This window comes from Vicia villosa, unplaced genomic scaffold, assembly GCF_029867415.1.
Source record: "Vicia villosa cultivar HV-30 ecotype Madison, WI unplaced genomic scaffold, Vvil1.0 ctg.002741F_1_1, whole genome shotgun sequence".
Lineage (NCBI taxonomy): Eukaryota > Viridiplantae > Streptophyta > Magnoliopsida > Fabales > Fabaceae > Vicia > Vicia villosa.
Window position 1 is genome coordinate 191,387 of NW_026706016.1, and position 131,612 is coordinate 322,998.

Genomic DNA, 131,612 nt, shown 5'->3' on the forward strand with positions numbered 1-131,612 from the left:
ATCTATATTAGAGATTCAATGAATTAAAATTAGAATGTTTTTTTCTTGTTGGACTATATGAAGTTGTATGCAGATATGTTTTAGGTTTTGATTTGATAAGGTTTGAGGCATAACTAACTACATTACTTAGCTTAGAATTCATATATACAAGTGGATGTGGACTTTATACTATTTCATATATATTGCTCTTTCATTTTAATGCTAGCACTGTGCATTTTGAGTCAAACATCTGGTCTAACCTCTGTATGTTTCTCAACTACTTAATGTGAGTAATGTCATGATATTAAGAAAATATAATAAATATATTGCTTTTATATTAATTATTCGTTCTAGATGAATTCTTGTTAAATTCTAATAATCTTATGTTTCTTTTTACTTATCATTTTGTAGACTATAAAGTTGTTCATTTTATTTATTTATTTCTTACAAAGTTTGATACAACATTGATTAATGTTTTGTCTATAATATCTTTAAATATTTATGCAGGTACAAAAATAAATAATGAGATAAAAAATTATTAAAATATATAAAATAATAGAGTTAACAAAAAGTAATATTGTGATTTAATATATAATTAGTTATGCAAATACACTATTTATTAGAATTGGTTTTGCCATCTAAAAAGAAATAGTAATGCAATTTTTGTTATTTTTTTACCTGTTTTATGTATAATTTTGATTATATATTTTATTAATTTTTTATATTTAATCTACGTAATATTTATTTTTTAAATTTTAATCATTGCAAATATTTTTTATTTTAACCTAAACATTTTACATAAATTAATTATACATTTAAATTTACAATTGCAAATTTTTATTTTAAAATACAAAGTTTTAGAAGGGAAAAATCTTTTGCAGTTTTTTAATCATTCTAACATTTGTGTTTGACTCAATCTATTGAGATTAGAAGTGATTTCATAAAAAAACAGGTTAGATATTTAAGTTTTTTAAATTTTATTGAAGATGTTTAGTCTTTTGGTTGTATCACTTTTTTTTCTTTTCAATACATGAGCTTTATTAAAAAAAAAAATATATATTTGTGGTTGTAAAAATATTAATATTTTTTAATCATGTAAACGTGTGATTTGTAATGAGACAAAAAAGTTAGTGAAATAGAGAAGAAATATGAGCTAAAAGTTATGTGAGAGAACGAAGATGCACGAAATAGTTAACGTTTTTAAAATGAAATAAAGAATGAAAGAGACTGATATATTATACTAATACTCTTCAAATTGTAAAGAAGAAAAGTTATATAGTACAAACATGATTATAACACGGGCCTATATATCTTTTGTTGACCATTTATTAAACAGAAAAAGTAAAATTTTATTTGATAAACTATTTTTCAATTTCTATTAGAAAAACAATACAAATTTTATATCGAGATTAAATCCATAAATTGAAAAAATAAATTCCAGAAGGCTCATTTGAAAAAGTGGAATATAGAAGTGTTAAGTTTTCTGGATTTAGAGGCGGAGGAGACGGTAAAGATTCATGAGATGAAGCTAGCTATTGTTGGGCTTGTAGATCAGGGGGAACAAAATTAAACTGGTCCACATATTGTCTTTTTTATGCAAACGGGTCGAATTAGATGTTTGAGTCATTTAGTTGTTTAATTTGAATAGTATAAATTGTTTTGGTTAGACTCAGATGATTTTTTTGGAGCTGTTGGAAATTAAATCCGACCGAATTTAATTAATAATTATTTTATTTATTTTTATAACATATAGTTATTTTGAAGCCGTAGAAAATCGAATCCGACCAAACAAATGAGAATAGAAAAAAACTACATTCTTGAGGCACCTTTTATGTTTAAGGAAATAAAAAAAAAAAAGTCATTTGGCTTGAGAATTGTGATAAAATTCGGGGACCATATGGCTTTAATCTAGGTTTTTTGAAAAAATGTTGGGAATTCCTGAAGGATGACATCATGAGGTTTGTGAACGAATTCGATGATTACGCTATAGTTCCAAAGGCGATACCAGCTTCTTTTTGAGATTTGATCCCCAAACATGATAATCCTCAACATTTGTTTTATCAGTAGTTTATACAAAATTATTGCCAAGCTACTAGATTAAAGAAGGTTATGAATAGTGTAATTTCCAAGTACTAATCTGCTTTCTTAGCTCAAAGACCAATGTTTTACGGGATAGTGCTAGTGAATGATCTAGTGTACTACGCCAAGAGAAATAAGAAGGAATGTATGTTGGTTAAAGTGGACTTTGAAAATGCCTATGCCTATGACAATGTGTCGTGGGATTATCTTTGTTATGTCATGAAGAGGATGGGTTTTGGTAAGTATTGGTTGAAGTGTACGGAAGTGTTGCTATTCTCTAGCATTGCTATTCTCCAACTTTATACATCAAATTCGAGAAAGGTTTACGCCAAGGGGACCCTTTATCCCCATTTATCTTCTTGATGATTGTGGAATGTCTAATCGGGCTAATACACAATGTTGGTTAACAAGGAGACTTCAAGGGACTTAAGATCAATAAATACGTGCATTTTGAATTAATGCAATTTGCAGATGACATGTTTATTATTTATGATGGTTCGAATGAAAAGCTTTGGAGCATAAAAATCGTGTTGAGAGGTTTTGAGTTGGCGTAAGGTTTAAGTGTTAATCTCAATAAAAGTTACATTTATGGTATCAGTATGAATTAAGATATAATGGTTGTTGTATCTACTTTATTAACTTGTAACATAGGAATCATTCCTTTTATGTTCCTCGGAATACCGGTGGGACCTAGCCCAAGAAGAAGATCAACTTGGAATCCAATTGTCGATAAGATGCATTGGAGGTTTTCTACTTAGCGAGGACGATAATTATATATAGGGGAGGGTGACTTTGACAAATGTAGTGATTAACAATATTCCCATATTCTACCTGTCATTTTTCAAAGATCCGAAAGGGATAGTGAAATAAATCTTGAGAATTCAAAGAGCATTTCTGTGGGGATGTAGAGAATTAAGGGGGGAGGTTAATTGGATAAGCTAGGACGCAATTTGAAAATCCAAGGGTGAGAGAGGCTTAGGGGTGAAACACCTTGAACGATTAAATACAACCTTGTTGAGTAAATGGATGTGGAGAGTTCTGTCTGAACAAGATTCTAGTTGGTCTATTGTTTTAAATTCCAGGTACGAAAACATCTAAGACAAAGTTTTGGACGATGCAGGCCTTATCAAAGACAACAAGGAATCATTATGGTAAATGGATATAAATAAAGAAGGGATGAGAGTTTTGGAGGACATAAATTGATTCAATAGATCCATCTCTTGCGAGCTAGGTGACGGGAATCAAATTGGGTTCTAGAAACACTGTTGGGCGGGACAAGAACCATTTAAAGTTTTCTTTCTAAATTTGTATGCAATAGTGAATGATACTAATAGTCAAATCGCATAAATGGTAATTTTGAAAAGATATGTTTGGTCTTGGGAAATTGGGGTGCTGTAGAAAAAATGAGGAACCAATTAGGCAATGGTCTGATCTCAATCACATTCTGTATCTATTTCAGCCTAGATTGGGGGAGAAGGATCAATTTGTTTGGTGGAAGGATAAGCAAGTTTTTTCAATCAAAAGTTGTTACTCTAGGTTGATAGAATTTGAAATCTCAGCTAGTCCAGTGGATGTAGAAACATTGAATGGCCTGAATTAGATTTGGAAATCCAATGTTTCCAACAAGATACAAATCTTTGGTTGGTGTCAGTTACTGGAAAAAACTTCCTACGCACATAAAGCTGCTGACGCGAGGAATAATTCAAGGATCTCATAACATAGTGTGCTCGCATTGCTTCGAAGAGGAAGATGAAGTTGAACACTTGTTTGTTAACTGTCTAACAAGCAAGTAAGTCTGGAATCAAATTTTTGCTTGGATCAGATTAGTCTCAAAGGAAGATTAAGAAGCTATTTTATCTTATTTGGAGCAATTCAGAAAGAAAGGATAAGAGAAAAATTAACAATTCGTGTATCATTTGGCTTGCAGTTTACTAGGATTCGTGGTTGAGCATAAATAAGATTATGTTTAAAGATGGATTTATAATTGTCTAGGAAATTGAGTTCTTTTATATAATATTTGTCTTGGGAATGGTGTGTAGCAAAGGAAAAGAGGGAGGATTGACTATTATTGGAAAGAGTGAAAATTCAATTTGAGTAATTGTTTTTCAAATTCGTAACCTTGTTTATCTCGTTTTGTTGTAAGTTTTGATTACCTCTTGTACTCCAGATCAATACACATTTTTCTCTAATAAAAAAAAACACAAATTTATCTATCTTCAATATCTTTATGATCATCTAGCTGTAACTGTGTAGGGGAATAATATATTTCACGCATTCCATAATCACTTATTCTCTTATTAAATGGAAACTAATTTCTATATGTTTGTCTCGCACATGTAAAATTGGATTCTTGGTCAAATTTATTATTGACTTGTGGTCAATCATAAGTTTCAATGACTTATGCACTTCACATTGCAACTCTTTTAGTAATGTATCTAGTCAAATTTCTTGACATGAAGCAAATGAGCTAGCTATGTGCTTGGCCTCACATTATGAATGAGCTATAACATATTCATTTTGTGGCATCCTTGTTGTATATGAAAACATAGTCTGAGGTGCTTTTTATATTAGTTTTGTGACCACATCAATTTGAATTTAAACAAACAATTAATCTTGTCTTTTCCTCCTTCAAAATAGCTGGAAATATAAAATTAAGCCTCATAGTTACCTTTAGAAACTTGAGTATTCTCCTTTCATCCACTAGATATGATTTCTTTGGTTCACTCATGAACATGTTGATCATAATTACTACATAGCACATATCACGTCTTATATTACATAAGCACTTCAATAATCCCAAAATTTGCTTGTACAAATATTCTTCTACCTTCTCTTTATCATAACATTCATCAAGTTTTTCATTTGTTTTAGATGGGTTTGTGAGTGTGTTGAGATCAGTCATTTCAAAACTATGTAGCAACTTATTCATATACTTTTATTAATGCATAGCTGCGACTTCCTTATCTTTTAAAAATTTCATGCCAAGAAAGTATGAGAGCTTACCTAAGCCAGTCATCTCAAAATCAGCCATCATTTTATTCAGTAAATTCTTAATCTCATATGAATGACTTTCAATGATAAGCGAATCATCCACATATATGTAGATCATATGATTATTGAGTTTTGTAACTTTACGCATAAACAACATAGTTAACAGTGTACTTTTTGGATCCTAGTTGAATTAAAAATTGGCCAATTATCTATTTCTAGACTCTAGGGACTTTTTTTAATTAATACAAGGCTTTGTGTATCTTGTATACCATATGCTCTTTGAATTTTATTTTAAAACCTAGTGTTTAGTGACAAAGATTTTTTTTCTAATGGACCATCTAGAAATGCAGACTTTACATCTAAATATTAGAGGGGCCAATTCATGCTACCAGTTATTTCCAGAACTAGTCTCTCTTTCTCAAGTATTGTCACGGGAGAAAACCTCATTATACTCAATATCATACTTCTACAAGAAATATCTAACTACTAACCTTGCTTATATCTTGAAACTATGCAATATGGATTCATCTTCACATTTAAGATCCACTTCACATCAATAGTTTTTTCTCTTAGGGTCTGTTTGGTTCAAATGAGGGGGAGGGGAGGGGAGGGGAGGGATTTTAAAAGAGGGAAGGGGAGGGGAGGGTGAGCAATTTTTTTAATCAGATAAGTGTTTGGTTCAAAATAAGAGAGGGGAGGGGAAGGGAGGGGTTTTAATTAAAAATATGTTTGGTTCAGGAGGGGAGGGGAGGGGTTTTATTCATAAATTACATTTTTACCTTTACGATCTTATATAAGTGATATAATATTCAAATATGAAAAAATTCATAAATATTTTTTTGGTAATAAATTTATTAATATTGAGGGACTAAAACGTTATAATTTATCATAACGTTAATAAACTGAGTACACTTGATTCAGTTTATAACTCTCCGACACAAATGAAACTATATACTAATAACAATTTTTAAATAGTGATGAATCATCTAACAAAACAAATACATAAAATAAGTTGTTGTTAAAACTAATAATTTAAATTTTTAATAAAATAAATAAACAAAAAATAAAATAAAGTGAATGATTTAAAATTTGATATAAAAGAAAATATAATAGGATAAATAACAAAACTAGAAGAAAAAATGAACATAAATAAACATTAAAATAATTATAAAAATAATGCCATGATTATGATTTGTATTAAGTAAAAAAAAAATTGAAGGTGGATAATAGTTATAATAAGTTGATGGAAATAATCGAGAAAAATCACATAGAAGAGAAGCATTAACACAAAAGAAAATAAATAATTTTGAAATATTAAAATTAAACTGAGGATATTTTAGTAAATATAATAATTTTTTACGTATTAAAATTCAGATTCCCTCCCCTCCCCTCCAAATCCCCCCAATTCGGAGGAACGCAAAAAGTGAGGTTTGGAGGGATTTTGCTCCCCTCCCCTCCCCTCCCTTCCCCTCCTTAAATTTGAACCAAACATAATTAATTAGAAATTTCCCCTCCCTTCCCCTCCCCTCCCCTCCATTTACCTCGAACCAAACACACCCTTAGGTAAAACAACAAGCTCTCAGATGTGATTCTTCTCAATCAACTTGAGCTCCTTCATCATGGCATTCCTCAGACCTTACTCTTCTACAAGGATTTGTGTATCTTGTATACCATATGCTCTTTGAATTTTATTTGAAAACCTAGTGTTTAGTGACAAAGATTTTTTTTCTAATGGACCATCTAGAAATGCAAACTTTACATCTAAATATTAGAGGGTCCAATTCATGCTACCAGTTATTGCCAAAACTAGTCTCGTTTTCTCAAGTATTATCGCATGAGAAAACCTCATTATACTCAATATCATACTTCTACAAGAAACATCTAACTACTAACCTTGCTTATATCTTGAAACTGTGCAATATGGATTCATCTTCACATTTAAGATCCACTTCACATCAATAGTTTTTTCTCTCAGGTAAAACAACAAGCTCTCAGATGCGATTCTTCTCAATCATCTTGAGCTCCTTCATCATGGCATTCCTCCAGACCTTACTCTTCATTTCTTCATCATGGTTGATTGACTCAACATCAGCTAACACATCAAAGTGAATGAGTTCACCTTTATTGTAGATATTATTATTAGGAAGCAACTCATGATCTACAAGTCTACTAGGAACTTGTTGTGTTCTCTATGGTATCACATGTATTAGAGTCTTTATCAGCCCATTATTTTTAACTTCAATGCCTTCAACATCATTCTCTTTTTATGAGTCTTCACTTTGAATAGGTTCTGCAAAAACATGAATGGTCACTTTGCTTCTCTAGTATGTACTACCACGTACATGCCTTTGATTCATTGAAAATCGCATCTTAGTTGATGTGAACCCTTTTATCCATAAGATTGTTCAGCTTATACGCACATGTGAAATAACACTCTATGAATAAATTTCTTTCACGTTGCTTATCATGCTTAATTCTTCTTTGATCAGGTATGTGTTTGAAACATAATGATCTGAACACTTTAAGATGCATCACATTTGGCTTTCTTCCAGTCCATACTTCTTCAAGAACTTCCAACTTCATCTTCTTGGTGCATTTTCTTAGTATATAAGTGCTTGTATTGACTTTTTCTCCCCATAACATATGAGGCATGTTCTTATGCTCTAACATACTTCTAGCCATGTCAAGTAGGTTCATCTACATTTGTTTTGCTAGACCATTTCGTTTCCTATGCCTTCATTGATGAAAATGACTCAAATTTCTTTAGGATGTACTCTCCAGCACTATAACTCTCCCAAAACCTTTATTTCTTTCACACTCTCCTTCTTAATCAAGTATTTTAACTTGTTGAACATTTCAAGATCTTCACTTATGAATTTAATGGTATACATCCACGAAATTCATATATGTCCTTCATTATATTCAATATTATAATAAATTTAGATAGGTAGTCACCTATGTTATGGTCCTCTTCCATCTACATCAGTTTATATTTCCTCCTTAAAGATTGAAGCTTCACATCATCAGAAAAAATCTAAAATTTTAACAATTATAGTTTTGCACATTTCTTTTATCAAATTATTTCTTCTTTGATTAGTTATTGCTAAAGCCTCCTCAACTCTTGGAGGATTCATCTTTGTCGTGAACATTTGACTTGCCATTGTTGGACATGTTTGCATTCTTGAAGCTTCCTTTTCCTTTCTTCTTGAACTTCCTTCCATGGCCATATTTATTAATCACATTTGTTTGCAAGTCTCGTTAAATTGATCTATCAGTTACCAAGAATTCATGAGCCTCCAAAGAAATATAAAATTCCTCGATTTTCATTGTCTTCAAATATTTGGATTTTTGAAATGTCACCACTCTAAAATTAGATCTTAATGTTAGTGATTTCATCAGTTTCACTTTTGATCATTAATCTCCTCACCACATGTCTTCATTTGATTCGCTTCTATAATCAACTTAGATAAGTAGTCACGCATCTTTTGATCGTCTTCTATCTACATTAGTTCATACTTCCTCCTAATAGATTGAAGCTTCACATCATCAGAAAAAGATCCAAACTTTTAATAATTGAAGTTTTGCACCTCCCTTTAATGAAATTATTTCGTCTTTGATTAGATGTTGCTTGAGCCTCCTCATCTCTTGGAGGATTCATCTTTTTCGTTAACCTTTGACTTGCCATTGTTGGACTTATTTGTGTTCTTGAAGCTTTCTTTGCCTTTGTTCATGAACTTCCTTCCATGGTCATATTTATTCATCACATGTATTTGCAAGTCTTGTTGAATTAATCTATTTTCCACTCTATTAGTCACCGCGAGTTCATGAGCCTCCATAGAACTATGAAATTTCTTGATTTTTCATTGTCTTCAAATATTTAGATCCTTGAATTGTCACCACTATAAAATTAGATCTTAAAGTTGGGGATCTCATCACTTTCTTAACCACTTATTGATATGTTAGTTCCTCACCACATGTCTTCAATTGATTCACTATTATCATAAATTTACATAAGTAAACACATATCTTTATCATTTTCCATTTACATCAGTTCATACTTCTTCCTTAAATATTAAAACTTCACATCTTTTCCACTGTCATGATATTTCTCTAAAATATCACATGAATCCTTTGATCTTGTCACAGTGAAAATTTTTCCAAAATGACAAGCATCCAAATTTTGTTGAATGTAGAACAAAATTTTACATTCATTCTTATTTGACTCCTTGAATGTGGCTCTTTGCGCATTTGTGGATTATGCTCTCATTTCTTCGTAGCCATTATTAACCACTTGAAGAACTTCTTGATCTCCAAACAGCGATTTCATTAAAGCAATTCAACTTTTCCAGTTACTTCCATCAAGAACCAAGATGTTCGATTAAAACACTATATTTGTGTTCATTTTTCCTGATAAAAAACATTGAAAAATCACTCCTTGCTTAATATTTTTCAATTATACTAGTTAGAGACACATGCTATCGCCCGGGTGCATTATTTGTGGTGTAGTATTTTATGAACGATATAAACAATGTGAAGTAAAAAAGTTTGACCAAATTACATTTATAAAATGGAAACTAACCATTTAAAATTTTTTTTTACCAATAAGATATTAGTAGTATGAAAATTAGGTTCTAACTTAAAATAATGATCCACAAAAAAAATTAGGTTCTAAGTTAAAATAATGATTCACAAATTTTTTTTACTAATAAGATATTAGTAGTATGAAAATTAGGTTCTAAGTTAAAATAATTTCACAGGTGAACATTTCAGAAAGACATGAAAATTTACTTTGTTCATTCAGAAAAGAAATCATCTACCAGTGATGAAAAGATTTTATTCAATTGTGCATTCCTTTCTCAGACTGTTTTCAACAGAGAAGATACTCGTGCGTCCGCACGGGTGAATTTATTTTAATTTTGACGTAATAATTATTTTAGATATACATATGAAAAACTTATTTTTATTGCGAAAGTACAATGAAAAATTATGAAATCAAAATATTATAACAAATAATATGATTATACAAAATATAATAATAAACTTGACAAATGAAGTATTTAGATACACATGTTAACTTAAATAGAATTACATAATTGTAAAATAAACAATTACTATATAAATTCAAGGATCACTGCGGGTATGGGGGCGGAGAGAAATGTTATGGAGGGGATTGTTCGGATGAGGGGTGAGTTGGCCGATTTCGGTGGTGTGGGGGAGGGGAGAGATGAGGTTTTTTGGGTTCTATCCGATGATGGTCTTTTCTCGGTATCTTCTTGTTACTCTTTTTTGGGGAGAAGTTTCATTCCGGAGGGGCCGCCGAATAAACATGATGGGGCGTTTGGGCTAGTTTGGAAGGCGGAAGTACCTTTCAAAATTAAGGCGTTTGGTTGGAGATTTCTTCTTGATAGAATACCGACAAAGGATTGCTTGGTGTATAGAGGAATTAATATACCGGTAGATACTTTAAAGTGCTGTTTTTGTGGATATGAATTAGAAAGTAGAAACCATTCTTTTTTTGGTTGTTGGGTGGTTAAAGCTATTTGGAATGAGATAGCTCTTTGGGTGGGAAAGGAGGGGGATGTGGAGGATGGGTGCTTGCCGAATTTTATGGAATGGCATTGTTTCTTCTAGGGGTGGCAAAACGGGTCGGGGTCCGCCTAGCCGCCCGCGCACCCGCCAAAAATGGCGGGTTGGGTTGGGATTTTAGGCTCGCCGCTCGCCAAAACCCGCCGCCCGCCATACCCGCCCCGCCAAAGCCCGCCGCTCGCCAAAGCCCGCTCCTCCTCCAAAACTCACTCTTTTTTTAGTTAATTCTAGTAATTGCAATTATTGATGGCTTATTTTATACATTTATTTATAATTATATGTAATATTTTTTTGAGTAAATTTGTTAAAAAATTACTTTTATAAAAAATTGTTTTAAAAAATAAGTGAAAAGTTTAATTAAAACGTAAAAAAAGCCAATTAATCTATTAAAAAAATATAAATAAAAATAGGCGGGTAAGCCCGCCGCCCGCCAACCCGCCATCTTGGCGGGGCGGGCATGACTTTTATGCCCATTTTACTTGGCAGGCATGTCCGCCCCGCTCGTTTTTTGGCGGGCATAAGGCGGGGCGGGCGGCCCGTTTTGCCACCCCTAGTTTCTTCCGGGAAAAAAAAGTTAGGAATAGTAAGGCGGATGTCGTTTGGTTGGCTACTATATGGACGGTATGGTTGGTCCGTAATGGTGTGTGCTTCCGTGACGAACCTTGGAATTTTAACGATATGGTGTGGAATATAAAGTATATGGTTTGGAAATGGTCCTTTTGTGGGAAAATTACTTACTCCAATTATACGTTTTATGAGTTTCTAAAAGATCCGCTTCTTTTTCTCTCATAAGTTTATTTGGTTGTAATTTTCCTTTTTTGTTCGGGTTTTTTCCCGCTTATTGTGTAATCGGGTTGGAGAACCCTTAGTTCTCCCTTATTAATATATCTTGCTTACACAAAAAAAAAATTGTATTAAATAATTAAAAAAAATTGTGACATTGAGAAAGAAAAAAATTGACATTTGAAAATTAGAATTTTATTTTCAAAAAAAAATAATAATTTAATAATGATCCGTAAGATAAAAAGTTAGTTGTTTAAATGATTATGTAATATTATTCAATTTGATAAATACAATTTTTAATGATAATAATAGATAACCCCTCACAGTTCTCTTAAGTTTTCCTAGTATCTAATCCAACTTATATATTGAAACAAACTTTTATTGTATCAAAACAGATTCACTCGGATATCAAAAACCAAATCACACATGGATATTGAAACAAATCTTTTCTAGTATCAAACAATCCTTTGATATGGAAACAATTTTCCCTTTTATAAACACTCTGGAGAAGATGAAATGGATTAATGGAATTGAATTGAAAATGTAAGTGTATTCATATTCAATCTAAAAACAATTTGGAATTTTTTTTTTTCTAGTTTCTACATCGACATGGTCTAAGAAAAGTTAAAGATGAAGTGGTTTTTTTATTTTTGTTATGGTTTAATTCTTCTTTTATTTATCTAAAGTAAATAGTTTGTCTTTAACTTTAGTCTCAACCCAAATTTTCTTATTTCAATAAGAAGATTGTACATCAAATAGTTTTAGTTTCTAAAACCATGTTTGTGATCAAATAAGAGAATGTAAAAATTAATTTTTGGAGGTAGATGAGATAGTTCAAGTGATATTTGTTAGTTGGGATAGATCAGTGTTAACTGTTGATCATTCAATTTATGTCAGCAACATTTCTTTGAATTTTTTTTATCAACAGTACTTTTTTAAAAAAATTCTTAATATTTATATAATAATATAAACAAATTATTAATATATATAAATCAATAATTATGAAAAAAAATGGAAAACGGCTGATATATTGAGCAAATGTAAGGAATTATTTCATTAACAATGCTTGTAAAAATAGCCCAAGGGAAAAGTATAAACAACATTATTATACCTCCATTTTCTATGTGAAATATAATTAATTTCAAGACTTATCACCCCTTTTATTTACTATAAAGTAATTCATGAAGTTGACTCCTATCGCTTTATATATTAAGCTAGCTAGGCCCCTAATAATATTAATGAAATGACGTACGTGTAATACAAAGAAAATATCATGATTAATTAGTTAATTACTACTAATTAGCATGTTGTTGGAGGTAGTTGATGAAACATTCAAGCATATTAGTGAGCTCAACTATAACAGAAAACGACTGGTGAATAATTCCAAAGGTTAAAATATGGAACTAATAGTTTAGGGAAATAATTTTTGTGATGGACTGATAATTTGGGATGGTGCATTTATAAAAATAATGAAAACATATTTTTTATATTTTTATTATTTTTAAAAAACACATATAATTTGTTTATGAAAAAATTTAGATACAATTCTTTAAGGGTGTGTTTGATTCGAGGTAGATGGAGAAGAGGGGAGGGGAAATCTTTAATTAAATATGTTTGGTTCAAATTTAAGGAGGGGGAGGAAGGGGAGCAAAATCCCTTCAAACCTCACTTTTTGCGTCCCTCCGAATTTGGGGGATTTGGAGGGGAGGGGGAATATGAATTTTAATACGTAAAAAATTATTATATTTACTAAAATATCCTCAGTTTAATTTTAATATTTCAAAATTATTTATTTTCTTTCCTGTTAATGTTTCTCTTCTATGTGATTTTTCTCGATTATTTTCATCAACTTATTATAACTATTATCCATCTTCAAATTATTTTCAATTTTTTTTACTTAATACAAATCATAACCATTGCATTATTTTTATAATTTTTTTAATGTTTATTTTTATAACTATTATCCACCTTCAAATTATGTTCATTTTTTCTTCTAATTTTGTTATTTATTCTATTATATTTTCTTTTATATCAAATTTTAAATCATTCATTTTATTTTATTTTTTGTTTATTCATTTTATTAAAAAATTAAATTATTAGTTTTAATAATAACTTATTTTATGTACTTGTTTTGTTTGATGATTCATCACTATTTAAAATTTGTTATTAGCATATAGTTTCATTTGTGTCGGAGAGTTATAATCTGAATCAAGTATACTCAGTTCATTAACGTTATGGTAAATTATAACGTTTTAGTCCCTCAATATTAAAAAATTTATTACCAAAAAAATATTTATGAATTTTTCATATTTGAATATTATATCACTTATATAAGATCATAAGGGTAAAAATGTAATTTATTAATAAAACTACTTCCCTCCCCTCCTGAACCAAACACATTTTTAATTAAAATAAAAAGAATTAAATATAAATTTTTAAAATTTTAAAATATAATGATAAAAGTAATGAAAATTTCGAATTAAAAATTAAATTTTGAGTTTTTTTTTCAATCAATTTTTTATAACATTCTAAATATATCTGCAAAATAATTGTTCAAAAATACACATTGGTTTAACTGCAAGGATTCTAACTACGTGCATAATACTTTTGTAGGGAGTAAAACATGTAATTTTTTTATAAGGACCAAAAGTAAAATTTAATAATTTTATAGGGACCAAAATTATTCTTAACCCTGAATTTTATTTAAGAAGTAAAAATAAGAGAAAATTGCATAGATGTGAAAAAAAATTTACATTTATCATATTTTTATTAGAAAATAGTATAAATCATATCTAAAGAATTGTACGTGAATTTTCTTCTTTATTTTTTAATATATCACTTTATAAATTAAAATAAATACATATTTCAAGAAATGATGGTAAAAAGTAATTTTACAAATTAACATATCCTTGTTCGTTTATATCACTTTCTTATTTCTATTATGATTTTTTTTTTCAAATTGACTTATTTTTAATATTTCATTTATCTCACTTTTTTATCATTTCATGGCAATCTTTTTCTTTGAACATCTATATGTTTGTATTATAAAGCAAAAATACATGTCATTACAAAAAGCTATGTTTTTACCCTAAATAATTTTAAATTCGACTCTATTTAAAATCACTTGCACAAAAAATTTATTAAATGATTGTGACTGAATTTGTTTTTTAAAGCAAAGGTGAGCAACAGCAACACCAATATATTGAAAGAAAAAAGGAACCAATAGAAGGGGCCAAACCAAACCTGAAGTATTCTCTAATTTGTTTAACCCTTAACGGTGTATCATGATTGTGTATAGGATTCTTAAGATTTTGTTTGGGGTTTAGAAGGGGATGGGAAGAAAGAAAAAGGTTGGAAAAATAATTTCTTTAAAAATATTTAGAAAATAATAATAATATTTAAAATAAATAAAAAAAGAGTTTGTACAGAATATAAAAAATAATTTATTATTAACATATTTTTAATTTTGGAATACTATAATAACATAAATAATATTTAAATAATTTGTCTAAATTCTTCAAACTTTTTTTAATATAAAAAATAATTAAAAGAATTTTGATTTTTGAATAAAAATAAATCTCTCAAAGTTCTCTTCACCTAAATCTTTTTACTCTTTTGACTTAGTCCTTCCTTTTTTTTCAGAGTTCTTTCTTCCCTTTTTCTTCAAAATCTAAAACAAAATTTAAATGATTAGGTTGAAATAAAAGTAAGGATTGTATATATTTATTTATTTTTGGAAATTTTGGTATCCGGTCTTGCGACCGACTAATTCAAGAGGAACCAATTCCACCGTCCACTAGCGGGAGGCTCGTTTAAAGTCAAAATAGTTATGTATGGACTGACCCAACACAAGGATTGATAGCACCTAACAGGTTTCGAACTCAAAACCTTGAGAGGAGCACACTCTTAAGACTTAAGTCTCCACTGTTAGGCCAACCCTTGAAGGTTAAGGATTGTATATAGGGTTAATACCTATTTTTCCCCTGCCATATAGGGGTCATTTGAAAAACCCCCAGCAAAAAAAAAAGTTGCAAGAATTTCCCTAATATTTCAGGATTTTCTCATTTTTTACAAGCTGACGTGGCATGTATTTTTTTTATTTTTTCAGGTGGCTTTTTATTTTAATTTATTATTATTTATAATGCCACGTATGCTTGGTTGATATGTCAATAACCAAAATTTGTTGTAAGTGGGAATTGAACCCACTCCCTTCCATTTGAAAGCCAAGGGCCTAACCACTAAGCCAAGTGGTTTGTATTGTTCAATAATTACTTTGAATGGTATTAATAGTATGCTGCATTTGAATGGTATTAACTAATACTGCATTTGCTTTGTTCAATATTTATATTTTATAATTAATACTATTTTAGTTTATATTTTACTATTAACATTATTAATTAATATTTGTTTATATTAATAAAAATTTAAGTTTACATTTTCTAATTAATATTAGTTTAATTAAATTTAATGTTTATATGTAATTTAATTTAATTAATGTTATTTTACTTTTAACGTTATATTTAACTTAATAAATTTAATTTAAAGATTTTATATAAATGTTTATATCTAATTTAATTTAATTTATTTTACTGTTAACGTTATTAATTAATATTTGTTTATATTAATTTAATTTAGTTTATATTTTCTAATTTAATTTAATTTAGTTTTATTTTATAGGGCATATCACATAATTTATTTTATACATTTTTTGAACGAATGAAATGCTAATACATTTCATTCGTTCAAAAAATGTATAAAATAGCATTTCATTCGTTCAAAAAATGTATAAAATAAATAATTGTTTGCATCATATTTTACCGCACACATGGCTAGCTATGTTAGCAAAAACATTAATTAATTATGTTATATTTAATTTAATGAGATTAAAACCATTGTTGGCCTAACTTTTCTTGCCCTAAGTTCACACATTTATTGCTTGTTGAAAAAGCAAGCGAAATCTTTCAACCACCATCTATCTATCTCAATATTGGTAACTGTCATTGCTAACTCTGCCGTTTTCTTCAACCGTCAACAAAATCTCCCACCATCCCTCGTTCAAAACCGCACAAGAAAATATAAATGTGTTCTTTGTTTTAGTACTACACGCTCTTACATTAAAAGAATTAAATATCATAAACCTATTAATGAGATGTAACAGTAGCAATACTACTATAATAACTGTATTATAGTTGATGCAATTATAATATTATTATTATTATATTGGAGGGTAAGATGTAGGATTATATGAAAGTTACAACATGTTAATTTGAAAGTCTCAACTTTCATGTAAAGAGTGCATCATTGAATGTTCACCTATTTTACCTACTTTACTTGTGAATGATACTACCTATTAGAAATAGTTTTGGTAATACCAGAACTTCAATTCTATTTGTACTTGCATGTTTAAGAAATATGTTACATTATTCTCTCCTAACAAAGAAGATAAGTACTCATCAACAAACATAACTACCAAATTGATAGCAAACATCTTTTCTTTCATTCTAACCAATTAACAAACTCTAGTTTCTGGTGGTCAATGTAATGCTTATGTTATATACGATAAAGCTAATTCTCCTTAAATATCCATGATGGTTAATCAGATGAACATTAACACGACCTTACAAGTAGATAAAAATACCAACTTCCTTAATTCCACCCTATAAGTTTTAATAAAATAATTTAAACATTGGAGAATTTATATATATATATATATATATATATATATATATATATATATATATATATATATATATATATATATATATATATATATATATATATATAACAACTTATGACATTGTTTGTAGAGTCTTATTTTTATATTTTAATTCAAATTATAAATATATTATAATAATAATAATAATAATAATAATAATAATAATAATAATTTATTTAAATAGAACGATGTAATAGAGTTAAAAGGTTTTTTAATAGCATATGACCTAATTTTTTTAACTAAATAAATTTATAAAAAAGTCTAGAATTTTTTTATTTAAAATAAATTGGTCTGATCTGAGTCGTTGGTCCGACACATGTGAGTGTTTAACACCTATTGACACATATGATAATGTTAAATTACTCAACTTCTTGAAATTTTCCTTGCTTGGTTTAGATGTTTGGATTTGATGCAGTCACCTATATTTGAAAAAAGAAGTTTCTGTTTTAAGAGGTTATAACTACCTGTCAACTATACAAAACATCTAAAATTTGAACAACACATTTTTTTAATGATAATGAAAACTAGCTTTTCTAATGCTCCAAGGAATTACTTTATGATAAATACCTCCAAACAAGAATGGTGTACCTACCTATCTTATATCTTATATAACTAAATTTCCTACATTGCTAATTCCATCCAACAACGTCGACATTGCAATCTCTTTCAATTACTATATTGATGCATTTGAAATTTAATTACTAGTAAAGTTATTTGAGACTAGTTTGGGAGTATAATCAAGATTGAATGCACTACTTTGAGTGCAACTCACTTTATAAGCTTATTGGACATTAGGTATGGGACAGAGATATATAAATGTCCTTGTTGAGTTTGACATTAATGTAACATCTTTTAAATTCAAATTAGGAACTACATGATTCAATTTTAGGATCAAAGTTATGTGCATGGATTTAATTATTTTTTCAAAAAAAAAAAAAAAGACAGGTGAATACATCAGAAACATAAACAAAACAAAACAAAGTTTAATTTTATTATTGTAACTGTGTCGTCTAAATCAATTGTCAAGATAGTTTAACATTAATTTTTGAAGGAGAAATTTAAGTCGTATGATCATATATAAATAAATTCATAAATAAATGTGTAAAGAAGATGGATTCAATCTAAATTTGTTTAAATAATTCAAGTCTAAATCTATTATATTATTTATCAAATAATTTATTTTTAGTCTTTTAAAATTATGATTTAGTCTATTAATTGGTTTAAAAGTCTATCGGGTTAAAATAAAACTTTAAAAAATATTCGATTTACTTTTTAAAAAAGCTTTACAGAAAAATCAATATAAAAAAATTTACAGAAAAATCAATGTAAAAAAATTTTGTGTTACGACTTTATTTTATTATTTATGCAAAAAAAATCTTTATTATTATGTCACTGTATATACAATCCAACTTAATAGATTTATTAGACGCTTTGAAGAGTTTGAGTCTGATATTTTTATGGGTTAAATATTTATAAAATTCTTGTAAAGTTAGGTATTTTTATTTTTCGTCTTTTTAAAAAAATTTGTTAAAAAATTATCTTTTTAAAGTTAAAAATTTTAACTTTTGATCCCTCTTGCAGTTTAACAACGGTATTTACAATTTAACAACGTTTTTTAACCATAATTTACTATTTAGCGATTGAATTACCGGCAATTTTAGGAAGAGACACCAAAAATTAAAATTCTTAACTTTAAATTAACTATTCTTTAACAAAAAAAAATTAGAAGGATGAAATATAAAATTGTCTAATTTTATAAAGAATATAAACATATTTAACCCTATTTTTATTAACCCAAACAAATAGAATCGAGATTTAAATGATTAGACTAATGATCCGATCTACACCGTTTCTAATATCAAAAATAAATAATCGTGACTTATTATTCTATGAACCACAAGATAATATTATTGCAAAGAATTTAGGTACGCATAATTGAGATTATAATTGAGATTGTATCAGCTATACTTGATTGTATTTTTATACAATATCAAAAATTGACATCGTTTGTAAGATAATCATTTTTGTATTGAAAGTCTATGCCTATTTTGTATTTTAATAGAAAAATAAAATTTGGGCAACATTAAAATTATAATCAAGTGATGAAATGCAATCACCAGCAAGTAGTGAAACTTATGAATAACATCTAGAAAATGAAGTCCACCAATACCTTATCTTACGGCTTAAGTGTTTCAGTGATGCAGAGATCTCTTGAGTGTAGGTTTGGGATGACTACAACATTTTATCATATACCAATAAATTAGACTATAGTATGTTGTAAAACATGTTTAATTCTTGTTCTTTTGTTTTATTCTCTCCAAAAAGGATATATAAAAAGACTTTCACAATCAATTTTGTTATGGTATCAAATATTTTGGGTTGAGAAGATAACATACTTTAAGTTTTCATATGTGTGCTTTTTAAAATAGATAAAGGCGATTATATTTATAAATATGCTATGTTATCATATGAAAACTTAAAGTATGTTATCATATGAGAACTTAAAGTTTTCAATTTTGTTACCAAAGGGAACGTGGCGACAACGGGGATAAACAATCAACCTTCCTCATGATAATTTTTTTCTTAAATTTAAGAGGAGGAGGAAGTCGGGCCAAGAGGAAGAGAGTTGGCTATCACATCCAAAGAGGAGAAGTAGATATTTGCTTTATTCAAGAAACAAAGTTGAGTGGCATGGATCTTAATGTGGTGAAAGAAATGTGGGGAGATAATTAAGTAGAGTGGTCGCACTTGGATGCCAACGGGGCGTCGGGAGGCATTCTCACGATGTGGAAGAAGGATTTCTATAACCTTAATTTCAGCTTTAGAGGAGAGGGTTTCTTAGGCCTTTGTGTGGAGAAGGAAGGGAAAACAATTTATTTTGTGAATGTGTATGCTTCTTGTGACACTCTCACGAGGAAGAGGTCATGGGATAGGTTATGTGAGTTCAAAAATAATAACATACAAGGATCTTGGTGCATAGGAGGAGATTTTAATGTCGTCACCTCTATAGAAGAAAGAATAGGGACGTCAAGTCGTAGCTATAGGAGGGAGATAATGTTTTTCAAAGAGTTCATAGAAGAAATGGAGTTGGTGGATCTTCCTACTATAGGAGGCAAGTTTACTTGGATTAAAAATAATGGCAAATCCATGAGTAGGATCGATAGGTTCCTATTATCGGATTGTTTTGTTGAAGATTGGAAGGTGGAGGGACAATATATAGGCGAGAGGGAGGTGTCCGATCACGCGCCTATTTGGTTGAAAGACAACAGAAATGATTGGGGTCCTAAACCTTTCAAGTTCAATAATTTGTGGTTCAAACATGAGGACTTTGATACTTTTGTGGAGGAGGAATGGAAGAAGATAGTGGTAAAAGGAAGAGGTGATTATTGCTTGGTCGAAAAGTTGAAAACTCTCAAAAACCGGTTAGCTTGGTGGAACAAGAGTGTCTACGGGTGGATTGATCTCAAAATCAACAAAGATGGGAAAGAGTTTTCTCAAATGGAAGTGGAGAATTTTAAAGGAGGATACGGCAATTTGGAGTCGTTTTCTTCTCTTGCGATACCACAACCCGAAAATAAAAGTGTTAGCTTCTAGCAAGGATCTTTTAAATCAGGATGACTCTAGATGGTGGAGGGACATGTTCTCAACAATCTCAAAGAGGACGAAATGGGTGAAGGTTTCAACGATTGGGTCAAATGTGTGTTCAAAAATGGTAATAATATTCTTTTTTGGCATAGTTGTTGGATGGATGATCAACCGCTTAGAGTTACCTACCCGCACTTGTTCGATTGTATAACAAACAACCTTTGTGTGGTGAGAGATCTCCTCACTTTTAATCAAGGTGGAATTACGTGGAATTTGGAAAGCATACTTGGAGCGGATGTCATTAACACTTCGGTTTCGACCGCTCATTCCGCAATGGGCATGGTCATCGGAGACGAGTTTAGGGACTTGAATTTGAACCTTCAAGGGGTAGTGTCGGACATATTGGCAACGGACGAATTCCATTGGAAGCTAAATACAAACGGAGATTTCTCGGTGTCTAGTGTTTCGCACTTGGTGTCTAATGCAAAGGACATAGCTTGGCCCACATCCACTATCAAGTTGTTGGAAGTTATTTGGAAGACAACCATTCCGGCAAAGACCAAGATTTTCGCGTGGAGATTCCTCACCAATAGACTCCCGGTTAAAGTGCAACTTGGCAATAGAGGTGTGTCCTATCTTACTTCCTTTGATTGCCCTTTTTGCAATTGTCACCCGGAATCCTTGGACCATATTTTCTACCATTGCAATGTTACAAAAGCGGTATGGAATAGAATTTATTTGTGGTTGAGTAATGATGTTAAGCTTTCTTATGAGGAGTTTAAGAGCTTTGGGTGCATTCAAGAAAAGGAGAAGAACACCAACTCTAAAGCTAAACTTAACATAATATGGATAGCTTTAATTTGGTGTATTTGGAATATGAGGAATACAATGGTTTTTGACAATGGGAATTTTAGCTTCGACGAGGTCATAGCAAATATCTTGTATTTTTCATGGAGATGGGTTAGCTTTAAGGATTTTCCGGGTAGGATGTCTTAACCCGTAAATCCAACAAAATCACAAAACAAATAAGCAGCCCTAGAAAGAACGAATGCAATGAAAATAATATACATTAAATCAAAACTAAAATGAAAATCAATGTATCATACTAACAAGTAATGTGAGAATGTGAAGATATTAAAGTCGTTGAATATTCATCAAATGTTGCAACATAATGCGAAGAATGTCCAGAATTAATTAGCAAAGTTAGTTTGAATGAATAAGAGTGAGAATTGAAAAAATTTGGATAAAAGATAATAGTGCTCACGAAAAATTGAGAGTTACGATATTTGCTCTTATTTTTCAAACTTTCTGAATGGGGAGGGAAAAGTGTATGTGTTGTATTAAGTGTGTATTCGGAGATTACTGTCTGGATGATGTGTCTGAAAGTTAATATTCAGACTTGCTCCTTTGGACATTTGTTGTGTATTTGTATTGAACAACATTTCCCATGGTGCACTCTAAAATTAACTTCCAAAAAAAAATATTTTCAAACCTTCATAAAGTTCGAGAGAAATAGATATACTGAACAACCCCTTAAATTTTGGGAATTGCTAATCCCACCCTATGTAGTGGAAAAGCATCCTATGAAAATTCGAAAATTCCCCTCTGGTTCTAGAGAAGGATCTCTGGACGCACCGTATGTCTCACTCAAACACAATCAAACTGAGCTTCACCCCAATTATGCAAAAAGTTATTGGAGAGATACATCTCTAGAACCACTCCATGTACACCTCAGTAGAACGCCTTTTTTTGACATAAATATTTCCGAAGATGCATCTTTGTATGCATTCCATAAATAACCCAAAGATTCATCTCCAAAATTACGTCAAATAGTAATTTTTTTCTTTGATTTAGAGATGCTCTGATGAATTTGACCATATATTATAGTTAAAATATCATTTTTCGATTTTGTATAAAGTAAACCACATACTCAAGTCAAAACGACGTGTATATATATATATATATATATATATATATATATATATATATATATATATATATATATATATATATATATATATATATATATATATATATATATATATATATATATATATATATTACACAATGGAGTCAAAATAAAATAGAACCAATAATGGTGCTCTTAATACAAATATTATATATTCATGCGTATGACGAACTAGGGCCCCATGTTCCTACGTTGCCTCGTATACTGCAGTGCCTCCCGTGCCTCCCCCATCATGGCATCTAGAATGTCCCACACCTCAAAACCATCCAAAAAGATCCATTTATATATACATGTTTGCCCAATCTCCATAATACAACGACATCTAGAAAACAACATGATCAGCCCTAGCTTGCTCATCCTCGAGTATCTTCTGATGAGTTAGCCTAGGTGGATCTCCTAGAGCATCAGGTGTCATATACGAATGTGATATCTTGAAATACCATCAGATGTAGTCGTGTACAACACTTCAATCACTAGGAGCTATGGTACTATGTGCCTCATACGATACCATATGATAAAGATAATCATCAAACATGGTATCCATATCTCTACATGTCTTAGCGAGAGGACAAGACACTGAAGGGTCTCTGGGAATAATTGCATGTAGTTGAATTTCCATATAACGCGCTCATGCAGATGGGGATACGTCAAACGTGAACCGCAAGCCAACCGTCCAGAGTAGAAGGCAATGTCATACAAGGGACGCGTCTGACGGTGATCGACGTACGCGTTGAAGTGTATATCCTTTGCTACCATGCGGTCAAGATACACTATATATGGAGCGTCGCCTGGTTCTTTCTGAGCAAAATGAATGCAGAAGCACATGGTATATCCTCGACCAGCTCTGCATTATGCAGCTGTTGTGTATACAACCTCTCAAGGAATCGAAACCTATCATGTGCCCCTCGAGTGGCTTCTAACTCCCTCACAACTTCCTCTAGGTCAGCTCTTAGATAGGCTACCAACATCACCAGGGCCTCATCTCTGTTAATCCTACCATGGTCAAAAAGACTCCCCCTGATCAGAAGATGAGGCACGAGTCATTGTCCTTTATGATAGACATCTCACATGTTGAAAATGAAATGATGACATCTCTGAGTGTCATCTCTCTACAAACTCGGACATATTACCATGGTTAACCGTAACATAATTGACTGTGCACATGTCTCTCAACCCAGATAGTTGCATCACATCCTGAAACCATAACTCATTAGGTTTAGACTTGTAACCTTTTGGCTATAGTTGATGAATTTTAAAACATCACGGCACTATAGAAAAGTAAATCATCATTATACATGTTTTTCAAAGTAAGATGAAAAAATAAATATTTCTCATTTTATTTGTATGGTTTACCTCTCTATCCCAAACATGTTTGGGAGTATGGTTCGGGTATAGAGGAAAAAGCGATAAGTCAGACGGGCCTCCTCCTAACCATTGCGGAGCCTCAGGTGCCTGGTGCAGAGAGTTGGGTGCCTGTTGTGTCTCAGTAGGTGACACATGTCTTCTACGAGAAGACGAAGTCGGATATGCACGAGCCCCGAAAATGACGTCACTACAACAAGTTGCCTAGAAATAATATGTGCCTGCGAGGCTTGAGATTTTTCTCTCCAAACTGATGCATGTTGCATGAGCTTTGATCGATTTGATGTTGATGGAAGAAGATTTGTAGTGAGTTGAATGATTTTGAGAGAATGTGAGTCGAGAGATTATGAGAGTTGAGAGGTTGAGAGGTTGAGAGTTTCAGATAGAGTTTTAAAAAGTGTGGAAGGATAAAGGGTACAGCGTCCTTTTTTTATTAAACAGTGTTTGGAGATTCATCTCTGAAGATAGACAAAAATTCATCTTCGTAATATTTTTTGCCTAGATTTAAGACCTGATTCAAGAACTAATATATTTGTGGTGTATCCGAAGATACGTATCTAAAACCATGGAGTATTTTTAGTTTTTCACGAAGACGTCGTAGCAGTCCACATAGCACTTTACGCAATTCCCTAAATTAAAAATAATAATAATAATCTCAAGCCCAATCTCCTTGCTTTTAAAGTGGACCATCATTCACCAAAACCAAAAATAAGAATAAATATTTTGAATAAAAAAAGTTTTACATTTTTAAAATTAAAAAAAAAAAAAAAACTAAATCAGCGTTTATTCACGAAAGAAAACCCTAAATCAACCAATTTGGAATCCTGCTGAACTTGTCGGAAAACGCAACCGGAGTTGATCGTCACCTCTCTCAACAACATTGAGAAACTCCATTCAGGTTTTCTTTTCTTTCTTTTTTTGTAACTAAGATTGAATTTTCGTTCCTCTTTCCTGTAACGCGCGAGGATACAATTCCACCGCGACTTGCGTCCCTGCAAAAAGAAACGCAGTATAGAATCCCAGCGTTACCGATAATATTGGTTCAAATGTTGATCCAATGCCTTCACGGAATCATAACCGGGTTTAATTTTTATAACATTTGGTAGAAAATGAAACTCTGCATTTTAGAACTTTTGATTGTCTTATCATTATCACAACCATGACATGGACACACAAGTAGTAATTTGAGATATTGGATTTTATTGAATACTGGTGTTCGTGGTTTAAAATTGCGGTTGTGGTCACCGATGCGGTTGCAGTTGCGAGGTCTTGCGATGGTGGCCATTGTTGTGGCTGTTATCCGCATTGCGGCTGTGGGGTGTTGCGATTGTGGTTATTATGTTTTCTGCGATGCGCATTGTGGTTGTTGTTTTGATTGAGAAGAGCTTGATTAAAAATGTTAAAGATGTTTCTAAAGTAAAATGAATTTTGAGTTCTAAATTTTAAGTTTTGATGAAAATATTTGAAGAAACCTGAGCGAAGTTGTCTGATACGGTTACTAATGTGGAATGACGCGTGATTTCAAATCACACTACAATTATGGTCTGATGCAGGAGACTATCGCATTAACAATATTGTGGCCACAATTGCAGATGGGGATTGCAATTTAAAACTATGCTAGTGTTAATGGTTTACGCCTTATACACATTCAATTTGGAGTATTATATAGGATTTCGAGTTCTAATTTTGCATCTTTTGCAGGTCTGGCTTATATCTTAGATGATTTAAGCTACCAAGTCTTTCCGTGGCTTAAAACAAGAGAAACCTGTTTTTATTTGGCAAAAATGACAGAAATCTTAAGCTACACTGCTTGCAGACAATTGTCTCAAATGTTCATTGCAGTTATCTTCTTTCACGTTTCAGAATATTTTCTAGCCGCCTTCATTCATGGAAAATCAAGTGTAACTCTGAAGTCCCTTTTGATTAGCAAACACTATCTTTTAGCAATGGTATTATCATTGCTAGAATATTTAATTGAGGTTACTTTCTTTCCTGAGTTAAAGGAATATTGGGTTATCAGTGATATAGGATTGGTACTGGTTGTGATAGGTGAAATTATAAGGAAAGGGGCAATAATAACAGCAGGGCAATCGTTTACTCATATGATAAGGATTCGTCCTGACGAACGTCACCATTTGGTTACACATGGTATTTATAAATTTATTCGCCATCCAGGGTACTGTGGTTTCTTCATTTGGTCTGTTAGCACTCAAATAATGCTCTGTAATCCTTTATCAACTATTGGATTTGCGGTTGTTGTTTGGAAGTTTTTCAATAGTAGGATACCATATGAGGAATACTTTTTGAGACAGTTTTTTGGAATGCAGTATGTTGAGTATGCCCAACAAGTTGTGTCTGGGGTGCCATTTATAAATTGAAGACGTGTCATATATGTCCCGTAACATTCACTGCAAAGTAATCGATGAAGTTTTATGTTTGGACTCATTTTTCCTCTAACAGCTTTGACTGGTGTTTCGTCGTGCTAGAGATATGAAGTGTTTCTTTCGTTACATGCAGCACTGCTGGATTCGGCATCTGGACAACAAAACCATTGTTGGATGGATGGTGTTTAAGATTAAATTTCGGGTCTTGATCAGATTGTTACAGATTATTGATAGCAAGCCTGTTGATTTTACTTCTGCCAACCTGTTTTGGGCTGCTTCTGCTCTGTCATATCTTAACCAACTAAATTTAGCTTTGTTACTATCCTACTAGTGGTCAGTTTGTGTGTTTTGAGTACATAAGTATGTGCTTTTTTTTTATGTAATCTTGGGACTCCTGTAAACTATCATAGATTAATCTAGAAGAAAATTTTTGCCATGGTATGAATGAGTAATAGAAAGTCACAATAATATGCAGAATCATTACATTAACTAAACACCAATATTGTAATATATTCAAGTAGATTATAAGAATTTTCCATAAAAATGGAAGAATTAAGTGTTAACAAAATTGATTTTAAATAGGGACCAAAATCAAATATATTTGCTTTAATGTTACGTTATGTAGGTAAGAGAAATTTTTCATGGACTGGATAACTTCTTTGAATGTGTTGCTATACACACTGAAGTGTGAAATGCTTTTGATAATTATGTTGCTATCAAAAACATATTTTTGGTTAGGATTTATGAGGTTAATTCTTTTGCCGTCAATTATGTTAATCTTGGCTGTGTTCTTTTTGTTTATGAAGAAATTGAAGATGTAGAATATGTCCTTAAATTTAATAGATAATTAATGAGAATTTGAGATTTATTGTTAAAGAGTTGACGCAAAATGAATCATCTAAAACTCAACTGCATATGACAATGAAGATTGCTCTTCACATAACAAGTGGTTTAGAATATCTGCACAAGCACTTTTATTACCATCTAGTGATCCAAAAGCTTTCTGGTTATGGTCTTGCAATGACTGATGAGCCTCAACAATAATAGTATCAAGCTTTGGAAAATAGACTCCCTGCTGCTGTAACTCTTTCACGCAATCATGCAGTCACGATGGTTGTGATCATCCGATTTTGATCCGGTTAAATCAAAAACCAAATCTAATGGCGGTTATGAAAATTGATGAATTTGACAAGTTAGCATCTTTGATACTAGTATTTGACATCTCTTACTAAATCAGGAAAGGCTTCGTTGATAATTCAATAATAATTGTAGTATTGCACTATTCAAAAATACAGTTTTTCTGATATTATTTTACATGAATAACCTTGTAAATATCATCTAAATTAAAAATAGACTACCTCCTCAACTAGACTAGGAACATTCTTCCTATACCAACAATTATCACAGCTTGAAAAAGTCATTAAGTTGCATAAAAACAAGATAGCTGTGACTTCAACCCTCCCAAAAAGCAGCAATACCAGATCCCCACTCCATTCATTCCATCGGTTTTATATATGATAAATAAAATAACAGTGAAGCAGGCACATTCGACATGCTGATAATTAGTGGATGAGAACCAAAAAGAACCATATTCAGTTCACAAGGATGACAATTCAACTTCCTGAGAGCAAGGACGGTACACTACAAATGTGCTATCCATCGAGAAGGATCCAGTATTAAAACAAGTGGTTCCTGTGTATTTAAAAGCCTTCTGTGGACTTCTCTCTCCCAAGACAATCTGCAATCACAACAGCAGAATCAGCATCAGAACATTATTTCCAAGGTATGAGTAGAGAGGTAAAACAAGATCATATTACTGTCATCACATCATGAATGGTTAGACCAAATTATTTCAAGATATTGAGATGTCAAATACCAAGTAGAACAGAAAGTGAAGATAAAAGACACTGTTAGATTATACAAAAAGGAAAGAAAAAAAATTCAGTATAAACAGTACCGTGTGCGGAGTTGGATATAAATCAAGGCCATGGTCATAATTCCATATGATGGGCTGTTTAGTTAGAGGTAGTGGACAGAGATGACTCTGGTGGGTTATGGTGGCAACAAACTGCAATTTAAACACAGCCAATGAATTTTTGCTTTTCTAAAATCCAAAAGGTAATAATTAATTAAGCAGAAAACACAGATAAGAGACAAATTACATGCTGAAAAGGATCAGTAGTTTCTGTCACAGAAGGTGGCACTAGAGAAGAACGACTCATGCGATACAGCTGATCCTGCCGGAAAAACACAATTTCTTGTGTATAGAATTTTACCCTGTAGCCAAATAGGTATGAGTTTGTACGAACAATCAGTTTCCATAGCAACTAGAAAACACAAAAGTATAGATGATGAAGATGTCCCGTGCAATCCTATTTAAATATAATGTTAACCTGCATGGATTGCTTGAAAATATGGCATCGGGAATATACTTTTGGAGCTCCTCAGTTAAACATTTAGGTAATCTACACCTAGGAAGGACTGTTGAAGGACCTGAAAATACACTGAAAATGATATATCATGCTAGTGGATGAAAGTGAGAAGCATAAGAAATCATCAATTTAATATAATACCTATATCACCAGGACCTGGAATGAAAAGAAATCGGCTGTTCTCCTTTAACCTTGGACGGGCTGCAATAATTTTCCCTAGCCTGCCAAACTGCAACCTGCATATCAAAGTCCCTAATATCTTCACATAACAATAAACTATTCTGCTTAAGCAATAGAAAATGAAATGTTTGAACTAATTATAATTATTGACACGTAACGTCGTAACCTAATGTGATTCAGTGTTTCAAGTTTCATAGTTATAAATTATCAGTATAACAGTGCAGGTGGAACTCACCTTAGGATTGAGAAAGGGCCTGATGCTTGGCTATATGGCACAGAACAGAAGTCTCCCATGAAAACAAATAAGGAAGGAACGACTTCCTCACTCTCAAAACCATCAAGAACAATCTCCAGCTTTCCCATAGACTTCTCTACGGCGAAACAACATCAATACATCAAGCTACACTTTTATAAAAGTGAGAAAGTGAAAAGAAAAAAAGAAAAAGAAATTTACATTTCAAATTACCTCTTCTTTGTCTACAAAAATATCAGATAGTATGACAAACATGTCATTGACTGCTCTTTTCTCCATCTCTTCCTGTCTGATCTATGGTATAGGTAAAGGACAATTAATTTTCATGGAGTACAGACCAATAAATATACATGTGACTATTAAATAGTAAATTTGAGGAGGGGAGTAATAAGGATACCGTTTCTTCTTTTGTAAAAGTACCACCACCGAAAAAGTCATGGCCTGCAAGCACTTGAAGTGATTTATCTCTATCCTCTGGTGGGGGAAATCCACATGAATAAATCTGCAGGAAAAAAATGCACCAATTATTCAGATATGGAAGAGAAGATGGAAAAAGGCTAGTAAAATGAGCCACATGCAAAAAAAAAAAAATACATATTAAATAGCAAAACTTTGAACTTATAAGTACAAAACCTATAATTTTCAGGTTTGAGGCTTCCGAGACATATCACATATATATGTGAAATTCGAATACATTATTAAATTTTAAACTCATAATCATAAATTTGATAAACCATTGCTTTCTTGTCTCAAACATATTAATCTTTGACTTTAACTCTCCCTCTAAAAGATTAATAAAGAACTATAAGCCTGACTTCTTGGAAGACCATATACATTATACACAATGATTTTCATACAATGTGCCCAACTACTGCACACAAGTACAACCAAAGACTAGCACAAGTAGTTGGCGCATAGGGGGTGTCAGTACTGTAAACTTCGGGGTACCAAGTTAGATTCCTAAAGCATAAAAAGAACTAATGCACACAAGTGATTTCGTTCCTTCTGAACCCAAGCAAGACTACAAATCCACTTAGATTCATGCACTACCTTTTTCTCTTATACAAGTACCCTTATTCCACAACTATCGGTAACTCACAAATAAAGTTAAATAACATGTTAGTTAGTTGGTTGGTTAGTTGAGCTTGTTATATGTCTATTTGTAGAAATAGGAGAATACAATGTAGAGTTGATGATCATTGAATATTGTTTAATCATTTGTGAATAGAGTAGCAACTCTATTGTGAAGGGGAAACCCTTGAGGAGAGCTTGCTCTCATGTTATTTTCTATTTTCTTAGTAAAGAGTGATCATTCTTAGAAATCCAATTCTTGGGTTCCTAACAATTGGTCCAACCTACCGGATCTTCGAGAAGTGTCAGTGTTCTTGGAGATGGAGGCATCTCAAAGGGTGAATTTGCCAAGTTTTAAAGGGATAGACCCCCATTGGGTGGCTTACAAGGGCGGAAAAGATTTTTGAGGAGCAAGCAATTGACGAGTTCGATCAATTACAATGGGCTTTCAAGAGCATGTATGGAGAAGCCATGTGTTGAGTCAGTTCTTGGTGTCGAGAGGACCCGAATTCAAACAGGGTGACGTTCTCTTCAAATCTAATCCTGAGATTCAGAACAGGCTATGGCAACTTGTGTTGTTGAAGAATTTTTAACCTTGAAGCAAGAAGTGCAAAAGGAGAGAGAAAACCTCATAGATAAAGTGAAGCAATTGGTGAAGATACTAGAGAAGAAGAAACAAGAAAGGGGAGTATATTCATTGTGATATGATGAAGAGGGACAAAAAAGATCTAAAATAATGGGTCATTTTCAGTCGTAAATGGCAGAATCGTAATTCCTCCTTGGAACCCTGAGCATTCTAATTCCATTGCCGCTGTTAAATCGATTCCATTGCCGCTGTTAAATCCAATTCCATTGACGCAATCAAATCCAATTCCATTGCTACTGTCAAATCAGGTTTCATCGTTGCCGTCGAGTCCTTCAAAGATCCAGGTTCTAAGCGGGTCAATTCCCTTAGAAATGTCCGACATCGGGAGACATCAATGGACACATAAATAACCCATTTTTCGTTATAAAAATGTCAAGATCAGAATTTAGAGATGGTGGAGAGCGTTGGGTTTAAATTACTGCCTGAGCCTACACCACAAGACTTAAATCTAAAGGCAACAGCCACCTGGTTGACGCTGACAAAATCACCTTGTACATCTGTATTCCAAGAGACTGCCCTTAGAAAGGAGAAAGATAGAAGACTGTAAAAGATTCTTTGTAATCAGACCAAATTAGGAACTACACGATTTTCTCATCCAAAGCATTTTGCTAAAAAGTCGGCTAAGGATGCTTTTGATTGGATGGAGCAGCCTATGCATGTTACACAGTATTACACCTACAAGAAGATATAGTTTGATGTGTCAACCTTGAGGATAAGGTTGTTTTGAGTAAGGGTCAATTGATAGGATGTAGAATAGTGGTTATTAGAGTAGTTAAAGTAGTTAAGAGTTGTTATAGACGTTAGTTGGTTGGTTGGTTGGTTGGTTGAGGTTGTTATATGGCTATTTTGTATAAATAGGAGAATACAATATATAGTTGATGATTGTTGAATATTGTTAATTATTTGTGATTAGAGTAGCAACTCTATTGTGAAGGGGAAACCCTTGAGGAGAGCTTGCTCTCATGTTATTTCCTATTTTCTTAATAAAGAGTGTTCATTCTTAGGAATCCAATTTCTTTGAAATTCAGTTCTTGGGTTCCTGATAGTCACTATAGGATTATCAAGAGATGTTGTCAGGCAAAACTAAACATAAAAGTTGTGACTAAATCATTAGTAATCTTATTATAATAAAGTGGCCTTTAAAGTAAGGCAAAATAGAAGTCATAATTCTGTTACTGTAGTGAAATTCATCCACGATAAACCAGGTTTACTGTAGTGAAATATTTGGACATACGTGTTTTACAAAATTAAGAGAACATGGAGCAGATATCACGAATGAAGTGTTTACAAGAACCTGAAAAATACCCTCTGCAGATATCATCTCGCCTTCAGCCACAACTATGGTGTTCTCTAAGAAGAATCCCGTAGTAATCTTGTATGGCTAGTTAAAGAAACTAATGATCATGTATTTAGCTTAACTCGAACAGCTATACAAGTTATAACACGTTGATCAAAATTATGAAAAGACAACTATGCACAAGTGAGCTATTAAAGTTGTCAAATGTATTCTAAACACTATGTACCAAATCCTTCAATCAATTAGGTTATCATGCTAACATAACGTGGCGGGAACTAATAAGATGCAAGCAACGTTACCCATCCCTGACATGGGACATTTCCAGCAAAAAAACAAAAAGGAACTCTAAAAAAGAAGTATTTACAGGTTATAATGACACTTAAAAGAGTGCATTTCATTAGCTGAAGCAAGCATTATTTTAACACTCATATATTAGTGCTTTATTCCCAACAAAATTATGTAATAAAACATTCAACAATATTATGGAGTTCTTGCGGCAACATAAAAGTAACATTTGTCAAAGCACAAAAGGATATAGCATCAGATAAACTGATTTTAACAGAAGCGGTAAGGTCTTCCAAATAAAAATGCCCATCCTCCAGCTGAGATATTACTCCCATTACCCATCGTCTACCTTTTTGCCCAACTAGAGATTGGATAGGAGATATCTGACAAAAACAGCATAGCGTTACATTACATATATATTAATCCTCCTAAAAACACTAAACACGGAACTGCTAAACATTTGGCAACATCATTCAATGTTCATAGTCAGTAAGAGCATTCAGCAGTACCTCACGACTCCTGAATTGGGAAAGTTCAGACTCAAAAGCAGGTTTTGAAAAATCTTGATGACGAGAAAGCCTCTGGGACAACAACAGAAATCTATCCCTGTACAAAGCAGATTTGGCTGCTGCATCTCCGTGAAGAGATAAGCTTCCTGGGTACCTATAAAATAACCACAAAATATAAACATGGTCCAATGTTGATGATATATGATAAACAAAACCAAGTATGAATAGCCAACACAAATTTTCGACAAATAGCTTAACTATTAACATGTTTCTTACACAATGTAAAACAATATTAACTTATCCTACTTTAGTAGTTAAACTTTTAGCTGATCCATAAGCAAAGTAGAGCGTAATACATAACACAAATTCCTTTGGGGTTATGTTTCAATGCTCATTGAGCTTCTTCTTATTTTGCATAAAATCAAAGTTACAATAAAAACCTACATCCATCAAATGTAGTGGTGTTATCATGGACACTTTCAGCGCTCCCCACACTCCCAACAAAAATTATATGAACAATGAAGAACAGAAGATTACTATTTTTAATGGTAAATATTTTATCGCGACTTCCTGAGCTTCTTCCGTGGGTAATTTGCCCTAAATAAAATTCAATTACCAGATAACTCGTGTAACATTTTTTCTTCTAATTACACTTGCCCTAATTTACTAAATCAAGTAGGATTCACAGATCAATTGCAGGAATGTTCATTAACAAAAACAAAAAACCAAGAAAGAAAAAAGACTCAAGAAACCAAAAACCTACTGGTAGAAATTCCTTCTGATCGCGTCATATTTATATCTAGGAACATCGAACACATCAATGATGACAATAGCCGAAGAAGAAGATGAAGCGAATGTTTCAAAGGTTTCACCCGCCTCGTCGGCTTCCAGTAGCAAGTTCACCACTCGTTGAACTGGCTCCACGTCGATTACTGTAGATTTGACTGCGATTGCACACAAAAATGTTACATCAATTATAAATTGAAACGAGAATTGAAGAAAAAGATATATGAAGAGAGAGAGAGAGAGAGAGAGAGAGAGAGAGAGAGAGAGAGAGAGAGAGAGAGAGAGAGAGAGAGAGAGAGAGAGAGAGAGAGAGAGAGAGAGAGAGAGAGAGATTACTGGATTCGTGTTCAAGCTGATCGAGGACGAGATCGGTGGCTTCGTCTTGTTCGGTGAGTTCGAATCGAGTGACGAAGGAGAGGATCTCGTCGAGGGCTTCGAGTTTGATATTGTACCCTCTAATTTTGCACTTCTTTTCAATCTTTTTCTTCGTCGGAGCATTCATCTTTCTCTTTTTCTCACTCTGCGTTTGAGTCTCGGTGGTGAACTGAAATGAAGTAAACGGCGGGAAAATGAAGGTGAAAATATCTTTTTGGACGAAACAGCGGGAAAAATTGAAGAAACGGTGCTATTCTATTCGGCCCATTTTATGTATAACTCACCGGGAAATGCTAAATTCATATTTTACCCAATATTTTTTTATCCATTACGCGAAATTTTAAAAATATTTTTCAAAATCGGAAAAGTATTTTTGATTTACACCATAATAGACATTAACGTTAGAACTAACGGGAAATATAACTATGGTAAAGAATTGCAAGTATATTTCTGGTTTGTAGAGCACCTAAAAGCGCGTTGTCTCTTCCTCTCTCATTACAGTTTCAAAAACAACCAACACACAGTCCCTATCTCAAAACTCTCTCAATTTTAAGGCATCAAGCGCCAGTGTATCAAGCATCCAACAACAATCAAACAACAAAAAACAACGACAATCAATCAAGTAAGTTGATTTTGAAATTTTAAGTGTTTATGTAAAATCCACTCGAATATGTGTTATATGTTAGGAATTAGGGTTTGTGGCTTGTTTTCAACATTATAAATCATTACTAAGGTGTTAGACATGTCTTTAAAATGATCAATGACTATTTTATTGAGTTCTTTTGTGGGGTGGGTGTCATTAATGGACCTTTGAAATCGCAGCAGAAACCGAAAATATAACTACGTTTTTCATCAAGAACAAAACCGAAAGTACATTTTCGATTTATTCCTATATGTGTTTTCAAGTTTGTTTTCAACATTGGTCATTGAGTTAACATTTTTTGTGCTTCTACAAGAGCAATGACAGATAGAGCATCTCGATTGAGACACAACACGCTTTTGTGAAGAGAGAAAAGAGTCAGGCAACACAGCCTCCTCATGCATCTGGACATGTCGTACCGGATGCACCAGCTACAACTTCATCTTCTGGTGTTCCTCCTGCTACTCCCACTACTTCGGCCTCCCACAACAGACTGGATTCCCTAGTCCATCCTTCTCCACCCCCATCCTCTCGCAGACGTACCTCTCTACCTACATCATTTGAGGCAGGAGACACTAGAGGCCCGGTCTCAGCCTCAGCCAAAACCTCCATCCCAGCCTCTATCACAGACGATAGCCTGCATCTGCGAGCACCTGATTTTTGGAGGAGGACTGTCTGACTTATCCCTTTTTCCTCTTTACCCTGACCATGTTGCTAGACTTATCTGGAAGACATGTATGAACTTTGATTATTACATTTTAAATTATGATTTTATTTATTAATTTTGAATTTTGGTTTGATTATTATATTTGTCTACATATTTATGCAGGACCGTGATACACTCAAGGTCATTAGCCAGGGGCAGAAAATCAGTAAACTGGTACCACCAATTGAGCCATGGTTTGATGAGCTTTTATTGCTTTCAAGGTTGAAAGATTTGGCAAAGTGTGGATACACCATTGTCAACTGGGGTATGTATGATAAACGCTTCAGTCGAGAGGTGGCACCATGAGACATTGTCGTTTCACATACCACATGGTGAGATGACGATCACACTTGACGACATCGTGTGTATGTTGCATCTTCTGATCAATGGGAGATTCTTGGATCATGAGAGGATCATGAAGGATGAGGCTTTGGATATGTTGGTTGAGATGTTGGGAGTTATCCCTGAGAATGCCATGGGAGAGATTGACAAAGTCCGAGGTGGTCACACCAGGTACAATTATGTGGCTCCGGTGTTTGAGGGTGAGGTACGACATGACAAGAGGCTGATGGTTATGTCGAGCAGGTTACCATGCACATGAGGTATGCTATGAGAGTGCACCTTTTGTATATTGTTGGCACACAGATTTTTGTGGACACCATTGCCACTTACATTGATATCATGTACCTCCAATTTTTTTGCTGATCTTAAGACGGTCTACCAATGGAATTGAGGGGCTGCTTGCATGGTATACATGTATACGAAGTTGGATGAAGGGATTAAGTGGAATACGAAACGGATAACCGGCAGCATGTCACTCATGACGGTATAACTTCTTTTTCTTTAGGGCCTTTGTTAATTATTTTAATTCGGAAAACTAACTATTTAATTTTCTTATTTCAGGGATTGATCATACAACACTTCCCCCGCGTCTCGGGTTGGTCACTTGCAGAGGGCTACACTGAAGCTAAGTCGCGTGCCTGTGCGTGCGACCCCATCTAAGGGAATCAAGTGGTAGAGTCGTTCCGGTTGTACATTGATCGGCTGGCACATGAGGATGTAGACTTCTCTTCATACGACGAACACCGTGAGACGATACCATTTAAAGAGGTGTCGTTGTTTATGGGTTAGTTGGATTGAGGGATTCGCAAGACGGCTGCCTATATACCTGAGTGGGTGATGCGTCAGTAAAGGTTCACCCAGACTATTCTTCGGGATCCTACTGTAGTTGCTCCTCCGACGGTGAGACTAAGGGATATGAATGGCTTTTTTGATGATTTTGAGAATCATTTTGTTCCAGAGGAGGCAAGAAGTACTGCAGCTACATCCGACTGGAGCTATGAGCAAAGTTACATGTTATGGTTCTTCCAGGTGTCCCATCCATACATGATATATGATGTTCCAGGGAACCCACCGAGGCCAGTTCATCATGAGATCCTAGAGGAGAAGCAGGTTAGGACCGATCATGCGACTAACATGTTGCCAACGTGTCGTCGTATCATGGAGCTTGCGTGGGATGGTATTGATACAGGTTTGTTTCCTGATGGATCTAATGTTATATGTGTTTTGGATGTCATCATGGCGGAGGCCCAGGATGCTATGTTTTACAGGAGGCAGCGGAGGAACGCCTTGAGGGTGACAGGTCGACTCATCATCCGCCGTACCCAGTAGTTTTTGTTGATTTTTTTGTTATTTGGTTATACATTTTTGTTATTAAGTTTGGATTACATTTTTTATCTCCTACTACTATAGCTTTTTGTTATTCAGTAATTTATGTTTTTTTCTTCCAATTGTACATGTAATTGTATTTTTATTATGTGTCAATCAACTCTAAAAAGACATATATCGGCTAAAATGGCTCTGATATTAGTAACAACAGAAACCGGAAATATATTATCGATTTTAAACCGCAAATATACTTTCGGTTTTCAATCAATTTTAACAATAAATGGTTCGCACCGAAAATATACTTTCAGTTTTGGAGGAATATCTTAGAAATTGCAAAAAAATATTTCTTTAGACCATGAAGTGAAATAAAAATTTCCCATAACTAATTCCACCAAAATTTTACAATTCTAATTCGAGTTAATTCTAAGAGGGCATTTGTGTCATTGTCTTACAAATATGTTTAGAAATATAATTACAATTCTAATACGAGTTAATTCTAAGGTGGCATTTGTGTCATTGTGTTACAAATATTTTTTAGAAATATAAAGATTACTAATATAGATTCATAAATTCATTTTAAAGTTAAAATATTAATTTAATAGTGGTAATATTCTTTAAAAGAAAATATTTTTTCTTATAATTTTATTTTCAAGTGATAGATGGATAAAAATAATTCTCATAAAATTGAGAATAAATATTAAATAACTATTCATATATTATTTTACTTTAAAAAATTAAGAACTTTGCTAAGTATTTATCAATATGTCATTAGGAAAGTATATGAGATTATGATTTCACTTCTAATTTTTCGAAAAATTATTCTTCAAAATGAATTTGTATTAATGAAACAAACATCTCTCAAAGGTGAATCTAATATTAGAAATAAGTTGATTTTTTTTAAAATAAGAAAAAGTCGATTTGTTTCCGAAAAAGTCAATTATGATTTTTGTCGAAAATAAAAAAAAAACCAAAATTTCCAAAATAAAATAAAAATCATTTTTTTTTTCAAAATAAAAAATATCAATTTTGCGAAAAATTAAGAAAATGATTTTTTTTTGAAAAATAAAAAATTGATTTTTTTTCTTCAGAAAACATATTTTATAAAAAATATTTTTTGAGAAGTCTAAATAAAAAACTATGCAGAAATGAGGGGGGACTCAGGGGCGGAGCTATAGCCCAGCGAGCCCGGGCACGCGCTCGGGCTCAACCCCTCCTTTCGTTGTATTCTCCCCACTTAATAGTTAGTTTTTTAAACAACACCTGAGATAAAATTAATAATTTTTAGACAAAATTAAGGGTAAAATTAGTAAAAAATAGGGCATAAAATTTTTGGACAAAATAACGGGCAAAATATTTAGACAAAATTAAGGGTAAAATTAGTAGAAACAGAGTGTAAAATTAGTAAAATCAAGGTAAAATTTTTTGTCCGGACTCCCTAGAATTTCTGGCTCCGCCACTGGGGACTCAAGGTCCTACTTGAATTTTAGGGGTCTTTAGTTTATGAGACTCATTTATTTTTTAAATGGTCGTTTCATATTTTGAGGGCCTTAAAAGTAGGTTTCGGTCCCTTAGTGGTGCCCTATTTTTTTAATGATGTGGCCACTACCATTGGCTACTTGCCCCTAAAATGAGAGTAGCCGCCACCATCAATATTTTAAAAATCAGACCGATTGGCCGGTCAGACCGGAAATCGAAAGGGTCACCGGTCTGATTTGATTGCTGGATCAGATATGTTATTGAATCGGTGAGAATCGGCCAAAATCGAAAAAAATTAGTGAACCGACGGTTTTAGAAAACCAGTGGTTCAAATGCATGTTTTTTTTTTTAACAAAATGACTTCGTTTCGTAATTTTTTTTATAAAAAATATAATTAGACTTTATTCAAACCTTATTTGGAACAACTTTTTCCCTGTTTGCAATTAGACTTGGTTTAAAAATTATTTAAATTTATATTTTTGTATTATTTTGTTGTGAGTGATGATTATATTTAGAATTTGAATGTAAAAAATAAACACGTGAAATTATGATATTTTAAAATTGTAAAATTTTGTAGGTGTTGTGATATTTTTTTAGAGACTAAGTCATCCGGTTTGACCGATTTAATAAATATATAGTATTGCAATAGAGACCGGTTTATTCAACTGAATTATCCGGTTTAATCTGATTTAGTCATGCGGTTCGACCAGTGACTCAGTGGTTCAACCAATGAACCAGTGACTCAATACCCTCACCGGTTTGATGACCGGTCTAATTTTTAAAACATTGGCCACCATAGTTGGTGACAATGTGTTATTTTTTTGAAAAATTGACCATATGCATAAATAATTTGAAAGTTTGATTATTTGTATAATTTCTTTGAAAAATTTGATTAATTTAAAAAAAATTCATAAGAAAACATCATGGTAATAAAATTACGTAGAATGTTGCTTTTGCTTCTATATTTTTTGTCTTTGTCATAGGAAATCTAAAACCAACAGAAACAAAGAAACTGTTATTTCCCTTTTCATAAAGTTACAACCTACTTATTTTCATAAACGATTAATCTTAGGAAAATAAATTGAAAAACAACTTATGGACATTTCATAAGTTGTTTCTGTAAACTCTTTTAAAAAGTCTCACAATTGCTTATGATATGAGATAAATTTAAATAAGTGAATCCTAAATGGTTCAAATATTATCCTAGCTAGACTTGCTTCACAACATTACATAGAATAGCATAGCACCCTCTTTTATAAGATATCTTCTCCACTTCCTGAGTTCTCTAAATAAATCCTCAAAACAGAAAAAGCACTTGCAAGAACATCAATGATACTCCATATAACATCTACAAAAATACATGAATTCATTCTTGAAAAAACAAGGATTACCAACAGAAACAAAAAACCAAGAAAGAAAAAAGAACTTGCTGGTAGAACGCGTCGAACACCTCAATGACGACAATAGCGGAAGAAGAAGATGAAGCGAAGGTTTCAAAGGTTTCCTCCTCCGCGCCGGCTTCCAATAGCAAGTTCACCACTCGTCGAACTGGCTCCACATTGATTACTGTAGATTTGACTGCGATTACACAAAAATGTTAAATGGAATCAAGACGAGAGGTGTTACTGGATTCCTGCTCAAGCTGATCGAGGACGAGATCGATGGCTTCGTCTTGTTCGGTGAGTTCAAAACGAGTGACGAAGGAGAGGATCTCGTCAGCGGCTTCGAGTTTGATATTATAGCCTCTGATTTTGCACTTCTGTTGGATCTTTTTCTTCGTCGGAGCATTCATCTTTCTCTCTCGGCGTTGAGTCTCGGTGGGGAACTGATTTGAAAAAACGGCGGGAAAAGGAAGGTGAAAGTTTCTTTTCTAGAGGAAACCGAGAAAATTTGAGGAAAGGAAACAGTGCTATTAGGCCCATTTTATATATTACTCGCCAATTATTCTGTTTCGCTAAAAATGCCATAATTAATTCAACCAAAATATTACTACAATTCTAGATCGATTAAATTTTAGAGGGAAGTTTGTTTCTAGAATTGATAGATGATTCTCAATAAATAAATTATAGAATGATTTTTCTTATAATTCATTCTATATCCATCACTCAAAAACTAATTTACACGGTAGATGGTAAATTTGTCGATGCTTTGAAAATTTGTTGATTGAAGCAACACAAATCACCACATTAAAGATTTACACCAACATTTCTAATTTCAGAACAAAACACTTAGGGTCCGTTTGGTGCGCAGGATAACAGATAGGATAAAATATCTGTATCATATCCTGTTGCAATCTAGTGTTTGATGACCAACAGGATATGATAAATTAATCCTGAAATTTATCCTATCCTGCCTCACTAGTTCAAATTGTTATCTTGAATATGAGTTGGGTTAGAACCCGGCAGGATAGGATAAGAAAATAACTTATTAATTTATCTCTATAAAATATAATTTAAAATAAAAAATTAAATATGACAAGATATAAATAAAATATAATTTGATATTAAATTAAAAAATTAATAAATAATTTTAAAAAATATATATGATTGTCGTAAGGGTAATTTTTAACTTTATATATTATAAAAAATTAAAACCTAGTAAATTAAAATATTTAAAACTAATTTTATTTTTTATCGAATTAATTTTTTTTTGCAAGGGTAATTTTGTCATTTATAAATAAAAAACAATTTGATATTAAATTTAAAATATTAATAAATAATTTTTGAAAAATATGTTTGATTGTTTTTAACTTTATATATTATAGAAAATTAAAACCTAATAAATTGAAATATTTAATACTAATTTTATTTTTTATTGAATTAAATATATTTTTTTGAAAGGGTAATTTTGTCATTTGTATATTATATATACACACTTTTAATTTATTTATCTAATATATAATAGAATTCATGATCTTTTTCAAAAAAAACTAAAATTAATGAGTTTTTTTTTACCAATTTATAAAAATATTTTACAAAATAATTTTAAAAATATATAATTATTTTACAAGTGTGTATAAATATATATATATATATATATATATATATATATATATATATATATATATATAATGTTATTATATTTGATATCCTGTGTGAACCAAACACATGATAGGATAAGTCTTATCCTTATCCTGTCTATATCATATCATATCCTTATCCTGATTTATATCCTATCATGTCTCTATCATATCATATTCTCATAAGTGTAAAAATATTTTCTTAGAATATAGAGGTTGCAAGTGTGGATTTATAAATTGATTCTTAAGTTAAAATATTAATTTATCATTATAAAGTATTTTTTGAAGTAAAATAATTTTTTATATATTTTAATCTACCTACTACTTTGTGAATAAAATAATAATAATAATAATAAAAAATACAATTTTTAAATAAAATTTAAATAGTTATTCATATATTCAAATTTTACAAATAATTAAAAAATGTGATAGATATTTATCAAGCACAATTTTTAAAAAGTATATGAGATTAAAATTACAAATTTTATTTTTCAAGAAACTTATTATTAAAAATGAATTTTTAATCTATGAAATAAAAGTCTTTTAAGAATTTAGTCTAAAAATAAAAAGATAGACATTTTATTTGAATTTTTTGAATTTGCGTCTTGTTAATGTTTTGGAGGAGGATAAATAAATGTAAATTTTGTGAGTGATCTAGGTTCTAAGATCTTTATTTTAGATTAAGAGTGTGTTTGGATTGGCGGTGGACAAAATTGATTTTAACAGAATTGAGTTTGGTAGAATTGATTTCATCAGAATTGAGTTTAGTAGAATTGATTTATGTTTGGATACATTTATGTAAAAGTGAGTTGAATAATAAATTTTAGTGTAAAAAACATCCAGAATCAATTCTGGAGGTAGAAGCTAGAAATTCTAGCTTCTAGTATAATCAATTCTGGAGACGGAATCAATTCTACTTTTACCTAAACAAACATCTTAAAATCATTCAAAATCAATTCTACATCTCTAGAAGTTTTTTTGGCCCTTCCAAAAGCCAAACCAAACATGCCCTAAGTTATCATCCTTTCACCTTAGATTTTTCTTTTTAAATAAATTACTTGGATTTGAAGGAAGGAAAAAAGTGCAACTTATATTGTCCTTGAAAATTTGAGGATCACATTCAAATAAATTCAAACATAATTAATTGGTAATTGCACCCATAAAGGTGTTACAATCCAAATACCGCAATTCGGTGATTAGGGACAGACCACGATGGAATTTCCAAATTAATAACAATAGAGGCTAATTTTCCATAATTTATGGTGGATCCAGGACTAGTTTGAAATTTATAGATGTAAACAACCTGAAGTCAGAGTTTCAAACCTCTGCATTGGAGTTTCAATGTGCTTGGAGATATGTGGCTTCCACACAGAGTAATATATCTTGAATTCTAAATTGTCCTGTTTGAATAAACAGCTTCATTAATTATTTATTAAATAAGTGCTTATATATAAATTATTTTTAAAACAAAAGATAGGTCAAGTAAAACCATTTTATATAAGTTACAATCTACTTTCATAATCGATTATGAAAATCTCATGAAACTAAGTTGAAAAACAACTTATGGACATTTCGTAAGTTGTTTCTATAATCTCTCAAATAGTCTCACAATTGTTTATGATATTAGATAAAATCAAATAACTCAATCCTAACCTGTTCAAAGTATAGTGAGTACTATCCAAGCTTGCGCCACAATATTACATATCATAACACCCTCCTTTATATATCTTCTCCCCTTCCCGAGTTCTCTAAGTCTATGTTTGGGAGTTTGGAGGGGAGGGTTTTGGAAAATAGGAAGAACTGAGTGAAAATGATAAAAGGATTTTGAGTTGGAGGGTTTTGGAGGATTTGAGTTTATTCATAACATCAAAAACCCCATAAAATGGGGGAACTCAAAAATTATATTGAAGGAGGATTTTGGAGGGTTTTGAAGGGTTTACATAAATTTTCCAAATATGTTTTAGGTTGTTATATTATTCTGAAAATTAAAAATGTAGTAATGATAATGACTTTTTTATCATTCAAAACAAAATCATTTTTTCAAAAAATGTCAAATATTTTGCTATATTTTTTTAAAATTTCGTTTTTGGAAGCCTTCCCCTCCCCTCCCCTCAAACTCTCAAACATAGCCTAAGACTTTGTTTGCGAGTTTAGAGAAGAGGGAAAATGAAGATTTCCGAAAACAATTTTTTAAAAAAACATAACAAAATATTTGACATTTCAATTTTTTTGTTTTTGTATAAAATGATAAAATAATATTTATCATTACTATATTTTTAATTTTTCGAATACTATAATAACATAAAAGATATTTAGAAAATTTATGTAAGCCCTCCAAAACTCTCAAAAATCCTTCTTCAATATAAATTTCAAATTCCCCCAAATTAAAGGGTTTTTGGTGTTATGAATAAAAGCTAACCCTCCAAAACGTTCCCAATCAAAATCTTTCTATTCTTTTCGCACAATCCTTCCTATTTGTCTAAACTATCCCCTCCTTTCCCTTCCCCTCCATACTCGCAAACAAAACCTAAATAAATCCTCAGACAGAAAAAAACACTTGCATGAGCATCAATGATACTCCATATAACATCTACATATATGCATGAATTCATTCTAGAAAAAACAAGGATTACCGGCAGAAACATGGCTGACCCTTAAAGCCAAATTATTCAGCTGGGAAATTCATGTTTGCTCTTAAATAGGATGAGCAAATTTCAAATGTTTTTATATCATGCAATATATTACATTTCCGAAGGTATATGTTACCTGTAAATCATTGAATTACTGACACATATGTAAATCGTTCGATATATTGGCCAAGGAAAAAGAAATCCCCAGGCTAAACACCAGCTTTCAAGTTACAATTGAGCCTACCATAACAGATAATAACATCTCAATGGTATGGCTTCATAAGGTCTCTAAGACATTGAAAAACATTCAAACAGAATGATCTGATATTTTAAAAAAAAACTCTTGACGTGTGTAAAAAAAAACTCCTGACATGTGTAAGAAACTCCACTCTTCTACGGGATGATCCAATAAAACAAACAAGCTTAAGAACAGAAGGAAACATCAGAAGAAAAGGAGAAATGCAAATAGGGAAATAGAATGTGACTAATGAAGGGAAAAAGTAAACTGTGGTCATCATTGAAGTGATGGTCCATTCATTATAAACTATAATTGTAGTACAGGTAGCTATTTCATAGGGTCAAACCATACTATGACCCCTAAGATGCCAGATAAAATCTCATTAAATTGTAATATCTTTCGGCAGAAGTAACTAACAGATTCTTGACCAGATAACAAATTTTGCCATCATGCACAAGTTCACAACCTCTTCTCCCTCACAAGACAACATAATACATACATGGAGCTTTCGACCGTTAGGTTGCATCAGCTAATCATCATCTCTCAATCAGAATGTCATAACAGCTTCCAAAATTTCTCTTACAGAACTAAACACGAGAATATATAAGATCCGAAGACCCAATTTTTCATGCAAAAGTATTGGCAGTAGAGAGCATGTCCACAGATGCAACTAGCAGTCATCATGATGTAGCCCAACATGCAGGTTAGAGACAAGCTTGAAGGCAGTATCTAAAAAGGTAAATACTAAACCTGCCATGTCACCAGAAAATACTTGTCCAACCCGACAAAACATGAGAAAAACCCTACTAACAGAATCTCCTCCATGTTTTTACAAAAGCTAGCAAAATCTCAACCAAGAAATTTCTCACTACGATTTCCCTCTCAAGCCCATGCTCTTGCGCTTCTGGCTTAGAGCATAACGTCTTGCCATAGGATTATTATAGAATTTCCTCATATGATCTGAGAGCTTATGAATAGCCTGGAGATCACCAATCATTGAAAGTTGCATCAACAAGGAGTCAAACTTTCTATACGGAAGTTTCATTCCCTTGTATATCACTTCTTCCAAAAGAATACAAGCATCTTCAGCTTTATTGAAGTTAAATAAACCCTCAATCGTGACACAGTATGTATCTGTGTCTGGCCTACAACCCCTCTTCTCCATTTCATGCCAAGTCTCAAATGCCCCGTCAGGATCATCCATCCTAAAAAACATCGAAATCAGCATATTGTAAGTTTGGACACTAGGAACACAATTCAGATCAATCATTCTTCCATATAGTTTAAGGGCTTCCTCAGACTTCTTATTGTCGCAGAGAACCTTGAGGAAACAATTATAAGTAACAATATCAGGCCGGTAACCTTTGTTTCCCATCTCTTCCAAGAACTTGTATGCTTCGTCTATTTTACCACACAAACACATACCTTCGATTATATCCTTGTATGTCGTGACATCAGGAAGACAACCACTGCTAATCATATGCCCCATAATTTTAAGACATTCCTCCATTCTATCGTTTTGGACAAGAGCCGCAATTAGAATTGAATAACTCTTGGCAGTAGGAGAAGATATGATTGAACCTTTTGTCCTCATGAACTCAAAAAGCTCTACCGCGTCTGATATCATGCCAGTTTTGCAGTAAGTATCAAGGGCAGTATTGTAGGTGAAATTGTCAGGCTTGTGACCCAATTCAATCATTTCTTCCAACACTTTCATCCCTCTAGTCGGGTTTCTAACCCTGCACCATCCGAAAACCAAAATATTATATGTATCCCCGTTTGGATTGATCATTTTTCTCATTCTCTTATAGAACCCTTCAGCTTCCTCAACCAAGCAACACTTGCACAAAGCATCCAACAGAAAGTTGAACGCATTTATTTCCGGTTGCGTCTTCACTCTTACCCTCTTCTTCTTTGCAAACTTTTGCACATGAGTCAAATACCTCTCAGTATATTTCCTCAAAATATTCATCAGAACTTCCGCCGGAACCGTACTCTTGTTGTTCCTCTTCATATAATCCAACACATCACAAACAATACGAAACTGTTTTACTTTATACTTTGTACTAGACAAAATATCCATCATATCATTATAAGCACAAGGCTCATGTGAATAATTATCTTGATGACCAGCCCATGTGAAAAACCGAAACGCAATCTTTTCATCATATCGAAGCCTATGCAACACACCAGTAACCAATGGTGTGGACAAAGGGATGCCTAATTTTTCAAGAGCTTTCTCCATATTACGAAAACCAAGTAAATTATCCATTACAGTGGTATGCACCTTATCAATAGCACTCTCAAAACCACTACTCTCCACCATACTATTAACATCCACAACATCATCATTCACACCACAATCAGAATCTTGGTTCATGGTAACCGTTTCTGAACAATAACGGCGATTGGATAAATGAAATGCAACAAAGGAGTTCTTTGGCAATGAAGATTGAATCAATTGAACACAATGAGAATCTGATAATGGTAATTGACAATTAGTAGAGTTTTTAAATACATGAAACATTGATGATTGAAGGGTGGTTTCAATTTGTGGCAAAGCTTTGTTTCTGAATAGATAAGAGTGATAGTGATTCTGATGATGGGTGAGTGCTGAAAAGGAAGGGTTTTTGAGAGAGTTTATGTACCTATTAAACATGCCCATGAAGATAATTTTTCGTTTTGGGATCGAAGGCATTGAAATGAACTAGGAAAATTCAGAAACAAATAAGCAAACAGGTGGCGGGTGAAAAAAACGCGATTTTGAAATATGGGTATGAGGGGATTTTCAGGGAACTGATAACGAATGGAGAGAAGGAATAGCTTACTTTGGTGGTGGATGATGCGGCTTTGAAAATCGGTGAAAAGATGCCGAAGGAAAAAATACAGGTGAGGCACTGAGTATATGCTTGGATAGATACGTGTTTGGGCGAACCAAACGTGATTTTTGGGGCTGTGTCGTGATTTTAATGTAAATGCTCCGTTTGGTTTTTTCGAAAGAGGGGGGAAACTAATAAGTGAAATATGAGTGCGGAAGAAATTAGATGGTTTTTATTAGCGGTGTTAGGGATGTTCGTGCTGTTTTGACGTTAAAAATTATTCAAATCGCAAAAGAAAAAATGTGCGGTTTGGCTTGATTTAGTTGACTTTTAAAAATAAAATCGAATCAAAGTAATGTAGTTTGAGTTGATTTGGTTAGTTCGATATTTTACGAAGAAACTTTTTGAGCCATAAATAAAGTAAATATAGTTTTGTGTTTTATCATTCATACATTTTCATAAAAAAAAAGTTTATAATTGTCAAAATAAATTTAAAATTTAATAGATAAAATTGCGTCTTACACATTTATCTTAATTATAGAGAATGATATACATGAAATTGAATTCTTAAATAAATATCAACAAACAATACGATAAAATATATTTTGTCAAAATAAATATCATATAAAGAATATAATAAAATAAATATGTAAATTAAAATAAATATAATAAAGAATATAATAAAATATATTTTTTATTAATATGTAAATTAAAATAAATATCATATAAAGAATATAATAAAATATATATATAGTTTAGTTTGGTTTGGTTTGATTTGATTTGATTTTCAAAATAGAGACCAGTTCCCTTGAATGATAGAGCTAATATTGCACAACTTCAATCACATGATTTCTAAGCTCCTCTTAATGGAATGTTTTGAAACTAGCACATATGCAAAATGACACAACTACCTTTTAAAAAGAAGCTTGTCCACAACGGAACTATGACGAATCCTTTTGTTCTCGGTGTGATCTAATTGAAGAAAATGTTGATCAAGTTTTCTAAGATTCTCGGTGTTCATTTTGAGAATTCTTTGACTTCTTTTATATTATAGCCTTTGGTTTGTTCGTAACAAGGTTTCTTTTGAAATGAAAAAGATAAATCCTTGGAGTATTGTACTTGAATAAATATGTATGCAAAGGAAAGGAAACGTCTTATTTCATTCATTCATATAAATCTATGGTTTAGAGATGCATTGACAATGGTTACATAAACACTTGCATGTTCCAACTCTCTTTTCTTTAACAACCTTATTCCAATAACTTGCAATCTCAGCTTGAGTCGCTGTAACCTCCTCGCTCGCTAGCTAGTCTCACTGGCGATAACCGCGACATGAGCACTTTTCGAGGAGATAGTACTCGAAAGTGTCTCCAACAGAGTCACAACTTTGCAAATATCAGAAACAAATCTCTCAACCAAGATGCGGCTAAAATCCACCCTGATCACCACTCGGAGGACCGCGACGTGTTGCGCGTCCGCAGGCATTGTGTAGGCCGGAACTATCCATCCGTATTTTCTCAAATGGTCTGCTATCTCGAATACTGTGTGTCGGCTACTGTCTTTCAAGGAAAAGGCTACAATTGGCACTCCGATATCCTTGGACACAATTTTAAACTTTCCAGTTTTTTCAATTCCTTCTTTCAGAATTCTTGTGTTCGCCAAGCAATTTTTCATCACATTTTTGTAGCCCTTAGTGCAAGAAACATAACAGATTGTATAAGAAAACATGTATTGCACAAAAATATATTTTACCTATAATATCAAAGCATATACTTAAGATTCGGCACCAAAATGATAATATAATAATTACCTCAAATCCAAGTCGTATGAATTGGTAGTATTGAGCAATGATTTGACTCGATCCTGTTGAAAGAAATATAAAGAAAAATTCAGGAAAAAAAACTACTCATTATCCGCATCCCTGGAGTTAGATGTCTCTGCACAGTTACCAACTGAGTTGACTTAACGAAACTTATCTATGAGTGTATTACCTTTGGAGAAATTCAATGTGAAAGTTGGTTGATCAGATCCAAGATAATTGATATGAAAAACAAGATCATCCGGCAAGTCATCTTGATTCCTCCAGACAACCCAACCAATACCAGGGTAGACAAGACCGTACTTGTGACCGCTAACATTGATACTTTTCACCAACGGCAAGCGAAAATCCCATAGCAGATCAGGGTAGAGAAACGGAGCCACAAAACCACCACTTGCAGCATCAACATGAATCGGTGTATCCCATCCCGTTTCTTTGTTCTTTATAGTAAGAAGTTCGTTAAGAAGCTTCACATCCTCAAACTCTCCGGTCAGCGTTGAACCCAAAATGGCTGCAACGCAGATGGTGTTCTCATCAACCATTTCAACTGCTTTCAATGGATCCATCACATAGTATCCCTCTGTGAGTTTCACTTCCTTTAATTCAACCTCAAAGTACCTAGCAAATTTTTTCCAACAAATCTGTGTAGCATATTTAAACAACATTAAATATGCGCCTATAACATAAACACTTATCATATAAGTTGTCAACATGCACATTAGCGCCGGTAACAATGTTGGGCTTATCGTAAGGTTTGCCTTCTAATTTTCTCTTTGTCTGCCATTTCCTTTTAAAAGCTAAACCAGCTAACATTATTGCCTCTGATCCTACAGTTCTGACACCTACTGCTGTTTCTTCTTTACCAATAGGAGCATGGAAGAGATGTGCTATTATATTCATACACCGGTTCTGCAGAATTCAGCAAATGAATTAAATCACTTTATCAATTTCAAATTTTAATAGAAATTCCTCGTAAAATAAACAAGTGATATTCAAACATCTAAATCAAATATCTCTATAACTATCGGTTGAACTAATTTAATGAAACAAAATAATGTAATTCCAACAGAAATTTTTAATCACAATAATCTATTCCCAATTTTCTTCTCACCAAACACAAGATCAGAGCTCAAAACTAAACACACTTCAAAAAGTGTACTCATTTATCTAGTTTCACCAAACAAATCTTCAAAACTCAAAACTTTATAATCATATAAAGACACCTAATTGATCAAAATCAACATGAAAAAATTAAGTCGCAACGGCAATTTGAGATACACTATTTGTAAGGTGGTCTCTTAAAGTGGATCTTACCATTTATTTAAAAAAAATAGTTTTTTTTTTAAAAAAAATTTGTAGTGTTAATTTAAAAGGAATTTTTCAATTCTAAACAACACAACAAATAAGTTACTAAGCAAAAAGGTTTTAGAAAATACTGAAATAGAGAAGAAGAAAATGTACGACGGCTGTTGTGAAAAAAGAAGAGAAAGTTGACTATAAGTGATAGATATATGCACAAAATTTTATCAGTTTGAGCTACATATTGAGTATACCGTTCTTTTCTCTTAATTAATTTTATTTATTTTTCTGTTAAGTAGTTTTACTTTAGAATTGTTTTATTGTATCTACATTTTGTGGAGGATTTGTTTGGAGTGGGTTTCTCATCTTTATTGTTTATGGTGAAGATTATTATTTCTTAGTATTACTATGAAGACTTCGTATATCCATTATGTATATAGTGAAAGGTTTTACTGGACTAGGTCCCTATGTTTCATATTCTCTTATTTTTAGTGAAGTTTTCCACATGTGTTCTTGCTATTTTATCTTTATTGTTATGAAATTCACCAAATCAATATAGAGATGAATGATACATGAAGGAGAGAAAGAGAAGAGAGAAAGCAATATTGTATTATCTTCTTCCAAAAGTACCATTTACATTGCAATATGATCCATATTTATAGTACATGACCAATGACAACCATTAACTCAAGGAATACACAAAGGTTAGGAACTTAAATTATAGGAGTTAAGGAATATAGAAAGATTGGGGAAAATGAACATCCATATCTATTTACTATTATTCATAACACTCCCCCTTGGATGTTCATTGAGGATATGCCTCGTTAAAACCTTACTAGAGAAAACCCAGTGGGAAAAATTCTAGTGAAGGAAAAAGAGTACAATATCCTTTAAATGTGAATTGCCTCGTTAAAAACCATACCAGGAAAACCCAATGGGACAAAACCATGGTGAAGAAAAAAAGAGTGCAAAACATATGTATTTCTCCCCCTCATGCAGACATTTACATGTGAGACGATATTATTTGTAGTAGTTGCTTAAAATTTCTTCTTGAAAGTGATTTCATGGAGTGCTAATAGTTATGCAGGATTTGATGAAGTTGTTGCCATGAGTTGTTTGATAGATCGCCATGAAATGGTTGTACCATCACATGTAAACAAATAACCTCTTTCAGATCTACCCTTGTGAGAATCTGACAAGTAACCAGCATCTCTATGATAACGAAGTATATGTTTGACTCCGTTCAAATGTCTTCATGTAGGCGAATAATTGTATCTTCGTAATAGATTGACCACAAACGATATATCGAGACGTGTATAATTAGCAAGATACATTAGTGCTCCAATTGCACTAAGATATGGTACTTAAGAACCAAACAATTTTTGTAATCATTTTCTTGAGGCCTGAAAGGATCTTTCTCTACATCTAATGATCTAACAACCATTAGAGTAGACAATAGATGATATTTGTCCATATAGAATCATTTCAACACTTTCCTATATAGCCTTCTTGATGTACAAATATTCTTTTTTCCAAATGCTCAATTTGCAAACCTAGACATATTTTATCTTTTCTAGGTCCTTCATCTCAAACTCTTTATTTAAGAAATTTTTAGCTTTTGGAAGCTCTTCAGGAGTTCCAATAATACTTATGTCATCCATATAGACAACTATTATTGCAAATACTTTTCCACGTCATTTTATGAAAATACAAGGACAAATTGAGTTATTATTATATTCATCATTTAGTAAATATTCATTGAGACGATTATACCACATGCATCCAGATTCTTTCAGCTCATAGAGAGACTTGTTCAATTTGATGTAGTAGTTTTCTCAAGATCCACAATTACGTGCCTCTGGTATATTGAACCCTCAGGGAGTTTCACGTAAATGTCACTATTAAGTGAACCATATAAATAAGATGTCATAACATTCACCATGTTCAAATTAAGCCCTTCATGTGCTACAAGGCTAATTAAATATCCAAAACCGATTGAATCCACTACAGGTGGATATGTTGTATCAAAATCAATCTTAGGTCTTTGTGAAAATCATTGAGCAATAAATCAAACTTTATATCATTCTTATTTTTGTTTTTCACAAAAACTCATTTATATCACATTAGTTTCACACCTTGAGGTGTTCGGACTACAGGTCCAATAGTGAGTTACTTGTAAAGTGAGTTTAATTCTTCTTCAATTGAATATATTTATTTTGGCCAATTCTCACTTTGTCTACAATCTTTAATAGACTTTGACTTATGATTCTCGTTATCATTGATCACTTTTAGCGCTATATTGTATACAAAGACATTGTCAATATTGACTTTATTTGGTTATCTCAATTTCGATTCCATTCCATTTCATCCATGACATAATTTATCGAGATCTCTTTATTTCATATTTCAAGTACTTGATTTGTTCTTCTGGAACTGAAAATTAAATTAGGTCACAGTGCTCTTAGCATTTTCATATCCTCACTTGGGTCATCTTTAGTTTCTTTTCTTAGTAGAGAAATTTTAACATTGGAACCGACTTTCATACCACGCTTCAGGCGCAGCTACAACTCATTTGCAATATTATATTATCCAATAGGAAATCCACTTTGAGTGGAGTATTATCAGCTGATAATTTATTTCATAGACTTTGCAAATGAATAATATTTTGAACTTTTGGTTCATATTAATTTGTACGAGGATCAAGACAACAATTTATTTTAACTTGTTCATTTGAACTTCTTGTTCATGATTTTAGCTGTTCATTTCCCTTCCCCTAATATTGGGAAAATTAATTTATCAAGTGATAATCAGTCTATTGGGCTGCAATCAAGTATTTGATTATTTTCTCAAATTATATCCTCAAAATTGAGAGTCATATTCATTATATTTTTCCAATATTCTTTCATGACTCATCTTAATGTATTATATTGGAGCAATTGGAATATACACAACACATCCAAATGTTCACTAAGATGAGAAATACTAGAATAAATTAGGGAGGACTAATACATAGTATCTTGTTGGCTTAATGCGAATAAATATCTTAATATCATAGTTTGGGTGTTTCAAATATATAATTTAGAATTGATGATCTCATAAGTATCAACCATATAATTAACTTTAGACGTCTAAAGAATGGATCTTCCGGTCCATTTTCTTTTTATGAACATATATTACATGATATTCAATATTAATTTTAATAATATATGTGATACTTATACAAGAATTTTTATAAAATTCAGAAAACAAGAGATCTTAGTCTAATTAGTTGAGAAAATAATTTCACAAACTTCTGGTTGTGAGTAGAGACATAGGCATGATATTTTAGTCGATGCAACAATTAATGTCATAAAAATGCAATTTCTCAAATTTTTATTTTCCTTTAGAAACACACAAATATTGACTGGATTGAATAAACTTCTGGTTCTTCAATACAAATTATTCGCATCATATTATTTCCGAGATGACCCAATCGATTTTATCAACGACACATTTAAGTCTAATTTGTAAACTACTCGTTTACAATGATATGTGCTTCAATTGTACTAATATAAGTGTAGTACAAGCCCGGGGAAAAAAACGGTAGCTTTTCTATTACACATTTTCTGTCCAAATTGTGTTGTGTAATACAAAGATATTTGATACCTCCAATATAAGTCAAAACCAATATAAGAGTATCTCCGTATTAAACACTTTAATCAAACACATTCATATGAACATATTATCATATAATTATCAAACAATTACCCCTTATAAAATTAAACATATTTAATCATACAATATTATATCACTAAAATTATATCATCATATAATTAATTTTATTTACTATCCTTCAGGGATGGATAAGTTCTTCAAGAACTATAAAAATAATTTATTTTTCTATCCTTCAGGGATGCTTGATAAGTTCTTCAGGAACTATATGAAAAATTTGTTATAAACAATAATCTAAAAAATATATAACCATCCTTCTGGGATGGGTTAAAATTATTTGTGTCATTTTTCTGGAATGACAATCTTTTTATGAGCATATTACAAATTATGAATTTTTTGATCGATACAAAAAAAATTATGAGATCCTTCTGGGATTCAATAATATTATAGATGGACCCTTTTAAAGGTGATTGAACGTTGAATTCTTCTGGAATTCATGAATTATTTATAAACACAATAATCGATTAAACTCAATCTTTGAATAATAATTTGGAGATAGTTTAATAATAATAATAATAATAATAATAATAATCTTTAGTTCTACAAATATCACATCATAAACTATTTCCATAAACAACAGTCAAGAAAAATTATTCTTTGTGCAATCCTTCAGGGATGCTTGAATATTAAATTAACACGTGTTAAAATTCAATTCTGGACAAACATATAAAAATGCTTTAATGTTAAATTCTTCCGGAATTTAACAAGAATAATCAAAGAAATATAATATTATTGTACAAGATAAATAAATTTCTCTACAAAATATATAAAAAAAATAAACATATTTATATGAAGAAAAAAAATAGTAACAAAATCATGAGTTATATTATATTGGTTCAAATATATTAAGATTAGGAAAATAACGTAGAACCTGGCTATATCATTACTCGCGTTGTAGAGTATCGTGCTGATAACGTGTTATGAAATTCACCAAATCAATATAGAGATGAATGATACATGAAGGAGAGAAAGAGAAGAGAGAAAGCAATATTGTATTATCTTCTTCCAAAAGTACCATTTACATTGCAATATGATCCATATTTATAGTACATGACCAATGACAACCATTAACTCAAGGAATACACAAAGGTTAGGAACTTAAATTATAGGAGTTAAGGAATATAGAAAGATTGGGGAAAATGAACATCCATATCTATTTACTATTATTCATAACATTTATATTATAATTATTATTATTATTATTATTATTATTATTATTATTATTATTATTATTATGTTGTGGAGTTGATTTTGCTGGTTGTCTTTTAAATTGCACATATTTGAGAAAAGTGTTCCGCGAGAAAAATATTTTGATTATTTTATTATTTCTCAACAAAGTGGTATCGAGAGTTCTGGTTAACTTGTTCTGTGCTTTTAAATGGAGAAAATCAAGAGCCCAATATGATTAAGCTCAACTATACTATTATATTCTCTAGAAGATTATCATGGAATTTATGTTATTCAACAAAGATTTGTATGACCCTATTGAGGGAGAAAAAGGTAAACTAAGTGATAAGTTTGATGCTGAATGGAAGAAGATGAATCGGAAGACAATTGCTATAATCAAACAATGGTTGGATATGAGTGTATACTCACACGTTGAAGTTGAACATGTTGCACATAAAATATAGAATAGTTTAAAAGAGTTACATGAGCACAAGAACGTTCAAAATAAAGCACGTTTGATCTGAAAGCTGGTTAATATGAAATACAAGATGACTCAATGATAAAGCAAGTGAGTGTTTTATAGAATTATTATTGATATTAAGTTGGATGATGAGTTGCAAGCCTTATTATTGCTTAGTTCCTTGTCTGATAATTGAGAAGTTCTTGTTGTGACACTTACTAATTCAGCTCCGAATGGGAAATTGGTAATGTCAACAGTTAAAGATAGCATGCTTAATGAATAAGTTAAAAAGAAAGAAGTATGTTTTGATTGTTACTCCTAATCACTCTGAAGCTCAAGTTACTAAGTCAAGGAGGAGAACAAAACCATAAATTTTCATAAGCGTGGCAAATCTAAGAGTTGCAGCTAGCCAAGAAGCAAGTCAAGACCTAGAAAAGAAGCACTACGCCAGACAGCACACCTTAGACAACGCTTTTATACAAAAGCGCTGCTATAAGTAAAATAAAAAATAAAACACGGAAACTGTATACGAAAATGAAGAAAAGCGCTGCTAAAAGGCCTACCTGAGACAGCGCTTCTGAAAAACGCTGCTAAAAGTGTTGCCTCAGAAAGCACTTTTTAAAAAGCGCTGGTAAAGGACTACATTAGAAAGCGCTTTCTAAAAAGCGCTGCCTTAGGCGGATTAAAATTGAAATTAAAAAATAGATTCTCACAAACTAAAAACCCTATCGTTCTTTCTATTCTCCCAAACAAAAAACCCAATCGTTCTTTTTCTTTTCCCAAACCAAAAATCTACTGAATCCACGAACAAACTCTCTCAATCCACGAACAAACCTTGTGAATTCGAAGAATCCTCATTGAACCCACATTTGCGAATTTCATTTTTCTTCTCTCACGAAAATCCCTTCGGAGAATTCGAAAAACCCTAATTTAAGCCACATTTGCGATTTTCTTCTTCTGTAAAACGAAATTGCTTTCATCTGGGTTTATATCGTTCTTCTTCGGCATTAGAGGTATGAATTTACTCTGGCATTGTTTATAGAATTTCAATACGAAAATCCCTTTAATCGCTTTCTCTGAATTTGTGTTCAAGTGTTAAATGAACCATGTTTTTGATGTTGGTTCTGTACAGGGTTGTATGTTAAAACTCGTTAGGGGTGTTGAATTGTTTCGATTCTATTTCTTTTTCTGTTGTTTGTATGCGACAGCTTCTGAACGGAATTCCTGTAACAGTACGCCGTGTCTCGTATGATGAATGAATGTCATTGTTTTGGATATGGTATGGTTCTACTAAGTCTGCCTTAAGTGTTTAATGTGAATGAGCAAATTTGTCCCAGGTTTGTATCTTGAATTTGGCCCGGTACCTGGCTTAACTGCTAGTGTTTCAAAACTGTTAGTATCTTAGTTAGTTGGAGTTGTTTAAGAGTTAGTTAGGACTAGAAAATTCTGTTTTTGAAATTTGTTAGTAGTTAATCATTGTTAGACATTAAGTTTGAGGTTAAGTTTGAAAACAATTTGGTTACAAAACTGTTAATGAGACTTGGTTTCATGTCAACTTCGCTTTGAATGGCTTTTGAATTGATTTTGAATGAAATATGAATGTATGTATTGTATGGTTTTTATATATGATTTAGGTATTCTATTTGTGTGAGTATGTTTTATAAATGGTTTGATAAGTTCAGTTGTCTCATGAGTGGGGACTATGTACTGATATGTTCATATTCTGGATTGGTCGAAAGCAATTGTAACAAGGGAGCACAGTGCCTTTGTACACCTATCGAACCTCTTGTACAAAATGGGGTCCTCTTTCTATGCCAGTTCTGCTCATTCTGTCCTTCTATATTCTTCTCAGTATTAGGCCATGGGAGACATGAAATCCTTGGCTATACCCTATCTATTGATCTGTGATCCTTGACTATTCATTGATTTCTATTATCCTTATAATGAAATCTAATTGGTATGATCATTTGTACTTTTGTATTGAATGTACTTTTTATGATAAATTTACAGATGGTTCCTTTGTTCAATATATCTTTGAGTGGAATAACATTTAGTTTGCATGGACGAACTGGGTATCAGAATTGCACTGTTAGTTTCTCCTTGGCTGCCAGATCATACGATGATAAGTATGAAGCCTGGGAGCCTCTGGTTGAGCTTGTAGATGGCTTCTTTAGGTAACTGCTATTTGTTAACAAATAATAGAATTTGCCTGTTACATGTTGCCTTTTATAAAATCTTCAAGTGTTTGATTGGGAATTTTTGTTGTTGCAAACAACGGTTTGCTTTGGTTGATGAAATTGGAGTTGAGTTAGAAAAAGGTGTTTGGAGTAGTGAAGTTGGACCTTTAAGTTTGGAAGATTTACACTATTGTGATGATTGAAGCAATAAGATGTGGATTAGAAAAGGGTTTTGGGCCAGTCTCTCCTTTTGTGCCATTAAGATGAAGGAATATTGAAGCTGTAAGAACTGGTAGTTATTTAAAATTGTTGATTGGGGTAGTGAATTTGGACCTAAACAAGTAAGCTAAATTGGTGAACATAAACAAGTAAACATGTACAAGTGGAAATATACAAGTAAACCTATACAATATATACGTTATATACAAAGCTCAAAACCACATAAACTATTGCGATGCAATCAAAATCATCCCTGGCAACGGCGCCATTTTGTTGAATGCAGTATAGGGCAAGCAACAAAAAAGATTTGGAAATATTGATCCAGGAATTATCGTCCACAGAGATGGAGAGATGCCATTCAATAGTTTCTATGGTTTCGAGCTCGGGTTTGAATGAGCAAAAAGTAAACAAAGATATAGACAAGAAAAGAATAAACACATTCTTAGAAGAGAAATAACTTATCAGGAATGTAAATATATTCACTCTTCACAAACATACACTTACCAACCCGTTATACTCAACCTACGATACTCATCTATGTTATCACGTATCTCTCACATAAGCGTCCATCTATGGAGCACAAACGAGATCATCTCACAACTAAGGTTATCTCTAACGCGAAGTCGCGAGAACATCCGTATTCTCGCGTCGGCGATCTCTCGCGCGCCGCTCAAACACGAAAGCATTAAGAACAGATACAATCGGTGAATGCTAGCTCTAAATCTATCTCTAGAGTTCAGAACCAACAGATTATCATCCTAGACAAGGATTCAAGAAGTTTATCTCTAAAGCAACCCAAATCCCCAGCATAGAGCAAAAATCCAGGATAACAATCAACATAGATTTGTAAAGAAAGTTAAATATAACTTTATAATCGGTAAATCGGTAAATATACATAAGATTCAAGTAAATATACAAACAAACCCAACACAAAAGAAATACACAAAGAAGAGAAGAGATAAACCAAACATCTCGCGGGTTGTCATCTCGCGGGATTTTATTACAAAAACGGAATGAATCGAATCAATAAGTGCCACAATTATATACTCAAAATAACAACATTTTGGCACTTATCAAACTCTCCCCAACTTAAAACTTTGTTTGTCCTCAAACAATGTCAAATAAATCAAAGAATCAAAAGTAATAAACCAAAGAATTGTGAATCAACAAGTTTTGAAAAACAAAAAGAAATGTATGGCTCAATACAAAAACGTATAAACAAAGTAAATACTTACCACTATCCTACAACGACAACATGTAAATGAAACTAATCCTAAGTACAAAAAGCATACAAAACATTCTAAAACAATACAAGCTCACATCATGAATCACACCTAGCAAAAATTCATCAATGGATGAAGAACACACAAAGGTGAAGGACTTTTAACACTCATCCAACAATCTTGCAAACAAAAGATTAAATTATGCATTCATCCAAAAATCACATTGAAGATACAAAAGCAAGAATCACAAGGACTTTTCAAGGTTGTAATGTGGCTTGGTTAACAAACAAGGGATATATCCTAAGGCTAATCGAAACAAAAACTTGCCTAAACCTAAGGGAGTGATCAATCCACCAAAGATTCAAACAACAAAATCTCGATCAAACTTCTGCCATAACCACAAGTTTCTCAAACCAATCACAATACTTATTAGCACATTTATTCACTTCTCTTTTCTTTTTTTTTTCAAAACTTTTTCAAACTTTTTTTTTTCTTTTCACTTTTTTTTCTTTTTTTTCTTTTTATTTTAAACCTCATAGCAACAACCAAATAAGTAGCAACCATTTCTCTCCCCAACTTGAATTCAACCACACCATCATATGAATACTCCCTACTTTCTAAGGCAAGGTAAAAATTCATACCAAAAATCATGGTTGAGGGTTCAAGAAAACAAAGAATCAATCATCCATGCAAAAATGAGAACTAAACACTCAAAGATAAGCATTTAGCAAAACCAACATGTACATTGACAAAAAGCTCAAAAGGGTTAACAAATGATCACACACTCACAAGGTGAATTGACTATTTGGTTTTGGTAGTTGTGCTCAAAATGAAACAAAATGCCTTGATCCTTTTCATGCTTTCATAAAATCAACATAAACAAAAGATTAAGCATAATAAAATCCAGTTAAAACAAAGATTGTGGCCTCCAACATATATGAACAATGGAAAGCTTCCTCACATTTATGGTTTGGGAACTAAAGTGATTCAATCAACAAGCAAGTAATGCAAAAAAATGAATTGTATGGTAATTGTACAAATGAAAAGTTTCCTAAACATGCTATGCTATAGAAAGCGATAAATGAGTACCTTGAATGATACAACTTCAAAAACAATATCCTACCATACATCCGCAAGTTGAAACACTCAAGCTTTGGAAAATCACCTCAAAAATCTTCGAATCACCGAACAAAATTTAAGTACAAACAACCAACAAAAGAATTAGCAAAACAAAACTAATATATACTACTAATTAGCCTTGGTGAAAGTGGGAAAAAGGAGTGAACCAAGTGGAATTAGAACCTGCTGGTGCAGAGCAAGAAAACAGAATTTTGCTGTGCTCGCTCAGCGAGCTCTGCTCCGCTCAGCGGATGACAGAAAAACCAGAAAAATCAGAACTGCACCAGCTGTTCTAATCACTCACCACTTCACCTAAATACCTCATAAACATAAATATAAACAATATTTACAACCGTTGGGGTGCCTCCCAACAAGCGCTTGTTTTACGTCGTTAGCTTGACGCCTTTATTGTTTCAGTGTTTGGAAAGTAGCTTCCTCCCGTCATGCCATGGTGACGTCTCACCGCACAAGCCTAAAGAAAGTGTCCTAACCAACCACTCAACAAACGTTACGGGTACAAATATATACAACAACTATTATCATACAAAAAGGGAAAATTGGTGGATATAAACAAGTAAACATATACAAGTGAAACTATAAAAATATATATGTTATATACAAAAGTATAATTATATGTAATTATAAACAAGTAAGCTAAATTGGTGAACATAAACAAGTAAACATGTACAAGTGGAAATATACAAGTAAACCTATACAATATATACGTTATATACAAAGCTCAAAACCACATAAACTATTGCGATGCAATCAAAATCATCCCTGGCAACGGCGCCATTTTGTTGAATGCAGTATAGGGCAAGCAACAAAAAAGATTTGGAAATATTGATCCAGGAATTATCGTCCACAGAGATGGAGAGATGCCATTCAATAGTTTCTATGGTTTCGAGCTCGGGTTTGAATGAGCAAAAAGTAAACAAAGATATAGACAAGAAAAGAATAAACACATTCTTAGAAGAGAAATAACTTATCAGGAATGTAAATATATTCACTCTTCACAAACATACACTTACCAACCCGTTATACTCAACCTACGATACTCATCTATGTTATCACGTATCTCTCACATAAGCGTCCATCTCTGGAGCACAAACGAGATCATCTCACAACTAAGGTTATCTCTAACGCGAAGTCGCGAGAACATCCGTATTCTCGCGTCGGCGATCTCTCGCGCGCCGCTCAAACACGAAAGCATTAAGAACAGATACAATCGGTGAATGCTAGCTCTAAATCTATCTCTAGAGTTCAGAACCAACAGATTATCATCCTAGACAAGGATTCAAGAAGTTTATCTCTAAAGCAACCCAAATCCCCAGCATAGAGCAAAAATCCAGGATAACAATCAACATAGATTTGTAAAGAAAGTTAAATATAACTTTATAATCGGTAAATCGGTAAATATACATAAGATTCAAGTAAATATACAAACAAACCCAACACAAAAGAAATACACAAAGAAGAGAAGAGATAAACCAAACATCTCGCGGGTTGTCAGCTCCGGTTGATGAGAAATCCACCTCCGATCTTCCAAGTGCATGACCCGGTGTTGTTTTCTAAGCTAATCCTACTCTAAGAATGAAAATGATGGAGTTGGAACCAAAAACTTTCCCAAAACCATAACCTAGAAATGTACAAATGAAGAGAATATAAACACAAATCTGCACAGGTCCGCTCAGCGGACCCCCTCCGCTCAGCGGCCTTCACTTATTCCCAAAATATCTACAACAGTATACGTAGCTCCGCTGAGCGGGCTACCTCCGCTGAGCGGACCCAAAAATGCTTCAAATCTCTGCCAAGCTCCGCTTGAACTCCGCTCAGCGGACCTTCTGCTACAAAACTTCCTTATTCAGATCCAAAATTGCGCAATCGAAGCCGTGCCTTCGACACTTTATTCCTCGAGGCTCCGATATGCATGAATACCTATAAAAACAAAGGAAAAACTATTAAACGGTATATAAAACATATGAAAACTAAATAATGTGAATATATACACAAAAGTGGGGATTTTATTACAAAAACGGAATGAATCGAATCAATAAGTGCCACAATTATATACTCAAAATAACAACATTTTGGCACTTATCAATTCACTGGTACTTGATGCTTTTTTTCCTTTCATTTACTCTTTCTCAAGGTCAAATAATGTTGGAGATTACTGTCATTTATGCTTTCATTTACCAATGACCAAAGTTATTTGGAATAGATTATTTCAATATTTTCTAGCCCTGAATTTCTTAAACAATTTGGCTCTGTTTGCACGAATAAGTTTTTAGATATTAGAATGGGTGGGAGGGAGGGAGGGAGGCTATTGATTCGATTATTGTAAATCTGTATTGTGCTACAATTAAATGAAGAGAAGCTTTTATATCTTTCTCTTATATTGCACTAACAATGGATAGTTGTCAGTTACAACGGGCAGCTCTCACTAACTGACTTTCTTCTTTATACCTGTCTATTACAATAGACAACTGTCACTAACTGACTCATCTATACTCATATGGTTTGATACTATCGATATAAAATATTAACCACTCCTTGTGTGTCGTTGCAAGTTATATTGTTTGTTGCATAAGGAAGGACGAAGAGGAATCTCTAGATCTTAAAACCTAGAGCTAATAGTGCCATTTTAAGTAATGGGGAAAATACTTAAATGTTTATTGCTGCAGTCTCATATGGTTTGATACTTTTATTGGACTAAAATAAGTACAAATCAAATGGCTAATTAAAATAAAAACATGGAGAATAATATCAGAATCACATGATTCTCTTACATACATTTTATTGTTTCTGTGCTTATCTCCATATTCGTTTCCCAATCAATGGTTTCCATATGTAAAACTAACTTCAATGTTGGCATGTACTTATATTGCAGGATTATTATACTTTGGAATTAATTGTGACAGATATGAGTGAAGGTACTTCCATGAAATTTGTTGTGAATATAGACTGTTACTAGTAATACTTAAAGTTATTTTTATATAATAGTATAATAGTATGTGGCCCGTTGAACAATTTGCTCTATTTAAACAAATTAGCTATTGTATTATGCCAAACATTATTGAAATAAATTAGAACCTTTTTCTACAAAACTCAATCCAGCTATGTAACATTGAAAGCTTACAAATAAAGTGGAAAAAATTTAATAACATTTAGATTTTAGATGTCTGCCATAAAGTTACTAATTACTCCTGTATGTTTCTTTGGTACACACTTGTGAAGGATCTAAGTGGATATTTGTTCTACCTTCATAAAGATATTTTCAGGTAGTTTTACTTAATTTGGATTCAATCACAATAATATCAGGTCCTATATTGGATGACATATTTGATTTATCTACATAGATTATTTAGTGATATGTAGGTCGTTTGAAATACATTCGTGGCAAATGTAGAATGGTTTTATGGACACTAATGTAGAATGTTTTTCACCTTTATATTATTTTGTTTTTGGTTTTCTTTTATTCTGTTTTGTGATTGTAATGGTTTGATGGAATTGCAGGACATTGAAGGGTAAAAAGGTTACAGTTGCTGGCAAGAAGAAAAAGTAGATATTTAGCATCCTTTTGAGTTGTGTAAAAAATAACAATGTTTTGGATGATGCAATTGTTTTCATTGAATTGGATGTAATTTTGTTGTTTTTTTATTAGTATATATATTCTTAGCATCTTAGCATATAAAAAATACAAAGTTTATTAGTATATATATATTCTTAGCATCTTAGCTCTGAAAAATAGAGTTTTTTGTGGTTGTTTATATGGTGTTGGGTTTGATGTTTATATGTGAAATTTGTAATGGTATATACAGGTGCAAAATATGGTGAAAACCTGGGGCAAGCCTTTTTTAAATAGATACATTTTAAAATTACGTGGACATTAGACAGCGCTTTAAAAGAGAAGCGCTGCCTAAAAGCTCTTTAAAAATTTTGTTCAGAAAAGCGTCGCCTAAAGAGGGTCTTTAACAGCGCTTTTAAGACAAAAGCGCTGGCTAAAGTGGGCCTTTAGCAGCGCTTTTAAGAGGCTTTTTCTTAAACATTGTTTTAGAAAAGCGCTGTCTAAAGGGGGCCGTTAGCAGCGCTTTTAATAGAAAAGCGCTGTCTAAAGGGGGCCTTTAGCAGCGCTTTATAGGTAAAAGTGCTGGCTAAAGGGTGCCTTTAGCAGCGCTTTCAAGGTGAAGAAAGCGTTGTCTTTACCTACGGCAGCGGGGGAATAGACAGCGCTTTAAAGCGCTGCCTAAAGCCAAAAAAAGCGCTGTCTTTTTCGTTGTTTGGCGTAGTGAAGTTATATGCTACAACCATGGTAAGGTGAGACACATCAAAATGAATTGCAAATTTCTCAACAAAGAGTTTTCATGAGAAAGAAATGAAGTTAATGAGAAGAAAAATGATAAAGACACGGAAATAGTTGCACGTGACAATGATGTCTACATTGTTTATGATGATAATTCCACAAATCTTACATGTCAAGATTCAACTTGGATTATTGATTCAGGTGCCTCGTGCCATGTTACTCCTAGGATTGATTTCTTCTCATCTTAAACTATTGAAAATTTTGGAACGGTAAAAATGGGAAATGAGTGAGTTTGTGAAATTGTTGGTATGAGAGATATTTAAGTTGAATCTCGTGCTGGATGCAAGCTTAAATTGAAGAATGTGAGACATGTTCCTAATATTCGTCTAAACTTGATTTCGGTCAAAGTCTTGGATATTGAAGGTTATCACACTTACTTTGGTAGTGGTGACATATGTAAGATCACCAAAGGGTCAGTAGTAGCAAATGAGCAAAGTCCCACAACTGTTTACTAGGTGCTTGTAAAGTTATACAATGATGAAATGAATGCATTTGAAGATGCATCTAGTGATTTATGACATGCACGCCTTGGTCACTAGAGTGAGAAATGACTCACCATTCTCGCAGAGAAAATTGTTCTTCAAATGAAAGGCACGCCTCTAAAAACAAGCACTCATTGTTTTTCTCGTAAGCAGCATATAAATTCCTCTAATAGTAATGATCCTCATAGGAGACCAAATATTTTATATTTAGTTCACACTAATGTTTGCATGATGAATGATAAATCTTTAGGTGGTGCATCTTATTTTGTTACTTTTATTGACGATCACTCTAGAAAAGTGCGGGCTTTTGTTTTGAAATCTAAAGACCATATACTCGGTGTTTTCAAGCACTTTATGTGAAGAAGATGTTCATCATCTATCTTGGTTTAATTTTTATGAAGACAAAAGTTAATCAAAGAAGAAAAATATTGAAGTTTATCTCAATCATATTTCAAGATTACAAATGTCATTGGATGTTGTATTAAAAGAAATTGATCATGAAGCAAAGATATTCAATTACAATACACACACACATTCATGTAACCAATTACACCCTGCAATTTTTTAAAAACTTTGAACCATTGTGTATTCAATCCAATGCTATTCTTCATGAAACTTCTACAAACAATTACATCTATTCTAAGAGGTATTCTAGGATATATTTAAGGCAAAATACATTAGTTTTTCAAATTACCTCTTTCAAATAAATTTTCAAACAATTAAAATTCATCTCAAGTGTTCATTCTCAAATATCATTGAAATTTTTTCTGCATAAATTATCATATTTTTACAAAAAATTCTGAGCAATTAAGATTATTATATCTGAATTGTAAATTGAAAGAGAAGATCAATTTCATATATTGAATTGTACATTTCATAATAAGTTGTTTTTTGTAAAATGTTCTTTGGATTGGTGTAATTCAATGTCCACCATAGTGTTTGATGTTTGTGGAAAAGGTCTTTCGATGCGGGAAGATTCAAAGTCCACCTTAGGCTCAGTGTTTATGTTAGAAGATTGAGAATTCTTGGTGGGAGGTTTGTACAAAAATCTAACATAGTGGAAGATCCTTTAAGGTATAAAGGAATTCCATATACTCTTGGTGGATAAGGGGAACTAGGATAATTTCTTATATTTATTTATTTTTTGCATTTTATATTGCTAAGAACATATCATTTTCATATCTAAAGAAAATTAATGAAGAATTTTGCTATAGATTTCGGGCCCAACCATTAATTTAGAATACCAAAAAAAAAAAGAATAAAAGAAAAAAAAGAATTTTGGGTCAAACCCATTTAACATGTATTAAAAAGAATTTTTTTTAATTTAAAAGCAAAACAATAAATAAGAAACTAAACAATGGTTTCACAAAACATAGAAATCTACAATATAAGAAAGTTTACTGATCTGGAAAATACTATATTGCCCTTCTGTTACTAAACTCTGCCACGTGGATGCCTTAACAATCTTTCTTTTCTTTTGCTTCTACTTTATGTGTCTAGGGTTGCTTCTATTTTGAACGGTTCTCTCTCTTCCTCCACCTCTCTCTTACTCTTCCTCTTTCTTTTGTCTCTCTTTCTCTGATATCGTTCTTCTTTTGATTTCTGTGCAGATGAATATGATGTTGTTGGTGACGATGAACACGTTTGTTGATGATATCGTGATGTTGATTTTGAACCGTTGATGGTTGTTGCTAAGGGTTACGGTCGAGAAATTGATGATGATGTTGGTGACGCTCAAAGTCACAGCAAATCGGTGAGATCTTTCTTTGTTTTTCGTGTTTTGAGTTCTCTAATCTCTCTTCTTCTCTCTGGATTTTCTGAAGGGTTTGTGTAAAAAATGAGGAAGATGATGATAAAGTAGGGTTTCATGAACGTTAGTGTTGTATCCCATTTACTGAATATGAACTGAGTTCTTTTTCTTTCTTCTCATAGTTTTTGGAAAATTTGTATACATGAGGATGATGATGAAATTTTAGGGTTTTGGTTCTGTATTCTGCTGCAGTGAAAAAATGTGAATCAGATTCTCTTTACTGTGAACCAAAGTTTATTTGTGATTTGTAGTAAAGATTAGGCCCATGATTTGAATCATTCCCCTTAAAAATTCTGATTCCTTCACATAAACCCTAATGATGAATTATGAATCTTCTATTGTTGTTGTTTGGAACTTAATTGAATTTCATGTTTGTGTTTTTTTTGCAGAGTGACTGTGGATAATTCTTCAAGTAGAACAACCACTTTGATAAAGCTTTGAAATTTAAACGTTATAAGGTCTTAATCTTTCGTTAATTTCAGAAGAGTCAATTTGGTTTACCGATTAATAAGTTTCACACTGTTCAGTATTTTTTCTATGTAATACTATGGGGTGTTTGTTTTATGAGAATTGAAAACCATTGGAATCTTATAGTTGATAATTTAATTTCACAGGCAGCTATGGTCAAAGAAACACCTCTCTTCCTCCCATACATCCCCCTAACGGCGCTGAGAAATTCACTATCAACGTTTATTCACCTAGGTACTCTCTTTTTCATTCGCTATGTAGTTCCCAATTTCACTAATCTCATTTTTAGGTCTTTCTAGGTTTCGATTTTGATTTCAATTCACTGACAACCTTGTATTTGCAGTAGTTGTTATTCGAAGCTTTCTTATGGTTGCTTTATATTTGCTGCTTAGAAATGGAACACTCACTGGATTCGCCGGATTCAAAAGTGGCCCTTCAAAGTCTTCAAAGCGGTAATATCTCTTTCGTGCCTTTGGAATCGAACATACTATGAGTGATTGATTATTACACTATATTTGCAGCCTGCAAAAGGAATACTCATTAGATTCCACTTTACTCGAAAACGGCCCTTAAAATATAGATAAATATTTTTTTAATTAAATTCTTACTTTGCAGAAGGATGTGAAGCGTGTCGATAGAGCATACGCGCGCTCCACCTTTGTTGCGGCATAGTTTTTGATGGTACTATGAGTTTTGCTTTGGAAGTTGCTGAAGAAGTTAATGTCCCTGTTGTGCTTTTTTGGACAAATAGTGCTTGTGGCTTCATGTGTTACCTTCAATATAATCAGTTAATTGAAAAGGGCTTAACACCACTTAAAGGTACCTAAATATTGATTTCTGCTATTCATTGTTACTTCAGATCAGTTATTTCTTTTAAATAGACAAAAGTGATTTCTGCTATTCATTGTTGCAACAAAAACAGAGTTGATAAAATGGCTAATTGATTTTGATTTTCACACTCAATCTCTGGTGTGGTTCTGCAGGAATTGTTAATTTAAGAATTGTGATATCTGTAGAGTTCTCATTTTGACCAGTGTATGTTCCCACTATTCCCAATCATTTGATACATTTACTAAATCACTTGGTCCTACTGAGTTGATAACATTGGACCTGTGTATGTTCCCACTTCCCACTATTCCCAATCATTTGATACATTTACTAAATCACTTGGTCCCGTCCTTTGTTCTCATTTTGTTGCAGGACAAGCTGGACATTTGCACCCTGCATACTCTAACTTGGAGGGACTAATGAGAATATTTATCTGAATTGCTTTAAAGGAATCCTATTGTATAAGTTGGAATGTCTAATTCATTAATTTAAATGATTGGATCTGATTTCATTCAATTAAATAGTATTGCAAATTGATTTGGATTAACTGATTTGGTTCTTTCTGAGTGTAGAGTGGTGGAAACAAAGCTGGAAAATGTGATGATATGGAATCTCCTGCCGTGGCATCAAGTAATGTTGCAAGTGTTAACAGATTGCGTGTCGGCCAAAACCAAAATTTTCCAGGAACATGAAGTTACTGGAAACTTCATCATCACAGATAATACATACTCGAAAAAATAGGTATAAATAACATTTGGTATTATTAGTGGAAACTTCATCTCTTCAATTTGCATTCATGATGAGTGATATATGAAACACCTAATAATTGGCTCTTGATAGATATTGAAAATGGAGAAAGAGGTACTGAATGTTCTGCAGTTCCAATTATTTGTTCCTACAATCAAAACATTCCTCAGGTACATAATACATATACAAGTTTTGTTCAACCATAGCTTAAATTCAATGGAACTCTAACCATCTTCTTTGAAGCTCAAAACTGAAGTGGACCATGCTTGCATTGGAGGATCTAAGATCTGTTTGGATACTGTATATAAAAAGTTCTGTTGATTTTTTTTTCTGTGATTCTGTGATGATATTTTGATTCCTAATCTGATCTTAAATTTGGTATATACATCATTTTTCTTATGATGCCAATTGAGATTTTAAATAACGGTCACGGCTGTGCTGTGGTTGCGTAAAGACTTTTATAACTTGAGTCGGTGAAAGTGTTGCGTTTCTGAATGCGGTCGTCAAGGTGTGAATTAATCACAACATTTATAATGAATATTTTATGTGATTTGTATCTTCATCTTCTTATTCTGAAAATTTTCGAAATTTCACTTTGATAACGACATTTCGCGGACCTGGCGGTGTTTTTTTTTTGCAATTGTAACGGATTTTTTGTCTGTGATTTTTTTTCTCAAACGGTATCGGTTCATTCCAATACCGTTTTTTCGCGGCGGTTTTTACGGGGAAAGACCGTTGTGTGAAGAATATTATATGGAAATGACAATGTTGATCTATATAAGTATTGTCAAATATCACCCATGGCAGATAGTGGTGGACCGCCACGGTCAATTTGTGTAGGATGGCGGCTGGAAATTTGGACTTTTGGCGTTCCTCCATGGTCCTCCATCTGCAATTGATAAGACTGATATCTATATCATTGATTGTTATCCTGAATCATGATTTGTTGAACCAAATCTTAATTAACATGTTGTAATTTCAGTGTTTGCTTGACTTGATTCATTGCTTTGACAATGCATACACCGTTTATTTTCTTAGTCCGATTCATCAAGGCGGCATCCATATCGCTACCTCCTTCCGATCGAGACGTTTTCGAGAACATGGCACATTTTCTTTCTGAGCTGGGAATGCCGCATTATGCTACCTTGATGTACATTCCCTCAATGATGGCTGCAGCAGCTGTTTATGCAGCAAGGTGCACATTGAACAATAGTTCTGCTTGGGATGAAACACTTAAGGTGCACACTGATTACTCAGACGAAGAATTGATGGGTTGTGCTAGATTGTTGGTGAGTTTTCATACTGGTATTGCGACTGCAAAGCTGAAGGTTTTGTACAAAAACTACTCTGATATTCAGAGAGGTGATGTTGTTGTACTTCCACCGGCCAAGAACCTTATGTCTGCTGCAGTAGGTTCTTCTTAGATTTGTCATTGAAATAAACAAAGGAAGCTGCATGAGTTTTTAGGTTTATGTAGGGCTCTCAGCAATAATATTGTATTTTTTCCTTTCATTGTTCAATTGTTGTGAAATCAAAATTTCATATATAAGCTTCCTCATTTTCTCTTTATCCATTCGTATTTAGTTAGGATTCATTCTCACCTCATAGAATTGTATAACTATATCCAAAAAATTGGTAAAACTATAACAAAAGTTAATAAAAAAAAAGTTCATGCCATTTACAAAATTGTATTTTTCTTGGTTGAAATTGCCAAGGGAGGAGGTACAAGAACTCTTTCACATTTTTATCTCTTCTTTTTTTGGAGTGTAGGGTTTATTTGGTGCTGGTTTAATTTATACAGTTCTACATGTCTACAACGATTAGCTATTTATGATTAGAATCTTGTCCTCAATATAATGTCTACATGAAGATATGACCTAACACTAATTTATAGCTTATATTTTTTATTTTTTATACTGTGAGACATTATATGACAAGATTGTAAGTTCTAATGTGTTATGCATTGGACATCACCCATCTGAAATGGACATCCATAGAGGAAGAGAATCAAATTAACCTAAAAATTTATTTTAAGAAAAAAAATAAAACTCATACCTTTCATTTGTATTTAATTAAGTATTATTATTTTTAAAAAAAATTACTACATTTGGATTTATGGGGTTAGCATTTTACCAAATTAATAATTTTTTATTTAGTTAACTATAAATACTATCTAAATTTAATCATCATATTTTATTGATTATTATTTTTAATTAAATTAAATTTTTCAAAATACGTGTCTAATTTATTTAGTAAGTTAATAAATTAGTTATTATTGTGTCGAATATATATATATATATATATATATATATATATATATATATATATATATATATATATATATATAATATTAAATAATTGAAATATTAAAATTAAAATTTTAACGGGTCAATTTCATCCAAATACAAAATAATATAGTATGGATACACACAGGTATTTATATGGTACGCGTATATGATACTAATATTAACACATTTAATTAAATATTGAATAATAACAAGAATAACTTTATAAAAATATTCATAAAAATATTCATAAATTTTTTGAAATATTACCACAATGGTACTCGTGCAAATGCACGGGTATGCCGTTAATATTCAAAATATTTAATATTATCGAAAACATTATGTTACTGATCCAAATTTTGAATATTACGATGATCACGAAGTTATTGATCAAAATAATAAATATTAACGGGAACACGGAGTTATTGACAAAATATTGAATATTAATGGGAACACGAAGTTACTGATAAAAATTTTCAATATTAACGGGAACAATTTTGGAATATTAACGGGAACACGAAGTTATTGATCAAAATAATGAATATTAACGGGAACACGAAGTTACTGATCAAAATAATGAATATTAACGGGAACATGAAGTTACTAATCAAAATATTGAATATAACATAAACAAATTTGGAATATTAACTGGAATACGAAGTTACTGATCAAAATAATGAATATTAGCAGGAACATGAAGTTACTGATCAAAATATTGATTATTAACGGGAACCATGAAGTTACTGAATAAAATATTCAATATTAACAAGAACATGAACTACTGATCAAAATATTGAATATTAACGGGAACATGAAGTTACTGATCGAAATATTGAATATTAACGGGAAAATGATGTTTTTTAATCAAAATATCTCAAACTTTGGCCTAATCTATCGAAAAGAAATTTCTATAATTTACACATCGGTTTTTAAAACATTTACCTCTGCAATAATATCTATATTGAACAAAATAACACGGCCATAACGGGTACCCGTGCAGACGCACGGGTATCGTCATACTTTTTTTTAACTTCTATTTTCTTATTACATTTTTTTAGCTTATATTATTCACATATTTTATAACAAAATTATATTTTGTATTAAAAAATCTTATTGATTTAAATATTTTTACGAGTACTTGACATTTTTCTATACATTCAATTATTATATTTTTACGGATATCAGACAGTAAACAAAAAAACAGTGAGAGAGAACTAGTGAGAGAACTATGGGAGACTGATTTCTAAGATCTTCGGCTTAAACTCCTAACCTTAGGGTTAGGGGCCTTGGTCTTGGGGATTGGCATTTCTGGTTTTTACTAGCTGTTTTTTTGTTGTTTCCTGCTTTCTTTCAAGATGAGAAACTCTAGAGCTGGACATTGGCACAAGGTTGGGGGAGATAGGAGTAGAGTTTTGAAATGGGATATTGCTAGAGAAAGTAATGGGAAGCTAGAGGGGGAGAAAGTTTTATCCTCTTTCTTTGTAACGGAATTTGGTGATAGATGGAAAGCAAGAGACTTGTTTTTTGAGTTCAAGGAGTTGGGAGAGATAGAGGAAGTGGTCATTCCACCTAGAAGAGATAAGTTCGGCCGACGCTTTGGTTTCGTTCGGTTTCTGAACGTTAAAGATGAGACATTGATGGCTACCAAATTGGACAATATTGTTCTAGAAGGTAGGAAGTTGTTCGCGAACCTACCACGTTTTAGAAGGGAATCTTTTGCTCAGGAAAGGAGTAAAGAGCCTGCAGTGGTGAAGAAGGACTTTGAAATCAAAAATAGGAAGCTTCATGGAGGTAATGGAAAAGGGGCGTTTGTTAATGATAGATCCTATGCGGATGTTATCTATAACAGAACTGGATCATCAAAAGCAGCTGGTGGTGATCAGAACACGAAAACCATGTTTTTTCAACCTAGCCTTGAAGAAAAAAATCATTATTTCAAAGCTTTCACAGGAAGTATCAGAGAACCCGGGAAGATGGTGGATTTTAAAAAGTTGTTCCATGAAGAAGGTATTTTCAACATTAGGGTGACTAGCTTGGGTCCCAATCTCTGTCTATTGGAGGATTTGATAGGAGGTGATGTTGAATGTTTTATTGAGGAGAAGAAATCTTGGTGGGAACAATGGTTTAGCTTTATAAAACCATGGAAACCACAGGATATAGATTCAGAAAGGTACGCTTGGCTTAGGATTATGGGGGTGCCATGCCATGTATGGGGAGAGAGATGTTTCACTCTCTTAGTAAAAGAGAGAGGTTTGATCGTTAAGTGTGATGAGTGTACCTCTTTAAAGCAGAGAATGGATGAAGCAAGGATTTGCATTAAAACTAGGGCAAAAGAATGGATTGATGATTCGATCAGGTTGTCCATAGAAGGTCTGATTTTCAACATAAGGTTGGTGGAGTTTTCTGAAGGGCCTTGTCATATACCAAAAGCAGGTTGTGATAGAGATGATATTGATTCTGGGGATTCATCTTCGCCGGAATTTGGTCTGTATGATGAAGATGGAGGCAAGGAAGGGATGTTCAGGGAGGAGTCTGATCCGGCTCAGAAGAAGGGTGATGGGATGAGAGATAGGTGTGTAGCTGCTAAGGAGGAGGCTATCAAGGAAAAGCAGATTTATTCACAAAAAGGAGAGAATTGTCAGTCTAATGAGGGAAAGGAGATTTTTGACGTTTCCTCTCTTGGGAAGAAGGAGATTTTCGAGCCACAAATGAAGGATGCATTAAATGCACGTGTGGGAAACTGTACCGAGAGTTGTGTGGGGGAAACTAATGCGCTGGAATTTTCGTAAGAGTCAAAAGGTTTTGCTAACTCAGCATCTATTGGTAACAACTTTACTCATATTGGGTCGGTTCACCCTATGGAGTTTAACGGGCCTGGTAAATTGTTGGAGAGCCAAAATGGGCCGTTATCTTTTGATGATGAATGTAGGAGATTGACCCAAGGGGCCCTACCACGTAACAATCTCTTGAATCCTGTCACAAAAAACATTCGAAAACCCAGAAAAACAGCTTCTGTTGCGGAGTTGGGTAGCAAAGTTCCTATAGCAAAATCTTACTACGCTTGTATTGCCCCCAGAACGGTTTCTTGTGGAGACGAACGGAACAGTAGAAACGGTAGCAAGGTTCACGAATCCATGACAGGCGAGTCATCTTTTAAAGCGTCGGTTTCTGATTCGATTTCTTCAGGTGAGTCCTATTCTGCTTCATCCATAGCCGAATCTGATATTGTTAGATGCAATAATCGACTCTGTGAGAAATCAGATGTGGGGAGGAAGGTGTGGAAGTCCATTTCAAAACTGGGGGTGGAGAGTGTGAAGAAGGATGTAGTTATAGAGGGACTTATTACTGCTATGGAGATTAGAGATAAGGAGGGATTGAGAAGTATGAAGGAGTTGAAGAAAGGTGATCGATGAATTTGCTCTCATACAATATTAGAGGGGGAGGGTCTTTTTCTAAAAGGAAAAGAGTAAGTTTTTTAATTAAGTCCCACAACATAGACGTTTGTTTTGTACAGGAGACTAAATTAGCTTTCTTTGACGATGCTTTGGCTGGTTCCTTCTGGGGTGACAAGAATGTAGAGTGGACGGCGAGCCATTCTATAGGGGCATCGGGAGGGATGGTGATCTTATGGAGGAAGGAAAGTATTGTGGTGAATCATAGTTTCTTGGGTACCGGCTTTGTTGGTATCAATGTGACGTGGAAAGGAAACGTTTATAATCTTGTTAACGTTTATGCCTCTTGTAATAGAATAGAGAGGAAGCATCTTTGGGATTCCTTAATTAGATTAAAAAGTAGTAGGTCTAATGAGGAATGGTGTGTGGTGGGTGATTTTAATGAGGTCTTGAGAAAAGAAGAGCGTAGTGGGGAGGGATGCTATCGGAATGGGGGAGGAATGATAGATTTTCGTAGCTTTGTAGAGGAGATGGAATTAATTGATATTAATTGTGTTGGTGGGAAGTTTACTTGGTTCAAAGATAATGGGAAATCTATGAGTAGATTAGATAGATTCTTACTATCAAATAAGTTGATAGAGAAGTGGGAGGTGATTGATCAAAGAATTGAGAAAAGAGACATATCGGACCACGCCCCGATTCGTCTTAATGTGGGGAAGATAGATTGAGGCCCAAAACCTTTTTGCTTTAATAATGCTTGGTTCAAGCATGAAGGATTTAGTGCTTTTGTGGGTGAGGAGTGGAGGAACTTGGATATTAGGGGAAGGGGGGACTTTGTGCTTTATGAGAAACTTAAAAAGCTAAAGGAGCATCTTCGGATATGGAATAGGGAGGTGTTTGGTTGGATCGATTTGAGAGTGGAGGAAGCCTCGGAAAAAATTAATGCTCTTGATAAGGATATTGAGGATAATATGGGGGTTGATGTAGAGGAGGAGGTTGAGGATAGAAGGAAGGCTACTTTAGATTTTTGGTCTCATTTGAATCTTAAAGAAAGTATGCTTAGATTAAAGTCTCGCAATCTTTGGTTGAAGGAAGGTGATAAGAACTCAAAATTTTTTCACAATTCTTTGAAGGAGAGAAATATAAGGAAAGCTATAACTTCTTTGGAAGTTTCTAATGGTTGTGTAGAAGGGGTGGATAATATCAAGGAGGAGGTTAGAAGATACTTTTGTGACTTTTATAAGGAGGAAGATAGTGATAGACCGGTTCCGGAGGGTCTTTTTTTCAACACCCTTAAGGAAACGGAGGCGTCTTGGTTGGAAAGAAGTTTTTCGGAAGATGAAATAAAAGAAGCGGTGTGGTCGTGTGATGGGAACAAAAGCCCCGGTCCGGATGGTTTTACCCTTGAATTCTTCAAAAAGAATTGGGAGTTATTAAAGGTGGACGTTTTCTCTTTTGTGAAGGATTTCCATGAGAAGGCAAAACTAACTAAAGCTTGTACCTCTTCTTTCATAACGCTTGTGCCTAAAGTCAATAATCCTCAAGCTTTGAATGAATATCGCCCAATTTGTTTGGTGGGTAGTTTGTACAAGATTTTGGCAAAGTTATTGGCTAATAGACTTAAGAGGGTTATTGGGAATCTTGTGTCTAATAATCAATCGGCATTTATAGAAGGAAGAAATATAGCGGATGGTATTCTCGTTGTGAATGAGTTGATGGATTTAGCTAAAAGAGAAAAGAGAAGTTGCGTGGTGTTGAAAGTCGGTTTTGAGAAAGCCTATGATAGAGTTAGTTGGGACTTTGTTAGGTATATGTTCAAAAGGATGGGGTTTGGAGACCGGTGGATGAGGTGGATGGAGTGTTGTATTTTTTCTAATTCTTTGTCCGTTCTTGTTAATGGGAGTGCGACCAAAGATTTTAGAGTGGAGAAAGGCCTTAGGCAAGGCGATCCTTTGTCTCCGTTTGTGTTCGTGTTAGTCATGGAGGTTCTTACGGCGTTATTGAAGAGATCTAAGGAGTTAGGGGAATTTCGGGGGTTTAAATACAAAGAGGACAAAGAGGTGGATTTGTTACAATTTGCGGACGATACTATAGTTTTGGCCGAAGGGGACACCGCGAATTTATGGAGTTTGAAAGCAATTCTAAGAGGTTTTGAATTGATGTCGGGTTTGAGGATTAATTTCCACAAGAGTAATATCTATGGCATTAATGTGGGTGATTGGTATTTAGATGCGGCCTCGTCTTTTTTATCTTGTAAAGTCGGATCTCTCCCTTTCAAGTTTCTAGGAGTTAGAGTTGGAGAAAGTCCTCGGAAGCTATCAATGTGGAAGGATCTTTTAGTGTCGCTTAGGAATCGCTTGAATGTGTGGAGAGGTAGATTCCTTAATATGGCGGGGAGGGTGGAGTTGGTCAATTCGGTTCTAAACTCTATCCCTATTTATTCGTTGTCTTTTTACAAAGCTCCTAAGAAGGTGTTGAATGAAATTAGAACTATCCAAAGTAAGTTCATTTGGGGCGGAATTGATAGTAAAAAGACCATCCATTGGATTGGATGGGATACGGTTTGCAAATCAAAAAAGGAAGGTGGATTGGGAGTGAAAAATGTGGAGATAATGAATTTAGCATTATTAAGTAAATGGAAGTGGCGTATCCTAATGGAAAAAGAGGCGGTGTGGCAAGACTTGTTAGAAGCTAGATATGGTAATACGAAGCTTAAAGTGTTGATTGGTGATATATCGGTTTTGAATAAGAAGGACTCTCATTGGTGGAGAGATTTGTTGTTATCAGATAATTATGAGAGACTTCTTTTCAACAATTTCTCGAGTGCTATTAGGTGTAATGTCGGTAACGGAGCTCATACTCCCTTGTGGTACGCGACATGGACGGGGCAAAAATCTTTGATGGAATCTCATTCTGAGCTCTTTTCCTTGTCTGTTAATTTTCTTGATTCCATTAATCATGCAGGGACTTTTGAAGAAGGTGTTTGGAGGTGGAATACTGAGGTTTGGTTTGGAGAGGGGGCTGACTGTTCGGAAACGGTGGCTCTGGTGGATTCCGCCTCCTGGCAGCGTCGAGGCCATGCTGTTGCAGCTGCTGGCAGCGATACTGCTGTGCAGCCTGTGACTGGTTTCGGGCCCAGCTCAGGCTTGTCCTCAGCGCAGAATTTTGCGGTGCTTCTTCGGCCTTTGTTGGAAGCCCTTAATCGTGTTACGGTTAGGGAGCATTGTGAGGATAGTTTCTTGTGGACCATAAATTCTAATGGATGCTTCTCCGTCAAGTCTTGCTACGAGTTTTTTATGGCCTTTCTTTCAGGTACTTCGTTGGACGGTGTTAAGGTCACGGCTTTAAACCATATGTGGAAGTGCAAAGTTCCCTCAAAAATCCTTGTTTTTGGATGGAGATTTATTCACAAGCGCTTGGCCACGAGGGATCAATTAGTAAGAAGGGGAATTTTAGCGGAAGGTACGGATTCTTTATGTTCTTTATGTGGAACGGAGGAGGAAAGTCTCTTTCACCTATTCTCTTCTTGTGTTATTACTACCCGTATATGGAGAAGGGTGTATATGTGGCTAGATATGTCTGACATTCTAACTATCGAGGAGTTTGGTGATTTTGTTTACTATTGTGGGAAAGTATCTTGTCTTAATAAGAGAATGTTAGTGGGGAATATTTGGCTTGCAACGGTTTGGACTATATGGTCTAAGCGTAATGCGGTGATTTTCAAGGAGGAGCCGTTTAGTTTCATCGAGTGTATGTCGGAGATAGTCCATAACTCTTGGAGGTGGAATTCTACTTTTCTTAAGCCGGTTAATCTTTGTAATTTTCATTTATGGAATATTCGACCTCTTGATTGCTTTGAGAGGTACGAGCTTTCCTCCTTGTATTGGGGTGGAGCATCCCTTTTGCTCCCTTTAATACCATTTGCTTATTTAAAAAAAAAACGGATATCAGACATTTTTATATACATTCAATTATTATTTTTTCACGAGTACCAGACATTTTTTCTATACATTCAATTATTATTTTTTCACGGATACCATACATTTTCTATATATTCAATTATTATTTTTTCACGGGTACCAGATATTTTTCTATTAAAAAATATTTATCTAAAACAAATGCGCGTTCCGTATTAGAACCCGTGCGAATGCACGGGTTTGTTACTAGTAGAGAAGAAGAAAAGGTACGACAAATGTCATGAGAAAATAAGAGAAAATTGACTTTGACTCTTAGTGATATATAGGTGCAACAAACCTTAATAGTTTGAGCTACAAATCTGTTATGCTGTTCCTATCTCTTAGTTAATTTTATTTATATTTCTGTTGAGTAGTTTTACCTTCTCTTAAAGTTGTTTTAGTATACTTAAATTTGTTTATCGATGAAAATTGTTATTCTCTAGTGTTATTAGAAACAGGGCCGGCCCTGGGCCAGGGCAATCAGACCCACAGTCCAGGGTAACCAGGCCCACAGCCCAGGGCCTAAAAAAAAAATAGGGCCTCAAATTTTAGGTTTTGGGCCTTATAAATAAATCATTAAATTCTATATAAAGAATTTGGGTTAAAATATAAACAACTATATGACTGTAGTATAGCGGAAGCATTTGGATGTAGCGCTGGTGGATGAGTACCACTACAATTAAGTTTTGCTTGTTTATGTCTTTTTGAATGTAGCGCTGGTGGATGAGTACCACTACAAATTTGCAATAATTCTCCATCTTTATTGCCATTAAATATACACTTTTTTTATAACAAATAAATCTTAATATTAATATATAGATAAATATTAACCTAATAAAAATTCACCTTTTTCTCTCTAAGAAAAGAAAAAATAGTGACTTTCTCCTCTCTTCTTCTTTGAAACAAAAGGAAAATATAAAATGCATAAATCAAAATTCAAAGTTAGTTGTTCAATTTTTTTTCTCTTTTTTAATTGGTAATTTTTTCTTCTTATTTATTGTTTATTTTTCAATTGGTAATTCTTCATACAAATTAAATTTCAAATAAATGTTAATTTTATTTACTAATTATTTTTTAATTTTTTACTTATCGGTTCAACTTCAATATTGCAAAATTTATCGGTTCAACGTCAACGTTATGAAATTTATTGGTTCAACTTCAACTCTTCGGGATTGATCAATTTTAATTCCAGGTTCTAAATTTTTTTCATTATTCCTCCATGCATCCTAAATTGTCTCTTAAAATTAGAAAGTTTGATTCTGGATATGAGAAGTGTAAGAAAAAGAAAAAAAAAAACTTTTTTTTTAAGTAGTTAGAATGTATTTTGATAATATTGATTAAAATATGAATTTTTTTTTGGTGGTGCTATTGATATTATTTTTTTTAAAGAAAATTATATTATCTATTAGGGGCCATTTTCATTATTTGCCCAGGGCCTCCAAAAAGTCGGGACCGGCCCTGATTAGAAAGACTAGGTTCCATGGTTTTTCCCCTATTGTTTATCGGGGAAGATTGTTATTCTCTAGTGGTTTCCATCTTTATATAGTGAAAGATTTTACTAGACTAAATTCCGTGATTTTTTTCAGTCACTTTGAGAGAAATTATTCTCATTAAAAATTTGGTGTTTTTGCTATTATTATTATTATTATTATTATTATTATTATTATTATTATTATTATTATTATTATTATTATTATTATTATTATTATTATTATTATTATTACGCTTTGGAGTTGATTTTATTGGTTGTCTTTTAAATTGCAAAAGGTTTTAAAAAAAGTGTTATACAAAAAAAATATTCGGATTATTTAATAATTTTTCAACACTATTATTGTTTAAAACTAAATCTCTACCGTTATATTACGATCTTGTTGTTGTAAAGGACCTTCATCAAAAGAGAGAGATAATTTTTTTTCTCTAAATCTAATGGTCTATACATCTACAACATTATATAGTTGGATAATAGTAACATGTCCTTAAAATATATGTTAAGAATTAAATAAAAAAATTATTTTGAAAATTGTGTATTGAATTTATTAAAATTATATAATTAATTTTTTAAATTTTTTAAAGAATTTTTTTAAGGTACATGTTACCATTACCCTATATAGTTTGTGTTATTTGACCACGATTCTCACATGGCCACAATTCAGAATCTTACTGAAAAACTATAGCGTCATATTAAACAGTCCTGAAGCTCAGTGGTGACAGGATACTCATCCATGCCAACATAGTTCTTGTTAAGTGAATCCATGATAAGCTTATCACACTCAGGTTCCATCCAAGTAGTCACAAACGAAGCCAAGTTCAGCCTTGGTTTCACATCTAACATCAACTCATCATTTATCATATGATATGCTGCATCTTTTGGAATAGAACTCTCTGACAACTTGAACCTGTTATTACTTATGTTGTGAATTCAATGCCAAGAACAGAGTATAAAACAAGGAAGAAGAGGAACACAAGAATTGGTTATAACTGCTATTCTTTTACTTTCTCTTAAAACAAGATTACAAGTTTACAAGAATAACAAATAACCTCTCTCACCCTAAATTAGGATTTGCAGCTTAGCAATGATGAGAGACTAGTATGCTATTTATAATAAAACCTAACATACTAACTAATGGGCTTTTTCAGCAAGGCCCATTACACAAGCCAACTTAACAAACAAGCTAACTTAACAAATTAGGGTTTAAACACTAAAACCTAATTTAACATGCTAACAACCCTAGCATCTTCGACATCTGCATGCTAGACCCATCTTCGACTACAGCATGCACACTTCGACATCAGCATGTAAACAATCCTTCGACTTCATGCTTAACTCTGTCGAACTGTCGAACCAAGAAGCTACCCTTCGACAATACTAGAGTTCGATCCAATATCTCACAACTTATTACCAACAACCAAGGCCGTCTCAATATTTTGGAAGCCCTGTGTAGGTTAGTTATGGTTTAACCATTACAAAATAATTAGAGGCCCTAATTAACCTCATTTTAATAGTGGCAAATATTTATGAGGACCTTTTTAGTTACAGTTTAATCATAAAAAATTTGAGGCCCTGTGCGGTAGCCCGCTTTGCACGCCCTCAAAGACGGCCCTGCCAACAACAAACACAGAAATTTATAAACCTCACTTCAATTTTTACCAACAAAGAACTTATCAAGTTTGTGACTTACTACTTTGGAACTAGTTCACGTACGTATCTAGAAGCAAAAGTACAGTCTATGCTCTCACTTTGTTCGTCTGGATGTTTGACAGTTGATGAGATAACCATTTTTGATGAGTTCTTCTCAGCTAACTGAGGGAGAGAAGAAGAGAAGATAACCATTTTGGATGAGTTCTTCTGAGCTAACTTTGGGAGAGAAGAAGAGAAGTGAACACAAGAACACAAGATGAGATAACCATTTTGTGATTTGTGAACATTATAGGGTGGGCTACCAGAGCGCTTTTAAAAGCACTTTCGTTACCTACGTCAGCGCTGACTTTGGGAACGCTTTAAAGCACTCTTAAAGTCTAAAAAAAGCGCTCTTATAGGACTTCCGTGTTGTAGTGTTAAGAATCAAACTCCTTCAAAACATTGCTATAACATAAAAGAAAAATCGTAGATATTACAAATTTTACAAATTGTATATATTACATTCTTTTCTCCATCACATATTATAAAACATCTTATAAATTTTAGATATTAAAAGAAAAATTGTACAAATAATTATCATTTTTTTGAAAAAAAAAGACGTGTTACTTTTAGAAATAATGATAGGAATTATTTTTAAAGTACTTCTGATGAATTCAAAACAAGTTATATTATTTAAAAAATCATGTATTTAATTGTTTACATATTTAAAAACTGTTATTTCAATACAAATTTTTAATTTATATATATTTTTAACACATAATCTAGGTGCACAAAGATCTACAAAATAAAAGTAATTTTAACATATATATATATATATATATATATATATATATATATATATATATATATATATATATATATATATATATATATATATATATATATATATATATATATATATATATATATATATATATATATATATATATATATATATATTATAAAATAAGAAGAGAGAAGATAGAGATGAGAGCAATTCTGTATTATTTCATCGGTGTATCTTTTACAAAGAAGTTGGTCCTATTTATAGGACAACATACCTACAATGTAATAATTACAAAATAAATAAATAAGGAATAAGATGCTTGAGAGACAACCATCCGATTATTCATAACACTCCCCCTTGGATGTTTGTTTTGGATATGTCTCGTTAAAACCTTACTAGAAAAAAACCATTGAGAAAAAATCTAGTGAAGGAAAAAGAGTGCAATATCCTTTTAGAATAAATTTATTTCTCCCCCTCAATTGAGCGATCATTTCTTCGACGATGAAGACCAATCTTTTGTACTAGTTGATTAAAAGTTCTACTTGGGAGTGATTTTGTGAAAAGGTCGGCAAGATTATCACATGAACGAATTTGTTGGATGTTTATATCACCATTCTTCTCAAGATCATGAGTGAAAAAGAACTAAAGAACTTTGGAGAGATGTGTTTTGTTCGATCTCCTTTAATGTAACCATCTTTCAAATGAGTGATTCATGCAGTATTATCTTCATATATGGTCGTTGTATTTATTTTTTCAGAAGACAAACCACAAGTATTTTGTATATGTTGGATTAATGATCTCAACCAAACGCACTCTCGACTTTCCTCATGTAGTGCTAAAAGTTATGCATGATTAGATGAATTTGCTGATATTGTTTGTTTCACCGATCTCCATGAAATAGTTGTACCACCATATGTAAACAATTACCCTGTTTGTAATATACCATTGTGAGGATACGACAAGTAACCTGCATCGAGTTTTGATAACCTGCATAACTTGTTAATTCGAGTTTTGATACTTTGGTATAAAACAGACCCATGTATATTGTCTAAGATAACGAAGTATATGTTTGATTTCGCTCCAATGTCTTCGTGTGGGTGAAGAACTGCATCTTGCTAATAGATTACCTACAAATGATATATCATGGCGTGTATAATTAGCAAGGTAAATCAGTGCTCCAATCGCACTGAAATATGGTACTTCAGGACCAAGCAATTCCCCGTCCTTTTCTCGAGACCTGAAAGGATCTTTCTTTACATCTAATAATCTAACAACCATTGGAGTAGACAACGGGTGACATTTGTCCATATAGAAGAGTTTTAACACTTTTCTATATATCATTCTTGATGTACAAATATTCCTTTGTCCAAATGCTCAATTTGTAAACCTAGACATAATTTTGTCTTTCCTAGGTCCTTCATCTCAAACTCTTTCTTAAAACAATTCATAGCTTTTGGAAGCTCTTCAGGAGTTCTAATAATATTTTTGTCATCAACATAGACAACTATTAAATTATTTTCCTGATCTTTTTATAAAAATAAAAAAGACAAATGGAGTTATTTGTATATCCCTCTTTAAGTAAGTATTCACTAAGACGGTTATACCACATGCGTCCAGATTGTTTCAACCCATAAAGAGATTTGTTCAATTTTATGGAGTAGCTTTCTCGAGATTCAGAATTATGTGCATTTGGTATATTGAATCCTTCAGGGAGTTTCATGTAAATTTCACTATCAAGTGAACCATACAGATAAGCTGTTACAACATCCATCATGTGCAAATTAAGCCCTTCATGTGCTACAAGGCTTATTAAATATTAAAAAGTTCTTGCATCCATTACAGGTGGGTATGTCTCATCAAAATCAATTTCAGGTCTTTGCGAAAATCCTCGAGCAACAAGTCGAGCTTTATATCTCATAATTTCATTATTTTCATTTCGCTTTTGCACGAAAACCCATTTGTATCCAACTGGCTTCACACCTTGAGGTGTTCGAACTACAGGTCCAAAAACTTGTCTTTTGTAGAGTGGGTTTAATTCTACTTCAATTGCATCTTTTCCATTTTGGCCAATCCTCACTTTGTCTACAATTTTTAATAGACGTTAGTTCATGATCCTCTTTGTCATTTATCACATTTAGCGCTATATTGTACGAAAAAATATCATCAATGTCGATTTCATGTCGATTCCATTGTATTCCATTTTGGACATAATTTATCGAGATCTCTTTATTGTCATAAGTTTCAGGTACCTAATCAATCTCTTCTGGAGATGAACTGTTTATTATGTCTAACGATTCTTTTAGATTTTCTATATCCTCACTTGGGTCATCTTTATTCTTAGCTCCCTTTCTTGTTCGAGGATTTTTATCTTTGGAACCGATTGGTCTACCACGCTTCAGGTGTGGTTGAGACTCATTGGATTGTCCAACAGGGATATCCAATTTTATTGGAGCATTTGCAACCGGTATATATGATTTAGTCACACCTTTTGGATCAGTGAATGCATTTGGTAATTGATTTGCTAAGATTTGCAAGTGAATTATCTTTTGAACTTCTAGTTCACATTGTTTTGTTCGAGGACCACGATGAGATAATGATAATTCATTCCAACTTATCTCTTTTTCCAACTTCTTATTCTCTCCCCTTAATGTTGAAAAATTTGATTCATCAAAATGACAATTAGCAAAATGAGCAGTGAATAAATCTCATGTTATTGGTTAAAGGTACTTTATAATAGACGGAGATTCGTATCCAACATATATTCCCATCCTCCTTTTAGGACCCAACTTAGTCCGTTGTGGTAGAGAGATTGGGACATACATCTCACATCCAAAAATTCTTAGATGAGAAATATTAGGTTCTTTACTAATTCTAAAGGGGAAGACGTGTGGTAACTCGTTAGCCTGATGCGAATCAATGTTGCAGCATGCAAAATTGCATGTCCCCAAGCAGAAACTGGGAGTTTGCATCTCATAATAAGTGGTCTTGCAATTAATTTTATACGTTTAATAAATGATTCTGCAAGTCCATTTTGTGTATGAACATGTGCTACTGGATGTTCAATATCAATTCCAATAGGCATACAATACTCATTAAATGATTGAGATGAAAATTTTGCAGCATTATCAAGACGTATTTTCTTGACAGGATAATCGGGAAAATGAGCTCTTATTCGAATTAGTTGAGCTAGCAATCTCACAAACGCTTGGTTGCGAGTTGACAACAAACAAACATGTGTCCATCAAGTTGATGCATCCACTAAAACCATAAAATATTTAAATGGTCCACATGATGGGTGTATTGGCCCGTAAATATCACCATGCATACGTTCTAAAAAACTGATAGATTTATTTCCAATTTTTTGTTGGTGATGGTCGAATTATTTCCCGACTCATTAATTGATGACTGCATGAATTTTCAATTATTTTTCGCATCATTATATAACCGGGATGGTCCAATCGGTCATGCCAAATTACAAATGTATTATTATTTGCAAACTTCTGGTTTACAACAGCATGTGGTTCAATTGTACTAATATAAGTGTAGTACAAGCCCGAGGAAAACGCTGGTAGCTTTTCCATTACACATTTTCTGTCCAAATTCTGTTGTGTAATACAAAGATATTTAATACTTCCATCATCTTTTGTTTCAATATGGTATCTATTTAGGCGAATATCTTTGAAACTTAATAAATTTATATTAGATTTAGAGGAATATAGTGCATTCTCAATGTGTAATGTTGTTCCTTCACTTCACAATAAACTGGCTCTTCTGGAGCTTTCAATTATTTTTGAGGTGCCAGATATAGTGGTGACATCAGTTTTTTTCTTTACTAAGTAAGAGAAATATTTTTTGTCTTGCAAAATTGAGTGAGTAATTGCACTATCAACGAGACAAATATCTTCGTTAGTGACGCAAGAGCCGACATTCATTCTTAAAAAAATAATAATGAGTTATGAGTGCACTTTAAACATATAAGTTATTTAAATAATAAATTATATAAATGAAAGAAAGAAAACACACTTTATTATTATTATAGGGAATTAAAATTCAAAAACGGGAAGCAAACATTGAATTTAAAATTAAAAAACATCGAGAATTTAAAGCATTCATAATAACTAAAATAAATAGAAAATTTCTAAAATTTCTATTTATTGACAGTTCCATCTCTAATAAGGTGATCAATTTTTTCATATGGATCAGCAAAGAAATCACCAATCTCTAAACGAGTAACATCCATACTACCATAATCAGGATCACCATCTTCATTAGCAAAATGTGTCTCAATCCTTGTATTTGTACTTTTTAGTGATTTTTGATAAAGATCAACAAGGTATTTTGGTGTACGACAAGTGCGACTCCAATAACCTTTTCTCCCCACAACGATAGCAAATATTAAGAAGAGAGGAGATAAAAGAGAAGACAGACATGAGAGAAATTATGTATTATTTCATTGGTGTATCTTTTACAATGAGGTTGGTCCTATTTATAGGACAACATACAGACAATGTAATAATTGCAAAATAAATAAATAAATAAGGAATAAGATGCTTGGGAGACAATCATCCAATTATTCATAACATTATATATATATATATATATATATATATATATATATAGAGAGAGAGAGAGAGAGAGAGAGAGAGAGAGGGCATATCATATGAGAATGCCTTTTTTATATGAGAATGTGAGAATGAATCTGAACCATTGGATTTTAAAATAAATGGTGGAGATTATAGGTGAATCTTTTTTTTCTCTCTCCTACCTCATTTATTTCAAAATGTATGAGAGAGAAAAAAAAGATTCACATATAATCTCCACCATTTATTTTAAAATCCAATGATTCAGATTCATTCTTACATTCTCATATAAAAAAGGCATTCTCATATGATATATATATATATATATATATATATATATATATATATATATATATATATATATATATATATATATATATATATATATATATATATATATGAGAATTTATTGAAAAGTAATCTTGATAATAACAGTTTAGATATTCAATGATAACATTTTGTTAGATTGTAATTCATAATGTGAATAATGTGTGTGTCAAACTAGATTTGATTTAGTTACACACTGATTTGATTTGATTTAGTTCCAAAATATGTATGTTGGGCTTTTGGCATAAAGAGCAAGCTAACCTAAATCTATAAATAGAGGGAGTAACCCCTATTTCAGAAATTGAGTTGTATTCACAAGATTTGCAGTTGTAAGTGAGTAAGAAGTTTTCCACAGTTTGTGGACAGAGAGAAACTCTGTAGAAAATTATTGTCTTTCTTTCTTTCATATTTTTTTCATTACCATTGTGTGGTGGTAACAATCTTGTTCATCCAGATTGACAGAAATTTATCATAGATATTGGTGGATTTCTAACATCTAGTATCAAGAGCTCTAGTTGATCGGTTCAAGGGAAGAAAAAGAAAATTACGATGGCGCTGATTTATGGGAATGAAAATTTTCCAGCAAGTTTACCAATTTGAAAGTACATAACTATGATAATTAGTGCAAACAGATGAAGGTCATATTCAGGTGTCAAGGTCTTTGGGATCTTGTAACAGATGGAGTAGAACCACTTGGAGAAGACGCTTCAGAATAAGAAAAAAATGAACACACATAATCCGAAAAGAAGAGTTATAAAACACTCTTCATAATTCATCAATGTCAGAGTCTAGAAAACTTTGAAAAGGTTAGTGAATCCGAATCTACAAAAGAAGCTTGGGAGATTCTTAAAAAGTCTTTTGGAGGCGCTGAGAAGGTGAAAGAGGTGAGGTTACAAACTCACAAAAGAACGTATGAATTGCTTCAGGTGGAAGATAGCGAAATCATAACTGATTTCTTTACTAGGGTTACGAAACTAGTGACTCAAATCAAGATATATGGAGAATCGTTAACAACAAGAGATGTTGGTTCAAAGATCTTGAGGTCTTTGGCCCCTAAGTTCGACCATGTAGTGGTAGCCATAGAAGAGTCAAAAGATTTGTCAACATTGACAAAAGAAGAGCTTCAAGGGACGCTTGAATCTCATGAACAAAGAATGACTGAAAGAGCTGCAGGCAAGTCGAAGAGCGATGTGGCTCTGCAAGCTCAGTCAGCAAACGAAAGGAAAGGAAAAGGAAGTTGGAATGAAAATAAAGGTAGAGGTGGCTACAACAATTAGACCGGTCGAAGTCACCAAAAAGAAAGCTGGTCGAATCAGAGAAAGCCTTCATACCAAGGAAACCAAAGAGGTGGTGCTACAAGTAGACGAAGAGGTGGTGGTCGAAAGCCTGACAAAAGTCACATACAATATTTCAATTGTTAGAAGTATGGTCACTATATGAGTGATTGCTCAGAGAAGCGTGTGTTGTACCCCAATTTTTGACCCTGATATCCCACCTCATTTTGAGAATAGTGTGATCATCATTATCATTACTCATACACCATTTGCTAACCAAAATATACAAACAGATTTTGCCTGCTTGTTGCTTGTTTCTCAAGGTAGGTGACTCATCAAGAGACCCAGGAAAATTAAGGTTTTGTGAATCAAAAGGTGGCTCAAGCATTCTCATGTGCTCAATTGATTCTCCTCATCAGAATCCAAGCCCAAGTGTGGTTCAATTCAAGGTCAACAACTTTCAACTTCATCTGGTCCATAATTAGGGTTTTTGACCTAATTCATCTGGGCAGTTGACTTTTGGTCAAAGCATGGTTCCATGGCTCAAATCATACTTCAAAGATCTCCAATGCCTAATTATAATCTACTCACATCATTCATTTGGTGGGGAGAGCCCGATTCAATTGATACTTAGAAGAATGCAATTAATTTGGAAAAAGTCAATTGTTCATGATCACCTTTGACTTTTGAGAAATTTGGTCAACCATGGACTTTTGAAGATCAAAATCTTGAATATATGTTTATTTAAGTCATTTGATCAAGAAAAATCAATCAATAATTAAAAAGTCAACAATTAGGGTTTTGACTTTTTCATGAAGAAATGCATGATTTTTACTCAATTTTGAAGGGCCATAACTTTCTCATCCCTTGACCAAAATTTTTGTTCTAAAGCTCATAATGAAGAAAAAGTCAAGATCTACAACTTTGTCAATGTGTACAAATTCTCAAAAGATGAATGACTTTTAAGTTATGGAGCTTGGAAGTTAGCTACTTTTTTCAAAACACTTTGAAAAAAATTTCAAAGTGTTTTTAACCTAGTTTTCTTCCAACTATGTGGGTATTTTACACTAAGATGCAAGATGAATTTGAAGAAACACCAAACATGAAATTTGTAGAGCATGTTTAGGGCTTTCGAAAAAGTACTAGAACACCTCCATAGCATTTATGAGCTAGGCGTTTCGAAGGGTTGAAGTTAGGGATCCATTCTTGAATTTCAAGCCATTTCATGAAGAACCAAACTATGAACTTTGAACCAAATACGCATAATCCTTGTTTGTAGACCCTCTTACTTGAGAATTCATCCATAATCAGAGGATTATCCTTGCTTTTGAGCTATGATCCAAGTGTTTCAAGCATTATCCATTGAAGTTGTTCATTTATGGCATAAAGGCTTGACTTCCATTTTGGAAAAGTAAACTTTAATCACAAAGTCCACTCTCTTTGAGCTCCCAACTTGTTCCTTCTGCATACACTCAACCAAAAGCTCAGACACAACATGTTTAAAGTGATCAACCACTCCAAGCGTGCTTGTACTATGCATTGGAACAATGTTGACCACTTTGCTTGTACTATGCATTAAAACAATATTAAATCAATCTTTGTTGCTTAATTCACTTTTCAAAGAAATCTTACTGTGATTTATGCTGCAAAGATTTGGAAAGAACTCCGATATCAGTTTCAACAAAAAATGGTCCTCGAGTTTTCCAGTTGAAAAAGAATCTTAACTACACACAAGGATCATCCACTATAAGTACGTACTACACATAGTTCAAGTCTCTATGGGAGGAATTGGGAGAATATCGACATGTCCACACACTACAATAAATAACTCTTTTCATGACGAAACTAATGGATCATAACTCATTATTATTTTTTTAAGAATGAATGTCAGCTCATGCGCCACTAATGAAGATATTTGCCTCGTTGATAGTGTAACTACTCACACAATTTTCAAAGACAAAAAATATATCTCTTACTTAGTAAATCTAAAAATGGATGTAGCACTATATCTGGCACCTCAAAAATAATTGAAGGCTCCGGAAGAGCCAGTGTATTGTGAAGTGGAGGAACAACATTACACATTGAGAATGCACTATATTCCTCTAAATCTAATATAAATTTATTAAGTTTCAAAGATATTCGCCTAAATGACTACCATATTGAAACAAAAGATGATGGAGGTATTGAATATCTTTGTATTGCACAACAGAATTTGGACAAAAAATGTGTAATGGAAAAGCTACCGGCATTTAAAGTTTCGTCATGAAAAGCGTTATTTATTGTAGTGTGTGGACATGTCGATATTCTCCCAATTCCTCCCATAGAGACTTGAACTGTGTGTTGTACGTACTTACAGTGGATGATCCTTGTGTGCAGTTAAGATTCTTTTTCAACTGGAAAACTCAAGGACCATTTTTTGTTGAAACTGATATCGGAGTTCTTTCCAAATCTTTGCAGCATAAGTCACAGTAGCAGAGATTTCTTTGAAAAGTGAGTTAAGTAGCAAGAATTGATTTAATATTGTTCCATCGATAAATTCAATTTTGTTCTGGCCATTATGAGTCATTAACATGACACGGCGCCAAGAATTGAAATTATCACCGGTTAATAGTTGTGAAACAAGAACAACCCTAGGATAATCAGATAAGTGAAGATAGTAGGGATCATCATGATTTGCCATAGATGAACGAAGCAAAGTAGAGCACCAGATGAAGAAGAAAGGTATGGAAGTAAGAGAATCAAACAATTTCTTCTGATACCATATTATAGTTTGAGAGATTCACAATGAGAAAAGATCAAAATATCTCATTTATTGATTAAATGAATGTATGAGAATGATACACTTTTTTTTTTTGACACAAATGAGAATGATACACTTACTATATATGGAAAGTGAGCATCTAAAGTAGTTACATTCCAATAACTAACCTTTAGTTAGTTAGTTACAACAACTAATAACTACCAAAATATCAAACTTTCTACATTAATCTCATAATAAATAACACATATACAAAACGACACAACTACCTTTTAAAATGCAAGGTATAAGAAAAGTTTTGATTAAAAATGATAAAAGGACAACCATTTGTCTATGTATCTATGGACTTTTCAAACTATCCCTAAACATGTTCAGCTGACTCAAACAGTCTTAGCAGATAGTTTTCCAACTAAAAAGAAGATTTTCCACCAAGGAACTATGGGGAATCCCTTTGTCCTCACCCATGTGGTCTAATTGAAGAAAATGCTGATCACGTTTTCAAATATTCTCGGCGTTCCTTTTGAGAATTCTTCGACTCCTTTTATGTGATAGCCTTTGGTTTGTTCATGATAAGGCTTGTTTTGATATGAAAAAAATAAAACCGTGGAGTATTGTACTTAGATTACATATGTATGCAAAGGAAACAAGTCTTATTTCATTCATTCATCCATATAAATATATGGTTTAGAGATACATTGACAATGGTTATATCTCTACATAGATAAATAAAGTTAACAATGAAACAATCCTTACACACATTAAAATTAATTGCACTACAAATTCAAAGTAGCTCACAAATCACAACAAACATTTGACAACACTAGCATGTTCCAACTCTCTTTCCTTTAGCAATCTTCTTCCAATAACGTGCAATCTCGGCTTGAGTCTCTGTAATATCTTTCTTAACCTCCTGGCTCGTCTCATTCGCGATAACTGCGACATGAGCATCTTTCGAGGCGATAGTACTTGGAAGTGTCTCCAAGAGAGTCACAACTTTGCAAATATCAGAAACAAGTCTCTCAGCCAAGCTGCGGCTAAAATCCTCCCTGATCACAACACGGAGGACGGCTATGTGTTGCGCGTCCGCAGGCATTGTGTAGGCCGGAACTATCCACCCGTATTTTCTCAAATGGTCTGCTATCTCGAATACCGTGTGTCGGCTACTGTCTTTCAAGGAGAAGGCTACAAGTGGCACGCCGACGTCCTTGGACACAATCTTAAACTTTCCAGTTTTCTCAATTCCTTCTTTCAGAATTCTTGTGTTCGCCAAGCAATTTATCATCACATTTTTGTAGCCCTTAGTGCAAGAAACATAACAGAATGTATAAGAAAACATGTATTGCACAAAATTGAAATATTTTACCTATAGTTATATCAGACATATACTTAGATTCAGCATCAAATGATAATAGTATTACCTCGAATCCAAGTCGTATGAATTGGTAGTATTGAGCAATGATTTGACTCGATCCTGTCGTAAGAAATACAAAGAAAAATTCAGGAAAAAAACTACTCATTATCCGCGTCTCTACAATTACATGTCTTTTCACAGCTACAGCTACCAACTGAGCTGATTTAACGGAACTTATGTATGAGTATATTACCCTTGGAGAAATTCAATGTGAAAGTTGGTTGATCAGATCCAAGATAATTGATATGAAAAACAAGATCAGCCGGCAAGTCATCTTGATTTCTCCAGACAACCCAACCAATACCAGGGTAAACAAGACCATACTTGTGACCACTAACATTGATACTTTTCACCAACGGCAAGCGGAAATCCCATAGCAGATCAGGGTAGAGAAACGGAGCAACAAAACCACCACTTGCAGCATCGACATGAATCGGTGTATCCCATCCCGTCTCTTTGTTCTTTATAGTAAGAAGTTCGTTAAGAAGCTTCACATCCTCAAACTCACCGGTCAGGGTTGAGCCCAAAATGGCTGCAACACAGATAGTGTTCTCATCTACCATCTCAACTGCTTTCAATGGATCCATCACATAGTATCCCTCTGTGAGTTTCACTTCTTTTAGTTCAACCTCAAAGTACCTAGCAAATTTTTCCCAACAAACCTGTGTAACATTAACACTTATCAAATAAGTGCTTATGTATAAATTATTTTTAGAACAAAATAAAACTTAAGTCAAATTGTTTCTGTGCTAGTGCCAGTGCTAGTTATAAGCAGTTTTCATAAGCTATCACTGAAAGTTTATAGACATGTCATTAGTTGTCAACCTGCACATTAGCCCCGGTAACAATGTTGGGCTTGTCATAGGGTTTGCCTTCTGATTTTCTCTTAGTTTGCCATTTCCTTTTAAAAGCTAAACCAGCTAACATTATTGCCTCTGATGATCCTACAGTTCCAACACCTACTGCTGTTTCTTCTGCACCGATAGGAGCATGGAAGAGATGCGCTATTATATTCACACACCGGTTCTGCAGAATTCAACAAATGAATCAAATCACTTTAAAGTTTCAATTTTCAATAGAAATTCACCATAAAATGATCATATACAATACCAAAATATTCAAATTCTTTTTGGTCTACTAGGCTAATGACCCAAATTTCACTCTAAAGGCGAATAAGTGAGATATTGAAGGTTCGAACGCGACCTTATATCAGATGTCCCTGCATAACTACAGACCGACTGAGCTGACTTTAAAAAACAAAATAATGTAATTCAGAGAGAATTTTTTTTTAATCACAATAGTCTTATCCAAATTTTCATCTCACCAAACACAAAAGATCAAAGCTCAAAACTAAACACACTTCTAAAAGTGTACTTGTTTATCTCGTTTCACCAGATAAATCTTCAAAGCTCAACTTTATAATCATATAAAGACACCCAATTACTCAAAATCCAGACTTAAAAAACAAAGTCGCAACCGCAATTTAGGATACACCATTATAGTTTGAAATTGGATCTCTACAGCTGCATTACAGTGTTACAGTTTTAAAGGATCTATGATTCAGAGGCATAAACTTTTTCTCTCTGAATCTAAAGGTCCAGACATCTGCAACACCATTATGCAACTCATAGTTTTAGAATTATTTGGCTACAATTCTCTCCAATATCAAAGATCAGTAGATCACGACGCGATCATGGCGAAAACTCAGAATCTTGCTGAAAAACTATAGCATCATATTAAACAGACCTGAAGCTCAGTGGTGACAGGATACTCATCCATGTCAACATAGTTCTTGTTAAGTGAATCCATGATAAGCTTATCACACTCAGGTTCCATCCAAGTAGTCACAAATGAAGCCAAGTTCAGCCTTGGTTTCCCATCTAACATCAACTCATCATTTATTATCTGATATGCTGCATCTTTTGGTATAGAATTCTCTGACAACTTGAACCTGTTATCACCAACAACAAACACAGAAATTTAAACCTCACTTCAATTACTACCAACAAATAACTTATCTATCAAGTTTGTGACTTACTTTGGAACTGGTTCACGCACGTATCTAGAAGCAAAAGTACAGTCTATGCTCTCACTATGTTCATCTGGATGTTTGACAGTGGTGGAGATAACCATTTTGGATGAGTTCTTCTAAGCTAACTGTGGGAGAGAAGAAGAGAAGTGCATAAGAACAGTGGAAAAAATGATCTTTGTGAATTGTGAAGATAAGAGGGTCCTATTTAAGAATCAAACTTTGCTTTCCAAATATCTATGCTACTTTCTCCATCACTTATTATAAAACATGTTACATTTAAGATATTAAAAGAAAAATTTGTACAAATAATAATTATTTTTTGACTAAATGTAGAAAAAAGTTTATAAAAAAAGATGTGGTCCTTTTACAATTATTGATAGGATTTTTTTAGAAGGAAATTTGTATTGAAAAGAGTAATTTGTAGACTTTTAAATTTTAAACTAGTAATATACCCGTGCGGGGGTAAAAATTATTTAATAGTGTAAAATTATACTGTAAATTTAGAGTTATGTTTATGTATGTTTAGCTGCTTGAATTTAATTAGTTGTGTTCCATGACACTTAATAAAGTATCTCACATTTTCAACATGAAAGATAATTGTAGATAACTCAACACCTACTAAATAACAAATTATCTTGAGAGTAAGAATGACTCGGTTCTTCAATCATATCAAAATGAAAAGATTAGAATACATATTAATATTTAAAATATTTCATCATTAAAAGGGTCACTTTATGTATATTTTTTTATTTAGATCTAACCGATTGTGTCTAGTGTCACTTTATCAAATACAAATTAAAATGTATACAAGTTTTATTGCATAGATCTAACTTGTTGTGTCCCATAACATTAAAGACAAGTGCAGAGTTATAATGAGTAAGTTGTAATATGATTTTGAGATAAATATTGTAAAAATCATAACAAAGCTAAATAATAATCTTATGTAATAATTAATATATATATATATATATATATATATATATATATATAATTGTCATTTATTTGTGTATTTATTTTGGGTAGAATCGTTAATTAAAATAAAATAGGTAACGTGTTGATAGTGTCCCGTAATAAAATTAAAAATTTTGACATTTGAAAATAAGAATTATGTCTCAAATAAAGACAATGGTTAATCAAATTAAAATAGGTATTTTGTTGATAATGTCCCGTGAAAAAAATAAAATTTTGACATTTGAAAATAAGAATTTTGTATCTCAAATAAAGACAATTGTTAATTAAAATAAAAAAGATATTTTGTTAGATAGTGACCCGTCAGTAAATAGACATTTGAAAATATCTTTTTTAATAATTATAAATATATTTTTAATAATCAAACTTGTTTCAAAATAAATATTATTATAATAATTGTTATTTTTTATTTTTTTAGAAATGGATTGTTTTATACCTTGCATTCTTTAAAATGTGTGAAAAATATTAAAAGACATTTATTTTAAAACTGACGGAGTAATACCCATAAGTTCATAAGAGCATCTCCAATGGTAGTACTTTTCATTGAGTTTTTCAACTGTATATAAATATAATAATTAAATATTCAAATAATTGGTCATGTCATAGTACAGTTGCATTGCAATGCAACTAGTAAAAAATTGTGGTACCCAATCAAATTACTTTATGAGGTAAAGTTGTGGGACCCATTATAATTACATCAATAAAATAAAAATTAAATAAAATATTTTGAGATGATATGACTGGTGGGACCCATAAAAAACTCAAGAATGGGTTGTACCATTGGAGATGGTCTAACAAACGGCGTCAACTTTTGAGATGGTAAAAAAAAACGTTTTAAATTTGCTCGCACAATAGAAAGGAAAGGAATGGACAGAAAGGCAACGCGTGAACACATGTCCCTGTCACTTTACTTCATTTCAGCCCTTACTACTGCCACCGTTCCTCATTCAACAGTTAGCCCCCACTCACTTTGTTAGCTCCAACTAAATATATGAACGTACTAGTTTTTTTTGTTGTGATTGATTTTTTAAAATATAATCTAATACATGTAAATAGTAATATATTTAAATAAAATCAAATATTTAACTATTTTTAAATTATATATTTGAATTAATAATTTTAAAATTTTTTAAAAATGAAAAAAGAATTATGTTGAAAAGAAATATATAAATATTTTTAAAAAAATGGAAAGCTTTCTTTAAATTGACATTTTAAGAAATATAGAATAGTAAAATCTGTTTTACATACTCAAAATCAATTTAGTATGATCTAAACATGAAACAAAAGACACAGAAACATTTTCATGTTAAATGGCACGTACTGTACCTCGTATTGCTGGCTGAACACTTCATCGACACGTAGAAAAGTAAGCACTTGGACAGAAAGGCAATGAGTGACTTGTCACTGAAGCGTGTCGCTGTCACTTTAATTCATGTCAGCCCTTGTTACTACCATTCCTCATCCAACCGTTAGCCCAATCACTTTGTTAGCTCCAACCAACAATCTGATTGAAATTCAATTATTGGAAATGGAATTTATAGTTTATTTTCATAAATTAAATATCTAATTTATATTTTTTAATAGACAACAATATTTTTAATAACACAAATAAAAAATAAACTTTAATCCAATATTAATAAAACATTTAAATATATTAGACTGACTAGAGCTAAATAAATAGATTATACAAAATCTTATTTTGACTTTAAATAAGGTACTGCAAATAAACAATAAAATTGATCTTATTCAATTAATTAGTTGTAAATCGAATATTGAACTTTATAACAAAATTATAGTAAAGTTTATGATCTAACCGGATTAGAATGGATCGTCACAGCGGCAGGATCTGACTGGACAAAATGAAGGTAATTGTAAAGTTATCCGATGCCAAAATAAGTAGCAATCAGAGAGAGCGCAAGCAAGAGTTTTAGGAAGTAAATAATGAATATCTGACCCTATAGTGAAAGAGGGTAAAGGTTTCCTAATTGGACCAAATTCAATTGGGGGCCCACGTGTTAGGAAACTGCCACAACACCCTTTGCTAGGGCTGAGTCAGTAGGTGACTCACGTTCTAGGTGAGCGTGACGTAGGATTCGGAGGTGGTTGACCGAATCCTTCGCTGTGGTGTTGTCCAAGTGGTCTTTACGCGTGGCCGATTTGTAACGGTAATTGGAAATTGGGCCAAACAAATTGGGCCTGTTCGACTAGCCAAAAGACTTGGGCCTACTCGATTTAAAGACAAGTGTTGGGTCTGCTCGGTCCAATCCATACCGTTTCTTCTTTTGTTTGTTTATAGGAATGGTAGGTGTAGTAATACTAACATCATTAGTTGGCCATATCAAGAAAAAATAAAATATGTTTCCACAAAAAATGTTCATTAAAAATTATTATCTATAAGCTAGTTGTATTCTAAAAGAAGATATTGTCAATAATCACTTTTGTTAGTGCAGTGTGTACTAGTTTCCAATTAAAGACTAATTTTATTATTTTTATAAAGTACTTTTTGATTAATTCTAATTACAATTGTCACACCAATCATTAGGCAACAAATCCCCTTCGAAGTTTTGAGATGTCGCCATTTGGCTAAAGTCTCAAAATCTCAAAGCTACTAAAATTTGCAATGCCGACATGAATAAGTATTTTAGTAAAACAAAGTCATTATGAACTAAATATAGTAATTTTTACTGTCATTAAAAAAACATTATAACTGAATATATATATATATATATATATATATATATATATATATATATATATATATATATATATATATATATATATATATATATATATATATATATATATATATATATACACACACATATATATTATATATATATATATATATATATATATATATATATATATATATATATATATATATATACACACACACACATATATATATATATATATATATATATATATATATATATATATATATTTAATATAACATTAATTATGGATTTGTTAGAAATATTCTTATTTATTTATTTATTATATAAAATAATTAAAAACATTATATAATAATAATAATAATAATATAATAATAATAATAATAAATTTTATTAATTGTTTTTGTACGTACAGTATAAAATACAAATCATTAAGACAAAAATAAATGGAGTATATGCTAAGATTATTCAATTTAGGGGCCTACATATGGGACCTGGGACTTTTCTTTCAACCATAACATGATAAACATGTTCTTGTTCTTTTCTGAGTTGATATTTTGTGGCACTTTGAGAATTTGAGTAGCTTCAATGTCTGATCTAGTAATTTAATAACTAAAATATTATTTTTTTAAAAGTGAATAAGTGAACTATTGTAAATTTTATCTTCAAATGATATAATATTTTGTAATTGAACTTTTTTTTATCAGAACGAGTGACCTTAAATTATATACTCCATTTATTGTTTATTTTATCTGTTCAGTCTAATATAAACTTCACTCGGTCAATTTCAAATATTTTTTCACTTTCACTCTAGATCAGTTCGCAAGAAAAGAAAGATAAACATGTACAAATATGATTCCATTTCATCATCAAAAGGACAATGTAAAATTGGTGTTCATGTACGAAGGTTCAAGAGTTGATGCCCACAAAGAACTTGTTAACCAACTACAATGATAAATCATAGTGCTCGACATTAGTGACATTGCATAAGTTTTTGTCATTGAAGGTCAAAAACATGGATTACTCAAAGGTACTCTTAGGGTCCGTTTGGTTGGGAGTAGATGGAGGGGAGGGGAGGGGATATTTATAAAAATATGTGTTTGGTTCATTTTTTATAAGGGGAGGGGAGGGGAGGGGAGCAAAATCCCTCATAGACTCATTTTTTGCTCCCCTCCAAATTGGAGGGATTTGGAGGGAAGGGAAGATTCAATAATCAGAATTTTATTATTTTCCCTATTTTAACCTCAATTATTTTTTTAATTCCAAAATCGTCCTTATTGAATTATTAAAGACTAGATTATTTCTATGTATTATTTCACGTTTATTTTTTTTCTATTGTGCGGTTGTTATTTGTGCATTGTTGCTCTCAGGTGAATTTTTTTATTTTTTATTTTGTTGAAGTTCCCTTTTTGATATTAGATTTTTTATTATAATAATAACATACTTATACTTGTATCTGTACTTATTTATAATATATTATAGTAATAACGTTTTTTATTATACTATTAATAATAATAATATACAAAATATGCAAATATAATATATTTATGTTATAAACAAAAATTTTAACTTTAATATTATTTGTTCAATTTTTTAACATTCTTACATTATTTTATTTATTTTTAATTATAAAAATTATTTTATTGGGTTAGATGAATCATATGATCAGATAATGGTTTGATTTGCGTTGAAGATATATAGTTCAACTAATGTGTGTTGTTGTTTACGGTTATATTATAGTTTTTGAATGAACAAGTTTTTATTTGGTGAAATTTACTCAATACTATTGTTATTTTGAATTATATTTACTAAGTAGAAATAATAATATTTATAAGGATAAAAAGGTAAATTGATTTTAAAATCCCTCCCCTCCCCTTGTGAACCAAACATATTTTTGTTAAAAGTCCCTCCCCTCCCTTTCTTTGAACCAAACATATATTTAGTTAAATTTCCTCCCCTCCCTTCCCCTTCATTCCCCTCCCCTCGATTAAATTCTCTCCCCTCCCCTCCGTTGAACCAAACGGACCCTTAGAAAAATAGATTCCTAATATGGTCACGATGCAAGGGAAAAAATAAGACATTGTTAAAGGAGATATTGTAACTATGAGATGCAACCTAATAAAGGGGGTTAAGTAAGACTACCCGATTTTTCTCGTTTTAGCGCAATAATTCTAAGGTTTAATTGCAACTTTAGTCCTCCTATTTTGTCTTTTTTTCGATTTTGATCCCCCATATTTTTAAAACCACAATTTTGGTCCTCCTTTTGAGTTTTCTATTAAAAATAGACAAAAACAGAGACTAATTTTGTAGAAAAAAGCACAATAGAGGGACGAAGATTGCACAAAAAACTTAAAAAATGGAATAAAATAGTGGTTTTTAAAATACAGGGATCAAAATCAAGAAAAAGACAAAATAGAGGGACTAAAGTTGCAATTGAGCCTAATTATTAACTTATTATTTTTTCATAATGCCAAAAATTAAAGTGCTGAAAAATCAACAAAATAAGGCAGTTATACAAGTTACCCTTATAACAAATGTTATATCTAGTCCTTTCTCACCTTAAAGGATTTTTTACTATATTTATATTCTTGTACAAGTCTCGCACCAAGATTTCCTTACAACCTTCTAAAGCATACACAATTGCAAATATTTGTTGGGATAATAGCTATTTCCCCCCTGCCATATTAGCGAGGTTTGAAAAACACCCCTGTAAAAAAAAAATTTAGATTCCCTCCCTAACATATTCAGATTCATGCATATTGGCCCCTCCCCCCATCCAGTCACCAGAATCTGAATTATTTTAATAATTTTTTGAGTTATTTTAATTAGTGACATGTAATAGATGATGAGTTGGCACAGTAATTGAAACTAGCTGCGGTAAAAAAATTTCATTGCTTCACAAACCTTAATCCCAAACCGAAAACCCTAAAACAATATTTGAAGCAAAATCAACCAAAAATTTCCTAGCTTGTTAACGTTAAACCCAGATGTTCATCACCAAAATCAACCACCTGCAAATCAATATTTAAAGCAAGGCAAAAACGCTCTTCCTCGCATTGAGTTTTAAAAGGTATGTCATGTATAAACGTTGTTTTTTTGTGCGTTAAAAGATTGAGTTGTTCTGAACATTTTTTACTTCTCTTGTGGTCCCAATCCAATTTTGTGGTCCCCTAATGCGAGTTGTTTATATTAAATTTCAGAAATGTCCACCATCAGTGTCGTATTTCACCATGGGGGTCAATTTGTGCGTGAAAAAAGGTTCATCTTCTACAAGGGTGGGGACGAAACTACTGTTCACGAACAAGACCTGGATACTTAGAGCTACTTTGAAGCTTTTAGTTTAGTTAAAGATTGGGGTATTGTTGGTTTTAGACTGTGGAGGAAGATCCCCGGTGTTGATGATAGTTACTTCCATGTCACTGATGACAAAGAAGCTATGGAAATTGCCACACATTGTATCAATAATAACGTCGATGGTCATATATGGGTTGAACACAATGTTGTGGATACCGTAAGCAAGGTTTCTGTGCCAACTGTTTGTAACCCTATGCAAGAAAATGATGACAGCAGCAGTGATGACAGTGATATTGAAGGAAAATTGTTTGATGATAGTGAAGAAGAGAGAGCAACAGTAGAAAATGAAGGTTACGAGGAAGAACAAGCAGCCCCTGAAGTTGATGCTGATTATGTTGAAGTGGAATTAGAGAAATCCACAGAGGGTAGAAGGCTTGTGGGGAATGGCAAATCAGTTGCTTACAAGAGATGTGCTAGCAAGAAAAGCAAGATGACTGAACAATCACCCAAAGTCAAGGTATCTGTTCCATCTAAACTGTTTGGTTGTACCTCAAGCAAGATCCCCACTAATATCCCAAGAGATGATGTTGATTATTGTAGTGAGGAATTGGACAGTTCTGATCCCGATGATAGTGGTGATGAAAAGAATCCAAAATATGAAAAGTTTAGAAGTGGGTTGATGAATAAAGACTTCAAATTCAAGTTAGGAATGGAATTTAATTCTTTGGTGGAGTTCAAAGATGCTATTAGGGAATGGTCTGTTCTTAATGGAAGAGAGATAAGGTTTGTAAAAAATGAAAACTATAGGGTTAGGGTGGAGTGTAAGGGCAAATGTGGTTTTTTGGCTTTGTGTAGTAAAGTTGGTGACAGACACACTTACCAACTAAAAACATGGGTGGGGTCACATAGTTGTGCTAGGGTTTTAAATAACAAATCAGCCAACTCAAAGTGGGTATCAAAGCTAGTGGTGGAAAAAAGGAAGTCCATGGGAAAGGTAAAAGTGTCTGAAATAATGTCTGAAATGAGAATGAAATATGCTGTGGGTATCACTAAAGGCAAAGCATGGAGAGCACAATGCTTGGCTGAAGAAATAGTTGAAGGAGATGCAACTAGGCAATACACTATGTTATGGAGGTATGCAGCAGAGCTAAAAAAACAATGTCCTGGGAATACTATCAAGATTGATGTGGAGAGGCCTCTGCCTACTATTCAACCAAGATTTGATAAGTTTTACTTTTGCTTGGATGGATGCAAGAAGGGATTCATTAATGGCTGTAGGCCTTTCATTGGTGTGGATGGATGCCATCTTAAAACAAAGTATGGAGGTCAACTCTTAGTAGCTGTGGCTAGAGATCCAAATGACCAGTATTATCCATTGGCTTTTGGAGTTGTAGAGACTGAATCAAAAGAAAGCTGGAGGTGGTTCCTGTAATTACTTATGGAAGATGTTGGTGTAGAGAGGAAATATGTGTTTATATCAGATCAACAAAAGGTTTGCTCTTTTATACAACTTTATTTTCTTACTTGTTGTATATTGTTCTTTCCTTTTCCTGACTAATCCACTACTTACAGGGACTGGTAGCAGTGTTTCAAGAAATGTTTGAGCAGATTGAGCATAGAATTTGTCTTAGACATCTCTATGCAAATTTTAAGAAAAAGTTTGGTGGTGGTGCAGCAATTAGGGATCTCTTAATGGGAGCTGCTAAAGCAACATATTTTTAAGCTTGGGAGAAAAAGATGAATGAGTTGAAGGCCCTTGACAAGAAGGCATGGGAATGGCTTATGGGTGTTCCAACCAGATTGTGGTGTAAGAATTCTTTCTCTTTTTATCCAAAGTGTGATGTATTGATGAACAATTTAAGTGAGTCATTTAACAGTACAATCTTGCAAGTTAGGGACAAACCTATCCTCACAATGTGTGAGTGGATTAGAAACTACTTGATGAATAGGATTGTTAATAATTTAGAAAAGCTAAGCAAGTGGAATCACAATATTATGCCAATGCCTAGGAAGAGGCTAGACAAGGAAGTCTCAATGAGTGGTCAATGGCTCCCTACTTGGAGTATCGGTGACATCTGGCAGGTGCATCACCCATTCAATGGCCAACAGTTTATAGTTGATCTTGGGAAAAAAACATGTTCATGTTGTTTTTGGGAACTAGTGGGTATACCATGTATGCATGCTGTGTCTGCCATGAGTTATCAAAGTTTGAATCCAGAGTCATATGTAGATGAGTGCTATACTAGAGAGGCATATCAAAAGTGTTATGAACATAATGTGAGCCCCATCAATGGGATGGACATGTGGCCATCAGTAGATGTGGAAGATATGCTGCCACCTATGTTTAAGAAAGGACCTGGTAGGCCAAAGAAGTTAAGGTATAGGGAACAAGATGAGTCTGGTTCAAGAATGAGAAGGCCTGGTATTTCATATAGATGCACCAAGTGTGATCAGTTTGGGCATAACTCAAGGAAATGCAAAAGCAAGGAACAAAACCCTAATGCACTAAAGAGAAAGGTAAACAACTAAATACATTTATTCAATTTATTAGCTTGTTGTTTATAGCTGGTTGCTTATAATAAATTGCATGATTTTCAGAGAAAGGCACCAAGAGCCAAAGCTGCACCTGCTGGAAATAATAGAGATCTCCCTGCTGAAAATGATGAAGCTGCAACTGCACCTATTGGAAATGAGTAAGTTGCACCTACTGAGAATTATGATGATCCTGAAATAGATGTTGTAATTGAAGCTATGCTGCAACAAGAAGAATTATCACAAGTTTGCAATCCCACACCCTCTACAGATGTTCAAGCTGCAACAGTCAATCTTGCTCCTGCATCACATGTTCAAACTGAAACAACAACCATAGCAGCTGATCAACCTAAGTCTACTGCATCTGTTGCAAAAAAAGAAAAGAAAAAAGGACCTGTTGACAAGCCTAAGAGGAAGAGGGTTAGTGAAAGGATTAAGATTTTGAAGAATTCAAGGCAAATTAGTGGGCCTGGCTCAACTTCAGATACACCATTGGTGGTTGATGATGCATCAGAAAAATGGAAGGACATTGCAAGAAGAATGACTCAGTAGTTTATTTGTCTCCTATTTTGTAACTTTAAGGACCTCTAATTCAACTCACTTCTGTCCCAATGATACTTTGTAATGATCATGTTATTAGGGGAATTCATCGTTTTTGGTGACTGTTTGCAATGAATATGTAATAGATGTTGTAAGGTTTCTAAGCCTCTTTTTGTAATGAACATGTGGTTCAATTGTTTCTGATGCTGTAATGAACAAGTGGTTTCTAAGCCTCTTTTTGTAATGAACATGTAATGATCATGTGTTGGTTCTATGCCTCTTTTTGTAATGAACATTTAATGATCATGTTATTGGTCATTGTAATGCAACTGTTATCAGTATTATAGTGGTATGAGCATTTTGTTATGGCAATCTGGGTTATGAGCATTCTGTTATCAATATTCTATTTGTTTTTGTCTGCAATAAGAAATTGTATTATGGCATTTAAAATGAGCATTCTGTTATGGCAATCTGGGTTATGGTATATAAATTGGATATTTGTTATGAGCATTCTCAATGAGCATTTTGATATGGCAGTCTGGTGTTATGAGGATTCTGTTATGGCATTTTCAATGAGCATTTTTATATGGCAGTCTGGTGTTATGGTATCACAATATTGGATATCTGTTATTAAGCATTCTGTTATGGCATATTAAACCTTGGCATGTAAATTTGGCACATAAACCTTGATTCACAACAATCTGAAATAACAATTGAATATGGTCTGTTACATATAATTGAGCAACATTGATTCACATTAGAAATTTGAGTTACACGACATTCATACATCATGTTTCTTACATTCTTCCTAAGCCTATAACATAAATTCTTACATTCTACCTAAGCCTATACCATAAAACACACAGTAACAAGCAACTATTGATATCACAAATTTCACTATTTTTCTAGTGTTGTCAATAGTAATCTTCAAGTCTTCCATCTCCTTCGTGAGCATCTTAATCTGGTGAGCGACAGTCTCGCACGTACAGACCAAACGATCTTCCTTTGAAACGTCCACTCCAAAATACTCATCATCCCATAGAAACAGCTCCCAATCCTCCTCATTCTGCAAACTGATAATACAGTTATGTTCCAAATAGCTGGAAATCAGTATAAGTAGAAGAAATAGAAAATTGGAAAGCTAATGAATCTAACCCCCCAGTGCTTGCACTTCCAGTATTTTCTCCCTGGATTTGCTTTGGATTTGGAAATAAACATTTTCATTGGGAGATCGTGTCCACATTTGGGTCTTGTTCTTCCATTAGAGGGGATGCTTGTGTTTGAGCTTTCTTCCATGAAGACGAAGATGAGAACGCAACGGCGGGAATACGGCAAAGGAAGAACGAGGGTTTTGCTTGTAGAAAGAAGAAGATGATCGAGCTTTCTTATAAGAAGAAGAAGATGACTTTCTCGGGCTGCTGTTGAAGAAAGGAGAAGAAGAAGATAACCTAATTTGTTTTAGGGCTTTCGGTTTGGGATTAAGGGTTGTGAACTCATGAAATTTTTTTACCACAACTAATTTCAATTACTGTGCCAACTCATCATCTATTCCATGTCACTAATTAAAATAACTCAAAAAATTATTAAAATAATTCAGATTCTGGTGACTGGATGGGGGGGAGGGGCCAATTTGCATGAATCTGAATATGTTAGGGAGGGAATCTAATTTTTTTTTTACAGGGGTGTTTTTCAAACCTCGCTAATATGGCAGGGGGAAAATAGCTATTATCCCATATTTGTTCACTCTATATAAATTTTAGTCAAACAATGATCCATACAACACCAATTAAACGAGGACAGTTTTATCTGTTGACTCTATATAAATTTTACATTGGTCAATTTCAAATATCTTTTTAGTTTCACTCTAGATCACTTTGCAAGGAAAGAAAGATAAACATGTACAAATATGATTCCATTTCATCATCGAAAAGGACAATATAAAATTGGTGCTCTTGTACGAAGGTTCAAGAGTTGATACACACAAAGAACTTGTTAACCAACTACACTAATAAATCATAGCGCTCGACATTAATGACATTGCATAGGTTCTTATCATTGAAGACCAAAAACATGGAGTACCCAAAGGTGTAACACCCTTCTAAAACCCCGCGGATTAATCAAATAAAGTTCAGAGTAAAACATAAAAAGAAAGGTATTACAACTCTGAAATATTTAAAACCATAACAATGTCATGCATTAGGGAAACATCAACACATATTATTCAGTAATTATGTTAACAAAACGGAAATTATCTCAAACTGAATAAATGTAAAACATCGGAATTCGCATCCAAATTCACCGATCCAAACCAACCAAAACATTATTCCAACATAAGAAAAATCCATAAATCAAATACTAAAATAAATGTCCCCCCAGTGTTACAAGACCAGAGCATGACACCGACACAACCGAACTAATCGAAGTAACTCTACGAGTTATCCTCACCCAGCACAAGCCGCTAATCCTTAATCTAAAAAATAATCATTAGTAAGGGTGAGTCACATTCGCAATTAAACAATTTTATCAGTTCATAAACGATAAAACATCAACAGTATAATATTCACCCAACATCATCATATATTCAGGCTGTACACACATACACCAAACACACAACATTATAACATTGGAGAATCTTTCATTCATGTTATAATAAATCAAACACCTAATGCAATGCAACTACATGCATGTGGTACCAATCATGGGATTAACCCATCTCACTGATCCACCATCATCAAGAATACGACTACTTCTCTCACTAATTCCACACAATGGGAATTATCTACCACTGGTCCCTCTCCACCTGGATACAGCCAACATATGATTCAAACAAATGCATGCCTCATCTATCACATGCAAATCACCAATTTAATCATATGCACAACATTGTCATGATTCAACTCATCACACAGCATGATGACAATCACACAATCCACAATCGAGTACCAAGTACAACAAACCAACACAACATAAACAAGGAGTTACGTCATCACCATATCACGTAAACACACATCCATCACAATTCACCATCTCAACAAAATATATCGGGTTTTTAAAATAAAATGAGCTACTGATCTTTAAGTTATTTCAATAGATAGACAAATAAATTATCGACCCAACACCGAAAACGGCACCCAAAACGGATTTACGGTTCAAGAGATGATTTTTACAAAACAAGTATTTTTCAAAAACGTACAGTGGTAACCGGTTGCCCAAACACCAGTAACCGGTTACTGAGATTCAAAAACTCAGATTTCTGTTTTTACTATGGGTAATCGGTTACCCCCCTTTCGATAACTGGTTACTTCCTCCCTGACAGCAACAAATACCCCTTTTTAACAGTGGTAACCGATTACCCTCACTTTGGTAACCGATTACTTCGCACCTGCAACCCCAAAAACCAGTTTTCAGCATCTTAAATCCTCTCCAAACATCACCCAATCGAACCAATATGATTGTACACGAAAAACAGAGGGATTTCACATGCAATATGAGTTATATCATCAGTCAAACAACACTTTTAACATCAACAATCATTACCAACATGTAATCACACAAAATTCACAAAAATTGAACCTAATGTATAAAACCCCAAACCTAGAACATATTCTCTATCGAATCAATAGTATACGATCTCAATCCTAACGCCTACGACCCGATTATAGAGGTTAACCGGAAGATTCCCCCCTTACCTTAGAGTTTGTTATCCTTGAAGCTCTCTTCCTCTTCTTCTCCTCTTTCGCACTTTCACGTTCTCTCTACTTTGCTCTTCTTCTCCCTTTTTTCCAAAATTACTTATTTTATGAAATTGCCACATAACTTTAGTAATAAGGCCTTAGCTCTTGCACCCTCCCTCTTACTAACTACAACACTGGCCCATTACTACATATTCTAAATTTTATTATTTTAATCACCACATAATTACACAAATCCAATTAATTAAATTAAAATTCAATTAAATTAATTCAGGAAATTACGGGTGTTACAAAAGGTACTCTTAGAAAAAGAGATTGCTAGTTGAGGAATATAAGCATCATGAACGAATGGTACCTCAGTTTCAATAATTAGCAGGACAATAAAGGATGTCACATCATGAAGGGCGAGAGTAATCATATCCTATGGAAAAAAAACAAAGAAATTAATGCCCACAAACCAATAACCAAGGTGCCAAAAGAAATGTTCCAAGTCGAACTTCATGTCTTCGACAATGAGTTTGATTGTGTTGAATATTTCTTATTTCTTCCAATCTTGGCCTTTAGGTTATCTTCATTTGAGCCTGCTAAGCTAAATAGTAAGACAATGGGGAGAGGGAGGAGGTTATGAAGTCACTCAAAATCCCCTAAATGGAAGACAAATTTAATTGGTAAGGTGTAGTGTTCAGCAAGATAAGAACAAAACCTTAAAAAACTTTACACTGTCCTTGGCAGTCAAGGTGGAAGAATTAGAAATGAAATTGTTTTGGACTAGCTCAATTGTTCCAATTATCTCAATCCCCTCACAGGTATAAAACGACCCAAGAAACATTTGCCCGATCCATAGAGCCAGCATGAGGAAATCTCTCATTCGACCGGGCACGGCTAATCAGTGGGTCTCCCACAGCTAAGGGTTATCCGAGCACACTGGACATTCGTTTCCGCCAATGGCGAGTTCCTTCTGCTCGGGCAGCCAAGATCTTGTCAACGGGTTCCTATATTTTGGACCCTGGAATTACGCCCAGGCCCATAAATATAATGTGACTCAATCTACACCAAAGAAAACACTATAAATAGCCCTCTACCTCTAGAGGGCAAGGTAATCCAAACTTTACCCAAACTTCGTACTTTTTGTTGTACCTTTGTTTTCTCTCTTACTTTGGCATCGGAGTACCTTGCAGGTACAACCCCCTTTTTTTCTCTCATCCATCACAGAAGATCAAGTCGTTCGTTGCTGGCCACTTGTTCTGCACAAACCAAACATAAATGATCTTGAAATTCAATCAGAAGGTTAGAGTGATTAAGTGATTTTTGTTCAAAAGGTACACTAGATGAAATTGTGGACAAAGTCAAGGAAATTGAGTTTATGGAATTATCACCACCATAATATGGTCACGATAATATGATGACATTTGTTAAAGGGGATATTGTAACTATGAGATACAACCTAATAGAGGGGGGGGGGTAAGTAAAACTACCCGATTTTTCTTGTTTTTGCGCAATAATTAAAATGCTGAAAAATTAAGGAAATAAGGCAGTTATACAAGTTACCCTTATAACCAATGGTATATCTAGTCCTTTCACACCTTAAAGGATTTTTCACTATGTTTAGATCCTTGTACAAGGCTCGCACGTAGACTTCCTTACAACCTTCTACACATACATAAAACCTATGGGGAATTTGAATTACCCCAATTTAAAGGACCTTTCTTCCAAAACACCAGACACTATGATGGAGTTTAAATCAATCCAATTCAAAGAACCTTTCTCTAAAAACACCAAACACTATAGTGGAGTTTGAATCTACCTAATTCAAAGGATCTTTTACACAAATAACTTATCACCTCAAATACACTTTTAGTAATTTGAATAAACTTGTTTTGACTTGGATTCAAAGTAAGTGTGTGTTACATCAAGCTAAAGACGATTCTTACGTTCTGCCATGCCACTTTGTTGAGGGGTATTAGGACAAGATCATTGAGACAAGATGCCTTTTGGTTGTAGGTACTCCTGAAACTCATGAGACATGTACTCACCACCAGAGTCAGAGCGGAATTTTTTAACACTTGATTGAAATTGAGTTTCAATATATGCCAAATATTTCTTAAATATAGAAAACACATCAGATTTAGAACGGAGTAAATATATCCAAGTAAAATGACTATAATCATCAATAAATATGACAAAATATTTAAAGTGAGCATGAGAAACTACAGAAGACATTCCTCATACATCACTATGAATCATCTCAAAACTAGTGGAAGCACGGTGAGCACCAGACGGAAAAAAGAAGTGTTTTACTTTTAGCCAATTTGCAAACAGAACGTGAAATACAGGCATTAGAAATAACATTTTTATTTCCCAACAAATCAGTTTTACATAAATGAGACAAAATAACAAAGTTTGGATGACCCAATTTTCTATATCAATTCTCATAAGAATTCAAAATGTTATTAAATGTTAGCAAAGCACCTCTGACAATGTCAAATTATGGACGAAGTTTCATGAGAAATTAATCTCGCCTAATTGTGTTGTAAATCTCTTGAACACCCGCAAGAGAATTCTTGAGAACATTAGCATGTATAATAGCAAAGTGTTCCGTCCAGAGATTCAAAAAAACATAATAGTATTCTTAAATTGACAAATCACCTTGTTTATATGCCTAGCTCCAGATGAAAACATTTTGCCGAGTTGTCCAGGTTGTAAATGCGTTTCAGATATTTCCACATTTCTTGAGCAGTTGAAAAAGAGCATAAATTATTGATCATTTGAGGGTCAATACTGTTTAGAATCCACGTGATGATTTGAGCATCTTTAGTTTCCCACGCATCTAAAGCAATTTTCTCAGTCGATGCCTTAGAAATATCATCTAGGTGACTCCATTATCCATTTCCTTTAACATACACCTTGAACTGAAATTCCCAAGCAAAATAATTTTTGTCGGTAAAACATATACAAAAATTATTTTTCTCATTTCCTGAAATCATCATGATATAATAACCCTTTACTATAAATAATAAGAAATCTCAAATCCCTTGTTGTTGCACGTGCATCAATAATTTCTCTTATTCACTATTTTTTTTAACAATTAAATAAATATTTAAAAACAAGGATAGTAATCAAACCAACGAAATCATGAACCAAAACCACGAATCAGTGAAACCCCAAATAGTGAAACCACTATTGGTCTAACACCGAACAAATTTACCGAGAATGGCGATTACAAAAAAGAATTGCCCGAGAACACTAAAACAGAATTGCAAAGCACAATGTGCAATTGCCAAGAATGTTGAATCGCAAATCACAATGAAATCAGATCACGAAGCAACGACAATGAAGAAATCACGAAACAACAACCGAAAGCTTTCAATTGATGAGAAAAGGATTTTGAGAGAAACACGATTTCGAGACGACCCAATGGCGTGTCGCTGTTCAGTCAAGAACAAGGTTTTATAGGTTTGAACGAACCCTTATGATATCATGTCATTAAGGGTGTGTTTGGTTCAAATGAGGGGGAGGGGAGGGGAGGGATTTTAATGGAGGGGAGAGAAGGGGAGGGGAGGTGAGGGAATTTTTTTAATCAGATGGATGTTTGGTTCAAACGAGGGGAGGGGAGGGGAAGGGAGGGATTTTAATTAAAAGTATGTTTGGTTCAGGAGGGGAGGGGTTTTATTAATAATTTACATTTTTATCCTTATTATCTTATATAAGTGATACAATATGATATTCAAATGTGAAAAATCTATACATATTTTTTTGTTAGTAAAATTTCTAATATTGAGTGACTAAAAAGTTATAATTTACTTCATAACGTTAAAAAATTGAGTTCCCTTAATTCAAATAAAATGTTCAAAAACAAATTAAACTATATGTTGATAACAACTTTGAAATCGTAATGAATTATTTAACACATAAAATACATAAAATAATTTATTATTAAATATAAATGTTTTAAATTTTTTAATAAAATAAATAAATAAATTAAAATGAAAATTTTAAAATTTGATATAAAAGAAAATATAATAGGATACATAACAAAATTAGAAAAAAAATACATAAATAAACATAAAAGAGTTATAAAAAAAAATCAAAAAAAGTGAAATGATTATGATTTATATTAAGGACAAAAATTTCAAAATAATTTGAAGGTGGAGAATAATTATAATAAGTTATTAGAAGCAATCGAGAAAAATCACACAGAAGAGAACAATAATACAAAAGAAAATAAATAATTTTAAAATATTAAAATTAAACTGAGGATATTATAGTAATTATAATAATTTTTAAAATATTAAAGTTGAGATTCCCTCCCCTCCCCTCCAAATCCCTCCGATTTGGAGGAACGCAAAAAGTGTGTTTTGGAAGGATTTTGCTCCCCTCCCCTCCCCTCCCCTCATAAAATTTGAACCAAACACATTTAATTAAAAATATTCCCTCCCCTCCCCTCCTCTCCTTCTACCTCGAGCCGAACACACCCTAAAATTGGCTTCTTGCCTTTCTTTATTGAATTCCATACTATATATAATAGTATTAGTAGTTACATGTAATTACAAATTATAATTACAAATATTTTATTGTTTAATTTATCTAACCTATTACAAAAAAGTAAATAATTTATAATAAAGAATAAGATCAATTCCTAAATAACAAAATCAATACAAACACGATTAAAAATTATGTTCCTTTTATATTAATCAAAATTAAACATGGTTAAGATTTGGTTCAGATGTGAACACCACCACATCAAACACACATGATTAATTAATTTTCATGTATGCTATAGCAAGTACATAATATTGATTCATGTGTAAGTAAAGTGCTTATTAATTAGCAATCAAATACTCAGAATAAAATTTAAAAAAGAAAATCAACGAGACTTTATATTGATTCTACTCTAAGCATGATCAGACGTATGTGTTGCTTGAAATTAAGGACATTAACCAGCAATGCATGATATATTAATAATTAACTTTTCATTAGATAACCTATGCTTAAAACTTATAATTAGAGGAGCTAGTACTAAAATACTCATAGTTACATAATTATTCTAACATGATTTCAAGTTTATAAATAACAACAACGAAAAGAGAGAATCAACTATGAATAGCATGAAATTATCTGGACATTCTGTGGAATTTTTTTGGACCAATTCACTAATCAACTCATTAATCAACATTCAGTATGCAACAGACTTCATCACAAAATCACATAACAGTAGCACTAGTAGTAATCATCATTAACTAAATTAATACAAGAATATATGTTGCTCTTCTAATGCACTATAGAAAACATTACATTATAAATAATAGATTCCTTTTCATAATGGAAACCATATTCCAATCTCAATTCAGTAGCAGGATATCATTAGTTAACAGAGGAGAGTAATTATTAGTTTATTACCATATGTTACAGCATTAGTGAAAATCAGTTTACTACATCAAATCATGATCGGTTAAAATGAGCATCATATTTGTTACTTTCATGGAAGCTAATGCTAAATATGTGATTGTAAAGCACAAACTAATTTTTTTCTCATTCAGAAATTCTCATACCATAAACTGCGGATTAAGTAAAGTGATCACAAGAAGAAATAGAGTCAGATATTTTTCACAGAACTTACTAGGATTTAGAAGCAGCGGGGTAGGTTAGACTCCATTTGGATACTCTGCAACACTCTCTATAACACAAATCAAACAGCTGAGATATATTAGATAAAAATAATAATAAAAAACGTTGCTCCAAAATTATCACGCACACAGAACCTGCAATTTTTCAAGACGAAAACAGTGTAAGATGTGTTAAAGAGAGGGCGAGGGAGTACTCAACCGGTCACAGACCCATTTCTTTCTAGCTTTTGCAACTTCTTCTTTTTAAATCTGTTAACAATGCAACAGTTTAAAGTCTGAAGAGTTCAAAGGTGTGTTTTCTCAAGCTTGTTTGTTGGGCTTACAAACTTTTCAGGTTTGAAGTATGCACTGCATTTATTTTGCAGTTGTAAAACGGATATATGGGTTAACTTTTCAAATTGAAGATACTTTTTTTTGACATGCAGTCCTTTCTTTACTTCACTTTATTGTATTACAAGTCATAACCAAGTGCTAAGTCACCAGGCTTTAAGTAATTGCCCAAGTGAGTTTTGATAGTAAACATTTGGTCATTCTTTCCGAAATCAAACACACGGGTCACTTGAGCATCAGCTAAAACATATTTCGTGCCATCAACAATAACCTCAGATGAAACAGGCTCAATATCCAACACGATATATTCGACTAACTGTCTGCTGGTAAGTAAGGACTTAAAGGATGTCCTCCTATACTGATCAGTATCTAAGAAACCGAATTTCAGGGTATGTTGATCAAGTAAAGCAATGCTGTTAGTAAGTAGTAACCTTGGTGCAAATCACAATAGGACTGATATTTCCCAAGGTTCCGGCAGCTTTAGGAGGTAAACAAATCAAATCCTCACGACAAATGGGACTGATTTCAACAGAGAATGTGTATTTATAATTATAAATACTACTCTTTACATCATGAGAAGCAAGTTGCTTATCGCTAAGACTCTTTATAGGAGACATTTTCCCTATAAATTCAACAAACTTGTTACCATGACTTCGACTATCTGTTTGATTCGGACAGCATGAGCAGCTGCACCATGCTTCAGAATCAACTGCTCCAAATAAAAGAATGTACACCTATGAGAAACATGATGCCTAAGTTCAGAGCCGTCTTAAGTTTTTGGAAGTCCTGTGTAGGTTAGTCATGTTCAACCATAACAAAAGAATTAAAGGCCTTATTTAACTACATTTTAATATTGATAAAATTTATGAGGCCCTATTTAGTTACTGCAAATTTTGAGGTCATGTACGGTAGCACGCCTTTCATGCCCCGCCTAAGTTGCACAACAGCAACCCAGTGATCAGGATTAGTCGCAACCTTCGAACAAGATTCACACATGTGATCCTGTTGATCATACTCGATAAAATAAGACTCTTCCAGCATTTCTCCATGATAAACCTCCTTCTGAATACTAACCTTGACTTTAACCCTCTTGGAATGTGGCTCGGTCCAAATAAACTCAACATTATCCAACTTTGCTTTGTTAATATTCATATTCTTCTACAACCTTTTCAACAGAGAAAAAATTGACTTAGAGTAACCACCTAACTCATGGTAAGTTGTTCTTCACTAACTTTCTACTTTTTCACAAACGGCAAAGAACCAACAATAAATTAGACACAAAACCAAGAAAGGAAACTATCGACATGACCTCAAAAACAAAAAATAAAAAATGTCTATTTTACAAATCATACGCCTCTAAACTATAGGTAAATAATATATTGTAGAAGTTTCTGATATTTTATTAATTGAGATTTCCTACTTATACACAGTAAATATGACGGTTTCAGAGATTTGCTAAAATCTCTCCATAAGGCCACTAACATAACTTACAGGCCACATATTCAGCAGAAAATTAGGAACAGCATTGACTGAATTTATTTGAATAAATAACATTAAATGAAAACGGCTAAATAAGATTAATTTGATTCTCTAACACGGCCCCGCAAGCCGGACGGCCTTCGGGAAAGTCCGAGCTTGTTGATTATGGACTCAAACTGTGGACGGTGAAGAGGCTTCGTCAAAATATCGGCGAGCTGGTCACCTGTGGACACATGGGTTACCCGGAAAACGCCGTGTTGCACATTCTCCCGAACAAAGTGATAGGCGATGGCGATGTGTTTCATTCGGGAATGAAATACAGGATTGGATGAGAGAAAGGTGGCACCCATATTATCACAATATATGGCAGGCTGGTGGATTCGGTGGCGGAGCTCTTTGAGGAGAGATAGGAGCCAGAGAACTTCGGATGCTGTGTCTGCGAGTGCTCGGTATTCAGCTTCCGTGGAGGAACGAGCCACAGCTCTTTGCTTTTTGGAGCCCCAAGAGATAGGGGTGGAACCGAGATAAATGATGAATCCGGTTGTGGAGACGTAATTATCCCTGTCACCAGCCCAGTCAGCATCAGAGAAGGCATGTAATGTTGTGGATGAGCTGGGAGAAACAACGATGCCCCTGTCGATAGTTCCGACAAGGTACCGAAGCAAACGTTTGAGAGCAGCCCAGTGAGAGGAGGTGGGATGTTGCATATATTGGGAAAGTCTATTGACGGCAAATGCAACATCGGGACGGGTCAAGCTTAGGTACTGCAAGCTACCGACGAGACAACGATAATCGGTGGGTGAGGGAAGTGGTTCACCATCTGTTTTGAGCAGAGGAGTTGACGCAGAGAGTGGTGTTGTGACTGGTTTGGCATCTTCCATGCCAGCTTTGATGAGTATGTCACTGATATATTTTCTTTGGGACAAAAAGAGGCTGCCAGAATGATGCGGGATGACTTCAACACCCAGGAAATATGACAGCGTACCTAGATCCTTGAGAGAGAAGCGAGCAGCAAGGCGTTGAACAAGTTGGGTGACGGCTGTGTCGGTGTTCCCAGTGACGATAATATCGTCCACATATACCAGTAAGGCAATAAAAATTGACTTGCTGGAATGGATGAAGAGTGACGCATCTGCAGCAGAGGTGACAAAACCAGTTTGGAGTAGAAAGGAGCGAAGTTCAGTGTACCACGCTCTCGGTGCCTGTCGGAGACCATAAAGGGCCTTGTTGAGCCGACATACATGGTTGGGATGAGATGGATCGACGAAGCCTGGTGGTTGGCATACGTACACCTGCTCAGAAAGTGAACCTTGCAAGAAAGCATTGTTGATGTCGAGTTGACGCAAGCGCCAACCCTTGGAGACCGCCAATGTGAGAATGACTCTGACGGTAACCGGTTTGACCACGGGGCTGAACGTCTCATGAAAATCCCATCCGGGTCGTTGATGGAAGCCCTTTGCTACGAGCCTTGCCTTTAGACGATCAATTGAACCGTTTGGAAGATATTTGGTTCGAAATACCCATTTGCTACCAACCAAGTTTTGTGTGGGGTGGGGTGGAACTAGAGTCCAGGTATTGTTGGTGCAGAGGGCATCATATTCCTTTTGCATTGCTTCCCGCCATGCTCGATCCTTGAGAGCTTGCGTGATAGTTCGCAGTTCAATGGGTGGATGGGGAGTGGCAGAGAGGTTCATCTTGTTGAGGGGTTTAATGATGTTGTTTTTGGATCGAGTGACAATGCCACGATCCGGGATGATTTGAGTTGGTGGCGGTGTGGATTGTGGTTCTGAGAATGATGATTGAGAGGTAGAGGGAGTGGCTTCTAAGGGACTCGAGATAGGGGATGGTGGAGACATGGGTCGATTTGTTTGAGATGGAGATTTATGTGGGCTGTTAGTAGAGCTTAGTGGGCCTGGAGTTGGGGTAGGTGGATAACTAGGACATGATGAGGCCGATTGGGAAGGAGAGGGAGGTGGCATGGGAGTTGTTAGGATGGGTAGTGATATTGTGGTCCAATTTGTACAGTGGGCTGAATTCTGTGGGGTTTTTGGTTGTTGCCGAAACGGGAATTCTGTTTCAACAAATTTGACGTGCCTTGAGGTGTAGATTCGTCGGGTTTTCGGGTCCATGCAGTAGTAGGCATGTTGAGTGGTGGAGTAACCTACAAAAACACAAACAACAGATCTGGATTCCAATTTATGAGCAGTGTATGGTTTTAACCACGAAAAACACAAACAACCAAAACTTTTTAACTTAGCAAAATCTGCATTTTGTTTAAATATAAGAGAAAAAGGTGATCGGTTTTGAAGGGTTGGGGTGGGAAGACGGTTGATGAGATGTACCGCGGTGAGAAGGGCGTGAGGCCAAAACTCAAGCGGCATACCAGAGTGTGTTAGTAGGGCCAGACCAGTTTCGACTATGTGACGGTGTTTACGTTCGGATATACCGTTGTGTTCGGGAGTATGGGGTGGTGAAGTAAAGTGACTTATTCCGTTTTGACTCAGGAAATTTTGGAGAGCAATAAACTCGCCGCCATTATCAGAATAGAAGATTTTGATTTTTGTTTTGAAGTAATTTTCGACAAGTGATCGAAATTTAATAAATGTGTTTTGGACATCGGATTTGCGTTTGAGGGGATAAATCCAAGAATACCGTGTAAAGTGATCAACAAAAACTACATAATATTTGAATCCATCATACGACAATATTGGAGAAGTCCATACATCAGAAAAAATAACTTCTAGAAAATAATTTGAACAAAGATTAGAATTGTAAAATGGGAGCTTATGACTTTTATTTAACTGACAAGAGGTGCAGTCAGATTGCTCAAAAGTGGGAGAGCTGATCCGAAATTGTTGTTGAATTATTTTAAATGTAGCAGTAGATGGATGCCCTAAGACGTGGTGCCATAGTGGGCTGGAGTTGGAGTTGCGGGACGAAGACAGAACTGTAGGAGAGGAGGGCCAGACGTACAAGCCGTCTCTGCAAGGTCCATTAAGAAGAATCCTGCCTGTTTTGAGACACTTAACATGAAAAGAATGGGGTAAGAAAACAATAGCATAGTTCTTTTGATTTGAAAGTTGAGAAACAGAAATAATGTTTTTGGTCATTTGTGGAACACAAAGAGTATCTGGTAAATTAAACAAAGATGCAGAAGTGCTAAGTGAAAGAGTTCCAGAGTTAGTGATTCGCAAACCTTCACCACTGCCCATGAATAGTTCGTCCGGACCGTTGTAGGGATAATGTAGGGAGAGGTGGTCGAGGTCATTGACAACATGGTGCGTTGCTCCACTGTCGACTATGTAGTTTTGAGATGTTGAGGCAGTGTTGGCAGTGTGAGCTTGAGGTGGGGTTTGAGGTGCAGGAGTTCTTGGCATTGTTGGAGGACGAGCATTTGGATGCTGCTGGCGGAAGAGAGGACAGTAGGCAACGACGTGGCCCGTTTCACGGCACCATTGGCATTTGCCGAGAAATGGTCGAGCTTGTGGTGGGGAAACCATGGGAGGAGGGCGGAAATGAGTGGAGGGTGAGCGGTTGAATGGCTGCTGGTGGCGTTGCCGATTGTTGCGTGGACGAGATTGTGCGTTCAGGGCTGTTGCCGGTGCGGCTAAGTTGGTTGCTGCAGAGCGGAGTTCGAGTTCCTTGACGAGGAGCTTTTCGTGAAGGTCGTTAACATTGATGGTGGTATCTCGGGCTTTGATCGCATCAACAATGGACTGATAGTTACCGTCGAGACCTTGGAGGACAAACGAGACAAGGTCGTCATCGTCAACCGGTTTTCCGAGCGAAGCGAGCAGGTCTGCAGTCGAAGTGATCGATTGAATGTATTCAGTGATCGACATAGAGCCTTTTGTGGACGAGCGTAGCTTGGCTTTGAGTTGATTAAGATGGCCCTTTGATGGGTTAGCGTAGGTGCGGGAGAGAATATCCCATGCTTCTTTAGAGGTGGTGGCTCGAGTGACTAACGGAGCGACAGAGGCGTCGAGGGTGCCGACCAGAGCGCCATAAAGGAGTTTATCCTGACGCATCCAGGAAGTAAACGCCGGGTTTGGGGTGGTGATGTTGTTGGCAGTAAGAGTTGTAGGCGGCGCAGGGTGGTCGCCGTTGAGAAACTTGAAAAGGTCATATCCTGTGAGAGTCGCCTGAATTTGCGACTTCCAGGTTATGTAGTTTGAAGTGGTAAGTTTTATGGCGTTGGTGAAGTGCACAATGACGAACGGGCGAGCGCCGTCATTTGGGTTAACGATGGTTGTGGAAAATTCAGCAGCCATGGTATTTGACTTTGGAGAAGAGATAGGTTTCCAAGATCAGCGGCTGATACCATATAGGTAAATAATATATTGTAGAAGTTTCTGATATTTTATTAATTGAGATTTCCTACTTATACACAGTAAATATGACGGTTTCAGAGATTTGCTAAAATCTCTCCATAAGGCCACTAACATAACTTACAGGCCACATATTCAGCAGAAAATTAGGAACAGCATTGACTGAATTTATTTGAATAAATAACATTAAATGAAAACGGCTAAATAAGATTAATTTGATTCTCTAACATAAACACGGACTCTATAAATTTCACAGCATCTCAATACACTGCATATTGAACAGAAGTTCCCGTAGACGGTAAACCGGCACTCCTGCTCGTGGAGCCTGATTGGCCCGAAATCGTAGTTCCGCAACCTAAAGTTCGTCTTCGTCTAATGACGATTGCTGAGGTCGAATTCCCATCATTTATCTATAAGAAAACCCTATTTGAGAGTGTAATTGAGTAGCAGTTTCGGTTTTGAGATGAAAAGATTGAAGTGTGAGAAAGAATTTGGAGTCTAGGGTTATGGGTCGGTAGTCTCTGTTCGGCAAAGAGGAGATAGAGAAAACACTAGAGAATGATTGACTCGCTGAATTTAAAAGCTAAATTATAATTTTGGTCCATATTATAGTTAATTTATGAAATGAGTCCCTTCACCTTTGCATAATCGACAAGAATTCATGCTATGAGATAACTCTTTTCCACCTTTAATGCGTCTTCGCTTAGGGCGGCCTTTTGTCTTGGAAATTGGAGGACAATGAACAACTTGTTGTGATTCAGCTTCACTGTTGCAATCCATTATTTGATCCTCAACTACTTCATCATCTTCATGTGATTCTTGAAGCCGCCATCGTGATGGAAAATAGTAAGGCGGAATTTCATAACAATCTTTATGAAGAAAAATACTAAGAATGTGGCGACACAATATCCCCCAAAATTCAAATAGTTTACAACTACATGCAGCTATCTTACCATCCCAAAAGACTTGATGTTTCCTAGTATTATCATCTTTATAATATTGCAACACCAACACATTACCATTTTCATGATGAATTGAATATTGGATGGACCTTTCAAACTCATCTTGAAACTTCTGAAAAGAAAAACGTGTGAGAACGTTATAAGCTTGTTCTTGTAACGGTGACATCAACTTCATATTTGACCCTTTGCACTTTTCTAACATTATATCGTACTCTTCTTTTTGCTTAATATCATCAATTGCTATATCAACCTGAAATTAATTTAAATATTTTTATACAAAGTTTTAAAAACATTTAGTACTAATATACTTGAAAATAAGTCATACCTGCTTTGCAAAGTCAGTTAAACTTGTGTGAGAATTGATGAATCTTTTAATGAATGCGTTAATACTCTCTGATCTTCCTGTGGTTGTCATTCCACCAAAGAAATATTCACGAAGATAAGCAAGTGCCCAATAGTTTCTAATCTCATACAATCCTTTCACATATTTATTTGTCTGCAAGTTATACTTAGCAACAACTTTTGGCCATTGATGTTCAAATTCTTCACATGTCTCCAACTTATACAATCCATAAAAATCATAACACCATTGTGCATATTTGTCTCGAAGTATAGCATTAAACCAAGAACTAAACTTAAAAGTTATGTGCCATATACAGAAACTATGTTTTGTTGTTGACATTTCTTTCGATATTGCTTCTTTCATCCACGGATCTTGGTCGGTTAATATAGTCCTCGGTGCCTTCTTCATTAAAGCAATAAAAGTCTATAAAAAAAGTTTCAAATAAAAAAATTAAATTAAATGTGTCAAATAATAAAACTAAATAGAAAAAAAATCAATAATTACCTTCATTAACCAACGAAATGCAGACATTGTTTCATTTCGTAAAAGTGCACATCCAAAAAGAATAGTCTTTCCATGGCTATTCATACCCACAAAAATCCCAAACGGCATTTCATAAGAATTTACCTTGTATGTAGTATCAAATACAACAACATCACCATATTTTTTGTACCAATCAAAACAAGAAGCAGGGGACCAAAAAATATGCTCTAGCCTTTTTTCTTCATCAAGTGTATAAGCATATTGAAACTTGGAGCAACTCTTTTTTGCATTCTCACAATACTTTAGAAAATCGATAGCATCACTTCCTTCAACTTTTTTATTGGCTTTCAAAAAAAGATTGCGAATGTCCTTTTCAATAAATGGAAGATATCCATGCTTCACATTATTCTCTAACTCTAAGACACGCATTATTTGTCTAACAGAAAGCCCACCTTCTTTTAATAAGAAAATGCGATCATAATCATTTTCTGAGATAGTTCGATAAGATGGTAAAAAACGCACCTCTGATTGGGTTAGTAAACCATGATTATGTTCAACAACAAATGTTGTAACTCGCCACTCACTTGGAAATATATCTTGAGATTTTTGTAGTTTAATTCGTAAATGAGCTTTACATTCACACTTTGCTGATTCTCTTTTTCTCTGTTCTTTTGATTGTGATATGTCTTTCGAAGAAACTCTACCTTCACGATGACAAAAAAAATCACGCCGGCTAATAATTCCATCCTTTTGTTTTACGAATCTACCTTTTCGAATTGAGAACCCATGATGATATGCATATCTCTTGTAAAAAGAAAATGCCTCCTCTTCACTAAGAAAAATTTGACCAATAAAAGGAACCATATTTGTCTCATCACAAACTCCATCTTCATCAACTTCTTCTGAAAAATTATTTATCACAACATTCCTACTTGAAGTTATAAGATCTTCATTCTCCAAAGTTCCAATTTTTTCAACTTCTAACATGTCTTTCTCCATGATATTATGCTCAACATGGTCAACAATTGTTTCTAAATGACCACTCTCTACAGAAATTTCTTCTATTGGATATTCATTCAAATTAAAATTCATTCTACTAATAGCATCAATTGTTTATTATCTACAAATAAAAAATAATATTATAAAAATAAAGTATAAAAATTGATATGATATGATATTAAAAGCAAACAAGTGGATCTATACTACATATAAGAAAAGAAACTAAATTAGTTAAGTATAAAAAACATGTACCTGTGAGTGACAGTGCTTCATGGATCTACAGTCGCAACAGTGAAAAGGAAAGAAACACTAGTAGTAATAGTAATAAAGTATATGGATTAGGAAATGAAAAGATAAAAGTGTGAGCGTGTACGAAGCAAAGCGCGTAATCTTCTCTTTCATAATTTTTTTCTTTAATAATATCTAACGTTTCTATTTTTTATTTCATTAATAATCTCTTTTTTCTACACAAATAAGTGGGCCTATACTATATTTAATGCTCCTTAACCAGTGCCCCTGGGGCTGGATAGCATTGCCCTTTTTTTAAAACATCTGGCACATTTTAAGTGAGGTGGACATACTAGTTTACACATTCTACTTTACATATGAATTTTTATTTTATTATATCAACTAATTGAAACAATTTTTTTATAAAAAACATTAAAAGCACATTATTCATAAAAAGAAATTAAGTTATTTATAAAAATAAAAGACTAAACTAAATTATAAAAATAAATTATTTATAGAAACAAAATAAGTTTAGATCTTATTCCTCATCATGATTCCTCATTTTATCTGGAACAATAAAACCATAAAAACTCAAATAAATTCAAATTAATTAAGAATGATATAAACAAAATCATTCATTCATTCTTCTCAATAATTAAAATTACAAAAAATATATATAAACAATAAATCAAACGTTAACAAATCAGAATCTTTCTAAATCTTTCAAAAGAAGAATGAAGAAAATAACAATTAAAAATAAAATAAATAAAAACATTCACATCTATTTGTTTTAATAATTAAGATTACAAAATTCATACAAACAAACCTTAAAAATGGGCATATGTTAATTATAGAATAAAGACCCATTTTGTTCCCTCACAAATAACACATGAGTTAAATTAGTCCTTAACAATAAAATAGACCCAATTTAATCCTTTATAAAATTTAACCGTAACATATTAGCCCTTCTGTTAATATTTTTTTCAAACTGTTTTTTTTCTAGTTTTAAACTGTGACTGGACTGCCACGTTAGATTTTATTTATTTTTCATTTTTTAAATACAAAATTGTTTTTTATTTTTAATTTCATTTTTAAACAATTATAAATTAATAATATAAAAAAGCCAAAATTGTTTCTTATAAAGAGTTGAATTCAGACACACGTGATTAATCTTAAACAACTCTAAACTTAAAATAAAAAATACAAAATTTGTATCAATATGGTCTCGAACCTAAGTTCCTTCAGATTAAATGACAGTCAATTTAATACAATAGAAATTGATTTGTCTATTTGTAAATAATAGTCACTTTACTAACAGTAGAAATTGATTTGTCTAGTTGTTATTGATAGTCACTTTACTAACAATAGAAATTGATTTTTCTAGTCGTAAATGATAGTCACTTTATTAAGGATAGAAATTGATTTGTTTAGTTCTAAAGTGAAAATCATTTAACCTGAAGGAACTTGGATTTGAGACCTCATAGATAAAAATTTATGTATAGAATTTGATAATATTAGTAGAAATCATGGAAATTACTTGTTTAAAAATTACTTTATAAGAAATAATTTTGGCTTTTTTGATATTATTTATTGATAACGGTTTAAAAATGAAATTAAAAATAAAAATTAATTTAATATTTAAAAAAATAAAAATATCTAACGTGTCAGTCCAGTCACGGTTTAAAAGTATGAAAAGAACCGGTTTAGAAGTAGAAAAAAATGGATTTGAGAAAAATATTAGCAGAAAGACTAATATGATCCGGTTAAATTTTGTAAGGGATTAAGTTGGGTCAATTTTTTTGTGAGGGACTAATTTGACTTGTGTGATATTTGTGAGGGACCAAAATGGGTCTTCACTCGTTAATTATACTTTTACTTAAAATTCAAACCTTAAAATTTTTGCCTTAGAACTGGATTCAAACCAGGTACATGAGGGTCAACATATATGTTACATTACCACTGAGGCATTTTTATTTTTGTGATTAAATTTACTAACTAAATTTATTAATTCTTTTTTTGTTGGGTTTCTTCAAAACTCCTCATCTTGTTCCTTAATCAGGGTTTCAACAATGGGGGTTTCAACCACTAGAGCTTCACTGCATAAATTCTCACTTGTTCACAGAATCAAAAAACATAATTTCAAAAACCTAATTTCAAAAATCCTAATTGCATAATTTCAAAAACCTAATTTCAAAAATCCTAATTGCATAATTTTAAAATCTTGGGTTTTGATACATAGACTATCTCAAAGCACATCAATGGCTCTACCAAAGAAGACGGCGCGCGCGATCTCACAAGAAGCCTTCAACGAGCTAGTAACCGAGAACATCGGCGACCTCAGAATGGACCCAGCCGAAGCTCTCGAAGACACAATCCAAACTCTCACTCTCCAAGGCGTCGACCTCTCGGGTCACTCCTTTGAATTGCTTCTTTCTCTTGTTCATGTATATTAGTTGAGTTTTTAGTTAGATTAGTTCTTTGCATTGCTTCTTTTGTTTGAATAAGTATATTCATTTTGTTTGAAGAGCTTCTAAGAAAACACTTCGAGTATGTTAGGTTTGAAGAGAACGAAGGAAAAATTGCTTGTTGGTTTCAGAGAAAATGGAGTCGAAAATGGATCACCAGAAGACTTGTCTCCGAGATGATTATAGAATCTCTAAATTAAGTGGTGAGGCACTTCAACTTGGCCATGTGTGTTCAAATATGAAGTAGAAATCAAGCGTCTAGGCGTTCAGAGCTTCGAAAGTGCTGTTCCTTAAATTCAATGACTAAACCCTAATATCAATCTATAGAGTATTTGTTTGGTCATTCTCAAAATGAGTAGTTCATGAGGTTGTGTAGTTAATCAAGATTGAGTTGTTTCCAAGAAAATATAGTCAACTTCAAATGATGTTTGATGCCTTAAGGAGAGAAATTACCTATAAATACTCTAACATCCAAATAAGTTTCAATAGGAAACAAAAGGTATTTTTATGAAATAGTGTGCTACTTTTATTCGATGTTTGTCTTCCATTTTATAGAGATATTTTAGGGTTTGCGAGGGTCTAGAACCTTCTCGTGCCCGTATCAGGTGTTTGCTTATGACATAATTATGCTTGTTCCTGAGGTCTTAGAATCTTCTTTGAGTCCATATTTAGTGAAATGATATCTCAATCCAACGTCATTTGCATGACATTATTATGGTGTCTCCATCTTCTAATTAGATGGCACATGGGCTTCCACAAATAAGTAACGGATTTATACGCTTGTTATCAATTAGATACGTCATTATATCATTAAATATATGACTTAATATTTTTTTTCATGTTAATTCCAAATTTTATTTTGATTCCTTATCTTAAAAAAAAAATCATATTGATCCATCTACTCCTCAAAATGTATGATGTTAGTTTTTTAAAATTTAATTAACAACAAAATATTTCAGAAATCGTTGGATAAACTCGTCATTTATTACTATTAAATTAAACTTAAATATATCTTAAATTAAACTTAAATCTATCTTCATCCGAAGAGCAAACCCTATTTACAATTTTCAAATAAATCAAAATACAATTTTCAAATCTAAAAGAAGCGATCACTAGTTTTCCGGTACAAATAAAAGACGAACACTTATCAGCGGCAACTATTCTCAAAGATTCAATCAATCTACAACTACGTGAACTGGAACACAAGTACATCACAAACATACCTACGACTATGTTTCCAATTCCAAACCAAAATCCCCAACACAGATAACACCACAACCACAGCACATTCTAACAACAACATTAACATTCATCATCGTTCAAACCAAAAACCTTTCTCTGTTCCAATGTTCCAATCCATTTCCCAATGTCTCAATTCATCAACTTCCACTCTATTCCATGCTCGACAAGCTCACGCACATTTCCTCAAATTCGATCTCTTTTCCAACACCCAACTCACCACAAGTCTCCTCACTCTCTACTCTCACTACCTTCCCTTCCCACAGCTCAACATTATCCTCTCCTCTCTCCCTCAACCCACAATCTTCTCTTTCTCTTCTATCATCCATTCTTTTGCTAGGTCCCATTACTTCCATCATGTTCTTGGTGCGTTTTCTCATATGGGTTCTCGCGGTCTTGTTCCAGATAGTTATCTTCTTCCCAGTGCTATCAAGGCTTGTGCTATATTGAAAGTGGTGAAACCTGGTAGACAGGTTCATGGGTTTGCTGCTGTTTCTGGGTTTGGTTCTGATTCTATTTTGGTGTCTTCTTTGGTTCATATGTATTTGAAATGTAATAGAATTGAAGATGCACAGAAACTGTTTGATAGTATGTCTGAGAGAGATGTGATTGGTTGGAGTGCTATGATTGCCGGTTACTCGAGACTAGGGCTTGTTGATAGGGCGAAGGAGCTTTTTTCTGAGATGAGAAAGAAGGGCGTGGAGCCGAATTTGGTGTCGTGGAATGGTATGATTGCTGGGTTTGGAAATGCTGGGTCGTATGTTGAGGCGGTGATGTTGTTTCGTGAGATGATATCGGAAGGGTTTTCGCCGGATGGGTCTACTGTTTCATGTGTTTTACCTGGTATTGGGAACTTGGAGGATGTTTTGATGGGTGAACAAGTTCATGGGTATGCAATCAAACAGGGTTTGGAATCGGACAATTATGTGCTGAGTGCGCTTCTTGACATGTATGGAAGATGTGGATGCGCGTCTGAGATGTCTCGGGTGTTTGATGAAATTGATCAAACGGAAGTAGGTTCTTTGAATGCTTTTCTTACTGGGTTGTCGCGCAATGGTTTGGTTGATACTGCAGTGGAGGTGTTTAAGAAGTTTAAAGCTCGAGAAATGGAGTTGAATGTTGTGACATGGACATCGATAATTGCTAGCTGCGCCCAGAATGGGAAAGACATGGAAGCTTTGGAGCTTTTTAGAGATATGCAGGCTGATGGTGTGGAGCCTAATGCTGTTACTATCCCAAGCTTGATCCCTGTTTGTGGAAATATTTCGGCATTAACGCATGGAAAGGAAATCCATTGTTTTTCTCTCAGGAAGGGAATTTTCGATGATGTATATGTAGGTAGTGCATTGATAGATATGTATGCCAAATGCGGAAGAATCCAGTCATCACGATATTGTTTTGATCTAATGCCATCTCGAAATTTGGTTTCTTGGAATGCAGTTATGAGTGGTTATGCTATGCATGGAAAAGCTAAGGAAACAATTGGGATGTTTCATATGATGTTGCAGACTGACCATAAGCCCGACTCAACTACCTTCACATGTGTGTTATCTGCATGCTCTCAAAATGGCTTAACAGAAGAGGGATGGAATTACTTTAATAGCATGTCGACAGAATACAATGTTGAACCTCAGATGGAACATTATGCTTGCATGGTGACACTTCTCAGCCGTGTAGGAAAACTAGAAGAAGCTTATTCTATCGTCAAGGAAATGCCATTTGAACCAGATGCTTGTGTATGGGGAGCCTTGTTAAGTTCTTGTAGAGTTCACCATAATTTGAGTTTAGGTGAGATTGCGGCGGAGAAGCTTTTCGTGTTAGAACCAAACAATCCTGGGAACTACATTCTTCTTTCCAATATTTATGCTTCAAAGGGTATGTGGGATGAAGAGAATAGAATACGTGATATGATGAAGAATAAGGGTTTGAGGAAAAACCCTGGCTGTAGTTGGATTGAAATCGGACGGAGGGTACACACGCTTCTTTCTGGCGACAAATCGCATCCACAGATGAAAGAGATTTTGGAGAAGTCGGATAACTTGAGCATTGAGATTAAGAAGTCCGGTTACCTCCCGATGACTAAATCTGTGCTGCAAGATGTGGAGGAACAAGACAAGGAGCAGATATTGTGCGGGTCACAGTGAGAAATTGGCAGTAATATTAGGACTAATCAACACGAGTCCCGGACAACCACTTCAGGTGATAAAAAAACCTGAGAATTTGTGATGACTGTCATGCTGTTATTAAAGTTATAAGCAGATTGGAAGACAGAGAAATTTTTGTAAGAGACACAAATCGTTTTTCACCATTTCAAAGATGGCGCTTGCTCTTGTGGAGATTTCTGGTGAAATTGTTCATGGCTCTTACCAAAGTTGATCAGAAACTAGATTGATTAATCAAGAATGTCTGCGTTAATAATGCTCTGATTAATGCTTTGAGTTAATCACCTTGACAACAAAGATACATGTTCTCATCTTTTCATGACCTGCAGCGAAGTAGTCTTGGGTCTCTTAGGCCACGCTTCAGATGTCCAGTCTTCAACGTGATGAGGAGAGTGTATTCATAGTCTTACATTAGATGTGCTTTTTTAAGCTGATTTTTATAGGGTTGACCAAGGCCTGATTCAAATTTTTAGAACTAGAATCAAAGACTTCAATTTGAGATACACCTCATAGTCTGATTCTTCACAGCTTCATAACTTTCCAATATTTTCTAAATTTGAATTTTTTTTTTTTGTCAAATGAGAATAAATTTTTTACAGCTTAAAGTATTTACTTCTTTAAATGTAACATTCTATGTGGAAATGAAGGCACTGTTCAGAGATGTCTTTTGAATTTCAGAAACGTGATACTTCTGCTTCTGATTATGAAACAGTGATATTAGAGGATCTCCAATGGGAAAAGCATTCATATATAGTTTCTATAGATATTGTTCATTTGTTGTTGAATCATTTCACCTGCATAGTTAGTTGCATTGACTTTAGGGCTACATCTTCTCCAACCTTTTCACAAGTGTAAACTAGCAACTGATATGAGGCATTTTTTCCAACTCGTTTTTCACCCCCTTATTACATTTCAAAAGAAATATACAAATTTGTCAAAAAGAAGAAAAAAAAGAAACAGAATCTTCTGCTAGATTACATGCATGGCGACACGGTTTCAGCCTTTTGTTTTAGAATTTCATGCGGGACATATTTTAATGAAAGGTATTATTGTAGGGGTTGGTTAATACACCCTAAGAATTGTTTTCTCACCTTAGTGAAAAATCATAACTACTCTTTGAATTCAGAGATACATCTGTCGAACATATCCTATTTACACATAATTCTAGGGGTGGACAAAATCCTTCGTCCGAGATAAACCGCCAACTCGTTAGTGATTGGATAAAGCGGTTCGGTTTGAGTCGAAAAACGTTTTGGTTCGGAATACATAAAGAGGTTATGGCGGATTGAACCAGTCGGCTTCGGTTGTTAATTTTGGGGACCAGCGATACCCAGGCCCGACCGATCAAACATCATATTGTTTGTATATATTATTATTAGTTTATTACTAGGTTTAAGAGCAGTGGCGGAGCCAGAAAAGTTATAAAGCCTGGGCAAAAATTTAAAAACCGCAAATTTACATGATATATAATATATAAATAATTATCAATTAAAATAAAAGAGACTCGTCATTTTGTCAACAAAAATATAGTTTAAAATAAAGAGATAAACATAATCTTACAATAATGGATCAAATTAAAGGTAAATACTTCGGTATCCTTGATTTTAGTTGAGTATGGGTACCTTTATTCAATCAAATGCACGTCATTTTTTACAACTACTTTATTTTAAAATAAATTCAAATATTAAATTAATTTACATTTAGAGTACCGGTACCCAATTACTTATCATGGGTACCTAAGAATTACCTAAATAAAATTACGAGTGGGTACCTAAGAATTTACCTAAATAAAATTACGAGTCAAGTGTCATTTCTGAGACTTCTTTGCGATGAATATTCGAATAATATCAATATCATCAAGTGACTTAAATATCTCACACTCGATATAATCAAAACAAAACAGTGTTATATACCAATTTAATAATAATACTAATTATGATAATCTATAAAAAATTCCTCATCGAATTAAAACATATTATTAATTTAAAATAA

The 131,612-nt window shown here is 33.3% G+C and overlaps 6 protein-coding genes, 1 long non-coding RNA gene and 2 pseudogenes across 8 annotated transcripts; 4 read left to right on the forward strand and 5 right to left on the reverse strand.

Annotated features, from left to right (window-relative positions):
• The first annotated feature begins 20,758 nt into the window (after nucleotides 1-20,758).
• On the forward strand, nucleotides 20,759-21,715 carry LOC131639679 (uncharacterized). The gene has a single exon (XM_058910154.1). The coding sequence runs from the start codon at nucleotides 20,759-20,761 to the stop codon at nucleotides 21,713-21,715; it is 957 nt and encodes a 318-aa protein (XP_058766137.1).
• A 3,077-nt stretch (nucleotides 21,716-24,792) lies between these two features.
• LOC131639677 (protein-S-isoprenylcysteine O-methyltransferase A-like) lies at nucleotides 24,793-27,033 on the forward strand. Its single transcript, XM_058910153.1, has 2 exons — nucleotides 24,793-24,948; nucleotides 25,752-27,033. Exon 2 carries the CDS (start codon nucleotides 25,835-25,837, stop codon nucleotides 26,426-26,428), a length of 594 nt encoding a protein of 197 aa, XP_058766136.1. The 5' UTR covers nucleotides 24,793-24,948; nucleotides 25,752-25,834; the 3' UTR covers nucleotides 26,429-27,033.
• Nucleotides 27,034-27,523: 490 nt separating this feature from the next.
• Nucleotides 27,524-34,492, reverse strand: LOC131639683 (DNA polymerase epsilon subunit B-like). The gene is made up of 13 exons (XM_058910157.1): nucleotides 34,230-34,492; nucleotides 33,871-34,051; nucleotides 33,108-33,261; nucleotides 32,849-32,981; nucleotides 32,311-32,390; nucleotides 29,697-29,801; nucleotides 29,513-29,593; nucleotides 29,282-29,412; nucleotides 29,008-29,102; nucleotides 28,828-28,927; nucleotides 28,597-28,711; nucleotides 28,392-28,502; nucleotides 27,524-28,172 (listed from the first exon to the last, which is right to left on the reverse strand). The coding sequence occupies exons 1-13, from the start codon at nucleotides 34,393-34,395 to the stop codon at nucleotides 28,032-28,034; spliced, it is 1,593 nt and encodes a 530-aa protein (XP_058766140.1). The 5' UTR covers nucleotides 34,396-34,492; the 3' UTR covers nucleotides 27,524-28,031.
• Nucleotides 34,493-44,232: 9,740 nt separating this feature from the next.
• On the reverse strand, nucleotides 44,233-47,633 carry LOC131639689 (pentatricopeptide repeat-containing protein At1g73400, mitochondrial-like). Its single transcript, XM_058910162.1, has one exon. The coding sequence runs from the start codon at nucleotides 47,341-47,343 to the stop codon at nucleotides 45,514-45,516; it is 1,830 nt and encodes a 609-aa protein (XP_058766145.1). The 5' UTR covers nucleotides 47,344-47,633; the 3' UTR covers nucleotides 44,233-45,513.
• Nucleotides 47,634-48,766: 1,133 nt separating this feature from the next.
• LOC131639694 (glutamate decarboxylase-like) lies at nucleotides 48,767-95,484 on the reverse strand. 2 transcript variants are annotated; one of them, XM_058910167.1, is made up of 6 exons: nucleotides 82,172-82,266; nucleotides 81,187-81,385; nucleotides 49,995-50,198; nucleotides 49,456-49,924; nucleotides 49,275-49,327; nucleotides 48,767-49,153 (listed from the first exon to the last, which is right to left on the reverse strand). In XM_058910167.1, the coding sequence occupies exons 1-6, from the start codon at nucleotides 82,264-82,266 to the stop codon at nucleotides 48,767-48,769; spliced, it is 1,407 nt and encodes a 468-aa protein (XP_058766150.1). The 2 variants fall into 2 exon arrangements, with proteins under 2 accessions (XP_058766150.1, XP_058766149.1); XM_058910166.1 differs by lacking the exons at nucleotides 48,767-49,153; nucleotides 49,275-49,327; nucleotides 49,456-49,924; ... (1 more) ...; nucleotides 81,187-81,385; nucleotides 82,172-82,266 and adding exons at nucleotides 92,465-93,130; nucleotides 93,252-93,304; nucleotides 93,438-93,906; ... (1 more) ...; nucleotides 94,991-95,195; nucleotides 95,283-95,484.
• LOC131639695 (uncharacterized) lies at nucleotides 63,388-64,373 on the forward strand. Its single transcript, XR_009295021.1, has 2 exons — nucleotides 63,388-63,591; nucleotides 64,175-64,373. It is a non-coding gene; the product is annotated as an uncharacterized LOC131639695 (long non-coding RNA).
• A 19,569-nt stretch (nucleotides 95,485-115,053) lies between the features above and the next one.
• Nucleotides 115,054-116,084, reverse strand: LOC131639680 (uncharacterized; annotated as a pseudogene).
• A 5,267-nt stretch (nucleotides 116,085-121,351) lies between these two features.
• LOC131639681 (protein FAR1-RELATED SEQUENCE 11-like) lies at nucleotides 121,352-123,619 on the reverse strand. The gene is made up of 3 exons (XM_058910156.1): nucleotides 122,549-123,619; nucleotides 122,027-122,443; nucleotides 121,352-121,951 (listed from the first exon to the last, which is right to left on the reverse strand). The coding sequence occupies exons 1-3, from the start codon at nucleotides 123,617-123,619 to the stop codon at nucleotides 121,352-121,354; spliced, it is 2,088 nt and encodes a 695-aa protein (XP_058766139.1).
• A 3,683-nt stretch (nucleotides 123,620-127,302) lies between these two features.
• LOC131639682 (pentatricopeptide repeat-containing protein At1g20230-like) lies at nucleotides 127,303-130,029 on the forward strand (annotated as a pseudogene).
• Nucleotides 130,030-131,612: the final 1,583 nt, after the last annotated feature.

Coding starts and splice junctions, on each gene's coding strand:
- LOC131639694 (XM_058910166.1), bottom strand. CDS start 95,377: ATGGTTATCTCCACCACTGTCAAACATCCAGATGAACATAGTGAGAGC. Junction 95,196..95,282: donor GTGCGTGAACCAGTTCCAAA/GTAAGTCACAAA, acceptor TGGTGATAACAG/GTTCAAGTTGTCAGAGAATT. Junction 93,131..93,251: donor TCATACGACTTGGATTCGAG/GTAATACTATTA, acceptor TCTTGCACTAAG/GGCTACAAAAATGTGATGAT.
- LOC131639689 (XM_058910162.1), bottom strand. CDS start 47,343: ATGCCTTCGATCCCAAAACGAAAAATTATCTTCATGGGCATGTTTAAT.
- LOC131639681 (XM_058910156.1), bottom strand. CDS start 123,619: ATGAATTTTAATTTGAATGAATATCCAATAGAAGAAATTTCTGTAGAG. Junction 122,444..122,548: donor CATTTCGTTGGTTAATGAAG/GTAATTATTGAT, acceptor TTAATGAAGAAG/GCACCGAGGACTATATTAAC. Junction 121,952..122,026: donor TAACTGACTTTGCAAAGCAG/GTATGACTTATT, acceptor AATTAATTTCAG/GTTGATATAGCAATTGATGA.
- LOC131639679 (XM_058910154.1), top strand. CDS start 20,759: ATGGTGGAGGGACATGTTCTCAACAATCTCAAAGAGGACGAAATGGGT.
- LOC131639683 (XM_058910157.1), bottom strand. CDS start 34,395: ATGAATGCTCCGACGAAGAAAAAGATTGAAAAGAAGTGCAAAATTAGA. Junction 32,391..32,848: donor AATCAGTTTATCTGATGCTA/TATCCTTTTGTG, acceptor ACTAGCCATACA/AGATTACTACGGGATTCTTC. Junction 29,103..29,281: donor GGCCCTTTCTCAATCCTAAG/GTGAGTTCCACC, acceptor TTTGATATGCAG/GTTGCAGTTTGGCAGGCTAG.
- LOC131639677 (XM_058910153.1), top strand. CDS start 25,835: ATGACAGAAATCTTAAGCTACACTGCTTGCAGACAATTGTCTCAAATG.